Consider the following 121,896-nt stretch of genomic DNA (forward strand, 5'->3'; position numbering starts at 1 on the left):
CACAGTACACGGATGCCCCACTTGCATTATCATTTTCTATGGTCAGTAGACAGTGAAATTGGGGTAAAAATTCTAATTTGGCATTTAAATTAGAAAGATCATATCATAGGGAACATGTGTACTTAGTTTGAAGTTGATTGGACTTCAACTTCATTAAAAACTACCTTGACCAAAAACTTTAACCTGAAGCGGGACAGATGGATGAACCAACAGACATACAAATGGACGCACAGACCAGAAAATATAATGGCCCTCTACTATCGTAGGTGGGGCATAAAAATTTTACATACATTTTGCATTACATATAAACAGCATCATTACATAAATATTCTTGTTTATTGATTGGTAATTATATAAACTGATTATATCAATAAAAGTATCAAAATTGCAACATACTTCAAAATACAGAAACTAAATATTTACATAAACAATCAATTCAGTCATATGCTGTAATATATATTTATCTGAATGAATCATTCATCATAAAGTTTATATAACGTCTAGAAAAAAGAACCTCTAGAATGTGGTTTATAATATTACCTTGGGTATGGCACCTTTGTGGTTTGTTTAGTTTGTAGACAATATTTCTGCTTTCCTTGAAAAAAGAGTTTGACTTAAAAAATAATCCTAAACTCATAATAATTTTTTGAAAAGGCTTGATTTCAAGTTTTTTAAATTTAAAATTTAGAATGCAAATGGAGAATATGTCAAAGAGATAACCCAAGCAAAGAGCAGATAATAAACAATAGCCACCAATGGGTCTTCAATGCACCATAAGGTGGACCTCAGCTGGCCCCTAAATAAAAGTGTGTACTAGTTCAGTGCAAATGGACATTATACTAAACTCCAAAACATATAAATGGACTAAAATTAAAAAACAAGTTGTCTTCTTGGCACTCATGCCACATCTTCTTATATATCAATTTGGTGGTATTACACCATAACAAATTATGCATAAAAAAATACTTCCAAATCAAAAATTAATCTGATCCAACATACAAGATACATTCAGTCTATCACAGAAGTATTTTGACTTTTTATATATGACAGTGTTTTACTCTGTCATGCCTACTGATTTACACAAAAATGTATAATGCCCAAAGCCAGTAAAGTTCAAAATTCCATTTTTTTGCCTTTTTTCTTTTCTCTCAGCAGTACGGGGTATTATTATTTAGGATAAGTAAGACAACAATTTTCATGTATCCTGGAAAGGATTTTATATAGTTGAGTATCAATTAATTTCTAAATTTCTGAAAAATCTAAGAGGATATGATTTTAACAATACAAATTAAAAGTACATGTAGATATGTATTATTTTACTTTATCATATACTTTGATATGATAGCTTTTGCATATGTGTAATGAGCAGAAGTACACAAGCCATAATTTCCCACCCGGGCTGATAACCCATATCAGGTGCATCTCCTGCACAAAACCCATAATAGTGCCTCTCGTGCAAGTTACTTCCGGTGTTTCCGGTATCGGTTGTTTACTTTTCCATTGTGACGTCAGATGTTTTTTATGACGTCAAAATTTACGGGAACTTTTGTGGGGATAGTTTAATACTTGCTAACAAATGCCATTGACAATTATGAATCATTTTATAGTACAACAAACATGGCATGGAGTAGTAATGAACGTAAAACTCTTCCAAATTTTCAATGTTTCAAAATGCCTCTATAGGAAATGCTACCATAAATATATAAGGAGTTAATGATGCTGTTGTTGGACAACTATAGTATATTTAATTCATAATTTTAATTTTCTTTATAAAGTGTTTGACTGTTTTAGTTATTGCATTAGTTTATTTGCCTTACATAAAACTATTGTCGGAAGTATATGATAAAGCGATTAATACATGGCCTTTTCTATATCAACCTGGGTATCATCCCTCGACCCATATCAGCACCTCGACTCCGTCTCGGGCTGATATGGGGGTCTCAGCATGATACCCAGGCTGATATGGAAAAGGCCATGTATTAATCTCTATGTCTCCAGCATGTCCTTTATCTGGCTTTCATACTTTTATAACTTTATCTAATATCAGCCCAGAAATCAACTGATTTGGACAGAAAATAATATAAGGGCTAGAAAATTTAACACTGACAAAGATATGGGTATGACTATCCTTCTTTCCACATCTGCTTTTAAAACTTCTAGTTGGCACATTTTTGTGTTAACCAAATGGCCTACTTAAAACAAGAGTATTTGTAAATAGATAATCACAGGAGTCATGAATTTGATTTGTAATTTTGTCCCCCCCCCCATATAAAGAGTCTAAGAATTTGATGTCCAGTCAAATTGATGTAACATTATAAGCATGTCTAATATGATGTAAAAACAAGTTATCAAATCTGAGTATGCAGATATATTGGTTTTTGTAGTTTTTAGCACCATGATAAATAGGTAAAATAGACAAATTAACAATAAATCAAACAATATATATTCTGCTATGTACCAATAGTTCTAGCCTGTGTAAATGTAGCTATCTGATGCAGTTCAACCTTGTAAGATTTCAGCCATTGTCTTCCATCCCAATCTTTATCATTGATTTCATCATGCCAAGTTCCTTCTGGTAAATAAATATCAATCTCTGTTGTCCCTGGCATCAGAACTGGTGCCACAAGTAATGTTTCTCCTACCAAGAACTGGTTACCTACTGCTAGTGCATCTTGGTCTGTTGGTGATACCCACCATAATGGCCTAATAATGGGAGCACCTTTAATATAAGAAATAAAATATATATAATTATTGGTTGTACCAGTGAAAGCACATACCATATATTTAGCCATGACAGTGTTTCGTATTTGATTATGATTTTTTGATGAATATTTACAAAATGTAGTTTATATTTCTAATTTGATTTTATCAGCAATTCTGTACAAAAACTCAGTGATTTTTCCCATAAGCATGATAAGTAAAATACAAAAAAATTATTATAATAGATATTATAATAATTCTGACATGAGTCCAAAAGTTCAATTAATTACCAACACTAAAATTTTACAATGAACATGATGAATGTGAATTTGTGATATTTTTGTTATAATCATGATAATACATTTAACTGATCAAAGCAAAGAATGTGATGTGGTTGTACATGAATAGATGAGACAAATATTTAAATAAAGAGTGTCACAAAACTGAATATATTAGCCTGATTAACCCTATATAAACATGGGTATTGCAATTACAAGTATAAAGTTCTATACATGTATGTTCTAGATCTGTACCATTTGATTACGTTTCACTTTATTTCTTATCTAACATGTCTAATAGATTATATTAAATCCCCTACAGTCAACAATCAACAAATGATTTGACACATAATTAGCTTGTATGTACATATTTAACAAAACTATTTCATAAACTGTTCTATAAAACATTTGTCATTGTTTTTATATATCCAAAAACAATCCAGATTTATATACATGTGTATCATCGCAATTCCCTGGGATGCATGTACCTTCATATCATTTGTTATTGACTGTATAATGTATACTGTGAAGAATCTATATTGTTATCAGATGATATATCATTGGTTCAATTAATATGCTGATGCTGCAAAATGTATGTACTTATAATATTAAAATATATTTTTTTGCAAGACAACTTATTCCATGAAATTCATGCTTTTACTTTTAAAATTTATAAATTGTTACTTGGACTTGTCTCATTGGCACTCATACCATATCTTCCTATATCTATTACCTATCTTCATTCTTTTAAAACTTTTGTGATTGTAGAAGTTGCATCATTATCTCTATAGGCATTAGCTGAGGCAGCAAACCAGAAACAAATAACTGCATTGTTTTACCCATAAGCCTAATGAAAATGTTCTATTACTCTCAGTAAGTACATACAATGTATCATCATATGCGTTATTTGTATTATGTAAGTGGTAAATTTCATTACAAACATCAACACTTCAACCCCCATCCTTCATAAAATTCTAAAGAAAACACTATGGAGAAACTGCTTAAATTAGTAAAATAAAGGAGAGTAGATTTTTACCATAGTGTTCTGCCTCTCTTGCTGCCTTTTCAAGTAAAGGTAAAATAGATTCTCTCTTCTCTAACATTGTTTTAGTTAATGTGACCATTTCTTCATCATAATCCCACGGTGGAATGGAAAACTTCATTACAGGTAAATATGTAGCCACTTGTAACCAGCGTATGTACAGTTCTCTATCAGGTAATAAAGTCTCATTAAAATTATCCCCCTTGAATCCATTTCCTCCTATTACATCTGGAATAACATAGGGGTAACCTAGGATACCAAGAGTCAAAACAGCAGGAATGATGCTATTGAGCCCATTATAATGGCTCCAAGTAGAGTCTCTGCTACTTAGATGTATATAGACTGGGAATTTTTGTGTTTTGTGACCACATGTCACCTGGCAGCCATATTTGATCACATTTGATACAAAAGTTTGAATAAATGTACATGGATTTTTTAAGAACTGATGTGACTTATGACTTGACGGAATAAAATTTGTTTCACAACCATGGAACGTAAAATTTTTGAGATTGAAGTTACTTTTCATATCTTCTAGTTTTTGTTTATACCATTCTTGTGTTTTGGGATTTGAAAAATCCAGAATTCCAACTAACCCACCATACCATCCAGTCAGTGTAGGTGCTTTCCCTCCCTTGTCATGAATAAATAATGCTGAATTCTGTGCAAAATTTCTAGTGTTGTTGTCTACAGACACAAATGGTGTTAAAACAGCACTGACATCAGAATGGGTCTGTTTTAAGATACCAACCATTTGAGCTGAGTTACTGAAAAAATCTGATCTAAAATCAAAATTTCCATATGCAGATGAATAAGGTTCATATATTTCAAAATTTGTTTTCCTATTATCAATTTTTGAAATGTTTGATGAATACTTTAAAACTACATTCTGATTCAATTCAGATTTATACTTTGCTTTTGTAGACCATGTTACTTTCTGCATAACAGACAAATCTGGAATTCCTTGCGGTTTTTCAAAGTGAGTTCTCTGAAAAAAATCTCTCATCTTTTTCACATTATCTTCTTTACAAATTGTATATTTCAAAAACGGAGGTTCATTGTTTGGATTGGGGAAAGGTGATTCGTTGTAATCTCCCTTGAAACATAAAAGACTACTTCCTGATTCATTCAGACTAACATGCAGTGGAACGCTACTGTCAACTACAATACCAACTCCATTGGAATTTATCCAAAATCTCTCCACAACATTACCAAAAACATTGGTACGATCTTTTTCAACTTTTGACTTAAATAAAATATCATTTGTGATATATGGCTGCATAGGAACTTCAGCATACTGCAGTGGCATGTACTGACTGGACAATAAAGAACCTCCAAACCAGTGGTGTGGTCCACGTAGGGTGAAGCAATCATGTGGAGTGAAGTCACGACTTGTTGATGTCCAATAGACATCGTGGCAGCTATCATGTTGGTGTCGAATCACCTGTAAATATAAGATCAACAGATTAAGTATCATAACCACTGAGAAAATGTTGCTTTTGAGAGCCATGAGCAACAAATTGGACATTATACATGTATATACCAACTATCCTTGAATACTAGAAAATGCATGGCATTGAGCATTTTCAACAAAAGTTGAATTACACTGTACTATATAGCTGACATGACTAATTATAATTATAAATGCTTAATATTTGTTAAGCATTGCCATTAAATTTTCCAGTCATGCCAGTGTAGATTAAAAGAATGACATTGGTGGCATGCAGGTTTAAGACTTTAAAAATCTTTTCAGCTTACATGTATCATTTGGCATTTTTGCGTGATTAATCAATTTTTTTGGTTATTCATGGATGGGACAAGAAAGATTACCAACTCAAAAAATCTGATCAATTCAGTCAGAAAATACTTATACAAGTCATTTCTACATGGTGTATTTTCTTGAAGGTGTAAGCATGGTAAGTAATAAATTCTGGTAAAATTTATTTGGTGAGTTTTTTATTTCATTTTTTAGGTGTGAATTATCTCCCCTTAATCATTCTTAAAAAAAAATTACTTATAAATACAAGTAATTTTGTTTTACTAATATGGTCCCGAAACAAATATAATTAAATAGAAATTTTTAATAGAACAAAACTAATTCAGTTATTTCAGCTGCACCTGGAGCATGCAGCTTGGTTAATTGATTCCTAAACAAAAGATTTAATAATTTGTATGTTTTTGAATTTTAGAATAAAAACAAGGTTTCACTTAAGCTTATAGTCATGTTTTGTTGTTCCTAATATAAAATACTTTAAATTAAGTATATATCTTCTAAAACTACTGATGCAGTAAAAAAAATCCTTTTTGTAAATTTCATGCACCAAATTAAAATAGAAAAGGATGTCCCTATGAACTGTTTTTTTTAACACCCAAAAAATGGGGTGTTCCCTGAAAACTTATTCCTGTTTTGTTTACTTTAAGTATTTTCAAAAACTACTGATCAATGTAGAAAAAAATGTGCCCTTTTGTAAATTTCATGCAATAAATTAAAATACAAAGAGGAAAATAAAGGAAGTCCCTGTGAACTGTTTTTTTTTAACACCAGAAAACTGGGGTGTTCGAATTCCTAGGCCTGTAAAACGGGGAATACATGTACCCCACTTTTCCTGACTTAGGCCCATTCTGTACATGAAATGTTTCAACCATGAAGCCAGTTCAACCTTTGTTATTACAGCCATGAACCACTTCAGCCATGCAATAAAAGTAGTTTTAGTCATACATGTCAACAGTCATACATTTATTTTATATTAAAAATGATTTTGTTTATTACACTTTTATAGTCATCCTGTTTTATCCAAAAAAATCATTTATTATTCTAAAAGTTGCAATTGGTCATGACGTTATAAAAAATATTAAATTGTCAATGAGTCAACTCCCTGCAAGAGACCAAATTGAAATGAGAAAAAAAGGTAACATCTACATGTATACAATGTACATGATGTAGGTCACCATTCTGCTACATAGTCATCTATAAAAGGCCCTGAAATGTTGACTGTTATATTAGTATATTAGTCCATTTGTAGTTATATATGTCCTTGGTCATACATGTAGTTTACCGGTATCTCAAATGACCGAATAACACTTTTAATATCCGAATAACACTTGTAATGACCAAATAACACTTGAAATTTTAATATTAGCACATATTGGTAACTTTTAAACATTGATTATAAAATAAAAATATATTATCAATGTATTTTATAAAGTTCTTTAAAATGATTTACAAAAGCAGAAAAGTTCATAAAAACCATTTTTAATTTTATAGTGTGTATATCGAACATGGCGGCCATAGTGATTTCCGAATCCGGGTCCGTTCGCGCCCATTCATGTTCGCACCCACTCATGTTAGCCCCTTTCACTTTCACACCCTACATGTTCGCACCAAAAGTCGTGTTCGCACCCTACATGTTCGCGCCCAATTTTAATTGGTTTTGTGTTTAATAACTTTGTAATCAAGTTTTGGCAAGTGTATTCTTATAAGTATAATTGTTGTCATTGTCTCAGAATAAAGTGAATGTATTTATAGCTTGGTATAGCATTGTACAGCATTTTTGTTTGTGTTGAATAAATCTTAATCATGTTTCGGAAAGTGTATTGTTAAAAAAAAATAATCCTTTCTAAATAAAGTCATGAGTGGGATTCTGTCACAGGTTTTATTTTGTGTTGAACATAACTCTTAATCATGTTTTGGTTAGTGTATTGTTATAACTTTGTTTCACTGACTTGTTTCAAAATAAAGTGAGATTCTTACTACGTTTTTTTTATTTTTATGTTTTGAATAAATTTTATCATGTTTTGGTTATAATTCGTGTATTGCTATTTTTTTTGTTACATTGTTTCAGATCAAAGGGACCAACAAGCTGTTAAAAACAATTATCTTTTGTGTTTTTCATTTAAAATCTTCAATGTTTTACTCATACCAAGCTATAAATACATTCAGCATTTACACCAAAGCAATTTAAAACAACAATCATGATTTTTCAATTATTCAACTGGAATTTGAATTAAAATTGGGCGCGAACGTGTAGAGTTAGACTTGCTACATGTCCCTTCCTAATTATTATTATTTTTTCAATTTTGCCCCTTAATAATTTTACTGCTATATATAACTAGGAGATTACAATTATACTGACATCTGCAGAAGGAAGGGCAATCAGTAGGCTGGCACTTATCAGTAAACATATAAATTAGTAAGAGAGAAATATTAGAAAGGGAATTGTAGCAAGTCTAGTGTAGAGTGCGAACAGACCTTGGGTGCGAACGTGCAAGGTGCGAACGTGTAGGGTGCGAAAGTATATTGGGCGCGAACAGACCTGATACCGTGATTTCAGTGGTCACCATATTGGATGTACCTTATGTACACACTAAATTTAAAAAGTTTTTTTATGAACTTATTTGCTTTCTGTAAATCATTAATTAGATATAAAATACATTGATAATATACTATTATTTAATAATCAATGTTTAAAAGTCACCAATATGAGATAATATTAAAATTTCACAAGTGTTATTCGGTCATTACAAGTGTTGTTCGGATAATAACAGTGTTATTTGGTCATTCGTGTAAACCTGTAATTTACTTATAAATCTTTATCATTTGTTTATTTAGAAAGTCTTGTTTACTTACCTCTTATTTCATTATTCAAAACGTTGATAGGATATGTATAAAAAGTTAGACAGAAACAACATAAGGCAGAACAGGTTCATGGCAGAATTGTCCAGGAGGCAAACCTGTTACAGTTAGTTTTTTAACATGTGTCTTGTGGTTTTCTTACCTCTAACTTTGCATATCTTATCCAAACCAAGCACAAATAGTTCTTATCTGATGCTTTACTCTTTGGTTTACATGATAAAGCTGATGTTGATCTCAGAGTTTCGGACACGAATCCCTTTAAATACACATTTTGTTCTTTATTGGTGAATGTAAACACTCCTGTAGAGAAGTCAAACCTGACATCCCCTATGTTCGCTTCAACAACACCGTTGGCATATAATGGTGTTACTTTAGGTTTCAATGCAGCTAGAATGTATAGAATTACTATCAAGGCAGTTGTTAAAATTCCTAAGATCTTAAATAACTTAATTTTTCTATTTCGTGAGAAACGCATTTTTATTTTTACTGGAGGCAACCATTTTCTATAAACAACACATGTAAGCTTCCGGGTTTTAGGTCTAGTTAAAAACCAAAGAAAAAAGAAAACATATTTACCTTTTCCAAAATATGCATTTCAAGAATGTAAATTTATTTGTTTTTCTTACCATTATATAATCATAACATATTCGTTTAATTTATTCTGTCTAATAATGAGTGTGTTTACGAACAATATGAATTAACAGTTTCTTAAAAATAAAATGGGTAATTACGGTAATCTAAAAATAACAGTTTAGTCACGTGACAGTTAAAAAACATAAGAGGAACCATACCTCGTTACGCTCAAACGTCAAGCGGGAATACAAGTGGGTGCACTTGTGCTGCTGTGAAAGAGTTTAAAAACTATGGGTCGCTGGGGAAATGCTCGGCTTGTCCGACGTGACAGTCCAACTTTTGAGGATGTTGAGCTCCGTTCAAACCGAAGATTGATCGAACAGGTAAACTTTAAAATTACAATCATACAATCAAGGATTTGTATACTATATAAATCCTTGACCAAAGGTATTAGTGCATCAGCGCATTTATTCAGCAGGGTTTGAATTTACTAATGTCCCTTCAAATATGCAGTATAACACTTCAATTAACTTAATTATGTTTAGAAGCACTTATTTATAGACATATATATTCCACTTGTCACAATTTTTTTAGCAAGAGTTATTTCCCTTGACACAATCTTAGAGTTAGTTATCATCATAACTGGATACCATAAGAAGAAGACCTGTCAATCAAGTTGTTTACTTGACTTATTAAAGGCATTAACTCCTCAGTTCTACCATAGTTATAGATGTAAAAGTTAATAAGTTATACATGAGGGTAGAAATGCCCTTTACCATCAGGGGTCAAACTGCTACTGTCATTGTCAAATTGGTTAAAATCTTATCATGTTTCGTCAGAGTTCTTAAAATATTTTTACCTTAAATTTTGAAAAAATTTAACTTGATTCGTGAATTAATTAAGATCAGTAGATTTTTTTATCCTCTAAAAGAAAGTGTACATTTTGTCATCATGCACCAAAAAAATACTGTATCCTTTTTACTGTTATGTATTTCAAGAAGGTACCCCCATTACAATCCTCATGCATTTATGGTTCAACAATGGTCAGATGCAAAATAAATACAGAAAAAAAACCGTTTGAAGTCAATTGACAGCTCAATGCTTGTATTCATTCTTTGTGCAGGAAGCCAAATTTGTTTTGGCTTCCTGCACTTTGGTTTTATTTTGTGTATTATTTATCTTGTGTTGCTTCATGTTGATATCAAAAGATTATAAAAAAATTACTTTCATTTAAATTAGTTTTTAGAACTGAAATTTATGCACATGATGCATAACATCACTGACAAGATTTTGATGCATTTCAGTTTTCCTAAATGAATAAAGCCTGTAATAAAGAATTCTTCAAAACAAAAACTTGTAAATGTTCTTTTGTTAATTTTGTTAGTTTTATAATCAATAAAAGACCAATAGTAAATAAATATGTCCTTACTAAAGTTATCAATGTAAGAAGTTACACAATTTGTCACTGAAACTTTATTTAAAGAGTCCATTTATCATTTGAAAATATTAAAAATCTATTCAATAGACCACTTTCGAATTTGTCTGTCATCAGAAAAAACTCTTCAATTATGCGCACCTTTATGAAGACATTTACCAGATAGAGGGGATCCCCTGTATCCCTGCACTACTAACATTTGTCAAGCGTCTTAGAGATAATTATTTTACAGGATAAACTAGAAATAATGTTTGTTTGGTAGGTACTTATTAGTGCTGACTGTCAATTATGAGAATTTGATTTGCTGAATTATTGGTGCAATATATAGCTGCAGCATCATAGTTTTCCAACCAATTTCTTCAACAGAGTAACTGAAGTGACGACGCCCTTAAATGCATGCATGATGTTTAATTAAACCAGAGTTTTTGACTGAAATGCATCCATCTCAAAGTTGTCTATTCAAAAACAATTCCGCATCAAATATTTAAAAAGTAAAACCACAAAAATACTGAACTCTGAGGAAAATTCAAAACGGAAAGTCTCAATTATATGGCAAAATCAAAAGCTCAAACACATCAAACGAATGGATAACAACTGTCATATTCCTAAAACATCTGAGAAAAAATGGTTTTGCTTGGATACTGGTTTGACCTATGACATAGGGTTTAATTGGTGTATGTTAACTTCTACAAAAATGTGTATAACAGTTTATCATCTTATAACTTTTTGTTAAATATCAGACTCTACACCTACAACAATCTTTCATTGAATACACTTATAGAAAAGGGAGTGTTTATTATTAACATAAAATGCATGAATGACTAAAACTGGATTGGTAGGAATCTAGTAGAAAATTGATTCTATTGGAAAGGTTAATAGTTGTTATGTTGAGAAATTTTTCGTGTATATATTTGTAAATTAAGGAAGAAATTGTCAATGAGGCAAATTATTTTTTATTTAATTATGTGATCAGTTGTATTGCCCTTTTATGAGTCATACAGGAAAATATTGGACAAGAATTAAAGTATCAATTAAAAAAGAATGAAAGAAAACTTTAGAAGGCTGATTTGGTGTGTCAGAAAGTTCATTCATATTTACATCCCATATGATGTCCATGTTCTTTGTTGTAAGGAACTTGTAAATCAGTGGACAATAAGTTCTAGAGTTATTTCCCTTATCATAGCAATTGAAATTTTGTATAACAAAAATAAATTTAAAAGATGCATTATTTATGGATTGAAATGCAATTCGATTATATAATAACAATTGTTTGATCTCATCAGCTGAATAAAAGTTTGAAGAAGGTTTATGCCTCAGAATTCATGGTTCACTGAGGCTGCAATGAACATGGAAATGTTTACAGTGCAAGCAGGAAAGAGTTAATATCAACACTTATTCTTGTCTACCAAACATATTTTGAGGGGATATGAAAATGCTTGTTAAATTTTGATTTTTTTAATCAAGGAGAAAAGGCTTTAAAATCATATTTTCACCATTTACTTTAAATGTTTTATAGATATATATTTTTAACAGTTCAACTAATTTATTTAAGTTTGATATGGATTTGAACAGCATTGTTTAAAGTGAGTGTTATAAACATAATATAGTCAAACTGTTAATAAGGATTAATGCATTAAAATTCATTAATTTCATATGAGGTTCTATTGGGGTTGTAATTTATATGAGTATAAAATTCTTACACATTTTGTTTTTATTATTTTAATGAAAGAATAAAGATCAAACAATATTTTCTTTTCATAACTAAAAGAAATACTGTATAGATGAAAGTTATTGATAGTTAATCATAAAAACAATACACCTATTGAGATTTCATATCAGTTTAATCAAGGGTCCCCTTTATTTTCACCTCTGTGTATTACACCTAGGAAACAAGTAGTTTTTTACCTGGACATATTTTTTATTTTGTATCATTAAAAATTGATGGACTACTGGCCACGATGACCACTATTTCACCATGTAAGTAAAAGTAATGGTCAGTTTTGTCCCTCTTTTGTGCCATTTTATGTTGTTCTTAAAATTGGCAAGAAGGAGTTAACATTGTCAATATTATTACTGAAATATACTTCAAATTCTTTTGGATCTTTTATTAATGGTGTAACAATATTTTTATAATTGCTTTGACATTATTTTTACAACATGACCCAGATTGACATATTTATAACATATGGTTTACCTGCCTTGAAGCTATTATTTTTACAAATTTATTGGTAGGGAAAATCTTTAGGCATATTTATTATTTGTCCTAAAGAAGAGTTAAAATAATTTCCATCCATTGTTAATTGACATCATATAGAAACAATATAAACTATATCAGAGACATACAATGTATATATATATATATTAGTATGTATCTGGCTATATATCTTAACATACTTATAGCCATGTCCTATAAGAATATAAGATAAACACTAGGAGATTTAAAAATAACCCTCTTATTTTGCTAGTTGGTCTCTTTTGCTCTACTAAATTACAATCTTTTTATAATTCCCTTGATACAGTTCATTTAATTTGAACCCACATTTATACTTGAATTGTTGGAAAATGCAACTATATTATTTTCCTTAGCGAAATTGCAGGTTAAACATGTTAGAACATTTTGAAGCTATTTGAAGTCCCTTTTTCATATGTTTTTGGGAAGAAAAACAATGGATACACATTCAAACCAAATTAGATTATTACAAAAAACATGCCTTTGTAGTTTGTTCTTAACATTAAAAAAAACTTTATTCAATGTAAATATGTACATACATGTACATATATATAAATTAAAATGCTTGCTGATATTTCAGTCAAAATAAATGTTTTCAAAATTTTCATATCTGAACGAGTGTCATATATTTCACATGTTTCCAAGCTATATTTCATGGGCAATTTTTTCCCTTAATGATTGTAGGTGAAATATTCTAATGTTCAAACTTTTTAAATGGAGCAAACAAAAATAAAAACCTCTTGAAAAAAATACTGATATTTTTTCTCATGATAATTTAATTGGTTTAATTTTAGATTAAGGATGTATATTCTATATAGGCAAGATTTTTGTCAGATACTTGGACTCATGTTTTTTACCAACAATATAGCGTAAAATGATTTGCCCCATAACACCCATTTTCCTACTTTAGTTTTTAACTTATTAAAGTTGAAATTGACCATTCCAATGTCCACACTTACTGTCAAATGATTAATTACTTAAACATTTTCATGTTTTTACAGATGAAACTAAAAAGAAATCAAACTTAGGAAAACTAAAGCCATTAGAATGGAATGCTACTGGGTTTACATATTTATTGGTAATACAGTGTGACAGTTTAAACATTTTGTGACATTGCATGCTGTGTTCATCAAATGTTGATATCTGTGTTGGGTTTCTGGTCAAACCATTGAAAAAAACATCAAGAAATAAAACAGCGGAAGATGTTTTTCCTTGTTCGTAGAAACGTTTTAAAAAAAGATAACTCTTTTGTTCTAGTCGCAATAATGTCTAATTTTACATGATATTTGATATGAGAGATCAATAAAGAGAATGTCAAAACTGAAAATGAAAGTACCATGAATTCAACACTGATATCATCATGAAACCTAAATATTTCCCCCTGCCTAAAGAATGATAAAATACAAATCAATTTATTTTTTATACAGCCAAATATGATTTTGAGAAAACTGATACAGTTGGTTTCTTGGAGAGGGTGAGAATATGATTTAATACATGTAGTAGTATTATCAAAGAGCTTACAATTAATTTGAATGTTTTGGATAAAGGTTCACCACACATGATTATATTTTAGAATTTGTACAGTTAACACAAAACGTGTCTAATAATGATAGGAAATTGTGAAAATAATGAATCAGTAATATTTTATTTGATGATTTTTTTGGGTATATTTTTCAAAATAATTCATGTAATATAAAGTTTTAGTTAACAGACGTAAACCAACGACAATAGACCCTTAAAATGAAATTATGATCCTGTTTGGTGAGCCATATTGGCTTAATTAAGTAACAAATCTTCTTTTCTTCTACTTTTATCAATTTCTTTGGCTGACATTTCATTTACAAAAAACAAGAATTAGTTATATTATCACTGGTGTAGTCATTGTTCATGAAAGATCTCCTCTGGTTCAGCCAATCCTAGTGATAATGTCCTACAATGTAATTGTCTCTACCATCACTTAAGAATTTAACTGGAAGCTAAATAGTGTGTTTTAGATATATCTAGGTTTTAAATTGTAGATATGTCAGCTAGACCATCACTTGTTTGTATTATAGTTGATGCCATGTACATCTATGTCATTGGTTGTTTGTTCAATGTCGACAATTCAATGGCAAATATTTCATGCATTCTGTATGAAGTTTTCATCTGATTTAAATGACAGTTTCACATTTTGATGATTCTGTCGCCTATATAAATCAATACACTGATTAAGTGAACTTTTGATTAAAAATACATGTCTAAATATTATGTTAACTTGATTCATCAATTGAACTGTTGTAAGATGTCTACTAGATGTGTCACATCTTACCTTGACCTAATTATCATGATTTAATCATTGTATTGTTCTTAATAAGTTTCATTATTAGGTCAATTCTTTGTTTTCTAGGTATTAATAAGTACAAATATATGTAAACTAATTATAAGTGGCTATATATATATTACCTAACAGATTTTTTTTACAGTTTATCTGATCTTTTACATGTAGGCAGTGGTCGGTCATGAACTTTTCATAAAGGGGGGGGGGGATCTCCATGCATGCTTCAGTTATTTCCTATATAAGCAACCAAATCCCCCCCAACAATCCGCCTATGGTAGGTACATCTTTGCATGTTCACACATTTATTTTATTTAGAAGTATATGTACAAGGATTTGGATTACAGCATATATATATATATGTATAATATTCATGTTCATTATCATCATGATCCCTTACATACATGTATCTGTAAGATTATTTACTGTTTTGAGAGTTCTAGAAAAGAATTAAAATTTATAGATTGTGCTTCCAGTCATGACATTTTTTTTTTTAATGTGAAGCAATTATTTATAACATCAACTGGATAATTGATATGAGACTTAACAATACAATTGGTCATATGGACGTCCATTAACCCATTACCCATCTTCTTCTCAACATATACACCTTGATGTTTATAGCTTTAATGTGAATGCAGTAGAAGGTTGTCGTCTGTCATAAATGTTTCTTGTCATCCTTCTTTTTGTGTTTAAATTGTTTTACATTTTGACCATGCTGACTTAAATGTATGGGTTTGTTCATTGTTGAAGGCAGTACAGTGTCATATATCTGCTTAAATGCAGTCATTTGAACTCTTGTGGATAATTGTCTCATTGGCATTATGGTAATTTGTATTTCTATATATAGTATACGTATATTGAGAATGTTTTAAATTGATGAAAAGAATTCTCAGTATTTGATCAAAAGAAGAACGCCTACTGAAATAAAAAAAGTTTTCAAGGACTTTTAAATGTTTAGTGTGTCAACAGTGTGTTTCCTACGATCAATCCATGTCTGTGTTCTGAATAGAAGCTGAAATTTATAAAAAAAAAAACACATTTAAACTGCTATAACCATGATAACATTGAGTGTTACACTGCTTGTAGTGTTGTGTTTGCACTGAATTGACAAGTTATTATATATGTTAGCTTATAATGATGTTCATATATATTGAACTTTAATATATTTGTATTTTCATTTCGCTGGACAGTTTATTTTGATTTATACAGGAGTTTGTATATAAATAAGATATTGAAGATCAATACATACAGTCTTGTCTTTTTTACCTGTCTTCATATATGGAAACGGTAAAACTTTCAGGTAGTTCAGTGTGCCAACTTCCAATCATATATATATGTATATGTATTCTATCATTATAAAACTAAATTGCTACTATCAGTCTACAGTATTTGCAAAATTGGCCTACCAATGTATTCTTTTACTTTCAATATACCTGTACATATGTGCTATTGGATGTTTTTTTTTAAATTCAACATGTGTGAAATTTAATTATACACAAAAGTTGCCACCAATCAGAATATTTCTTCATTGTCCATTAACAACTGGAGTAATACTACTGGCAAGTCCTGAGATGACAATGCATTTACTTTTATTCTAATCAAGGATTTGTATATAGAGAGAGAAATCCTTGATCTGATTAGGTGACAATAATCTTACATAACTGTAAGAATTTGCAAGTGAAGAATATAAAATTGATATCTCTCAATCAGTTTTTAGAATTACATAATTATTTTAACAGTATTATCAGGTCTACCATGAATTGGTTATGCTTCAGTACCCACCCATTGTTCTCTCTGTGTATTTAATCTTGTGTGTTTTAAATCTTTATTTGTTCATTTAAACTTTCGGAGACCACAGGTTTTATTTGCTGGTCAATAATACAATTACATGTATGCCTGTTTGACCACTTTGCAACATTAGGGTAGGACTACCGGTCATTTTAGAATTTCTCTTGTATGACCACGTTTGATCGGCTGCCGTGACAATTTAAGCTTAGAGTGGAATTCGCTTATTTTGAACTTTTCTTTCTAATAAGGTAGGATTTTATTGCCACACTTGAATGAATTTTGTTTGAAGAAATATGTTAAAATCTTCATCTACTGAAATGTTAAGTGCTAAAGAACTACAATAAAAATGCATTTAAATATATTCAGGGTGTAAATTGATCGTGGGCACTCTAGATTTTTATTTTACCTGAGTGTATTGGTCAGTTTTTTATTTTAACAATACAAACATTTAAATTTTGACCTAAAAAGATATTGTTTACAGTCAAGGTCTATATCCATCAGCTCATTGATTAATTGGAATATATTATTTTTAATTTGATTAAGGGGTTCTATGTTTATAAATAATTTATTGTTCACGGAAGACTTGATATAGGTGAAAATATATAGAACTTAACATTTATAAGAGAAATAATGTCAAAATAGTGAATTTCACTTTAAGCTTGAATTGATTTCTGTTAACCAATACCTTCATTTTTTTTGGTGTCAGAAGATAGAACACAGCATTCCAGAAGATTGTCAGAATAGATTTATTTTGTTATTCTTCAATGGAGTCGGGATATCTTTGTGCAAGATTTCAAAAGTAGAATTTTTCGTATTTAGTAGCTCTATATAAAAAGTGCTCACATTCAATCAAAATTATGGAATATCGCCAATCTAGATCTGAAATATATCTCCAACCAGAAGTAGGTAATTACCGCCAGCCTCGTTCAGATATTCGTGTTTCTGGTCGGTCTTACAGACAACCTCAGCAAAGAACAGTGCAGTACATTACAAGGGAACAACCAAGATATATTGTTAGACAAAATGAGGAATTATCACCACAATATGTGGTCAGGGAAAGGAGTAGGTCACCATATACGATAAGTAATGGTCAGTCTCCGCAATATGTGGTCAGAGAAAGGAGTAGGTCACCATATATGATAAGTAACGGTCAATCTCCGCAATATGTGGTCAGAGGAAGGAGTAGGTCACCATATATGATAAGTAACGGTCAATCTCCGCAATATGTGGTCAGAGAAAGGAGTAGATCTCCATATATGATAAGTAACGGTCAATCTCCGCAATATGTGGTCAGAGAAAGGAGTAGGTCACCATACATGATTACTAATGGGGACTCCATTTCACCTCGCTACATATCAGAAAATCCATATGCTGTAAAAGATAGAAATATTCTTCTGTCAAATGGAAATACACGTTATGTAAGCAGATATCAACCTAGGCCCCTTACAGAAATGGAGTTAGATATGTACAAGGTATACTATATTTTCTGTTCTTTAATACATTGAACAAGATTGTCATGATGTATTCATAAATGCAATTATGTCCCTAGTTTCAGTGTATAAGGCTCAGTTTTTAGGAAATATTAGTTTAATTAAAATTAAACTTTGAATACTAATTTTTGTTTGATATGTTCAGATATTATTTCTACAACTCTTTAAAATGAAATGTACAGAACATTATTTATAAGTAACAGGTCTGTTAAAATTTTCTTGTGAGTTCCTGTGTCACGATGCTTATGATTTTTTAGCGCAAAATCGTTTAAAACAATTGTCTACTCTATCATCCTACTTTATATACAGTTTTCTGAAATACCTATCCATCATTTACAAAGTATTTTAAGTATTAAAGGTAAAGAAAAATTTCAAAGAGGACTTTTTTTCACATGTGTGTTAATTTGACCTTCTTACAAACTTCTGAAATCTTTGAGTTATGAAATCTTCGTGTTAAGGGATCTTATTGTATAGAGAGATTGGTACTGAATAATAAATGAGTTTGATTCTTAAATAAGACATAATGATTAAAGATTTATCAAACTTTCCTTGAGGAAATTCCTACCTAGGCTAAACATAAAGGAGTATCTGTAATTTGATACAGTAAAGAAACTGTCTAATTGGATCTTGAAGATATTTTTATCACAATCATGACAATATAAATTCTTTATCAGTTAAAAAAACGCCCAAGTAAACCAAGTTGATTGATTGATTACTGGTTGCTTAACATCCAGTGGCAAATATTTCAGGCATATTCAGATGTAGAAATGGAGGATAAATCAATGCTGTAGATGAGTTTAAAGTTTGCAAAAATTAACCACTTTTCAATAGTGATGTATGGGTTCTACAAAATAGGTTTACCAGGTTGAAAACAGCTTGAATTTACCGCTTCATTTGGTCTCCTGTGGATGTTTGTCTCAATGGCAAACATATCATATCTCCTTACCTTCTATTAGAATGTAGACAGCTTGAAACAGTTCGGGTTGGAAATTCTGCCTTGCAACAGACCACCAAAAGACCAGTCTCAAAGAGTTATAATTGATCCTCAATTACAATCACAATGATTATCAATCTACAGGAATCATTGGATTAACTGAGCTTATGTGACTCTTATGGATCTGACTGCATATTCATACCATCTGTAATCAAACTAACCTCTGTAAAGTATGGGTTTTAGTACCAGATGGGACAACTAAGGCCAGGCATATGCTTCAACTGTCCGGGTTAACAGGAAGGATTTCTATTTTTAGAATGTCCTGTTCGATCATTATCATGATTATTAAAGAACACTTATTTATTTCTTTGAAAATCAAATTCATACTCTATGAACTGATTAGAATATATGTTGCAAAAAATAAAATTTCCAGTTTGTGTATTGTTTTTCTTTTAATTGACCATTGGACAAAAATTATGAATGCATTATTGAAAATGAGAATTTAAATATAAATGATAATGGCATAGATATAAGACATCAGTGACGTTTACATATTGTACTTGAGATGCACGATTACTATTGTTATAGAAATGTAAAATGAAGATTGTTTTGTGAGAGATGGAAATGATTTTCCTGATATTGTCAAATATTTTATTTCATAATTAATGGTTTCATATATGTAAATAATTTCTTATAGATCAAGTGACATTAGAAAAAAGAAATGCTTACTAAAGGACTTTCTATAGCATCCTTACATCAATTCTAAAAAAGTCAATTTTAATCAAGAAAATTTGTCATTTATATTTTGAAAAGATGATACATGTTATTTTTGACTTAAAAAGTTAAAAGTAGTATTAATTATTCAAAAATTTTGCAAAATCTGGAATTTTCAACGCTTACCTTTGACCAACAAATGAGAGAAATTGAAAAGTACAAATATAAGATGACTTGGCAAAAAGGAAAGAACATATGATCTGCTTTCAAATTCTATACTTGGCATAGCCCCTTGCTGGGTGGGTGTATTGGACTTTATATGCCTAATGTCATGCCAAAACCCTTTTCATCATAATTAGACAAGCATTTAGTGGGATGTTGGAATGTGTATGCATACCTTGATCAAATATGAATGATATTGTATGTAGTAATAATAATGTGTTTCCTATAAGACAGTAAGAATTCAAAGCTGAATAAATAGAGTTATGTGAAACTTTTGTTGATAGCTTGCAGAAACTAGAAGAACCCAAAGGGTAAAAGAAATCGTAAAGGTTGAAGGCATATGATTGGTTGACTGGTTTCCTGTAATTTTAATAACAAGTCCTTGTTCTGACAAAAGATCATAAAATACCTTCAATGTTAAAGAGTTATCTCTCATTTTACCTGATCTCATATTTATGTTTCTCAAATTCATTACTTATGTGTGATTATTCATTTCCTAATGTTCTAACTATAGATTATCTCCAATTTTAAAGAGTTATTTCCCATTTAACATGTACATGTTCTTATAGAGTACCTTAAATGCTAGAGAGTTATCTCCCATTTCCCCTGATTTTTTTTAGAGCATTTTGACTGTATTAATAGACAGAGTAATTTCAATGTTTTAAGAGTCTCCTGCATCTCACCTGTTCTAAAAAAGAAATTTTAATGTTTTAAGAGTTATCTCCCATCTCACCTGTTCTAAAAAAGTATCTTCAGTGTTAAGGAGTTATCTCCCATTAAATTTAAAAAGCATGTTATATTTGTTATTTTTTTTTTAATGTTGAAAATATGCAGAGAAATAATGCTTACATGAATTAATATGCTATTTAAGAGTTCATCATAATTGAGATGATGAATTGGTTATAACTAAGAAATATATCTTTTATTTGAAATTATACCTCTGTACTCAATATATACATGATATATTTGCTGATCAACAAATCTGAATACCATTTAAGCAGCATTTGTAACTTTAATGTGTTCAAGGTCTAAAGACTTTGAAACAATTATAAAGTTAATAATAAATCAGGTTCATCTTACAACTATGTTTCTGCATAAATTAGTGAGGTTTCTTTTTTTGTATTGATATTATAAATCATGACCCCCATACAACTTAATCAAGTATGAAATGTATTTCTCTTCTTTACACATTTTTACTAATAATTATATTTTTATCTTCTTTTTCATTTTGATCACAACAGAGATACAAGCCAATATTTGATCGGGTGAGTAACTTTATTTTTGCCAAATTCTTAAAGGAAGTGAAAATTAGGTTAACTACTTTAATGAGGCTGGACTTGACCAGATATTTACAGATATCATGTGATTGTTTGTTGACATTATTCAAAGTATAACATGATGATTAGTTTCCAAATTGTACCAACTATTGTAGAACGTTTTAAGTTGTCAATCTATCTTTTATATTGTGAAAACTTGTTTTTTTCTCATCATGTGAACAAATTCTTAATATAAAATTCTTTACAATTTGTGTGTTTATCAGAGTATAGAATCAAACTAAAGAAAAATTCACACTGCATTTGGTCTGCCAATTGTCATGTGACATTCAATTCATTCAAGGCTAATCTGTTAAAGGTATTGTTTACGTAAGATTTTTTTTTATTTGGAAAGCTATTTCTTTTTTTTTTGGTATTTTCATTTGTATTTATTGAGTCCACTCAACCAATGTGTCAACAACATAACTTAACATACATGTAGTATAAAATCACTGGAGAGAAAAAAATAAAACCATTAAAATACAGTGAAATCTGTTTTGATTGAACTGCTTTCTCAGACAATCTTTATTGTTTTGATTAGACATTTAATGGTTTACTAAGTTTAAATCACAAAAATGTACTACCTATGTTATAGTCATTAATGTAAGAGGTCAGTTCTAACAGGTTTTACTGTATAGTGAAATACAAGGTTTACTGTGTTTAAAGATGTTTAAAAGTTCATGTAAAGGTTTGCTTTGCTTTTTGGTGTCAAATTATTTTAAAAAAGAAACAAATACTTTAGACCAATACAGATGGTGCGATAAAAAGGTCCTGAAGAACATTATAATCAACCTCTAGTCATTAGTCATAAAAATAATTATAACATTTCAGAATCTCAATAAAAACTCTTTGATTCTGGGTTTCAAAAAAAAATACCCATTTGCCTAAAAATTGGGTCAGTTGAACATCTTTTCCCCTCCCTGTTTTTAATCTCTTGTTTATGTTGATTAAGATATTTAAGCCCATCACCAGGAGTTCATAATCAAGGGGAAGACATTTATACTACAAAAGGAAGAGACCACCATTTTTTTTTAGAAAATAATCCAATTCAAACCGAACTGTGTCATATATGCTTTCAGGCATGTTTAGTCAGGGTACTGTCTGCGAAATTTAAAAACACTTTGTCTCAACACTTGCCAAATTGTACCGAAATTTCACAGGCATCTTCTAGTTGTTAAAAGTTTGAAATATTATAATAGTTCATTCTTCTCATTTGGTTGCTGTATCATTGACATATTCCTTCTTTAGTACAGTAAAGAACAACTGCTGTGTCTTGACAATTTATTTTTTACTTTAGCATGAACCTGATGGCGTACCTCTCAATCTCCTGAAAGAAGAGTTAAAAGATGAAGGGATCACAGATCATATCCCAGAGGCCAGGCTCCATCGTATCCTGGATAGAGCCGATCGGGATGGAGATGAAAGAATTGATTTTGTGGAATTCATGAAAATGGTAAGTACATGTATATATAATGAATGATAAAAGAGCTGAATTGTCAAAAGGTTTGGTTTGATATACCAGTATATCATTAAACAATAATGTAAAAAAATAATATGACAATCCAACTGCTTTTAAGAAAGAATTAACAAACATGATTAAAAAGATACTCATAAGGGACAGAGTTGGTAGGAATGGCTCATATCATTTTTACACTAACTTGGAAGTTGCATTTAACATGTATAATATTGTTAATTTAGTAAATGTCATGCATGGTAAAGGTTATTAAAAGAAATTTCATTTTGGGTTAAAAACAAAATCAGGAGAAGAATCGTATAAGTGATGTGTTATTGTTCTATTTATAGATGACGACAGATGTAACAAAGGAAGAGAGATCAGCATTTCAGAGTGTTATTGGTGCTGCTGTCGCTGATATTTTACCCAAGAGTATGAGGGAAGATTTTCTTGCCAATTACACCTGTAGACCACCACCTATATTTATGATATTTATAAGTTTAGTTGAGGTAATTATCCAGTAGTCAATGAAAAATGTTTTTTTCCGTAGGCAATTTTATTTTTCATTCAGTCAGTGGTTAGAGATAAATTAGACCACATGTGGGTTTACTTTTCTCATGCCATGTCATGCATTTTCAGGTGCTTTTATTAGTAACATTGTGACATTAATTGGTAGCTTTGTTGACAACAGCCCCATTTCGTTTTATTTAATCATGGGTTTTTACAAAAAGCCTTAATAATTTCAGTTTTATTTGATTATGGGTTTTTAAAAATGAAGGAAAAACATAGATGAGAACTTCTCCTTTTTTTGCGCTTGATTTTCAAAATTTCTCTACTGTTCATTTTTAGATTTATGCATATATATTGCTTTAAAGTCAACATGTTAAATTGAATAAGTGTTGGTTTTGTTATCCAATTTTGACTTTATTTTCTACTGTTATCTGCTCTTTGGTTGGGTTGTTGTTATAGGATTTAATAGTGTCCCCCATGAAATGATGTCCCAAGTACAAAATTTCACAGTAATGACCAGTGAAATTTTGTCTAAGACAGAATTTTATTATAAAATATTGTCCACTACTGTGTAAAAGTGTCCCTTGAAAAGATATTCTGTTTTAACCTGTGTTGGATCTGGTTTCATAGTGAAATCATGTCCAAACTGCATAAAAGTCTTGTTGAATACCAAATAATTTTATTTACACAAAATAATAAGACCAACTCAACATTTGTTTTTAAATATACAGTAGGAATCAATGAATTGTTTTAATATTTTTGGATTGACTTTTCTCCTGTGTTTTTTTTTGTCAACATGGATATAAAACATTTCATTGTTTTTAATTTCAAATTGCTTGGCCTTCCTTAATCATGTAAATGATCTTCTTTTATACTACCGGTACATGTATTAAACTCTGGAGGGTAATGTCATTAACCATCACACAAAAAGTCATATAGCTGTTTATATTCACAACTTTCCAATTTGTGTAAACTAAGTTAATTGGTCAAATATGCTGTGCCTCATTTATTTTGAATTCACCCATCTGTGTTGTCTTAATTTTAATTTCAGTTATGATTTATCTTATTGATTAAAACATTTCAATGATTTCTAAAATATTTCCTTTCTTTAGGGACAGAAAAAATTAGCTTCAGTATGAAAAATTGTCCGTTGTTACATATCTTTATAAAACATCCATGAAATTATATCCAAGTACTAGGGACAATTTTTCACTAAAGTAGACACTATTTTATAGTTTACAAATGTGATATTCTGTCCTGTGAACCAAATTTCACAGATGAACTGTGAAATATAGTTCAAGAAGACACAATTTCATGGGACACTTTTTTGGCTTACATTGTCTCTCTGACATATTCACCATTTCCATTCTCAATTTTATTTAGTAAGTTAAATTATCAGGAAAACATAATATTAAGTATAAATCTTGAAAGTGTTAAGGTGAAACAAATTACTATGCAGATTAAATAAGACATCACAAAATATCATCCCACTCATACTCATAAACATGTATTACAACAAAAGTCCCTTTAAATTTAGAAATCATAAGCTTGTACTTTGAAGTTTTAAATTAGCATCAATTCTGAAAAAAAAAGATTAATAAAAGTAAACTGCACTAAAAAAAATACATGTACTTGAATACAAATCATAAAAATCACAAAATATCTACCCACTTAAATATCTTATAAAATAAAGGTCTCTTTATTTCATTAAAAATATAGGATTCCTTCTCATTGAACAGAATGGGGTGCAATTGTAAATGGTAGGAATTCCTCCAAATTCTATACCTGAAACTGTCTTATCATGCAGTCTTAACTCATAGTAAATACCCCTTTACATTAACTGATTGTGCTACTTGCTCTTTGTTTGAAGTAAGCCATAAACTACAAGATAGAAGAACCAATGACAACACCAGTAGTATTAAACACCAACAATCTTGAAGACTGGCATTACAAGTTCAAAAATTAAATAAACGTTCCACATCATTACAAAATTCATCAGAGAGGGTAATATTAGTAGAAAGCAATGTACTTCTGAGTAAAGGGCCTCTGAGAAGATCAATTACATAGCTAGCACTGTCACTATCTATATCAAATGAGGAAAAAAATACTACAAGAGCAGTCTAAAACATTGCATGAAGGAAATGGCAATAAGACAAACATAAAGGCAACAGTTCCTAAAACACTTCACTGAAAATCAAAGATTGAGCCTATTCAAGAATGGGAGTGAAGTCAGGTTCTCATGCAGTTCCTTCTGTATTATTAATGTCTGGTATACTTCAATACCCCTGCTACTAAAGGTGGGGGTACACTGGATTATTTTTGATGAATGAGTTCTAATGTTGCTATTATTTTCAGTCAGTCACACATTTATTTGTTTAGGGGTCGTCCATAATTGTCAACCATTTTCCAAAGTGTACAAAACGTACACTTGGTGGGAGGGGGTTAAAAATCAACATTTTTACCGTACGCTTTTTTTTTTATTTCCGGAATTTATATCGTTTCCGTGAGAAAGTCGATTTATAAAATCGAGAATAGGCTTGGGTGTGTTTCTCTTCTTATTTTATCTTTATTATCTTCACTTGATGATATTGATTTTGATATCATAATTCTACTCAATCTGGATTGAACGATTAAAAGATCATATCATATGAAAACTAAATCTTTCATAAATGTGAACTAGTAAAATTATTTAAACAAAAAGTTTGCAAGCACATTTCTCAGTACCCCAGATTGTCAATTTCACCTGCTTTATTATTGATCGATATCGTGTTACTCTGTTTAATAAACAAAATTGATGGAAACACTAAATTCTTTGAATGTTTTGATTTTGACAAGACGCCATTTTGTGAAAAGATTTTAAACTGGTACTTCGAATAATTTCCTTGTAATGCATTCCAAAATAGTAAACCAGTAAACCGGAAGTAAACTTAGTTTTCTTAGTGTAAGCTTCTTTTAATTAGGAGCACCTCCATATAAAGTTTAACCTTAACTTAAAAATATCCAATATATGTACACGTTACAGTATATATACATAAACGATAATAGTGCCATGAATGGTATATTTACAGGGACCTTTTAAATAGAAATACAGGCGGGAAATTTAAAAACTCAAAATGTTTTTAAAACATTACACTGTTATTGATTGCTGTCTTGAACTCTGATTCCATCAACAACTGTCAGTCCATAATTTACAAATGCAATATAACCATGTATTTCCCTTTCTTTGATTCTAAGCATAATTTATGTGCCCTTTTGTTAATCTTTTGCATGCTCTAGGTGCCTTTTTTGATTAGAGTTACCATCATCAAGTTCCCACTGTGTGATACGGGAAACACTAATCTTTGTACTCTTTATTCTGACAAAACACAAGCATCACAGATAGATGTCATCAAATAAAACAGTCAGATATGTTTTAGTTTTTTTTCAATGCAAATTTCTATATTAAACTAAAATATAATAGACAGGATCTTCTTTTTTGGAAAATGACGCAGTCATTGTTCCATAACTGCCGACCTGAACTTCATTACATCGCTCTGCCTACCGCGCTTGGTTTCGTATTTCCTATTTTCCAAACAAACTGGAATCTGCTTGTGTTATCATTATGCATCATTGTGTAGTATTAAACCAGCCAGGACCCAGTTTACACTGGTTTTTGCTTGTATTCCACTACACTCGAACAAAGTGTTGTAGTTTGACGGGAACCAGTTTTAGAATTTGTAAACTACAAAACGTAATCGGTTATTGTTCATTCCGTTTTGGTGTTTCATACCGACTTATATGGTTTGAATAAGCTTAAGACCATTCAAACATTAATGTGATAGGTATATTAAAGATTGTTTTGCAAAAGGATTGAACTGTTTTACTTTCAAAGTCGTACTATAGGGATATCTGTCATATACGGATTTCCACTCTCACCGGTTAATTTCTTCTTTTACACGTGCTTTGGAAACTTCCTGTTTAGGGAAAACGGTAGTATTTAATTTTCCCAGCATTAGGTTGGCCTTTTGTGTACCCAAGGCAGGTGAAGGAAGTCAAATTAGGAGCGCTGTGATTGGATGTAAGGGTACAATATATTTTTTATTTATCTATGAATAACTGCAGTGTGTATATTTACAATATAAATTTTAAAACCTATTGAAATATTTTCTAGAGAATTATTCGAAAAGACTTGCAAAATTTCATAAATTTGGTGCAAAATGACGGTGGGCATGGATAACATAAACAAGCTCCGTTGGAAGTTGGTCATGATACTATTTTGCTTTAATTTTTAAAACAGAGTAATAAAGTACTAACACAACATATAACTGTTTTATCCAGGTTTTTATCTTAAAAAGTGGTAAATTTAGAAAATGTTAACATTGTCGCCTATGGCAGAATAAATAGTACCGTTTTCCCTATACTGAAGATAGCAAGGGAAATCAAAGTCACTCAAACTTCAATTCTTTTATACTATTTTGAAGCTTTTGATTAGTACATTTGATTTTTATCACAAAGAATAGAAATTTTTCACTGAGAACAATACTGTGTTGAGAAAAGTGCTGAGTCATCATGATAGGTCAAATTGATTGGTAATGATATAAAACTTTATTCTAGGATGTCAATATTAACTATATTGTGTAAAATGCACCATATTATAGTTCTTTTGTATTTGATTTCACCTTTCGCAATGATTTTTTCAATTGGAAACACCAGAATTCAAGTCGCGACAAATATTTTTTACTGAAATGTTTGCCTTTTTTGCTGCGTAATTCCCTAAATGTATAACTTGAGTATTTCTGTAAACATAATCTATTAAAATGGGAAATTGTCTGGTTTAGTTTGTACTGTTTATGGAAGTAGGCAATATTTGGTCACATTGAAAGCATTTTCAGTGTTAGAATTTTTCATCTAAGAAAAAAAGAGGCCCACTTGAGGCTAAATTTACATAGAATTTATACTCTCCTGTGTAAAGAATTGTTCACATTCTTGATAATGCATGCAGCAAATATTTCAAAAGTGCTTCATTTTGTAGTTTCTTTCTTTTATTATATCAGACATAAATAATTTTTCATTTCCTACTGTTTGAAAGGACTTTTGTTGGAAATTAATACTCCCAAGGGACATAATTCAGCTTTTTCATTGATTAATACAGGCAACAAAGGCAACTTTACAGCTGAGTAGTTTGCATATTTAATGTTTCAAGTGTCTAATATCTTTGTTTTCATCATCTCAAGACAGAATAATAGATTTTATAACAAGCTCTAAAAATTTCAACCACAATATGGCATATACTAAAGCATGGAATGGAGATTAGTATGAAAAATCTTGAATTTGTGCATTTCTTGTAAATTTTTGATAAAATGAATACAAATTGAATGGAACTGTCCATTTTATCTGTTTAAATGGAACTATTTATCATTCTTTTTAAATAAGATAAGATATGATTAGATACAGGTTGTTTATTAAGGCTTTTCTGAAAGAAGTAGAGAATGAGGTAAACCAGCATGTAGGGGTGGGGACATAAAATGATCTATGTTTCTTTAAGTACTGGGGTCATACAAGTATTTATTATAGCCAAGGTTTTCACAATAGCCCAGTATTGCATTAATAATGTCATAAGAATTCTTTATATCTTTATGTCACAGTATACTGAAGATAGCAAGGGAAATCAAAGTCACTCAAACTTCAATTCTTTTATACTATTTTGAAGCTTTTGATTAGTACATTTGATTTTTATCACAAAGAATAGAAATTTTTCACTGAGAACAATACTGTGTTGAGAAAAGTGCTGAGTCATCATGATAGGTCAAATTGATTGGTAATGATATAAAACTTTATTCTAGGATGTCAATATTAACTATATTGTGTAAAATGCACCATATTATAGTTCTTTTGTATTTGATTTCACCTTTCGCAATGATTTTTTCAATTGGAAACACCAGAATTCAAGTCGCGACAAATATTTTTTACTGAAATGTTTGCCTTTTTTGCTGCGTAATTCCCTAAATGTATAACTTGAGTATTTCTGTAAACATAATCTATTAAAATGGGAAATTGTCTGGTTTAGTTTGTACTGTTTATGGAAGTAGGCAATATTTGGTCACATTGAAAGCATTTTCAGTGTTAGAATTTTTCATCTAAGAAAAAAAGAGGCCCACTTGAGGCTAAATTTACATAGAATTTATACTCTCCTGTGTAAAGAATTGTTCACATTCTTGATAATGCATGCAGCAAATATTTCAAAAGTGCTTCATTTTGTAGTTTCTTTCTTTTATTATATCAGACATAAATAATTTTTCATTTCCTACTGTTTGAAAGGACTTTTGTTGGAAATTAATACTCCCAAGGGACATAATTCAGCTTTTTCATTGATTAATACAGGCAACAAAGGCAACTTTACAGCTGAGTAGTTTGCATATTTAATGTTTCAAGTGTCTAATATCTTTGTTTTCATCATCTCAAGACAGAATAATAGATTTTATAACAAGCTCTAAAAATTTCAACCACAATATGGCATATACTAAAGCATGGAATGGAGATTAGTATGAAAAATCTTGAATTTGTGCATTTCTTGTAAATTTTTGATAAAATGAATACAAATTGAATGGAACTGTCCATTTTATCTGTTTAAATGGAACTATTTATCATTCTTTTTAAATAAGATAAGATATGATTAGATACAGGTTGTTTATTAAGGCTTTTCTGAAAGAAGTAGAGAATGAGGTAAACCAGCATGTAGGGGTGGGGACATAAAATGATCTATGTTTCTTTAAGTACTGGGGTCATACAAGTATTTATTATAGCCAAGGTTTTCACAATAGCCCAGTATTGCATTAATAATGTCATAAGAATTCTTTATATCTTTATGTCACAGTATACTGAAGATAGCAAGGGAAATCAAAGTCACTCAAACTTCAATTCTTTTATACTATTTTGAAGCTTTTGATTAGTACATTTGATTTTTATCACAAAGAATAGAAATTTTTCACTGAGAACAATACTGTGTTGAGAAAAGTGCTGAGTCATCATGATAGGTCAAATTGATTGGTAATGATATAAAACTTTATTCTAGGATGTCAATATTAACTATATTGTGTAAAATGCACCATATTATAGTTCTTTTGTATTTGATTTCACCTTTCGCAATGATTTTTTCAATTGGAAACACCAGAATTCAAGTCGCGACAAATATTTTTTACTGAAATGTTTGCCTTTTTTGCTGCGTAATTCCCTAAATGTATAACTTGAGTATTTCTGTAAACATAATCTATTAAAATGGGAAATTGTCTGGTTTAGTTTGTACTGTTTATGGAAGTAGGCAATATTTGGTCACATTGAAAGCATTTTCAGTGTTAGAATTTTTCATCTAAGAAAAAAAGAGGCCCACTTGAGGCTAAATTTACATAGAATTTATACTCTCCTGTGTAAAGAATTGTTCACATTCTTGATAATGCATGCAGCAAATATTTCAAAAGTGCTTCATTTTGTAGTTTCTTTCTTTTATTATATCAGACATAAATAATTTTTCATTTCCTACTGTTTGAAAGGACTTTTGTTGGAAATTAATACTCCCAAGGGACATAATTCAGCTTTTTCATTGATTAATACAGGCAACAAAGGCAACTTTACAGCTGAGTAGTTTGCATATTTAATGTTTCAAGTGTCTAATATCTTTGTTTTCATCATCTCAAGACAGAATAATAGATTTTATAACAAGCTCTAAAAATTTCAACCACAATATGGCATATACTAAAGCATGGAATGGAGATTAGTATGAAAAATCTTGAATTTGTGCATTTCTTGTAAATTTTTGATAAAATGAATACAAATTGAATGGAACTGTCCATTTTATCTGTTTAAATGGAACTATTTATCATTCTTTTTAAATAAGATAAGATATGATTAGATACAGGTTGTTTATTAAGGCTTTTCTGAAAGAAGTAGAGAATGAGGTAAACCAGCATGTAGGGGTGGGGACATAAAATGATCTATGTTTCTTTAAGTACTGGGGTCATACAAGTATTTATTATAGCCAAGGTTTTCACAATAGCCCAGTATTGCATTAATAATGTCATAAGAATTCTTTATATCTTTATGTCACAGTATACTGAAGATAGCAAGGGAAATCAAAGTCACTCAAACTTCAATTCTTTTATACTATTTTGAAGCTTTTGATTAGTACATTTGATTTTTATCACAAAGAATAGAAATTTTTCACTGAGAACAATACTGTGTTGAGAAAAGTGCTGAGTCATCATGATAGGTCAAATTGATTGGTAATGATATAAAACTTTATTCTAGGATGTCAATATTAACTATATTGTGTAAAATGCACCATATTATAGTTCTTTTGTATTTGATTTCACCTTTCGCAATGATTTTTTCAATTGGAAACACCAGAATTCAAGTCGCGACAAATATTTTTTACTGAAATGTTTGCCTTTTTTGCTGCGTAATTCCCTAAATGTATAACTTGAGTATTTCTGTAAACATAATCTATTAAAATGGGAAATTGTCTGGTTTAGTTTGTACTGTTTATGGAAGTAGGCAATATTTGGTCACATTGAAAGCATTTTCAGTGTTAGAATTTTTCATCTAAGAAAAAAAGAGGCCCACTTGAGGCTAAATTTACATAGAATTTATACTCTCCTGTGTAAAGAATTGTTCACATTCTTGATAATGCATGCAGCAAATATTTCAAAAGTGCTTCATTTTGTAGTTTCTTTCTTTTATTATATCAGACATAAATAATTTTTCATTTCCTACTGTTTGAAAGGACTTTTGTTGGAAATTAATACTCCCAAGGGACATAATTCAGCTTTTTCATTGATTAATACAGGCAACAAAGGCAACTTTACAGCTGAGTAGTTTGCATATTTAATGTTTCAAGTGTCTAATATCTTTGTTTTCATCATCTCAAGACAGAATAATAGATTTTATAACAAGCTCTAAAAATTTCAACCACAATATGGCATATACTAAAGCATGGAATGGAGATTAGTATGAAAAATCTTGAATTTGTGCATTTCTTGTAAATTTTTGATAAAATGAATACAAATTGAATGGAACTGTCCATTTTATCTGTTTAAATGGAACTATTTATCATTCTTTTTAAATAAGATAAGATATGATTAGATACAGGTTGTTTATTAAGGCTTTTCTGAAAGAAGTAGAGAATGAGGTAAACCAGCATGTAGGGGTGGGGACATAAAATGATCTATGTTTCTTTAAGTACTGGGGTCATACAAGTATTTATTATAGCCAAGGTTTTCACAATAGCCCAGTATTGCATTAATAATGTCATAAGAATTCTTTATATCTTTATGTCACAGTATACTGAAGATAGCAAGGGAAATCAAAGTCACTCAAACTTCAATTCTTTTATACTATTTTGAAGCTTTTGATTAGTACATTTGATTTTTATCACAAAGAATAGAAATTTTTCACTGAGAACAATACTGTGTTGAGAAAAGTGCTGAGTCATCATGATAGGTCAAATTGATTGGTAATGATATAAAACTTTATTCTAGGATGTCAATATTAACTATATTGTGTAAAATGCACCATATTATAGTTCTTTTGTATTTGATTTCACCTTTCGCAATGATTTTTTCAATTGGAAACACCAGAATTCAAGTCGCGACAAATATTTTTTACTGAAATGTTTGCCTTTTTTGCTGCGTAATTCCCTAAATGTATAACTTGAGTATTTCTGTAAACATAATCTATTAAAATGGGAAATTGTCTGGTTTAGTTTGTACTGTTTATGGAAGTAGGCAATATTTGGTCACATTGAAAGCATTTTCAGTGTTAGAATTTTTCATCTAAGAAAAAAAGAGGCCCACTTGAGGCTAAATTTACATAGAATTTATACTCTCCTGTGTAAAGAATTGTTCACATTCTTGATAATGCATGCAGCAAATATTTCAAAAGTGCTTCATTTTGTAGTTTCTTTCTTTTATTATATCAGACATAAATAATTTTTCATTTCCTACTGTTTGAAAGGACTTTTGTTGGAAATTAATACTCCCAAGGGACATAATTCAGCTTTTTCATTGATTAATACAGGCAACAAAGGCAACTTTACAGCTGAGTAGTTTGCATATTTAATGTTTCAAGTGTCTAATATCTTTGTTTTCATCATCTCAAGACAGAATAATAGATTTTATAACAAGCTCTAAAAATTTCAACCACAATATGGCATATACTAAAGCATGGAATGGAGATTAGTATGAAAAATCTTGAATTTGTGCATTTCTTGTAAATTTTTGATAAAATGAATACAAATTGAATGGAACTGTCCATTTTATCTGTTTAAATGGAACTATTTATCATTCTTTTTAAATAAGATAAGATATGATTAGATACAGGTTGTTTATTAAGGCTTTTCTGAAAGAAGTAGAGAATGAGGTAAACCAGCATGTAGGGGTGGGGACATAAAATGATCTATGTTTCTTTAAGTACTGGGGTCATACAAGTATTTATTATAGCCAAGGTTTTCACAATAGCCCAGTATTGCATTAATAATGTCATAAGAATTCTTTATATCTTTATGTCACAGTATAGGGAAAACGGTAGTATTTAATTTTCCCAGCATTAGGTTGGCCTTTTGTGTACCCAAGGCAGGTGAAGGAAGTCAAATTAGGAGCGCTGTGATTGGATGTAAGGGTACAATATATTTTTTATTTATCTATGAATAACTGCAGTGTGTATATTTACAATATAAATTTTAAAACCTATTGAAATATTTTCTAGAGAATTATTCGAAAAGACTTGCAAAATTTCATAAATTTGGTGCAAAATGACGGTGGGCATGGATAACATAAACAAGCTCCGTTGGAAGTTGGTCATGATACTATTTTGCTTTAATTTTTAAAACAGAGTAATAAAGTACTAACACAACATATAACTGTTTTATCCAGGTTTTTATCTTAAAAAGTGGTAAATTTAGAAAATGTTAACATTGTCGCCTATGGCAGAATAAATAGTACCGTTTTCCCTATACTGAAGATAGCAAGGGAAATCAAAGTCACTCAAACTTCAATTCTTTTATACTATTTTGAAGCTTTTGATTAGTACATTTGATTTTTATCACAAAGAATAGAAATTTTTCACTGAGAACAATACTGTGTTGAGAAAAGTGCTGAGTCATCATGATAGGTCAAATTGATTGGTAATGATATAAAACTTTATTCTAGGATGTCAATATTAACTATATTGTGTAAAATGCACCATATTATAGTTCTTTTGTATTTGATTTCACCTTTCGCAATGATTTTTTCAATTGGAAACACCAGAATTCAAGTCGCGACAAATATTTTTTACTGAAATGTTTGCCTTTTTTGCTGCGTAATTCCCTAAATGTATAACTTGAGTATTTCTGTAAACATAATCTATTAAAATGGGAAATTGTCTGGTTTAGTTTGTACTGTTTATGGAAGTAGGCAATATTTGGTCACATTGAAAGCATTTTCAGTGTTAGAATTTTTCATCTAAGAAAAAAAGAGGCCCACTTGAGGCTAAATTTACATAGAATTTATACTCTCCTGTGTAAAGAATTGTTCACATTCTTGATAATGCATGCAGCAAATATTTCAAAAGTGCTTCATTTTGTAGTTTCTTTCTTTTATTATATCAGACATAAATAATTTTTCATTTCCTACTGTTTGAAAGGACTTTTGTTGGAAATTAATACTCCCAAGGGACATAATTCAGCTTTTTCATTGATTAATACAGGCAACAAAGGCAACTTTACAGCTGAGTAGTTTGCATATTTAATGTTTCAAGTGTCTAATATCTTTGTTTTCATCATCTCAAGACAGAATAATAGATTTTATAACAAGCTCTAAAAATTTCAACCACAATATGGCATATACTAAAGCATGGAATGGAGATTAGTATGAAAAATCTTGAATTTGTGCATTTCTTGTAAATTTTTGATAAAATGAATACAAATTGAATGGAACTGTCCATTTTATCTGTTTAAATGGAACTATTTATCATTCTTTTTAAATAAGATAAGATATGATTAGATACAGGTTGTTTATTAAGGCTTTTCTGAAAGAAGTAGAGAATGAGGTAAACCAGCATGTAGGGGTGGGGACATAAAATGATCTATGTTTCTTTAAGTACTGGGGTCATACAAGTATTTATTATAGCCAAGGTTTTCACAATAGCCCAGTATTGCATTAATAATGTCATAAGAATTCTTTATATCTTTATGTCACAGTATAGGGAAAACGGTAGTATTTAATTTTCCCAGCATTAGGTTGGCCTTTTGTGTACCCAAGGCAGGTGAAGGAAGTCAAATTAGGAGCGCTGTGATTGGATGTAAGGGTACAATATATTTTTTATTTATCTATGAATAACTGCAGTGTGTATATTTACAATATAAATTTTAAAACCTATTGAAATATTTTCTAGAGAATTATTCGAAAAGACTTGCAAAATTTCATAAATTTGGTGCAAAATGACGGTGGGCATGGATAACATAAACAAGCTCCGTTGGAAGTTGGTCATGATACTATTTTGCTTTAATTTTTAAAACAGAGTAATAAAGTACTAACACAACATATAACTGTTTTATCCAGGTTTTTATCTTAAAAAGTGGTAAATTTAGAAAATGTTAACATTGTCGCCTATGGCAGAATAAATAGTACCGTTTTCCCTTTAATCGCAAGTTTTAAAATTGTTTTTGAGTGAATTAAACTTATTTTAACAATCATGAAGCGTTCCAGAATCATTTTAAAGCAGTTTCTTCTTCTCTTTGATGATGGAAAATAGGTTTTCTCAAGAAAATACCGCAAACGATCGCAGAGGAATTGAAACGTACAAGTCAAGTCGGCACCTGGTTAAATTTGCATCTAGTCAAATCGGCACCTATTCGACGTCAATTCGGCATCCAATAATATTTGATATAATATTTTCTATTCAATTAATTAATTACTGTTACCAAGTACATAGTGAATATGTTGTTGTGTATTTTGGTAAACCACGAAACGAAAGTGGATATGTAGTGTATAAAGGTAAACAACGAAGCCCTTACCAAAGCTGTTGTTTTAACAATTAGACAATTTGTGTAATTGTAAAAACAAGTCAATTATTAAAATAAAATGGAAAACTACGATTCCCTTTCAATAAATCAAACTTTCATGCCAAATAATTAGCAAATTTAAGGTGTTTGTTTTTCAGTAAAGTTTAAACAGCATTAAACCAACAATCCTGTAAAATGCTCAACTGGTTAAAATAATGCAGAAAAATACACAATATCTCATGTATTAGTCCAAATAATTATGACGTCTGGCAAGGCTATTTTATCATTTTTCTGGGACGCCTTCCTACGACGTTCAGGTGCCAATTTAACTAGGTGCCAGTTTGACTAGAATTCTTTGACAAATGTTTGAAACTATCTGAGTTTCATTAGACCTTTGATAGCAGTAACAAAAAGATTATTTACTTAATATTTTGTGGGAGAAGGGGGTTCAGACTGTGTGGCATCAGGTCTGTTTGTGCCCAATACATTTTCGCACCCTACACGTTCGCACATTCACACTCTACTCATTCACGCCCAATTTTAATTCAAATTCAAGTTGAATAATTGGATAATTATGGTTGTTGCTTAAAATTGCTTTGGTGTAAATACTGAATGTATTTATAGCTTGGTATGAGTAAAACATTGAAGATTTTAAAGGAAAAAACACAAAAGATAATTGTTTTTAACAGCTTGGTCCCATTGATCTGAAACAACGAAACAATAAAACATAGAAACCAAAATATAGCAATCCACTAATATAACCAAAACATGATAAAATTTATTCAACACGCAGAAACAAACATAGTCAGAATCTCACTTCATTTTGAAACAAGTCAATGAAACAAGTTATAGCAATACACTAACCAAAACATGATTAAGAGTTATTCAACACAAAATAAAACGTTGACAAAATACCACTTTATTTAGAAAGGATTATTATTATTTTTAGCAATACCTTATCCAAAACATAATTAAGATTTATTCAACACAAAAAAAAAATTGCTGTCTCACTTTATTTTGAGACAATGACAACAATTATACGAAAACACTTGCTTACATAGTTATTAAACACAAAACCAATTAAGATTGGGTGCGAACATGTAGGGTGTGAAAGTGAAAGGGGTGAAAATGAGTGGGCGCAAACGTGAATGGAAGCGAACGGACTCAGATTCAGACTATGTACCAGTGAGAAATATACAAGCCTTTCTACGGTATTTATTTGTACAATTCAGCTAGTCTTGACCTATTCATTTGTCTTAAAAAAAAACAGCCAGTTGTCACCTTCACTTCACACACACACATATACGAATATCAATTATATGCTTACGATACATGTTGCATTGTTAAACTAATTACGGTATGTGAAAATCAAGACTTGCATAAAAACTATCCCAATATTAGAGACAGTGGCGTCATTTTTCTTCAGAGCTTTCAGCTCTTTGATTATTAAGAATGACTGATTCTTCTCTTGAAATCTGAAAATGGTTGATGTACACTTTTTGAGGGAGGGTGGGGGGTCTGAAAAAGTGTACGTTTTGTACACTTTGGAAAATGGTTGACAATTATGGATGACCCCTTAATATGAAGTACATTATTTCACTATACTGGTATATATATTTTAGATCATAATATTTGCTGTGTATGCCGCTGAGTTATCGGACACAACAACACCAGTTACAGCTACCTCAGGGGTACCACTGTACAGTCCGTTACTCTATAAACCAAAGAGACGTTATGAGGCTTGGAGATATATAACTTATATGTTTATACATCAAGGGTATGTTATTATTATTTATATTCTTATCTCTCTGTTACCTACAGAGGTAGTATAAAGGTAGGAAAGAAGGGATCAGATAATGAAATCATTACAAAATCAGTACATGTAGTAGATTTAACAAAAAGCCAAGGAACACTGTTTTAAGGTGGTACCCAACACTTTCACTAAAATTAATTTGGCTCGTTTAATTTTCATAAAATTTTGACAAAGTATTTACTTTGACCCTTTAACCAAAATATATAAATATCAAAATTTTGAACCAACCATTTTATCAGAAAAATTACACTGGTTATATAGCAGATTGACAAACACCAATTTTGATCATTGAGAAGCTTAATATTCCCTTTACAACACAACGTTATTAAAACGTTTGGCTGATTTTACAGAGTTATCTCCCTGTAGTGTTAGGTACCACCTTAATGGCATCTCAATAAGTCTCAGTGTAACCATCAACAAAGCTAACAAATCACTATAAGTTCAACAAAGCTAACAAATCACTATAAGTTCAACACAGCTAACAAATCACTATAAGTTCAACACAGCTAACAAATCACTATAAGTTCAACCCAGCTAACAAATCACTTTAAGTTCAACACAGCTAACAAATCACTATAAGCTCAACACAGCTAACAAATCACTATAAGTTCAACACAGCGCTAACAAATCACTATAAGTTCAACACAGCTAACAAATCACTATAAGTTCAACACAGCTAACAAATCACTATAAGTTCAACACAGCTAACAAATCACTATAAGTTCAACACAGCTAACAAATCACTATAAGTTCAACACAGCCTCTTGCACAAATTTGAACAGAATGCATTACTAGATGTTCATAACTCTACATCTGTGATATGAAGCATAAAGAGAAAAACAATGACTTTTAAATAAAAATGGCTGAATTAATTCATTTACAATGATGATTATATAACATTTAATATAGATTTATTGCTGATATTTGAAAATATGTTATTGTTTATTTCAGATACATGCACATCATATTTAACCTGATATTCCAGCTGTTATTAGGTTTACCATTAGAACTGGTACATAAATGGTGGAGAGTTCTATTAATTTATGTATTAGGAGTTATAGCTGGTACGTGTTTTAAACATGTAGACAACAAAAATAACAATACACTTTATTTGGAAACACTCAGACACATATTTACATGTGTAACAAAATAAAATATACATATGTTTGCACCTGTCCTAAGTCAGGAATCTGATGTACAGTTGTTGTCGTTTGTTAAAGTAATTTATATATGTTTCTCGTTTCTCGTTTTTTTAAATTTTATATAGATTAGACCGTTGGTTTTCCCGTTTGAATGTTTTTACACTAGTAATTTTAGGGCCTTTATAGTTTGTTGTGCGGTGTGAGCCAAGGCTCCGTGTTGAAGGCCGTACATTGATCTATAATGGTTTACTTTTTTAAAATTGTTATTTGGATGGAGAGTTGTCTCATTGGCACTCACACCACATCTTTTTATATCTATATAGTCATATTTATGGTTCTACAAAACAATGTTAACAACAGTAATCTATTTAATCTCATAAAAATCAAGAAAGAAAAAATTAATCAGGGCAACAACAATAAAAATGAGGGAATTAAATCAACTTAAAAAGGAGCAATATCAAGCACGTCACCAGGTTAGGCATCTCTTGCTATTCATGTATTACCAACAATACATTCCAAATTCTGAAAAGAACACAATTAACAAAGTCATATTATGAAATGTGTAAATGTTGTTTTAGGATCACTTGCCCATTCTGTTACATGGTTAAATGTAATTTCCAGCTCACTTGCCACTTCTGTAATGCAGTTACATGTTAAAAATGTTTATCCCTACTTTCAGGATCCCTTGCCCATTCTGTAACAGATGTAGATGTAGCTCTAGCTGGAGCCAGTGGTGGATGTTATGCTCTTATTGGTGCTCATATAGCCTCTGTTATAGTTGTAAGTACAGATTAGTTATAAAGTGTAGAATTGCCTGGTAAATCGCTCAGTGTTTTGGTCCTTGGAACAATGGGGATTCTATCTTTATCCCTTAAGTGAAGCTAATGTGATGATTCAGAAATATAGCATTAATCAACTTATTATACTATAATATTAATGAATAAAAGATATCTTATGAAGAAAAAAATAACATTAATTTAAGGAATATTGTGATGCTAATAAGTCTCAGATGTATTAATATTTTTATAGTGAATTGTCATGATTGTTTGATTATTTTTCAGAATTGGAAAGAAATGAATTACCAGTGTACTGAAGGGTCATTACTGAGGTTTCTGTGCAGTGCACCTATACGACTAACAGTGCTTCTTGTTTTGTGTAAGTAACTATAAAGCATACATGTCTTACGTACTGACTGATGATTTTATGAAAGACACAACTCAATTTGGACTCAGTGCAATCATTTTATATAAATGCTTTACACATCTTCATAACCTTCTGTATCTGTAATATATGTGAAAAAATATATATGGAGACAAAGGAGTACAAAATACATGACAATACAAAAATGTGTAGTGTGAAAAGATATAATAAAATTGAGAATGGAAATGGGGAATGTGCCAAAGAGACAACAACCCCACCATAGAAAAAAAACAACAGCAGAAGGTCACCAACAGGTCTTCAATGTAGCGAAAAAATTCCCGCACCCAGAGGCGTCCTTCAGCTGGCCCCTAAACAAATATATACTAGTTCAGTGATAATGAACGCCATACTAATTTCCAAATTGTACACAAGAAACTAAAATTAAAATAATACAAGACTAACAAAGGCCAGAGGCTCCTGACTTGGGACAGGCGCAAAAATGCGGCGGGGTTAAACATGTTTGTGAGATCTCAACCCTCCCCCTATACCTCTAGCCAATGTAGAAAAGTAAACGCATAACAATACGCACATTAAAAATCAGTATCTCTTTGTTCTTTAACAATAAAGAATTGAGAATGGAATTACAGAATGAGTCAAAGAGACAAGAACCCGATAACAGAGCAGAAAACCACCTATATACATTATACCGTACAGCTAACTGAAAAAAACAGAGTAATGAGTTTGCAATAGATTTTTTTTTATAGAAATAGTGGTATTTCTCAAATATTTAGTTTTATATAATACTATGCTAATTTGACCTTTCAGCTGTAGGAGATACAGGTCTTGCTATCTACAGAAGATACTTTGAAGAAGAAGTAACAAAAGTTGGTATATCAGCTCACATAGGAGGAATGATTGCAGGTATAAACATGGAAGATTTACACATAACAAAATGTTTAAATGCAGTCATTATTTTATCCAACCAAATGCATATTTTATTTCTCTTATTAAAATATTCATCCCAAAATATACATCATAAAAATTATGTACCAATGATTTTCCGCAAACACAAAACTGAAAAAAGCTGAATGCCACCTAATTTTATGTCCACCTTTTGTATAAGGTAAAATTTAAGCAAGATGCATAGTTATGGCAATGACACCCGTTTTAACATTGTATGAATATGTAATAAAAAAAAGATTCAAAGGGGACAATCAATATTTATAAATTGTATAAAGAAACAGGACGCCATTGCTGACAGAAATAAATTGTTATGGTTACAAGAAAAAAAAAAGGAAGAAGCAGTAGACACTAGTTCTCAGAGAGGAAAAAGAGCAATCTTAAGCCCACTAAAGAAGTATCAGTAACTAGTCGTTGGTTCTGTTTAATATGCACTCTCCAGCTTCAGTTACAACCTTTTAAGACATATATATCTTGTTAATGTCAGTGATACCTCAATAGCAAAGACAGGCAGAAAAAATTGTGAAAAATGGAGAAAATCTGGTGTCATTTGTGATTTAAGTAATTTTTTCATTAAAAATTCTGCAAATGTGTAAAGAGTTTATTTCTATTTCAGGTTTACTACTTGGAATACCTATCCTGAAAAATGTGAACATCTTAACCTGGGAGAAAACCCTTGGCTACGTTACTCTATCAATATACCTCTGTTTTGTTGGGTTTTCCATGATTTTCAATGGAGTTTATGAAGGCTACCCAGAAACAGATTGGTCAAAATGCTGTCCATCGTAAACATTGTCACGCTCATTCAGAAAAATGCTTTCCAAGAATACTGCATAATGAATTAGTTTTAAGGTTTTAAAAAATTTTAAAGAGTTTACCTGGTAATGTTACATACAAGTTTGGGGATGCACCTCATGGTTTGGCTGAGAATTCTAAGTGTTATAAGTTAAAAGATCTGAAAACTTTCTTTTTTTTTTTTTTGAAAATTTGTAACAATATTTCGTCATTGTCAATTTCAGGTGAAGATATATTTTTTGCCTTCCAAGTTGTACAAATTAATAATATGAATTCATTCAGTTAAATTCATTACTTGGCTGTATAATTTAAAATCTAGCTAATTTAAGAATTAGTAAAAACTTGTATAAAGTGAACATGAATAACAAAAAGAAGTAATGGAGTTTTTTTATCAGGACAGAAATATTTTTAATATTTTTTTAAATCTGTATGAAATAAACAAAACCATTGTTAGGAGTAGGCAAAAGACCTTTTTTTTAATAGTTTTTTTATGCAATATTAAACTATGTATATCTAAATTATGACTATTTATTTGTACAATCAAAACTTACATTTTATGTAATGTGCCATTATTCAGTAAAAAGGGTTGTGAATATATGTATATATATATTTATATATAACTATATGCCAAAAGAATTATAAAACAAATATTATTTTAGATACACCGTTATTGTTCAGTAAAAAATTATGTGCCTTTTGACACTAATTTGTGGAAAATGATTAATTGAAAAATATACATCATGTGTCTATTTTGGAATGTTCAGATTGAAGATGGCAAATTTCTTAAATTCTTATAGAAATAACCTGTTTTCCAGCTGTTGGCATTATGGGCAGGTTTTGTTATCTTAATTCTCCAAACCTGGCTTTAGAACAACCTCAAATTTTTTAGAATGGAAATGTTATTTTTAGTTGATATTTGCAGTTAATTTCCTTGCCTCAGGAAATTAGAAATGTTAAGTTAGTTGATTCGCATATTGCGAACACAAAAATAATTAAGTTTTACTATATATTAATATATTTATATAGGATGGTTATTGTTATTTTTACAATTTTGCTAAATATTTCTCTTGCTGATTTATTGATCTTGAGATATAAAACTATTTCAATTAAAAAAAACAAAATGTTTACATTCTTATTTTCTAATATACAGTTTTCAAGTATAACATCAAGTCCTGAACATACCATTGTATATTTATTTATTGTGAGCCACTTAGATTTTTTATTTTATATATTTTTAAGCATAAATATTTTATATATTGGGAGCACTTGGGCAACACTATGACAGATTATTATAAAAAAGTTGTTATTGTATAAATTGAATTTTATAATGAATATACATCATTTGTATTAGATATGCTTTTGTGTGTCCCATTTATATATGCCATAGCAGTTTTAATAGGAAAAATTAGATAGATGCTTTGGTATTCAGACATTGTTTTAGAAATAAGTGGTAGCTAGAATTAGTATTTTTTTTTAGATACTTGAAATATATATTGAAATCATTGATGATAACGAATTTAACCCATTAATTTTTCTTAGTCCTCAAATATGCCAGGTTGCAATACATAGAAATAGTTTTGGCACTATTATAATTCTAATTGATTCTTTTATTCTTTTAAATTTTTAATTGATATATGTTTGTAACTCAATTTATTTTACCTCATGTATTTTACATTTTATAGTAGACCTTTGAAACATGCATATGGCAAGAAATGTAAAAATTATTTAGAAAAAAATGGCAACCTGGCAGTGTACACATTTTTCTCCCTTCGTAGAGTTGTACATATGAACAGGTTGTTGTCATAATTGCTTTATTGTAGGGACAATTCTCATAAAATTTGATAAATGATGGTTGTTTTAGAAGATAACCATTCAGAAATGGAGAAAAAATTAATTTTTTTATATAATTAAAGTAAAACCACTTTCTTTCTTCCCTATGTATGTTTGAAAGCAGATGATTTCAAAGTGTTTTTAACAGATTATGTGATATAAAAACATGACATTCCTTTTACATATACTACTATATTTTTTTTATAGTTGTCACTTTTATGTTATCGAACAAATATATATTTTAAACATTATAATGCTAATTCAGCTGTTTTCTGTGAATGGATTTTTTTTATCAATGGCTAATGGTTCCTGTAAAATCCTCTAAGTAGGCCTTACATGAGTTATTCCTGTCTTTTTAAATATAGCAGTCACAACAAAAAGCCAATGAGAATTGAATATTGCATACCTGTGCATTATTTTTTTAATACTCTACTTTTACTCAGACTGTCTAGAATGACTATTATCAATGAAAAAATTAAGACTGAAAATATTGACTTGTACACAAATGTACTGAATTCCTTTGGGTCACATTGTTTGTAAACATAGTCTTTAGAGGAGTTGATGTATCAAAATAAAGACGACTTCCCTAGGGTCAGATATCTAATTGTTTTAAGATTGTCACTCAACTTCTTTGTTAAATTTGTCTTTGATTTTACTGTTATATAAATAAAATTATTTTATATATATATATATTATATACATATGTACTTTTTATATAGTTCAGCCTTTCATATAAGTTATAATTGTACGTTATATATCAATAAGACAGCTTCCCAACAAAGCACAAGCCACAAAAGTTCATCACACCTACGAAGTCCATTTTCCCAGTAACGTACGGAAATAGCCGATGTATGTATTTGTTCTACTACCAATTTAAATGTTCAAGTTTCATCAATTTATTAGATTGTTGAGCAAAGGAAGATGAAAACTATCATAAAGTATTAGTAGAACAAAGTAAAATCACAAAAATACTATTCAAAACAAAAGTCCCTAATTAAATGGCAAAATCAAAAGCTCAAACACATCAAACGAATGAATAACAACTGTCGTATTCCTCACTTGGTGCATTCATTTTCTTATGTAGAAAATGGTGGATTAAACCTGGTTTTATAGCTAACTAAACCTCTCACATGTATAACAGTCACATCAAATTCTATTATATTGACAGCAATGTGTGTACAAAACAACATGAGATTTTGATAACATACTAAAAACACAAAAGGTTTGAAAGAAAAACAACAACACTGTCTGTCACATGAGTGATTTTGTTTTCATTATTAAAACTTTAGTGATAGATTAGTTCTGAAACAAGGAGGACAGATAGGAATTCCCGCTAGTTTATTTGGCTAAAATACAGTACTTTGTCAATAATATGTGGATAATGGGTATTTATTGTTCAGACAGCAATCTAATAACTTGTATAACCTATATGTAATGATCAGCACGTTCTTAACATATAAATTGGAATATTATACATACAATGATTTTTTTTTAATTGACAATATGTAAGCAAAAACTTATTCAAAACTATAGTATTGCATCTTTATATTATAAATTGTGTTTTAAAATTGTTTTTGGAAGGCACTTTCTATTATCTAGATATTGAGATCATATTAAAATGAGGGTTTGTCAGCCTCTGGAAATTTTTAAGCAATATAGTTATTGAATTATCTATAATAATGCTATTTTCGTAGCTAGTTTAAAAATGTCTATTATTGATTAAACTATTATACCCGACAGATACTTCTAAATCACAACTTTTTGCACTTTAACAGTTTAACCAACATAAATATTCGTATGACCTCACTTTTTCCAATTGCATAAACACTTTTTGCTATTTGATCACATACAAAAAAATCCCTAAGTTGACTGTATTCCGTAAAATTTTAAGGTTTGTTTTGAAGTATTTTGCAACTACGAAGGCAGTACTGGTTCTGCCCTCAATTTTATCAACAACAAAAAAACAAGTACAACTTTAAAATGGTACATGTTGTGCGATTGCTGTATTTTAAAGTGTTCCAAACGTTTCCCCACATGTTTTAGTTCTTACAAGTGGCGTTGATAAATACATGTCATTTTCAGATCTTAGTGCTCGCTGAGACTACTATTTACTGTTATAGTAGTCGCAGGTGCTCGCAACGGTTTGTACATGTTAACGAGTTCTTGTAGGTAGACCGATGCCTCCTCATGTAAAGCATTGAACAAATATATATTGACATCGATACGTTAAGGACAGCCAATGGAGAGATATAAGTCATGGTGTATGTGGTCTTACTTCCTTCTACTGTGGATTCATTTATTTTCGTGAGTATCAATTTGCGTTGTTTGGGGGAAAATTGTATTTTTGTGAATATTCGACTTCGTGATTTTTTCAAAGTCTGCATACAAGCCAAGAGAAATTGTGTACTTCGTTGTATTCACGAAATCCACGAAAATTGGTATACCACAAATATTTATGAATCCACAGTATTTGTAATGACCTAGGCTGCTGTGTTTTGTCAAATGTGTTAACGTCTTTTCTATTATATTTATGTGTTATGGAAAGAAAAATTAATCACCGCCGTCATTTAGTAGATTTAATTTTGGTCAACGTAATCTGTACGATAATTTACGTTTGAAGTTGGATTCAAACTGGACATATATATATTATAGTTAATTACTATTAATAAGTATTGCAATATGCATTGTGTTTAAATGCAATATCAGTATTTAGTTCTATTATAATCTTTAATCAATCCTAATTCTATCTTACTTTTGAGATATAGTTTTTCATGTGTGACGTCATTTTTCTGCTGTTTCAGAAATTTCATATATTCAAATGTGACGTAATTTTTAATGCCTTTTCACCATCGTATGTGACGTCATTTTCATAATTTACTGCGTTGAGGCCTGGACTAAGTCGGGTGTGTCTACTCTGTATTGGTCATATTGCATTATGTATTCGTGTTTGTTTTATGTAATGAGTTAATACTTCAGTTTCATTATGTATATCTGTTATATTCATTTGATCAAATTTACTGTTTGCAATAGCATTTATTGTTCTTAATAATAAGGATGTTCTTATCCCAAGCATAAAAACATAGCCGTATTTGACACAACCTTTTTCAACTTTTAATCTTCAGTGCTGTACAACTTTGTACTTTTTTTCGCTTTCGATCTTTTATATCTGGGCGTCACTAGTGAGTCTTGTGTGAACGAGGCGCGTTTTTGGCGTATTGAATTCTAAACCTGATGCTTTTTGTTATTCATTAATCATGTGTTTATTTGTCTAATACGTTCTCCTATTTATTTGTATTGTAGTCCTGTAATATTATGTTGTCATTTCAATGTTATATTTAACATTGCCATTAAAGTGCGAGGTTTGGCATGCCACAAAACCAGGTTCAACCCACCATTTTTTCTTTTTAAAAATGTCCTGTACCAAGTCAGGAATATGGCCATTGTTATATTATAGTTCGTTTCTGTGTGTATTACAATTTAACGTTGCGTCGTTTGTTTTCTCTTATTTTTTAGTGTAAATTGACATTGCGATAAGACGTGTCACGTACTTGTCTATCCCAAATTCTTGTATTTGGTTTTTTGTCGAGCCTGCAACTTTTGTTGCAGAAAGCTCGACATAGGGATAGTGATCCGGCGGCGGCTACGGCGGCGGCGGCGTTAGCTAACTTCTTAAAAGCTTTATATTTTAGAAGTTAGAAGACCTGTATGCCTCATACTTTGTATATAGTTGCCTCATGTTACGAACTTTCCGTCAGTCACATGTCCAATGTCCTTGACCTCATTTTCATGGTTCAGTGACTTCTTGAAAAAAAAGTTAAGATTTTTTGTAATGTTAATTTCTCTCTTATTATAAGTAATTGGATAACTATATTTGGTATGTGCATACCTTGCAAGGTCCTCATGCCCGTCAGACAGTTTTCACTTGACCTCGACCTCATTTCATGGATCAGTGAACAAGGTTAAGTTTTGGTGGTCAAGTCCATATCTCAGATACTATAAGCAATAGGGCTAGTATATTCGGTGTATGGAAGGACTGTAAGGTGTACATGTCCAACTGGCAGGTGTCATTTGACCTTGACCTCATTTTCATGGTTCAGTGGTTATAGTTAAGTTTTTGTGTTTTGGTCTGTTTTTCTTATACTTTATGCAATAGGTCTTCTATATTTGGTGTATGGAATGATTGTAAGGTGTACATGTCTAACTGACAGGTGTCATCTGACCTTGACCTCATTTTCATGGTTCAGTGGTCAAAGTTAAGTTTTTGAGTTTTGGTCTATTTTTCAAATACTTTATGCATTAGGTCAACTATATTTGGTGTATGGAAATATTTTATGATCTATATGTCTGTTACCAGTCAGGGGACTTACTTAAATGAGTGATTTTCTAAATCACTGATTCAAGTAACATTATTTCCATAAAGGTTGGAAGTTAGAGTTGTGTTTCTTTAATAATCACCTATTTAAGTAGTACAAAATAATTACTAGAAGAAGTGATTTAATTTTACTGTAGCTTTAAATATAGAATACTAATGATCCAGGGACTGACTAATTATGTTTCTAAACTTATCAGAACCAACATCTGTGTTGTCTAGGATGACCAGGTCATGTCAGGTGATGACCTTGAATTGAATCTAGGATAATGATATAAAAATCACTTGTTTAAGTACCATACCTCAATTTCCTTCCCAAAAATCACTTCTTTAAGTATCATTATTTTAATAACCCCCACTAATTTCAACACCCCCGAACAGTGAAATTTTTATCGCGAACAGTAGAATTTTATTACATAATCTGAAAGATGAAACCTTGAACTTTACAGGAAAAATACTTCCACTGCTGGGAAAAATCTTTTAAGAAAGTATCAGTTCATTATGTAAAGCCATTATTACAGCATTTTTTCAACTAAAATAGATTTGTTAGCTAAATAATAGCATCAAAGGCATAAACCTTGCTACTTTACAAATGAAAAGATATTATTTAAACCTATGCGTTTAAAATTTTGGTAAAACTACAAAATCACAATTTGTGACAAAACTTCGAATTTGCTACTCAAATAAGTGATTCAGTAAGTCCCCTGACTGGTTATGCAGGTTTTATTTGACCTTGACCTCATTTTCACGGTTCATTGCTAAGTGTTAAGTGTTTGTGTTTTGGTCTGTTTTTCTTAATTTATAAGCAATAAGTCAACTATATTTGTTGTATTGAAGAATTGTTAGCTGTACATGTCTGCCTGGCATGGTTCATCGGACCTTGACCTCATTTTCATGGTTCATTGATCAATGTTTTGTTTTCTTGGTTAATGTTGAGTTTATGTGACAGTTGTAATAAAGCTTTATATTTAGGTCTATCAACATAATATCAATGATTAGTAAAGAAGGCGAGACATTTCAGCGTGTGCACTCTTGTGATGTTATATTTGTTATTCTCGTGGGATTTTGTCTGGTGCTTGGTCCGTTTCTGTGTGTGTTACATTGTAGTGTTGTGTCGTTGTTCTCCTCTTATATTTATGCGTTTCCCTCAGTTTTAGTTTGTTACCCCGATTTTGTTTTTTGTCCATGGATTTATGAGTTTGAACAGCGGTATACTACTGTTGCCTTTATTGGACTCGCTCTTATCTTTGAATTACAGAAAGAAATACGACAGTTGTTTTCAATTCGTAGATATAGTCGAGCACTTAGTTTTGTCTGCTCTTATAGATTTCCACATTTCAATTTTAATATGGAAATCAGTATTTTTCCTATACCTTTTTTTAATAACCCAAGATTTTAACATTAATACAAATCAGTACAAGTCCAATAAATGAAATGTGAAGACATCATAAACAGTTTGAGATAAACATGATCATGTCAATGCCGAAAGATACTTTTTGAATAAGTTTATTCAACTTTTTTGAATTTTTGGAAAACTAAGGATTTTCTTATCCCGGGCAAAGATAACCTTAGCCGTATTTGGCACAACTTTTTTTGAATTTTGAGTCCTCAATGCTCTTCAACTTTGTACATGTTTGGCTTTATAACTATTTTGATCTGAGCGTCGCTGATGAATCTTATTTAGACGAAACGCGCGTCTGGCGTATTAAATTATCATCCTGATACATTTGATAACTAATAACACCACTTGGTCGATGCCACTGCTGGTGGACGTTTTGTCCCGAGGGTATCACCAGCCCAGTAGTCAGCACGTCGGTTTTGACATGAATGTCAATTATATGGTCATTTTTATAAATGTCCTGTTTACAAAATGTTAAATTTTCGAAAACTAAGGATTTACTTATCCCGGGCATATATTACCTTAGCCGTATTTGACACAACTTTCTGAAAATTTTGGGCCCTCAATGCTCTTCAAATTGTACTTGTTTGGCTTTATAACTATTTTGATCTGAGCGTCACTGATGAGTCATATGTAGTCAAACACGCGTCTGGCGTATTAAATTATAATCCTGGTACCTTTGATAACTATTTACACCACTGGGTCGATGCCACTACTGGTAGAAGTTTCGTCTCCGAGGATATCACCAGCTCAGTTGTCAACATTTCGGTTGACATTAATATCAATTAGATTGTCATTTTTATAAATTTCTTATTACAACACTTTGTATTTTTCGAAAACTAATGATTTTCTTATCCCGGACATAGATTACCGTAGCCGTATTTGGCACATCTTTCTGGCATTTTGGCCCCCAATGCTCTTCAAATTTGTACTTGTTTGGCTTTTTAACTACTTTGATCTGAGCGTCACTGATGAGACGTATGATATTTCTAAACGGGGCGTCTGGCGTATCAAATTATAATCCTGGTACCTTTGATAACTATTATAAACTTTAAATTTACCCCCCCAAAAATGAACATATTAATCATGTCTAATAGAGGTTTGATTGTTTTTAAAGATAACCTTCATTTTATTTGATTCAATATCCTGATTTCGAACAATAAGTCAAATAATACAAGAACTATGACTTATCTAAGAACCGTACAATTATCGTCAACGTGTATAACACATAAAAAGATAAGACCCAGAATATTGCAGGTGAATGTGACGGACATGTTGCTTGAACAGAACATTTTAGTTATATTGGTTTCTGTTAGCTGTCTGATAAGTGCAGAACAGCAAAACAACAATGAAGTATACCAAAAACTACAAGAGGATCTGGAATCTATGAAATTTGAAAATGGTAAGCTATCTTATGATCCTAAATAAGTGTCCTTGACGGTTATTTATACCTTTGTTAGAGCGTCGAATACTTTTGAAGATTCTTTATACATGTATGAAATGTTATCATTATTTTATTTTTGAGTTGAAGATAAAGATTTAGAAAACCTAATATACTATCTTTAAGAATTTACCTAAAATAGATTTTTGATGTTCTGATGGATCAGTGGAGAAGTGCTAAACAGTATAATGATATTCATTAAAACCAAGCTTCAGTGAAATCAACTGGGGATTTTAAGGAGAGTCATATCTAATGCTGTCATATTATATATTCTAGAGGCAAGATTTGTGAAAACAGATACTAAAATCTCAAATATGGAGGAAAGAATATTGCAGCAAGATGAAATCATCCGCAAACAACAAGAACTTATAAAACGCCTACAAAGAAACCAAGAACTCCAAAAGCATACACGTCAAGGTAACTTCGGAACTATATCAACATAAACGCTTCACATGTAACTATGCTCAGTGCTCGGAGCACAAAAATTGTGCTCGAAACATTAAAGTCAATATTTTGATTGGTTGGTTTGGAGTACTGAGTACACATAACGAATTCGACTGAAGTTTTATAACTTTAAACATAATCTTTAATTTAAAATTTTATAAATAAATCATTACCATGAATTTCAAGACAACTACGAAGCTGTAAAGATGGTAATTAAAAAATATTCTGAAATTTTTAAATCAATAAAATTATATCATATATTTTACACCACATACTATTTCGCTGACTTCTCTGCAGCAATCCGCCTCAACAGCTACGAGACATTAGTCATTCGGTTATTTAGAAATTGTCACGAAAAAATTTCCTAGTATATTTCTTAAATTTGCCCATCGAATTAAAACCTATTTTCAGCTTAAATCCTTACACCAGCTAGCATCATAATAAGCAGTTAAAATATTCGTTAATAAGATAAGAGACATTTGTGCTTATGAATTTTGTTTGTGGCACTAACCTCTGGAAATACTGAGATAAATAAACTTTTTTAAAATTCAGATACTTATCCCCCTATTTCCTTTTCATGTATCAAAACGCAAAAATAAAACACAGGTTCACATATAATACCTCTCGTTTAAAAAAATACACGTGGAGTGATAACGGCAATTAAAGAAAGCTTATTATTTTCATATCTTAATTTTTGGGCAGGAGAACGGATATTCTATCCATAACGGTACCTAAATGTCATCATAAGTGAAGTAGTGCTTTTACTAATGTATCAACCATCGTTTTAAAATGCGATACCAGGATATATATACATGCTCTGCATTATCCATAGACATCATTTTGATAACAAAACTTGTAGGATAACTGTGTCATTTGATGTATATTTCAAATCCTACTTTGTTTATAATTGAGTATGAGAGAAACATTTTCTTTCTTCACATCTAACTGCATGTCAATAAAAAGCAAGAACCGCCTTTTTACACTTTAAGTTTGCACTGTTTTAAATGACAACACATATTTAGTTTCAGTACAACAGAAAGTAGCCTTTACCTACAGGACATCAGGCGATCAAAGCAGCCTAGGATCAGACCAAACTATCAAATTTGACCGACGAATGACCGACGTATCCAACAGTTACAGCTCATCAACAGGAATTTTCACCGCACCAGTTGGCGGCTACTACGCGTTCGTATTGGATACAAGGACACTTCCAGGGAGGATCTGCTGGATAGATGCCGTAAAAAATGGGGCTCCAATTGCAACCAACTACATGGAAGCACCTAGTGGCCAAGAAGATAGCGAGACATCATTTGCTGTCGTTCGTTTAGACACAGGAGACCAGGTATGGGTACGCAACAAAGTTTACCATGGTCATTCTTGTGGACTTGATGACTTGGCAAACTTTTCCGGATTTTTGCTGTATCAAGATTTATAAAATAAAAAAAAAACTATTTTTTTCTTATATATGCCATGAATGATTTGTATCTGTAATTCATCATTTGACTTGAAGGGAACTCAACTTTGGTATTAAAAATAGTAAAGTAGCTTTAATACATATATCAGGATTGAATACTTTATTGTAGTTTCATCAAAATGGTAAACAGACCCCACTCCCCGAAACAAACGATTATTCAAAAAGTGTCCAATGATATGTCCCAATGTAAATTTAAGCTGAAAGTAAAATGTTATATTCAGTAGCCAAGATCATCTCCAATGCCGCTATAAATAGATAAAATCTGACAGAGGAGGAATGTTTAGAATGATGAGATCTATTTACATAAAAACTGTTAGAGATAATAATAATTCTTATAAGAGTCAATGTCCTCAAATGATGTTATCGTTTATTTTTCATTTTTGCTGAATACTTGAAAACTATAGTAGATAGCTATAGAAGCTTAAATAGGGAAAAATTATCAGCAACAAAAAAAGTTTAATATTCGAATTCGTGAGTCAACTCCTCCGATATAAAGTTAGTATACATACCGGAAACAGTTTAGATACCCAGTCGCATGTGATATAATTATTGACAAATACCTTTCCAGTACTAGAATGTGTCTTCAATACAGCGAGATAATTCCACACACAAAGGTGTGCCTCGGCTGGCCTCTAAACAAAAATGTGTACTAGTTCAGTCATACTAAATTCCGAAATATATAAAAGGACTAATAATCAAACATCATACAAAACTAACAAAGACAAAAGGCTCCCGACTTGGGACAGGCGCAAAAATGCGGCGGGGTTAAACATGTTTTTTTATATCTCAACCATTCCCTATATCTCTCTATCAAATTATAAAAACAAACACACAGCAATACAAACAGTAAAACTCAGTTTAAAAGAAGTCCTGATCCGATGTCAGAAAAGGTAGCAAAAGAAACTAAACAAAATGAAAATTTTGCTATATATGTAAAATTCCATAAAATAGTTCCCTTAGTTTTAGTTTGTTACCCCATCGATTTACGAGTTTTGAACAGCGGTATACTACTGTTGCCTTTATTTATTATTCATATATTAAAAAGAGATAGATTTAGAGTTAGAAATGTTTTTTTTTTTTTTTTTTGGTTTAACGAAACAATATGGACAGACACACGTACACCAACAAGTTGTCAATAAGAATGAGATAGATGAACATAGCATTGGCAAAGAATGGTGCAATTTAAAAAAAAAAACTGCAATGGATCATCCAAGTACCTCATTAAGCGAGTGATTATGGTACGCTCATATTGTGCATTATCAGCCTTCCCTACGATGATATCACCCTACTCAGTCGCTCCGAAATTCTCTGATCACAGCTTTGGGACAGGAGCAAGCATTATCGGGCGTCCTACTGTCAATATCATTCTGCCCAGCTTTTAATAGAATTGCATATCGCGGCTTTGTGAATTATTTTGACCCGGACATATCAGCCACGTCATAATGTTTGATCCCGAGTTGATAAAAGAGGGACGAAAGATACCAAAGGGACAGTCAAACTCATAAATCTAAAACAAACTGACAACGCCATGGCTAAAAATAAAAAAGACAAACAGAAAAATAATAGTACACACGACACAACATAGAAAACTAAAGAATAAACAACACGAACCCCACCAAAAACTAGGGGTGATCTCAGGTGCTCCGGAAGGGTAAGCAGATCCTGCTCCACATGTGGCACCCGTCGTGTTGCTTAAGTGATTACAAATCCGGTAAATAGTCTAATTCGGTAGGTCATATTCATGAAAGGGAAGGGGATTGTAGTTACGACGTAAGGAACATATCCGATATCATTTGTGAAACGGTTATTCCATAACGGTCAACCAACTCGTGATGGCGTCCGTAAAATTTACGAAGGGATGATTTCAACTTCACCATTTGGAACTCTTGGTTTAATAGCTTCCTTGTGAGCAGCAAACCTCTATCAAGAAAATCATGATTGGAAATGCAAGCACGGGAATATCGTATCAATTGGGAGATATATACCCCGTATGCAGGTGCTGCTGGAATGTTGCTACTTAGAAATGGAAAGTTCACAATTGGAAAGCTGAAATCATCTCTTTTGTCGTAAAGTTTTGTTTTCAACCGACCCTCATTGTCAATTTCTAGATGTAAGTCAAGATATGAAGCCGACTTAACTGTATCTGTAGTATCCTTTATCTCTAGTTCGATTGGATAGATGCGTTCCACATAGTCACCAAATTTTGAATTGTTTAGTGAAAGAACATCATCTATATAGCGGAAAGTAGAGTTAAAGGAGATTGCTAACTTCTTATCTTTCTTCCTAAGAAGTTCCTGCATGAAGTCAGCCTCATAATAATAAAGAAACAAGTCGGCGAGTAGAGGGGCACAGTTTGTTCCCATTGGAATGCCGACAGTCTGTTGAAAAACACGTCCTCCGAACGTAACAAATATGTTGTCAATCAAGAAATCAAGCATCTTGATAATATCAGTTTCAGAGAATTTTTTGTTTGAATCAGAGTGATTCTTTACAAAGTAGGATTTATCCCTCCCTAAGACAAGATACTTGTATCTACGTTGGCCATTCTTTTTTATGAAGCAAAGTAATATCAACTCTTTCAATTTGTCTTTTAGTTTGGAATGTGGAATACTTGTGTACAGGGTAGAAAAGTCAAATGTTTTAATACTGTTACAAGATGAAAGAGAGTTAGATTGTATGTACTCTAAAAGATCTTTTGAATTTTTAAGTATCCACATCTGATTCACGCCACCTCTAGAATAGGCAGTTTCACAATAACTTTGAAGCCCGTCTTTGATTGCTGATAAAATAGATGTTAATAATTTAGAAAGAGGTTTCGTGGAGCACTTGGAAGACCCAGCAATATACCGTTGTTTGTAAGGACACTTATGTAGTTTAGGTATCCAATACAGTGATGGAAGATCCAGTTCTTCATCTTTGGTTGAAATTCCAAAGGAACATAGAACAGACCTATGATTATCCAGGATTTCCTCTTTGGTAAGTGTCGTGAGGGTATATGTTGAGTTACCAAGTGAATTGTCAATACCTAATTCGTTTATCAAGCAGTTGATGTAGTGACTTTTACACACAAAAACGATGTTATTTGGGGCTTTATCTGCAGGGACAACAACATATTTGTCATGGAGGTCGGATAGGTGTTTTGCAACATTTGGGTCTTTAAAGATTGACGTAGCATGGTTATTGATGGACCCATTCAGTTTCTTAATTCTGATTTGTATCAACGACCTCACTGCCTTAATCCATTCGGAAAGAGTGTCTACGTCTTCCTTCTCGCGCTTAGCCCATTGCCTGGCATAATCCTCGACTGAATCCATCAAAATTTTAAAGTTGTATTTCCAATTGATGGATTTAGGCTCACGATATTTGGGACCTTTCGATAACACATTTCGTAGAGAAGTGTTATTAACAATGTTAAGGTCACCGGTAATAACGTGGCCAGCAGGATTATATGTGAATTTGGAACTAGCACAAGTGCAATCAGGAGGTTTAGACTTGAAGTCGTCAATATCGAGATCCTGCAAAACGCGTTTGTAATTGAAAATTTTAGTTGCAATAGGTTTGGTACAGGTATAAGAAATTATTGGTACAGACTGGTCTTTGAAATAAGGAGGTATTTTCGATTGCACTAATTTATGATGAAGGATATTGCCTAGGTTGACGCCATCGAGACCTTTGTTGGCAAAGGAAAGATTAAGAAAAGATCTTTTCTCTTTTTCATCTTTTCCAATGCGAACTGGCTTGAAAAGTCTGTGACTTGCAATATCCGAAATTATAGCTTCAAGTTTGTATTGGTTTGAATGAGGGTTTGTAACAGTGGATTCCAAACATAAATTGAACAGAGAATGAAGTTTCGAAAGGGGTAATGAATAAAGTTTCGTGCGAATGTGATGAATACCTAACGGCTTTTGTATGAATGGCAGCAAGTCATTAATAGAGACATCATGCAGAGAAGGTGATGTATAATGACGATGACCATGACTGCGTCTACGTCGAGGAGTCGAGTTGAAAATATTCATCACATTCACCGAGTTACACGAAGGACTAGATAGAATACCTATACCATCAATTTTGTCATTGCAGTTCCCAATTGTCTAATCCAGTAGTCTTCTTTTTGTCTACGGAGAGTCGTTGAAAGATTAGGATTGTTAGAGCTATGGTATATCTTTTCGATAATGCGAACTGTCATAGAAACGATGGAATGATCGGGCTGATTGAAATGCTGGTATAGAATGTCGTTAGCATTAAGGTTAATGTCTGATCTATGACCGCACATACGTTTGTTAAGCCTTCCTTTCGTTTCACCGACGTATACCAATCCGCAAAGGTTGCACTCTAATCCGTAGACGACATTTATCGATTTACAATTCAGATCATCGTAACTTCTGGTAAAATATGACTTCTTGGTCAAATTGCTAGTGAATTCAGCATCTGTAATTAAAATAGCACAAGTTTTGCAGCCTTTGGTCTCACATTTTGAAATGCGACAGTGTTGTACTGTGTCATCAAACACCAAAATGTCTTTAAGGAGAACTGAACATGGCTGTATATGTGTAATATTGCTATTGTCACTAGGACGATGATCTGAATGAGTCGTGTTTGAGATATTTGTCATGTCTGGTGATGAGGGGACACCTGCCGTATCAGACGACACCGTGTCCATGGTGACGTCTGTTTCGGACCTTTTTATACTGGGCGACGTCCGAGCCAGTTTCCTGTTTAATATTCGTAAGTTCATGCAATTGTAGTTTTGCTACTGGGCGGATGATGTCCTCGGGGACAAAATGTCCACCAGCAGAGACATCGACCCAGTGGTAATAAAAGAGGGACGAAAGATACCAAAGGGACAGTCAAACTCATAAATCTAAAACAAACTGACAACGCCATGGCTAAAAATAAAAAAGACAAACAGAAAAACAATAGTACACACGACACAACATAGAAAACTAAAGAATAAACAACACGAACCCCACCAAAAACTAGGGGTGATCTCAGGTGCTCCGGAAGGGTAAGCAGATCCTGCTCCACATGTGGCACCCGTCGTGTTGCTTAAGTGATTACAAATCCGGTAAATAGTCTAATTCGGTAGGTCATATTCATGAAAGGGAAGGGGATTGTAGTTACGACGTAAGGAACATATCCGATATCATTTGTGAAACGGTTATTCCATAACGGTCAACCAACTCGTGATGGCGTCCGTAAAATTTACGAAGGGATACACCCTCGTAAAGTTTGATCCGACGTTATCATTGGCAAGTCATCTTCCGGTTGCTCATGAAACTAAGAAAACACTTCCAAAAGATGCAAAAATCTATTATCAGGTTATCTGCATATTGATATTGCAAAATATCGGCCGCTTGACACAATTTGAAGCTTTTGAGGTTCACAATATGGCTCAAGGCTGATATTTTACAATTATATCAATGTGTAGAAAACTCTATAATCTATTCATATTGATATATCAGTATCAATATCATTCACGATTTCTTCTCCTTATTGAAGATAAAGTTTAGAGATATGACTTAACTTTTGTTTTGTTATTATTCGGTAATTCAGATTAGAAGACGAGACAATATAGAGTTGTTTAAAAACAAGCAGATGTTTTAAAAATTATGCCAAGAAATAAAATTGATGTCTATATTTAATTCAAAATCCTTTTCAGAAGAATTTAAAGATAGATAAAGATAGCCGATAAATTGCATATGCTATATATTTCTATTCTTTCAGAATGGCCGACAGTAAATTATGTGCTGGTTGTCAGCGTCATAACAAAGACATAAAAGCCGAATCCTGGTGCAGTAACTGCATTGAACTTGTTTGTCAGTCATTCGCCAAAGATCATAAAAGATGTCACCGCCTCACAAGGTAGTACCAAATGAAGAAATACAACAACTCAGTTCCTCGCTTCTTAAATTGTTTAAAAACTGCGAGAATAACCCTGATCAAAAGATTGTACTATTCTGTTGTAAACATGACCAAGTGATCTGCGATTCATGTGTACCGGTATTCCATCAGAATTGTAAGCCTATCATTTCAATTGAAAAGACAGCTAGAGATGTGAAAGATGGCACAGCTATTTCTGACGTGGAGAGAAGATTGGACAATCTAAGTAAAGTAACAGACAACATACTGGGTAAAACTGAGATAACACTTGACGATTTGAAGAAAAAACGAACCAATATCAAGAAAAGAGTGACGGAAATTAAACAAAATTTTAAAGAGCTATCGCACATTTAGATAAATTAGAAGCAGATATACATAAGGCTAAAAGGACATTGATAACAAGTATAAATACTGTAATGACACGGTATCCCGAAACAAAAATAGCATCACATCTAGCTCTGGTTCCCTGTCTACATGGAAAAGAGATCTTAAATCACTAACGCAACACCAATCTGAAATCCATTTATTTCAGGCAGTAAAATTTTTTAGATGCGATAACCCATCAAAAGGAATTAAAGATCAGAAAAATTCAAGAAGCGACTGTTCCTATACTAATATATCATCCTTCAGAGTCAAAGTCGAACATGAAGAAATTAATCCAATACTTCGTTACAATAACAGTAGACACTGTCTCAGTACCAATGTATGTACTAGATATCGATCAACAAGGTCAGTTTCTTGTTAGAGAGAAAAGAAAATTGTCTTTTACACATTGCTTCAGGACCTCGACAATGAGTGCTGCTGAAGTAAGAATTACTAGGTGTTGTTTTATTCATGGTGATAGGATACTCCTTTGTCATAAATTAAAAAGAAAACTGCATGTATGCTTGTAAACTTGATGGATCCAAATCCAAAGTAGTTAATTTGGATTATAATGCAGAACGACTTAACTTGTATGACAACAACAATGCTTGAGTATCTTTAGGTAATAGAGGTATCCAGATCATCGACCTAACATCATTAAAGCCTGGTAGGATAATTAAAGTTAGAGGAGATTGTAGAGGTATCACTAGTGTAAAGGATAAGATCTGGGTAAATAACCAAGACAACACTCTTATCAGTATGGATATCAATGGTTAAATTGTCAATACAATACCAATTCAAACAACATTTGAACCTTATAATATATCTTGCAACAAAGACGGTGATGTCATCTATTGCACAGACTTCGTTAGTGATAAAGTCTTCGTCGTTACATCGGCTGGTAAAAAACGTGTGAAATACAATAGTCGTCATCTGGAAGGTGCTCGTGGTGTGGCGGTAGATGGCCGTGGTGATGTGTATATATCCGGGTTTATATCAAGCAACATACATAGATAATCTAATGGCGGACATGATATTGTCCTGACAGTAGACGATGGTCTCAATCAACCGACTGATTAATCTTACAATTGTGAAACGAACGAACTATAATATTAATTGTAAACTACGATGGTAAAGTGGTCAGTATTTATAAAATACAATGAACACCGACTGCAGACCGCTAACTGTTAAGTCGCGTCCTTATTTAAATTGACGATTAGCATTAGATAATACAATATACTTTTATGTATTTTAATGAAATGGTTGCTAATATATCATAATACAGAGTTTAAAAATGTTGCATGTTACTTTTATTTTCTGCTTTACTCTGGATTTGTTTTAATATTTTAAAATTTGACACAACACTTAACTTTACTTTTTAATTAACTAGGCCTAACAGTTTAGTTTAAGGAATACAACTTCAAGATCGTTATTGTCAGTAAGTAGTATTAGAACTTTTTTTTACAATATTTTACCTTTCCCAGTGTAAGTCAATAATGAGTAGAGATTAGGAGTACATAGGTAAAAAATATTTTTTCAGGTCTTTTCATTTAGAATTTTCGAAATTCGCGTACCTGATCCGAACACGCCAATGTTAGCTTTTCTCCATTATTTTGAGTCCGTCGTCCGTTATTTCCTAGAAACAAGTTATTCTCTCGAACCTGCTCACCAATTAGAAGGAAAAAAAACAGGAAGGCAAAAGGAAACTCAAGATACAAACCATATTGGAATGAGAATCGCAAAGTGCTTTGGGATAAAACCTGCAAACACGAAAAAATATGACTGAAAGGGAATGGATATGGTACGAAAAAGAAATGTGTACGAAAAAGAAATGTGTGCGAGAACAATTTCTTACATTGAGAAATACGTTCAATAAACTTTAAAGAAAAAAATACGAAGTTATCAAATACGCCAACACCAAGAGTTAGTTAATCTTTCAACAGAGAATACCACAAGAGATATTTGGAAGAACATTTGCAGATTAAGAAAAGATAATGACAGAGGTTCTTCAATACCAATGAAAGTATTAACATCAGAACGTAATGTTGGTAAAGATGTAAACAAAGTATATAATACATGGAAAGTATGAACATTTATTCAATGTTAGTGAGTGTAAGTACAACGAAGGCATTCTATGTATTGGCCAACAGGATCTAGAAAATGGTATAACAGATCAGTCAGGAAACGAATCAGAAATTTTGAATAGTGATATTATTATGATGATATCCCGACATTGTGTTATTGTACTATGGTGAATTTCCGTATTCTTGTCTTTAATTTTTGCTAATATGCTTGGTTTATGTGACATTTTGTGCTTCTTTGTTTGTTTTTATAGTGATTAAGATTATAACACAATGTTGACTGCTGTATCCCTATTTTGACATTTTTACCTATTATGTCTGTTCGTTTTGTTCACACATCGTTGTCAATATTATGAATTGGATGCGACTGTCACACAAGTAAGAGGTTTATCTAGCTCTAAAACCAGGTTCATAAGAACAAATCAGGAATATGACAGTTGTTATCCATTCGTTTGATGTGTTTGTGCTTTTGATTTTGCCATTAGATAAGACAATCTCCTTTTTGAATTTTCCTCGGAGTTCAATATTTTTGCGATTTTACTTTTTACGTACAATGACGTTAAGAAGAAAGCCTCTACTTTGGGCGGTGATTTTCCTTAGGCATCATTTAACTTCACGGAGGGTGTGGTTATTTGTCTGAGTCAAAATATTTCGACACTACCAATCAATTTGTTTTCTTCAAACTTTGACACTGTAATTAAGGTATGGAGAAATCTAGATTCAAAATATTTCTTTTGCCATCTGATTGACCATAAGATTTTTTTTTCATCAAACTGGGGATCAGAATGTTTTTTAGGGAAAAAATACCCCCCTCCCCCCTTATGAAGTTTTAAATTGAAGTTCCCTAATTTAACTTTGATTGTCCGTTTCCCTGACAAAGGTCGGTAGTTCCTACCGGCTTCTTCCACCAATAAAAACTGATCACCCGATATTGCCTATAGTGCTGGAAGTGGCGTTAAATACCAACAATTAATCAACCATTTGAACAAGAAATAAAATTTAATGAAAATCTAGCATATCACATATCAAATCACATATTTATTAATTATAAACTTAACACAAGGTATAAAAGGTTAAAATACAATTGTCGAAGGTTGAAGACTGATATATCTGCTATCTGCAGTTTGCTTTAGAACTCTATTGCCTCTCCTGAAAAGAATGAGTGATTATATCAAAATTGCGTTTATTTGATTCAGAACTTTATTTTATTACTATAACCATTACTTTCTATTTAATTCACATACAAAAGACGATAACAAAACTCAATAACTTGTCGTATAAGAAAAGTCAAAGGTTTCATCATTCCAACTTTGCAATTCTTAAATTGTATGAGATTGACTATGTATGTAACTCTGTAATCTTGAAATTTTGAAATTGTTATTCGAACTATCCACATTGTTTTTCCGTTATTTGTGGCTTCGTGGTGCATTTATGATCTGTACTTTCTTGTCTCCTTATCTTAGTCTAACAACTGTCAGGGAAAAATTAATAGAGCAATAGAACAAACATTTGAAATATAAAAAAGGAGGTTTTACCGTTTGCACGATAGCTTCAGACCACCAAAACCAGTCTATAAAATATATAACATCCTGTATTATTTCACATGAAATTAGTGCTAATCACACCAATATCACTATAAATGACAATACTTAGGGAATTACTATTGAAGATTGTAGGAGTAACATTAATATCAACACACATTTTTATGGCGCTCGGGTCTGGTATCTTTGATGAGTTGCTTAGGCAAAATACTGTTATTTTCAAATCAGTAAACAATGATAGATTGAGCTTTGGTACTGGCCATGATGACTTACTTGATTTGAGACCATAAGCTCTACTAAAATATTTTGTTGGAATACATCCATTTCTATCTCCAGGACTAAGAATTACTCCATTCTCAGACTTGTAAAATTTTATTCCATCTGAAACAACATTATATTAAATGGTAACACTTCAATTATTGTTATTGTTTTAATGGGTATAAGTTGATCAAATGAAATCATTCTTAAACTTTTAATTACATAACTAAAACATCAAAGACTATGAAAAATAAACACAGTGTAAATGATATTAAGAGTTTGTGCTATCCGGCATTTAGTGACTGGCTACCAATTGTATTCAGAAAGAATGACATCATGACACTGTCAAATAGTCAAAACATTCCAGACAGCGAATTTACTTTTTTTATTTTTATTTGAGAGCAAATCTAAGGTTGTACAAAATCATATCCAATACTTAAAGATATATTGTGAAACCAAATAAATCAAGCATACCTCTCAGAGCTTTTCCAATGTCTATTTCAATGGCCATGTCACACTTAGCAGGCATACCTAAAATGGACAAGCATTTTTTTTTTTAAATAATTCAAAGTAAGTAAAATGTATTCTCTACAACTACGAAAAATTTCTCTTACATTCCTTGACAAAGAATTTTCTTTCTTACATTTCTTGAATAAGACTAGAGGCTACAAGGAGCCTGTGTCGCAGTCACCCGATATTTTTATTTACAATTTATACAAACTCTTGCTTTAGTCTCAGAGATATAAGTCAAAAACTGCATTTTCCCCTTAAGTTCTATTTTTAGTCATGTCTGCCATATTGGTTGGCAGCCAGTGTCATCGGACACATTGTAATTTCTTTAAACTAGATACCCTAATGCTGATTGTGGCAAAGTTTGGTTAAATTTGTAGTTTCAGAGCAGAAGATTTTTGTAAGATTACAAAATTTACAAAAATGAGTTATAAACATTTACTATATATATAACGGACAATAACTCCTTATGGATCAATTGACCATTTTGGTCATGTTGACTTATGTGTAGATCTAAATTTGCTGAACATTATTGCTAGTTACCGTTTATCTATATCTATTATAATATTCAAGTTAATAACCTAAAACTGCAAAATTTCCTTAAAATTACCACTTCAGAGGTAGTAACCCAACAACAAGTTGTCCTATTTGTCTGAAAATGTCAGGACAGATAGAGCTTGGCCTGATAAACAATTTTACCCTCGTTAGATATGCTCTAAATGCTTTGGTTTCAGAGATATAAGCCAAAATCTACCCGTATGTTCTATTTTAGCCATGTCGGCCATCTTGGTCGACAGGCGGAGTCATTGGACACATTTTTAAAACTAAATACCCAAATAAAGAGTGTAATGACCAAGTTTGATTAAATTTAGCCCAGTAGTTTCAGAGGGGAAGATTTTTGTAAAAGTTAACGACGACGGACGACGGATGCCAAGTAATGTGAAAAGCCCACTTGGCCCTTTGGGTCATGTGAGCTAAAAATGAAGACGGAAAGGTGGTGTATTAGATTAATTCTTATGAAGATAAACATTAAATGTGCTCGCAAAATGATAATCTCATTCCAGTACGACTGATAATAACATATAGTATCCTGCATCTAACTTTTTACTTTTCTACATTTAATATACACTCACATTTGTGTGATTTTATTTTGTGGGCAGAAACATTAAAAAATATGCAGTTTCTCTTTCCATCGTCTTGGTGAGGCACTTGGTGCCGACAAACGATCCTTTCATGCGTTTTCTATGTTTCTCATTAAGTGAATTTAAAGTAAAAGAAAAGGCGGAAGATATCAAGAGGAAGGCAAGACAAACAAGTAATCAAACCACTACATAGAAAACAAAAGACTGAACAATAAGAATCCCACTTTAAAACGGGGGTTGATTCGAGTTGCTCCGGAAGGGTAAGCAGATCCGGAGCAACTAGCGACACCCGTCGTGTTACTGACAAGTTACTTCAGTGTTGACAGGCTAGTGATACAGTAGTATATATGACTTCTTATTCTTATTGGCCTATGAGGTCCCCTTGAGGGAATATAGATCACGTACTTAACATTGCGTATTCAATGTTCCTACATGGTTTTAATTGAGTTCGAAGTCTGCACGCATCCGAAATTACATCATTGAAGTAATTTATGTCTTCGCATGTCTTTATTTGGAAGTCACGAATCTTCCTTCCTTTTATAGAAACAATTATTCTTGTGAACATTTCTGTGTCGTTTTAAAATACATACCACTCATAGCACCATGTTCAGCGGGAGCAAAATGAATATGGTCTCTATTCATGCGACTTATACCCTGTAAAATAATTACAAACTTAATGCTGAAGGTAGATGTTATCAATATATAGATTTATTCTAACGAATTTTGAATTGTCCATTTCATATAAACTGATTTGTTACTGAAATTTTCACTTTATTTAGATATTCAAAATAACACATTCATCTCAAAGTGAAGGCGTCATAATATAATATATATATGTGGACTTATCAATCTTATTAAAATAAATTCTCATCACTTGCTCCTCGATTTTTTATATGTCGCCGTCTTATTAAAATAAGTTCTCATCACTTGGTCGCTGTGTGACATATAAAAAATCGAGGAGCAAGTGGTGAGAACTTATTTTAATAAGATTGTGGACTGATGTTCTGCCAATTTGATTGGAATGCATAACCGGTGTCCAAGCTTTAGTTCTAAGCTTGAAGCATGGACAAAATATCTATATTTCTTTCAATATAAAGGATGATTGTTTTGTGTCAACCGCCATACACACATACACTAAAAAAAGTGAATGAAACATGGGAGAGAGAAACAAACGAAAAACTTGAACAAAATTAATTTGACTTGAGAAGAAACTGTTCTTGTCCAAATCACAAGTATGTTCCACCGATCGATTATACCCTAGAGCTATATCGTGGGTTACATATTGGACCATTAATGATTTGGATACATATTTTATTTAAATCAGTAGAATAACAAAAATACATACAAAATAAGCAATAGAAATCAGTACTATGTATATAATATCGGTATAACACATGTGCATTTTTTGTTCACTGTTTAAAGTGCACCATGAATACATGTACCCAAAATAAACTCAACTGCATGTTTGTTTTCTTGATTATAAGTTGATATATAAAACTTATATCTGACACACGTAAAAACACTTTTACTTTATAAGTGTCATTTCCTGAAATTATTTACAAATGACAACAAATCAATAAGCAGGCGAAAGAATGAGGAGGACACACCCAGAGATATGAGGTCGTTATTCAATAAAATAACACAAAAGAAGAGTGCATCATGGGATGGCTTGCTGTCCCACACTCCTTCGGACAGTCCAGTTCATCTTCTAGTGAGTTAATTTACTATTTATTACATTAATTCTCAATATCTCAGTTAATGCATGTAAAGTTCACTTTAAGTAAAAAGTAGCTCATAGTCACCACATAGTATGACTAAATCATTGGTTTAAAGCAGTTTTTAAAAGAGGGGTTCCAATCCCAGGCATGATAAAGGGTCCCCATTCAAACGCATTGAGCGTAAAAAAGGGGCTTCCAACCCCAGGAACTTTTGCTCCCCTGTTGAGGCAGGTGTCACCGAGACTTTGAGATGAAGAATTGAAATATAAGCGCTAGCTAGCTGTTCTATTGATTTACATTTTTCCAAGCGCGCGATTGGTTTTAGTGTCATAAATTACTACATCATATCGTGATCTTTTACGTGACTGACAGACGCATCACTTGGCATGCCTTTATCAAATAATAAGATCAAAGGTGTTTATTTATGCAATGCATATTATAGTCGGTCAAATAATTATGAACTTTCAAATACTCACTCTTTGCCGAATACTGTCCATATTTTGTTGTCTTGTTCCATGAAGAACGACCCTTGCTTGACTAGAATGGGTAATTGGCTCTAACTCAGGATCAGAAAGCTGCGATAGAAAAAAATAATGAGATTTGGCATTTTTTTTTTTTCATTAAATTGGGATCGGTTCCAATGGAACCCTGTGTCACTGCTTAGTAATTGCCTTCGCACGGTTAGATGCTATCACTTGGTCATACATTCAGAAGCTACTCTTCAATTTTTATAAAATTCCATGACGGTTTTACACAAAATTATTGTATGATGTCTTAAATAAACTTTAATATTAGACTGAATTCAAATGTTTAAAGGCAAAACACTAAGTCTATTTATTAGACATACGGAAAAATTAAAACAAAAACAGTTTTAAAATTTTCAGGGGCGGATCCAACTATTTTTTAAAAGGAGGTTCCAACCATGTGTCCCTATTCAAAAGTATTGTTTGTCTCAAAAAGGGGGTTCCAACTCCCGAAACCCCCTCCCCCTGAATCCACCTGACTGATTTTGCTCTTGGTACGGTCATGAGAAAGCTTATGTCCAAGTTTTATGGAATTATAAAACCATTCTCTTTCTTTCACTTAACATGAACATGCCACATTTTCAATAGTGTCTTAAAATTGTGATCAAAGAAAACTGTATCGCTGAATAAAATATTTTTTTGTGTTTATGTCCAAATAACGTATATATATATTCCACTGTGCACTTCTGCTTTTATTAAATTTTAACTTAGAATTACCAGACACAATTGAAGGCATATATAATTATATAGTATTGTAAAATTCTGTCTAAATCTAAAAAAAAAAAACATGTTTTCCAATTTTGTAAAAGCTTGCCCGAATACTATGTCCTTGTGTTGCTTTGACTTGGAGTTGTCCTCCGTTTCTTCGTTTGGCAAACCTCCCTTTATTATCCCTATCTACTAGTCTTTCTATGTCGTCCTCGTCAAAACTATTGAAGAATGAGAGTTCAAGTATGTCATCAACATTTGCATACCCTTCTGCAATGAAATAAATTAAAAGAAAAATACCCAAACAGAACCATGCAGGTCCGATAATCCCATATGTACATGCAAATGATGAACGGAGTATGTGCAATTGACAATTAATTGGAATATTTCAAAAGCACAATGCGCGTTATCACCTTGTATGTAAAAATTCAATGTTGATTGATCTTCAAAACTTCTTATTGGATCTATCGCTGATCTTTCATATACCCGGTACATTTCTTTGCACCTGTCCTATTAAAGTCAGGCCTGGTGTTAATGTGTTTTTTTATATTGACTGATTAGACCGTTGATTTTCTTGTTTGAATGGTTTTGCATATCCTGTTATTTGACCTTTAATAGTTTACTTCTACAAATTGCGACTTGGATGGAGAGTTGTCTCATTGGCACTCATACCTCTTATTCAATTGTTAAGATATATTATTTATTCAAATGTTCTCTTATATCCTTGAGGCATCGTCCCCTGGTATCAACTGCATTCAAGTTACCTATGATGCTTCCTTGTTTGCTTTTGATACAGGTAGGAAAGAGACATTTACACACATTTTACATGCCTATGGCCCATAAGGTATCGTCCCCTGGTGTCAGCTGCCTTTAGGAAACCATAATGCTTTCCTATTTGCTGCTGACACAGGATGAGTCATGGACATGTTTAATTTCTACTTTCTTTTTGGCTAATTATTATATATTTGATTGATCCAACTTTTTGTGTACTATACATATGTGGATATCTATTTTTCTTTTTTTTTCTTTTTGGGCTGCTTGTTTGTTATCTATATCAACCACACTTGTAATAAAATGCATTAGTATTAAAAAAAACCCAACATACTATAGATTCTTTATCTACGTATTCTGTAAGAACTTAAATAGTTCTCGTTTAACTTTTTTTTTTTTTTTTATCTCATTGTTTGTATTGTATTATGAAAAAATTATTGATGTTGTAATGTTTATGCCCTTTGGGGCCCATAATTGGAAATAAAAATATCTTATCTTATCTTATCTTATATCTATCTACGGTGGAAGTACGCGGAGACTAGAATAAAAAAAATATGTATATGCTGAATATAATACATATCTATATATGTTTTTTTAATTGTCTCACATCTGTGTTTATGGGATGTGTTTGGTATTTCCAATCATGGTGTGTCGCCATTCTCTCAGTTTCAGCACAATATTTTTTCTAAATACACGATGTCATAAACAAGGTTGCCAATATATTCCGCGAGAGGTTTCTGACTTGAATATACAGACTTAATTTCTTGTTCAAATGCCGGTATGGTAAATAACCCATTCCTCTATTGGTAAACAGGGGTATTTATTTTTAAGAGTAAAACAAAATAAAATTGAGAATGGAAATGGGGAATGTGCCAAAGAGACAACAACCCGACCATAGAGCAGACAACAGCAGAAGGTGGTTCAGTGATAATGAACGCTATACTATAAACTCCAAATTGTACACAAGAAACTAAAAGTTAAAATAATACAAGACTAACAAAGGCCAGAGGCTCCTGACTTGGGATAGGCGCAAAAATGCGGCGGGGTTAAACATTTTTGTGAGATCTCAACCCTCCTCCTATACTTCTAGCCAATGCAGAAAAGTAAACGCATAACAATACGCACATTAAAAATTAGTTCAAGAGAAGTCCGGCGAGTCTGATGTCAGAAGATGTAACCAAAGAAAATAAACAAAAGCATCTTTTCTTTCAAGTATAGATTGACATCACTTGAATTCGAAATAAGCTACATATACAAATTTTGTTGTTGTTCATACTCATATCACCAGTAACGGTATCTTAAAGCCAAGGGAACAAAATCACAAATTTCAAGGTATATATACTAATAAAATTCAATGTCTATGTATATATTTGTTGGTTTGTGATGGAAAACTCTCCAACTAGTGCCAACCCTCACCTCACTCTTGTTCTTCATTTCCCTATTCCTACGTGGCTGTGAATTAATGATCCGCACAGACAAGTGCTGGATGTAAATTCTTGTAATATTTTTTGCATTGTATGTGTAAAATAAACTGAGTATTTATTTAACAGGTATTGTAATCTCTTCATACTTTCTGTAGTCTCAAAGAGAAGTTGAAATACTAAAGGTTTTCGCCGCACCCGAAAAAAATCGATGATCGATCTACTTCGCTACAAGAGTTGACTCAGTAGGATGTAGATTTATGGACATCCTTACGATCTTGGTCTTGCTTATCTTTTAGATTTATTGTAAATTTCAGTAATCTTGCCCTGAAAATAAATGACTCGACCGTTTGCCAAAGAACGTTTTGCAATCAATATCTACCAATTGCAACTCTTAGCAAATTTGATCACGTCAAAGAAATCGTTTGATACTCATGAAGCTTTTATTTAGAGGCAGATTGATGGGAGGGGTGGACGACTCGAGGTCCGGGTCCCCTTATGAAGTTACTTCATGGTAAGGTTACTGCATATACTGCTTTTCACAAATCCCACTCAGTATGTCAGAACGGTGTCTTACCGGTGGCAACCGACTTTTTTTCTTCCGAAATCCAGGATTCGTATTCTTTGCATGTATCTGTTTTGAAAACAACATTTTGCCTTATTAAGGTACAAACTTCTCAGTGTTAAGAAGCTTAACTTATGTAAAAGGTGAAAAAAAACCTCGAAAAAACGCCCTTAAACCAGCCCCTTTTGACCGGAGAGAATATATTTTGCATCAGCTGACAGATCTAAGTTAACAAAAACCATATTCAAGATGGTAGGTTTTACTATAAATAAGAAAAAACCACTCGAAAGAATAAAATAAAGCTACCTGGTAAATGGCAAATGCTGGACTAAGGGAGATAATCAAACGTTGCTTTCATCAAATAAAATGACAATAACTCACCTTTCGTGAGGTGCAACCCTCTGGTCATAGCATCATGTCTTAACAATTTGACAAGAGCTTTAGATAACTGCACATTACAAGCCATACCGTAAGATCTAATCACATTGTGTTTGTGAATGTTCTCTACTCTAGACTATTTTACTTTCGTTTTTCCAAATAATTTCTATCTGTTACCTATAGTCTATCACTAAAATCGAATGATTAAAATATCCCAAAGACTAAATTTTCCAAACTTGTTATTAACACGAAAAGACACCGAAATTGTGCAGATAAATGCACTTCGAAACGGTTTCGGTAGTGTTCTTTTGGTAGTTTACGGAAAATGACACTTCAGACAAAACGAAAATGAAAGTACATTTTTAAAAACTGAAAACGAGTCTCTAAATATTTTACTCATCTTTCGATGACGTCACACTTTGTTGACACATTCGCCATTTTCGCAAAACTAGACTAGACTAGCATCACGGATTTTCTTAGAATAATATAGGTTTTAGGCAGATTTTTTCTTTCTGACATAATCAATATCATACAGTAAGTAGTAAGAATAATTTAATCTGCTCTACTCTAGAACATTCACGCACATCATCATGTTTATCACCATGCCTCTGCCCTGGCTCTGCAACTGAAGTCTGAGACTGAAGCTGCAATAATATGCAATTACTTTTTACTGGAACAGCACCCGATTCTTTAATTATCCTGTGTAGATGAATTGCAGATCCATCTCATGTACAACATATTTATTAAGTTTAGTAGCCTCTGGTTCTGGTCAAAATAATGATTTTTTTCTTTTATAATAAAATAATGATGAATTTGAGTTAGAGTTGTTCCCCTTTGACCTCCTTTTTGCCATTTTTGGAGTGACACCATGCATATGTATTTTCATTTTTGACTAGCAAAATAAGAAGGATTCATGTCAGCTCATAGGCAATCAACTTGTGCCTTATCTTTATGGCAAGAAAGCCATTAAAGGGATGGTCATGTCCTCTGATATGAAAATATTGGTTGTGTACATGCATACCTGCCAACTTTCACGATTTAGGCGTGTACCACATGATTTTGACCCTTTGTCAGGATTGCACGATCGTTCGTGATCATGAAAAAACATCTAAAACACGATATTGTGAAAATCTACACAAAAAATTTGATTGTTCCTGATTTTGAACTGTGTCCAAGGGCAGACAAATCAGTTCAACCAATCTGTAATCTGTATAATAAATTCTGCCAGTCAAGGCACACCTCCAATTATAGCTGGAGTGACATCCACCACCACGAATATATATATAATTATCACACAAATAATGGTTCCATCCACCGGAATATTATATACACAAATGTCAATTTATACTATATGCAATAGGCAAATTTAAAATCTAAAATTATCTAAATAAGGGACGACATCAAAAGATCGATGTAGGATAAAAAACTTAAATCAAATAGTTTGGGGGTGGGGGGTCAACATTGCTTAAAGTTTTGTTAATCTAAAATCGATTTTACATATATCCCTATTGGTCAATCAATTTTTCCCAAATTAAGTTAAGAGGGGGGGTGTGAGGGTCAGTGAAAAAACTATGTGAATTAAGTTTTTTTATCCTTCATTGAACTTTTGATGTCGTCCCTAAGAAGTGATAATTTGGACTGTCTTATGCTGAGTCACTTACATAACACTTTAATTATATATAATTATATATAATTAACTAATATTCTTAAACTTTCCTCCTCTTTTTGAGTTGTTTGGTATCCAGACCAAGAAGTCTATATCTTGTATGTGGTAGGTGTAACAGTTTCCTACATTGAGGTTCAAGAATTTTTGATATTATCAAATATTTGATCACTGTTATTTTTGCAATAGTTGTAAGGATCGCAAATCAATCTGAATAGTTCAATGTTATTGACTCTGTTGCTCTCAGAGAAAATTCTACCAGCAGTTCTCACTATTTTTTCCAATATGGGTTTTCTTACAGCATCTAAAGTTACACAAGTAAGCAGGAAATGGGATAATGTTTCTTCTCCATTTTTGCATAATTGACATGCTGGGTCCACTGCATTAGAGTTATATTTGGCTCTTTGGGATTGTAGGATGTATACCCCTGTTGCAATTTTCACTCACGGTGGCAATATTTGTATTATTTTTTGGTCAGAAGTAGATATATATACTGATCAAGGATGACAATGACCAAGGCTGTATATTGGAGATAAATATTGTAGGCTATTGAAATGTTCTTTCTCATCCAAGATCTTTCTATGCCAGTATGTTTTAATTTTATTTACCATGCTTCTTTTCCATGTTTCTTATGTTGTTATTGTATCCAAAAATTCTACTTGGTCTGTTAGTTGATATTTAAAACAAATTTTCTTTGCATCTATGAACCAACTGTTGCTTTTGCACGATTTAATTTTCAATTGACGATTTGCTATTTTCCATTCAACAGTTGATTTGTCAGAACATATAGAATATTTCCAAGTAAAGTTATAATTTTAATATCAATTTCAGCATTTATGGGTAGTAATCCAGATAATAAATATATAGCCCGGTCTGCAGTTGATATTGGTAAAGATAATATTTGTTTTATCGTTTTCTTGTAGAAAGATTGTAGTATTTTCAAAGATTTGCAAAGATTGTAGTATTTTCAAAGATTTGCAATCAAATTCTGTGTTTCTGGTGATCAAATTAATGAGCCAATCAAAAACGTTTTCTCTCAAGTTTTTTCTAACATGCTAGATTTTGAACTTGTGTTCTATTCCTCTGTATGATAGTCAGAATTGTAAAATCGTGAACATGGCAGGTGATTTTTCATCTTCAAAGAGGTTCTTACATGTACACAGATTAATAATTACAGCATGGCTTATTTACACAATTCAATGATGCAGTACTACCATAAAGATAATAAATAGTACATTACACTTGCTGTAACATTTATGTATTAAATTTAATTACCAAATGATGTAAAGTACAATGTTCTATTTTTTTTTAACAACCCCCCCACATGAGTGGTATCCCTTAATTGAGGGGCTGTCCCTAAGACAAGGGGTCATTTTACTATAATAAACAGGCTATTATTTAAACTTGGAATTATTATTAATTATGGAATTTTTATTATTTCTTGTGCTTGAAATTTCTAGTAAATTCCATGCTTATTCTGTACTTCAATGGTCTGTGCTGCGCACAACACTTTCTTTTACAAAGAAGATAGTACATTTTCAAATAGAATGTACTGTGCTGCGCACATGCAACACTATCTGTACAAAATACATTATATGGAAAGTGTTATGAACCGCTCAAAACATTATTATACCAAATTATAAACATGGAATTTATTAAAAATTTCCAGCACAGAAAATTTAACAAATTCCATAATTAAAAATAATTCCAACTATAAATAATAGCCTGTTAATATCGTAAAAAAAGAATATAATTAAGACTTTTTAACTTAAAAATGGATAAATTCATCATAATTTTTATTGGGAACAACTTTTCTAAATAAGGGGTCCAATTATTTTGAAAAATAAAGAAGTTAAAGTCCAAGAACACTTCAAAATTCTTGTACATGTGTTGACCATATAATACCAGATAAATCATAAGATGTATAGTTTTTTGGGAAACGATTTCTTCAAATAGTATGAATATGTGCTCATTTGTACTTAAAAGTGGGTTTTAATGTCCTTACATTTAGGGTTACCCTAGGTGTTGTTCCCAACCTGATAAAGGTCCTTTGTGCATAATTTCAAATTGGAAAAGTCAACAATCATGTATTTTAATATCCTTACACATGAAAATAAATCCTGGGCTGATAGCTACATGTACATGTTCATCTTTTCTACTGATATAATAACTAGAATCATGCAAATAAACTTAATAAAAAGGCTTGAAAGCTCATCATACAAATATGACACTTTTTCTAGACCACAAAACAGCACATGCAAAAAACGTCGCAAAGAATTGTAACCTTTGAAATTATTGTCGCGCACTGAAACCCCCATGGGCACTTTCAAAAGTTGCAGGTACTTGGTGTACGGAATTCAAACATGTGATCTTTAATAGTTATCCCACAAGAACGTGTAGTGTCAGTGTAAGATCACCCCGATGGCCAGAGGCCAGAGGGTGATCTAACACTGACACACCAAGTCCGAGTGGGATAACTATTTTACATCCCAGCTGTTTTAGATTAGAAGAAAAACCATTTACAATTCATAAAATCTAGTTTAGAACGCCATATATGCATACAACCATTATAATATACTTTATATATTATTATATAATGTATACCCTTTATGACCCCCAAACACAATGAGTAGATATAAAACAATGTCAACTTGCCCCACTTGCCAATCGGCCCACACTACATGTATATCGCCACTTTATAAAAAAAATCCCCCAAGTCTTGTTTACCAACTCAACCCACTTTTGAAAAAGTGTAAAATCAAATTGAACAATCAGTCTGAGAACTCACTCTGAATAAAGGTCAGACAACTCGCCCCACTTATAAAACAATCTTGCTTCCTTTAAGTATGTTAAACTACTGTCAGTTCGTATCGAGTCGTCCTAGTGAAGTGGTATGTGTCATGGCTTGATATGCTAAAGGTCTTGAGTTCAAATCCCAGCATATACATGTACACTGGATTTTTTCTACGTGAATTTTGATAGAAAGTCTTTACTGTATAATTGATTATAAGTTTTATAGTGGATTTGAAATTCCCGCCAAAATGTTACAGAACAAAGGAAAGCATGCATAACAAAGAAACTCAAACTGGGGTGATCTGGTAGGGGTGATCCGGCTCAGATCAACCCTGTTAGAACAAAGGAGCTGGGATGTAATAATTAGAGATACATTGTATGTATACTTATAAAATTGAGAATTGGAATTTTTTGGTGAATGTGTCAAAGAGACAACAACCCGACCGGACCAGGGAGCAAAAATCAACTGAAGGCCACCATTAATTGGTCTTTAACACACAGAGAAAATCCTGCACAGAAGGCATGCTTCAGCTGGTCCTATAAAACTATCAGTATTTAATGCCCATTATGCCTGGTTTTGATGTGTTCTCAACTTTTTTTTTTTTTACCCTTTTTTTTACCCTTATCAGTATTAGGACTGACACAGCAATATTATTTCAAAGGCTGTTGTTCCATCGGTCATCAAGACCGCCGTTAGCAATCAAAATACTGGTCCAAGCCTTCTTTTTGGGGCGATGAGGACTGACAATTTTTCCTAAATCCAGCATATTATGGATGAATTTGTGAAATTTGACTCCCCAAAATAGCGACAAAGAGGAATAACTTGCTTAGCATTCGAAATATATGTTCAAAATGTATTATAACCTGTATGGAAGAGAATTCCTACATTCATCCATAGGACAGTCACATGTATACATTTGTATATGCATTTTTTCAAAGACTTGCAATTGTTCCTAACCGGTTTTCCGTGAAACCTGTTCAGAATTTTATTCTACATCATACATGTACAATGTATATACATGTATATCCAATATTTATTATGAATATTATATATTCTACATGTACCTCCAGGCCTTTCAAGCATTTGTCAAGTGTAGCCATCTATATTTAATTACACTACAGCTCGGTGGATTTTGCTTTGTCTGCCGGCCAACCATGGGAGTGGGCACAGGGTGGGCAAAATTTCTTCCTTGTCCACTCTGTCCACCCATAGGAGTGGGCATGCAATTTCTTTTGTTTTATCTGAAGACTTGCAAGTACAATCACTTGAAAAAAGCAGATTAGCATTTGCAATCAATATTTTTACAAAAAAAGAGATTAAAGCTAGAGTGGGCATGGGTGGACTGCCCGAGTGGGCATGGGTGGACTGCCCACAGTGGGCAGGTGGAAAAAGCAAAATCCACACCAGCTGTTGTGTAATTGTGTTTTTGTGGTGAAAGCAAAAGATACATCATTACATGTACATGTAGTGATCAATACTACAATGCGTTGTTTGCAGCTGCATCAACATTTAAGTTCTTTTTGTTGTTCAAGGTTTTTGTCGAGCCTTCGACTTTAGTCGAAAAAGCGAGACTAAGCGATCCTACATTCCGTCGTCGTCGGCGTCGTCGGCGGCGTCAACAAATATTCACTCTGTGGTTAAAGTTTTTGAAATTTTAATAACTTTCTTAAACTATACTGGATTTCTACCAAACTTTGACAGAAGCTTGTTTATGATCATAAGGTAGTATCCAAAAGTAAATTTTGTAAAAATAAAATTCCATTTTTTCCGTATTTTACTATAAATGGACTTAGTTTTTTCTGCGAGGAAACAAAACATTCACTCTGTAGTTAAAGTTTTTAGAATTTTAATAACTTTCTCAAACTATCCTGGGTTTGTACTAAACTTGCACAGAAGCTTGTTTATGATCATAAGATAATATCCAGAAGTAAATTTTGAAAAAATAAAATTCCATTTTTTCCATATTTTACTTATAAATGGACTTAGTTTTTTCTGCGGAGAAACATTACATTCACTCTGTGGTTAAAGTTTTTAGAACTTTCTTAAACTATCCTGGGTTTGTACCAAATTTGGACAGAAGCTTGTTTATGATCATAAGATAGTATCCAGAAGTAAATTTTGTAAATAAATAAATCCATTTTTTCCATATTTTACTTTTAAATGGACTTAGTTTTTCTCCAGGGAACCATTACATTCACTCTGTGGTTAAAGTTTTAAAAATTTTAATAACTTTCTTAAACTATCCTGGGTTTGTACCAAACTTGGACAGAAGCTTATTTATGATCATAATATTGTATCCAGAAGTAAAGTTTGTAAAAAGATTACTCAGTTTTTTCTGTAATTTACTTTTAAATGGACTTAGATTTTCTTGCAATCATAAAATAGTACATGTAACAAGAGGAATATTTTTATTGATTTTTTCCCTCATTGTTGTTGAGTCTGCAATTTACAGCAAAAATAGGCGAGACACTGGGTTCCGCGGAACCCTTACAAATTTTTATCATTCAGTAACTTTTGTCTTATTTTGATAAGCAATTTCACAAGAAAAAGATTGACCTTGCAAGCTGATAAAGAGATAACATTTCTTTGAAACCCTTTTACAAAAATGTTTTATGCACTTGTAAATAGTCTAAAAATGCCTCAGAGTGCACCATTTTCAATGAGAGGGAAAACAATTTAAGGGGAGGCCAGATTCCTGTTTTATTAAGTTACATTCTTTCAGTTATGTTTGTATCATAAGAATCAATTATGTACATGTACAAAAAAATGTAGCTACAGTAACGTAGACAAAAAATATTAAAAAAATTTGAGAAGTCCCACCCATAAAAAGTGTTCTGCCCTCCTCTGGCACCTTGCCCCAATTGCTAGATGGACTAATTATATATGTAATGTACTTACTAACGTATCAATGCATACAGTGCATTATGTTAAAACAAGATTGACTATTTTAAAAATGTACTAAATTAAAAAAAAAATTATTGTAAGTTGGCTAAGGTTTGTTTTTCAAATGTAATGTACTTGTAGTATGTATCTTATCTGCTTTAATTTATAAAATGTTGTACATTTCAAGCTGTGCTATTTGTTTTAATCATGGAAATATCTATCCTCAGAATCAGTTGTTAGTTAATTAAAGATATATTAGATAAATATTAAAATGTACTTTTGCTAAGGGAAATGCAGATTGAATTTGGTTTTTTAAGCAAGAACTAGATTACTGAATAATTTGCCTCAAGAAATCAAGTTGAATATTGGTTTTATTATGGTTTTGCCTTCTTTTAAAATTTAAAATTTGCACAATTGAACAATACCTAAATGTATTCCTTGGAAAAATGTCCATTTTGAACTGCTGGGTAAGAAAGATATATGAACACATTATAGCCATAATACAAATCAGTTGATGTGTACTTTTTGTCTCCCATGAAAAAGCTTTTGCTTGCAAACAATTTTTGTGGTTTCACTATAGATCATAAGATCAAATGATCGGGGGTTTTGTAGAGCTGTAGGCAACCTTACAACCTGAGGTTGGAAGTAACTTTAAAAATGTATAAAACTCCAAACTAGATCAGATTAGAACTGTATAGTTTGCTTGAAAGTAAATGAGCTGATGTCATATGAAGCAAATTTAGAATGGGACTTATGACATAATGAGACATATGAGGGTACCCTATTTGAGTCAATATTAATATTTTATACATTTTATTCTGGAATTAAGTAGGCTATATATAATATTCGTTATGACAATGTCCCATACTAGTAATAGATGCACTCAGTACTATTTTAAATAAAAATCAGTCCCCTTTAGCTTTCTTCTGTTTCTGCTGTTTATATTAGAAAGAAAAAAAATTGTGAAAATTTAATTAAAAATGTTAAACATTAGAAATAGAGAAATCAATAAAGTATCATTGTGATATTGCCTCACGCTGTTGCTGTCACTGGCTCTTTATTATCAAATAAATACTATTTCATCACCGTGGTTGACTGATTTAGGAAATGGATCTTATAATAAAGTTATATTCACAATTTGTCTGACAGACACATTGATTTAATGTTAATTAAGGTTAAATGCCTTCTAGCCCTTTTTTTCCCCTGTATTTCATTATTACGATTTCATTTTCATTGCACATGGGACATCAGATGAAAGATACTTGCTAGCTTTCTTCTCGCTTTATTGGACTTGTGCTTGCCAGTGTTTGTAATTAAAAACATCAGATATTGATCCAGTACAAAAAAGTAAACATTGAAAGTGTCTGTTTTTGTTTTGGATGTAACACTTCATAATGAAAAAGGTGTTGACTTCATAATCAAAAACATTTCTGCTATTTTAAGAACAATCATGCAGAGACTAAGGCTTGATTGTTTTTAGATGAGTTTAGATGTGGTACTAACAGCTATAAATGTGAAATTTATAAATTCTCTGATCTTTATTATCTGTAAGGTGGATGGTATGGATTAGTATCGTCTTTTCTAATTTATATTTGTTTAAAAGTGAATAATATTTTCATTGGTTCTTATTAATTCTTGCCAATAGCATTACTTCAAAAGAGGATTTAATTTTCTACCTGTTTATGAAAATATGAACTCTTGATGTATACATGTGTTGTGATAATTAAAAAGTAATAAGTGGAAAATTCTAGCTTGGAAACAAAGACTTAATAGAAATTTAGTGTCTGAATAATAACTGTCAGTCCACCATAGAAAGAAAAGATGTGACATTTTATATGATAACAGATGGTTATAGAACTGAGGCTGTATACAGATTGATTTTTGTGATGTTTTAGTCCAAAATTAAATGTCGAGGAATAATAAAGTGTAACTTTGTATAACCTGACAGTGTTCATGATTAGTTGGACATCAGATATTATACATTTTAGACCAAAGTAATGAGATTTGACATCTAAGATCTTTTTCATTTGTGACCAGACTGATGAGATGTGACATTTATAACTTGGCTTTGGGTAAATGAGAATGATGTTAAGATAGGACAAGGTTGTAATAAGAATGCCCCCATCTCTCAGACGGTCACGATCTCAGGTAGGTTTTGTTTGTTATAAAGATCATAAGCAATTAACTTTTATTAACATAAGCAATTAACCTTTATTAACCAATAAAATGCAGTATTGTCTAAATACACATGTACATGTACATGTAACTTTTATTTTTTTTTTCAAAATTTTCATCAGGCTTCATATTTTAAAAACTGTTTATATATATATGATCAGGATTAATAAAACAGTTTATATCTGAACAAATTTCTCAAACCTGCAATGGAGCTGAGGACAATAACTATGCAGAGTGTTGTTGGGGTGGCCAGTTAGAAATGGTATTTGGAAGGCCACATAAAAAGTACCCTCATTTTTAGATAGACTTGCACACGTATAAAAATTGCGGTTTTTATCCAATGCAATCATTGGTTTGAACATAGTTTTCAATTTAGACTCGTTTATATTTTTTCGTTTGGGCTTGTATCATATTTTCCCTCCGGTTTACATGATCCGTTCATCCTATATTGACTCTTAAAATTCAAGTCTATCTAAAAATGAGGGTACTTTTTATGTGGCCTTCCAAATACCGTTTCGATCCCTAACATCACTGAAGAGACATTTATTGCCGAAATCCGGATCTGGTGTACTAAAAAAATATTGACACCGTATGTTTGTGGCATAACATTGTGGCCACAAGTTAAAAAAAAATTTCTGTTTAGTATTAAGATTCGTTTTGTTACATCTTGTGATCAATTTTATCTGGCAATCGCCAATGGCAGTCAGCAGGGTTAAAGAACATCAGTTGTTCGACCTGTTAGTCAAATGTGTTTTGTTTAAATATACTTTTTCACTTATTTTGTCTTTTGGAAAATGTTGTTTGTGCTGTTTTTAGACCCTTCTACAACGAAATTTGTTTTACATGCACACATATAAAAATTGCGGTTTTTATCCAACGCAATCATAGGTTTGAACGTAGTTTTCAATTTAGACTCGTATATAGACTCATTTGTGATTTCACTCACATTCCGATTCAATCTGATTTTTACTGCATGCCAGACAGAAAAAAAACAACTGGTTTTGACAGTTTATTCAAATTGAAAACCCAAAATTTATGAAGTTTTCTCCCATTGTCATTTAGATGTTTATGCCTCGTTCACATGGACATTTAATTCAAATTGAATTCGAATCTATTGCTAATCGAATTTGATAATCTCGTTCACACACTCTTCTTTTTTTAATTTGAATTGATTCGAATTGGCTAATTCGAATTAGAAATACATTTTTGTTAATACGAATTGAACGTTGTTTGGACAGTAAAGGGAATTTGACGCGCATTGTAATTCGAATTAGAATTGACGTTAGGACGTAAAACGTTCTGAATGCAATTTTAAACTAATTCGAATTAGTTAATGCGAATCGAATTTCAATTACGTGTGAACTCAGCATGAGATGATGTTTGGTCCAGTTGAATATATTAAAAGTGTCTCTTAGGCCAATTAAAATTAATTGATAGATTTTCATCCTCGCCCGCCCCTCTGATATCTTCCCGCTCCGATTTTTTTTATTCTTGAAAAAAATTACGATTTCCGGATTTTGTTCATTTCCGTTACCGATAACCATTGATATTTCGTTTCGTGTAAAACTTCCTGGTTCAAATTTCAGTTTTCGTATTTCTTAGAGTATTCTAACTGAATGATTAAGTCGATATATTCTGCTGATCTATGATGACAACATCATTTACCGAAATTGAAGATTCATTACGAGAAGGGTGTGAAATATTCGAGTAACGAGTAATACGCTGTGTCCAAGAACGCAAATCGCTGTACACTATGTCACAAATGACACAAATGTTTGTGAGTAAAACACCTTGGATTTATTTTATTTATACAATGACTTTGTGTCAAGAAATTTGGACTGTGAAGGAAAAGCGTCAGAATCGTGGAACACATTTGACTGGAATAAAGAAATTGACACAAGCATGAACTTTTTAGATTAATGACCGTATATTGAGTTCAGAAAATAGTCAAACATACGCATTTTTAATTTAATAATTTTAATACAGCAAGCTCTTAGAAATAAATTAAGCCATGCCTTTCGTTTTTTGTATAAAAAAAAAACAGAAAACATCCTCTGTCCCAATACCCTAGATAGAGTCATTAAACGACTTTATGTTCTACATTGTAATTATATTTGCATCTTGCATATTAAGGACCAATCCTATTATTTCAACACTGTTTGAGTTTTCATTTTATTCTGTACTTATTGTACTCGTGTTGCATACCAATGTATTTGCTTTATTTTATTAGGACAACAAAACATAGCTTAGAAAGCAAAATACATTTGATGTAGGTAGTCCAACTGAAGAGAGCATTTCTTCACATTTCTGCTGTTTACTATAAAATAGGTTTCTAAAGCGGCAATTACATGTAGAACAGTGGTTGCCAATCAGAGATATATATTTATGAATTTGAAAAAGCGGCACCAGCATATGGAGTAAATGTGTTTCCATATTGATACGTTACTCTAGAGCTAGCTCAAAGTACGCTGATTTTGTTCAACGAGAAATACTGCTTTCTCAAAAGTTGCTAAGACAGGGCTATGAATCATCAAATTAAGGTCATCACTCAATTTTATGGTTGCCATCATAAGCTGATTGGCCATTATGACAAAAGTCTGTCAGAAATCAAATCATATCTCAGTGATATTCTTCCTCAGTCATAACAACCTTCCCTCATTATCGAACTGAACAAAAAAATAACATGACGGGTGCCGTATACAGTGCAAGAAATGCTTACCCTTCCGGAGCACCTGATTTCATTCCTGGTTTTTAGTGGAGTTTGTGTTGTTTCCTACTAATTATTTGTAACTGTTAATGTAAATGTCTTTTGGTTTTATGAGTCTTTTGTTACTCCTTGGTTTTGATTGTTATTGTCTTATAAACAATACCTAATGGATGTGTTTACATGATTTAAGCTTTTTATTACACTTGCATATATGATTGAATAACACGTGACAAGAAGGTTTCATATGAAATAAAATTTAAAAAAAAAAATCCTCCCACCCACCCCATTTTTTTCAAAAATTTGGATGAAAATCTACTAATTAATTTTAGTTGGCCTTATTTATCAATTTATTGTTATGATTATCAGATACATGATTCTGATCATGCAAATTTTTCATTACACTGGTCTAGCTAATTATTATGTATGTTCCACATATTTTTCTGTTTTTATGACCTTGACAAACTCTGTTACATTAACATTTCATCAATGTACATAATTTTTTTGTTTGAGTGTAATACATTTAATGTACATGTTTGTTAACGTTGTCAATGTACATAATTTTTTTGTTTGAGTGTAATACATTTAATGTACATGTTTGTTAACGTTGGGTGTTACCCTTAGACTAAATATTTTGAATGTTAGTCTTTTTATGTTCCACTCAAAGTTAGAGACTTACATTCAGTCAGCTGTTCATACCAGCCTTGAGAGCAAAGTGGGGGGAATACATTTCATATTTAGTTCATGTAACATCAATGAGTAAGACTATAATTTTGTGAAAACATATGTTATCTAATATATCTATGTAATATTTCCTGAACATCATAGAACTTCATCATTGGAAAGATAAGTATTACACTTGATTCAAGTACCTACTTATACCACATTCAAATCTAATAATTAATATATCTATTCTAATAAATGCACACAATATTACCAAGCGTTTTTTGTATTTTTACATACCTAGGAAGGTTATATTGGCACCTGTCAGAATGAAACAAAGTTTCACAAGCCATTGACTTCATGATGACCATACTCAGTCTCAGTGTTACTTGTATTAGATAAGGTTTCAGCTCTATCATCATCATAATCTATTCTTCTTAAAAAAACAATGATTTGAGATGATGATAAAAAAACATTACATTCTGAAACTTCAAATAATTGAAGAAATAATGTTTTTTTTTTATCTTCAACATCATTTTTATACGACCGCAAATTTTGAAAAAATTTTCGTCGTATATTGCTATCACGTTGGCGTCTGCGTCGTCGTCGTCGTCGTCGTCGTCGTCGTCGTCGTCGTCGTCGTCCGGCGTCCGAATACTTTTAGTTTTCGCACTCTAACTTTAATAAAAGTGAATGGAAATCTATGAAATTTTAAAACAAGGTTTATGACCACAAAAGGAAGGTTGGTATTGATTTTGGGAGTTTTGGTCCCAACATTTTAGGAATTAGGGGCCAAAAAGGGCCCAAATAAGCATTTTCTTGGTTTTCGCACTATAACTTTAGTTTAAGTTAATAGAAATCTATGAAATTTTGACACAAGGTTTATGACCACAAAAGAACGGTTGGGATTGATTTTGGGAGTTTTGGTCTCAACAGTTTAGGAATTAGGGGCCAAAAAAGGGCCCAAATAAGCATTATTCTTGGTTTTCGCACAATAACATTAGTTTAAGTAAATAGAAATCAATGAAATTTAAACACAATGTTAATGACTACAAAAGGAAGGTTGGTATTGATTTTGGGAGTTTAGGTCCCAACAGTTTAGGAATTAGGGGCCAAAAAGGGACCCAAATAAGCATTTTTCTTGGTTTTCGCACCATAACGTTAGTATAAGTAAATAGAAATCTATGAAATTTAAACACAAGGTTTATGACCATAAAAGAAAGGTTGGGTTTGATTTTGGGAGTTTTGGTCCCAACATAATAAGGGGCCCAAAGGGTCCAAAATTAAACTTTTGTTTGATTTCATCAAAATTGAATAATTGGGGTTCTTTGATATGCTGAATCTAACTGTCATGACTGTGTATGTAGATTCTTAACTTTTGGTCCCGTTTTCAAATTGGTCTACATTAAGGTCCAAAGGGTCCAAAATTAAACTTAGTTTGATTTTGACAAAAAATGAATCAGTTAGGTTCTTTGATATGCTGAATCTAAAAATGTACTTAGATTCTTGATTATTGGCCCAGTTTTCAAGTTGGTCCAAATCGGGGTCCAAAATTAAACTTTGTTTGATTTCATCAAAAATTGAATAAATGGGGTTCTTTGATATTCCAAATCTAACTGTGTATGTAGATTCTTCATTTTTGGTCCTGTTTTCAAATTGGTCTACACTAAAGTCCAAAGGGTCCAAAATTAAACTTAGTCTGATTTTAACAAAAATTGAAATCTTGAAGTTCTTTAATATGCTGAATCCAAAAATGTACTTAGATTTTTTATTATGGGCCCAGTTTTCAAGTTGGTCCAAATCAGGATCTAAAATTATTATATTAAGTATTGTGTAATAGCAAGTCTTTTCAATTGCACAGTATTGCGCAATGGCAAGAAATATCTAATTGCACAATATTGTGAAATATCAAATTTGTTTTTAATTAGAGTTATCTTTCTTTGTCCAGAATAGTAAGCAAGAAATATCTAATTGCAAAATATTGTGCAATAGCAAGATTTTTTTTTAATTGGAGTTATCTTTCTTTGTCCAGAATCAACTTAAATCTTTGTTATATACAATATACAATGTATATTCATTTTTTACTACCAACTGATAAATTAAAATAATCTTTACCATTCAGTGATAACAAGCAGTTTTTTTACATCTTAATATTTTATGATGTATTTAAATGAGTAGTTATTGTTGCAAACTCCATTAGAAATTTTAATTGAGATTAGTTTTGGAATAAGGGAAAGGGGGATGTGATTAAAAAAATTGGGTTCAATTTTTCTCATTTGAAATTTCATAAATAAAAAAGAAAATTTCTTCAAACATTTTTTGAGAGGATTAATATTCAACAGCATAGTGAATTGCTCTAAGAGAAACAAAAATTTTAAGTTCATTAGAACACATTCATTCTGTGTCAGAAACCTATGCTGTGTCAACTATTTAATCACAATCCAAATTTAGAGCTGAATCCAGCTTGAATGTTGTGTCCATACTTGCCCTAACCGTTCAGGGTTCAACCTCTGCGGTCGTATAAAGCTACGCCCTGCGGAGCATCTGGTTTATTATAAAACTGCATTTTTGGTTCAGTCCTTAGTGTTCTATATATAGTTAATGGCCAAATTATCAATTAATTTTACTTTTATTGAACCAAAATAGTTATGGGCATTTGTTAGGTTAAATACAGTACTTGCTTCAACATTAGATATATACAATAATCAGTATCATGATAGTGATTTATTTTGTTTTAGATTGAGGTAAGATTGTATGATTTATTTCCCCTTTTTCAAGGATGTGGGTGTGACTGCTTTTAGTTAATAATGAAGTTCCACCTTTATGTGATGAAAACTTTACTGTTTATTAAATGTAGGTTCGAATATGTCTGTTTTATAATAGAGTTCATTCAACCTTTTGAAAATAAATTTAGTAACATTTACATAACTTGGTACATTAAAGATTTGAAACTTCTGGGTTCTTGAAACAAAGTTCACTTTTATATACAATATATATGCTGGTCCTGAGTTGTAAACATGTGAATTTTAATAGTTTGATAATAGATCTAGAAGATCTGTTGAGAAAGATTTACATGATGTCTTATTGTTTTGCAAAGTTTGCAAATATCTTTACTATTCAGTGTTAGACTTTGTTATAAAATCTATATACTGAGTAGTGATGAAGAGGTCCTTGAACAAAAATTGTCATCAAGCTATTCATAAGAGTGTATGTTTTTTTGCCCATTGCTATAATGATTTGTTGTATCAGTGAAAACGGGGCTTCCATTAACATATATTTTTCAAACCCATCTAAAGTATATCATGTGCAACTTAGTTGGTCAGTGTAACAAGGCTAGAGCTCCTTAACCTCCTACATGTTACTGTTTAGATCATGTATGATACATGTACAAAGTATGTATCATTGTATGAACCACACACCTATAAGTGACCTATACAATTATTAGTAATAAAGACTTTATGACAAGAACCCACAAGAGAATTATTTGTATTACTTATAAATTAGTTATTGGTCATTTTATAAATAATTGAAACAATACAGCAGGTTAAATATCATAAATGACATAAATGAAGCAAACAAGAATATTTTTAAACTTCCTCACCACCTCAAATGTAAAATACCCAACATTTGTAAGACATGGATCTTCAACACTCCATAATCTATTATTTTACAATCAATGCATTTGAATTGGGACATACAGTTGAAACCCCCTTTTAAAAATGGCGGGACCCACCCCTGTAATATACATGAACAATCAGCAGATAGATCAGAAAATAGATAGCATGTCCAATGAAGGAGGTTATAACCTTTGGTACAATGGTACTGTACAGATATAGAAGATGGAAAGAAATGCATGCCTTGTTTTTTTTACAGAATCCTAAGCTATGAATTTTGGTACGTTTCCAGAAATAAAGATTTAATGTATATTTCAGACAGGCAATTATAGATCTGATGTTGTTAGTATCCTGCAACGTAAATGTCAAATTATATATCCTGCTGTGAATGTCCATTTCATACATGATTTATATAGAAATAATAATACAATTCTAACTCAGATACAATTTGCTTAATTGCAGATTAAATTTTGAGAACTTTATTGCCCTAGTATGAATATATATTATATATAGACATTGAAACAACAAGGGTTATTTTAGTCAAAGGTCATATTTGAAATGAGAATTATAATAAGGAAATAGATAAAAATAAGACAGATTTGTAACAATATATATATAATTTTTATTTTAATCTGGATCATTAAGGTTGAATGCATTGTTTGTGTAAATATGGTATGTACAAAGTATAAAAGTTACAATTCAAGATTTTGTTTTCGTGTTGATGAAAATAATTACATGTACAAGTATGTAACTGTTAATGTAAAATAGATGGACACAAAAGATCACATACATTGTTTATGTAGTAATGGACAGTATCATGTACATACATGTACATTGTAATGTACACAATTTTAAAAGTTTCTTTCAAAGATGTTTAATTTTGGTACATACATGTATGAAATTAAAAATTTGAAAAAACTAAATGGTAATGAAATGTACATGTACACAGTTGTAATGTTCAATATAAATGTTAGTTTAATAATACAGATGAAAAATTAGTTTAATAATACAGATGAAAAATTAGTTTAATAATACAGATGAAAAATTAGTTTAACAATACAGATGAAAAATTAGTTTAATAATGCAGATGAAAAATTAGTTTAATAATACAGATGAAAAATTAGTTTAATAATACAGATGAAAAATTAGGCATGAAAAATTAGTTAAATAATACAGATGAAAGATTAAAACAAAAGTTTACAAGACCTCAAACAATAGAAAATTACAATAAAAAAATATATAATGAAAGGATAACAAAAAAAAAACATTTCTTCTTCTCAAGTTTTTCGATGATTGAAACCCTGATTATAAATAATAATTAAGATAACTAGGATAGAATGGCTTCTTCTTTGAGCTTGGATAATATTGATAAATTGTTATCAGGAAGCCAGTTTGTTTACATGACAATTAGTATATCAAAGGAAGTTTTATGTAGATGTGTGATTGGGAGATTAAAATATTAATAAGGTGTGAGATGTGACAGGATGCTATATTATATATATATATACATGTATATCTAAAGGGAAGTACATGTACAGGCTTAATATTAAACTGATTTGGGAATTATTACATCTCTATTGAACACAATCATGAAGTCTAAGGTAAATTTTCTAAAATGTTTTTAATTTCAATTGTGACCAAGTTTGACTTTAACTTACAATAAAAGAATTGTAATAAACAGATTATTGCATGAATCTTCTATTTATATATATATATATAATATATATATGTTTATATATATATATTTATATATACAACTCGTCTAAACATCAACCCAACAATGTTAGATCTGTAAATTTGCTTTCGCAAATTTTTGGTTCTTCCCTCGCCGGGATTCGAACCCATGCTACTGTGATATCGTGACACCAAATCGCCTGCACTGCAGCCGTCCCGCTAGACCACACGACCACCTGGGCTCTCAAAAAAGAGCTTTCGCTGGCCGTGTGTTACCTTTCCACGTCAGTTTTAATCTAGCGGCGTACTGCAGTACATGATATATAAGGCATGAAGATGTTATTGTTACAGATCACCTAAATTATCTGTAGTAAAGGATCCTACAAATTAATGTAATATACAGTCACAGAAAATAATTATATTCATAAGTACGTCTGAGTCAGTGACAACTCTACAACAGAAGTATCCATCGGATCGCCATCAATGATGGTGATACATGGCTGTGTACATAATGTATATACAACTCGTCTAAACATCAACCCAACAATGTTAGATCTGTAAATTTGCTTTCGCAAATTTTTGGTTCTTCCCTCGCCGGATATTTATATATATATATATATGTTTTATTTTGTTATATCTTATTATGTTTAGGGACGGTTAACTTTCACTGCCTGGCTGGGGAATTGGGTAGGCAAATGCTCACATTAATCTGTACCGATACAGGCTCCAAATGCTTCCTTTATACACCATAACTTATGGTGGTGATCCTTATAAAAGATGCTTATACGGAGACAAGAAAAAGAAGATATATATGTAAAATAAAAATAGAAGTAATTATATGATGCCCTTTTTTATACAAATCAATGAGAATGATTTGCAATATTATTTATTAGATTGGCAATGAATGTTTCCAAGTTTCAGGGATATATGTTTCATTGTCATGAATTTGAAATGAATAATTTATTTATTTCAACAATTCAATCAGCAATTATTTGATAAGAAATACCAAAACATATAATCGCCTTCAAAAATGATATTTTTACCAAATACTTTATTTTTCAGAGTGTAAAGAGAAATGCATCATTTACAGATGGTGTGAGCTGGTTACAGATCAAACATGAAGGGTTCATAAGGCGATTGTCTGATTCATTCTATCCTTTAAGGTAGGCATAGATATAGAGAAAAGTAAAATCACAAAAAAATGAATTTGAGGAAAATCCAAAATGGCAAGTCCCTAATTAAATGGCAAAATCAAAAGCTCAAACACATCAAACGAATAGAAAACAACTGTCATATTGCTGACTTAGTACAGGCATTTTTATGCCCCATTTATGGGCTTTATGTTTGTTTTACGTTCTGTTCATCCGTATGTCTGTTCTGCTTCAGGTTAAAGTTTTTGGTTAACTTCTCAGCAGCCAGTTAATTTATACTTGTAAATTATACAATTGGATCAAATTTATATGTTGAAAAGGTTAAACCGATTCGAACAATTAGATTTATAAAGAAAACAAATCTAAAATTTATTATAATTGACTTAAATTATAAATACCAAAAATTAAGAATGGAAGGGTTCAACAGTATTAAAGTGACCAGTTATTTTATCTGAGTGGTATGTAATTGACCTATTTTTGACCTATTAAACTGTGTCAGTTTTGCCCCCTTAGCTTAAATTGGTACACCTGCCCGTTGCATTATTATTACAACACAGATTAAGTGGCCCGACCTTGAAATTACAACATAATACATGTTCAATTCTCAATATTATTCCTTGGTTCAAAATAAAGTGGAGAAAATTACAAATAATATTTTAACTGCTCAAAAGTTGATATAAATGTTTAAGTACATTTTTGTACCTAGAAATCTTATATGAGTTGAAATATTGATTAAAATGAGAAATATGAAAATGGGAAAAGGTGCCCATGTTTTTGTATCAGGTGATTGAGATGTAGGAAACAAAATTTACTTGAATTTATCTTTTCTTCCTTTCATTTCACAAATATTTTATATAGTATAAATAAAGACCAAAAGAACTGATACATGGAAGATCATATTTAAAAAAAAAATGCATTATTTGTAAAATTGTGCCATGATTTTGATATTTTCAAAATTACAAAGAGTTATCTGCACATGTATGGACAAAAGAAATTTTGAACAAATATGTTGGTAAAGATAATGATACAATGATGTACATCAAAGGGGTTATATGAATCACAAATAATACCTCCATTACCAAACACTACACTCCTCCCCTGAAAACAGACATTCATTAACAAAGACAACAACAAACAACACATGGTATAGACGCTAGACAACCTTAACTTGAAGACAAATCTAAGATATTGAATTTAATATATAATTTAGGGTCCAATCATTTTACATTACGATTGACTTTACACACTAGTTGTCTATTCCAATGAATCTAGGGAGTTACAATAGGCTGTCTTAGGAGGTAAAGAATGCTTGTGAAACATTGACATTTCAGTCTAGGCATGTACAAGTTTATGTCATCAGGTTTAAATTGATACAGTTTTATTTCTCCATCAAATATACAGGATAAAGGCTTGTTTGATTTCACCAGAATTGATTATATATTTATACTGATATAATGGTGTTATGTAATTTATTCAAAGTTTTATATCTTTTGTACTTAATATTATGTTTGAAGGCAGTGTTTTACTGACACATAGGTCACAATTTTATTAATAAATCATGAATTATATGTGCTCTAGGAGAGAATACAAATAATATATTTGTGGAAATATGTAAATGATTTTGAAAATTCACTAACTTCCGAGACAAAACAAAGAATTTTTTGATAATTATAAATATTTATATCTTAGGGACGACATCAAAAGATCGATGTAGGATAAAAAACTTAAATCAAATAGTTTGGGGGTGGGGGGTGTCAACGTTGCTGCAAGTTTGTTAATCTAAAATCGATTTTACATATATCCCTATTGGTCAATCAATTTATCCCAAATTAAGTTAAGAGGGGGGGTGTGGGGGTCAGTGAAAAAACTATGTGAATTAAGTTTTTTATCCTTCATTGAACTTTTGATGTCGTCCCTTAGATCAGACAAAGTTATAAGATACATCAATTTTCTGTCAAATGTCCTGATGAAGTGTACTATCTGACCATGATTTAATGTCCACAATTTAATTGAATTTAGTTGAAATCTTTCCAAGATGTACATGATGTAGGTGTACAATTTACGAGGTAGAGGTATATACAGGTTGAGAAATAAAGTAACATGAAAAGAAATGTATCATGTCTGCTTTGTTACCTGCATCAATTAAAATCTGACATCAAAAGATATTCTCTTATGCATCTTATTCTAATGGTTTATATAGATACTTATGTTCTGATCTGGTTTACAGTATTTGTGTGCTGTAATTATACATTTGTAGGTACCAGACTTAGAAGAAGTTGGTCTGACAATTGTTACGCTACCCTTGATATTTATATTCAAAGTTGGAATAGTGAAAAAAAGTCTCAACTCTAGGGCTGTACAGTTTCAAGCATCTTTTCTAAAACAGTTTAGTGTTGAGATTTAAAACCATCCACATCTTCACATGCCTGCCTCATGTCTAGAACCAAGGATGCTAGAACATAAATCAATAGTTTTCTTTTTTTATATTTTTGTTTTCTGGGGGTCCTGGTGGGGAATGGAAATCTGTAGTTAATGTCAAACTGCTTTTCTAGACTCTGTTAGATTTAGATCTAGATCTTTACATGATCTATGGAACTGGTTTATTGTCTCTTGTTATTCCTGTATGATTGGGTTGCTGTACATATTTCGATGTATACTTCTCATTTCCAATTGTTCTTTTTAATTAAGCTATCAAAGAACAAATTGATACCAACAAAGGAATATAACTATCTTTTATTACACCTCAACAATTGTTTAGTTTTAACAGAGTTCTGTGTAAAAATGTTCAATTGTGCATTCATGCAGATTTAGTAATTATTTTGACCAAAGACTTTCTCTTAGATTCATTGAATAGAATCATGTAACATATTATCATATAAACAATCAACCTTTTCCTCTGTGACCTCAAAAGCTAAGATTTGATTTCATGTCTGATGTGTGTACTGTATAGTTAAGCAGAAAGATGAATACTTTAATTTGTAAAAATTAATTCCCCCATTGTATGTCCATAAAGTATGACATTAAGTGTTGACCTTCCTGTTAAGGATCAAGACAATTTTATAGGTTTACACCTGATTATTGGATAAACAAACACAATAGACGCTGAAAAGTGTTTATAGTTTATCTCCATTTTATCTGTCTGGTTGGAGGCTTATTGCTATCTAAATACAACTTTGTATACTGTTGTTCTTGAAAAATGCAAGGTCATGGGTATAGGGATAGTTAAGGCTATTGAACCATAATGGTTTACTGGGTTTTTTTCCCTTTATAAGATTTTAATTAGTCTTTTACTGAAATGCAGTAACTAAAATTATATTGTGGGTCTAATATATTCAGATATGCAGGCTAGAACATTTGTAGTAGAAGGTTGACAAGTATATTTATATGCTCAATTTATGGGCATTATGTTTTCTGGTCTGTGCGTCTGTCTGTTCGTTCATTCATTCGTACGTATGTTCATCGGTCTGCCCGTTTGTCCGTCTGTCCTGCTTCAGGTTAAAGTGTTTGGTCGAAGAAGTTTTTGATTTACTTGAAGTACAATCTACATTTTTTGTGTAATTGAAACTTAGTAAACAGGTTCCCTATGATATGATCTTTCTAATTTTAATGCCAAATTAGAGCTTTTATCCCATTTTCACGGTCCACTGAACATAGAAAATGATAGTGCAGATGGGGCATCTATGTACTTGGGACACATTCTTGTTAAACTTTGTTTTGTTGTTACGTTGCTTCTAATAGACATCAATTCATAACCCCATACCAGTGTTACCTAACTTTAATTTGTATCCAACCGTTACGAAAAGATTTCATTAACTTAATTAATATCCAAGAAGATTGTAAACTTTGATATACTAGTATATTATGTTTTTTCTAAGGAAGGGAGATAAAATCCTTCTCTTTCTCTACGTGGTAGTAGACACGTGCAGTTTGTAAGGAGTGAAATATTTCATTTACTGTAGACAAGTTTTGTTATGTATTAACTGAAGAGCTTTTTGAGCAGTTTGACCGTAGATTATAATTGAATATTTTATTGTAAGAGAGAGTGACCCTTCTCAGGTTTATTCTAATGTATGTTTGTATTTTCAGAAGGGATAGCAGTAAAATGAATATCCCTCATCGTATCTTAACCCCAGATGAAGATAAAACATTCAGTAAGACTCTGGAGAGTGACAGCAGTACAGAATTTGTTACAGCCCATAACTCTCTGGCAGACGTAAGTATACACTACACTCTCCTCCCAACACAGAACTCTCTTTGAGATGTAAGTGGTCACTACATTCCCCTTCCCAAACAAAAACTTTGTTGTAGAAGTTTAAAGCGCACCACCCTTCCCCTAACATAGAACTCTCTGGCAGACTGAAGACTTCATTACACCCCTTCTCCAGATACTGGTTGATATGAACTCTTTTGAAAGTGTTAGCCTTCCCCAGCAATGAAAACTCTAGTAGACATAATTCTTCATTACACCCCTTCTCCAGATACTGGTTGATATGAACTCTTTTGAAAGTGTTAGCCTTCCCCAGCAATGAAAACTCTAGTAGACATAATTCTTCACTACACCCCTTCTCCAGTTGAAAAGAACTGTCTTGCATATGCAAGTCTAACTGCATATCATTCGTTCTCTATTTTTTCACCAAACTTTCTAGCATTGTCTTGTGATATACCTATAAGACAAGTTAGATATTGACTTTATGTATGTAATTTATATGTTTAATATATACTAATCATAAAATGTGCCAAGGTTTTGACATTGAATGGTCAGTTATTGTCCACAGTACAAAAAGTTGACTAGATCATGAAACTTGTTGACATAAGTCCACTTAAATCTTTCCAAGGATTGTTTGTGAACTGCTAGGGATTAGTGTTTAAGAAGATTGGATAGTATTAAAATGGATTTAAAATGACCCTTTATACTTTAGACTTATGTGATGAAACCTCAAGGTCTTATTTTACACAACTTTAATATTTATGTGTAAAATTGAGAGCAAGAGTTTTCTAAACCAAAACTTTCACAGACCAAGTTTTTCGCATGTATAAACTATAAGGCAAAAACAACTTTGACTGAATTGATCCACACACTCTAAGACAACAACTTTCACTGAATCGATCCACAAACTATAAGACAACAACTTTCACTGAATTGATCCACACACTTTAAGACAAAGACTGACTGAACTTATCCACAAACTGTAAGACAACAACTTTCACTGAATTGATCCACAAAACTATAAGACAACAACTTTCACTGAATTGATCCACACACTTTAAGACAACGACTTTGACTGAACTGATCCACACACTATTAGACAACAACTTTCACTGAATTGATCCACAAACTATAAGACAACGACTTTCACAGAATTGATCCACACACTATAAGACAACAACTTTGACTGAATTGATCCACAAAACTATAAGACAACAACTTTCACTGAATTGATCCACACACTTTAAGACAACGACTTTGACTGAACTGATCCACACACTATTAGACAACAACTTTCACTGAATTGATCCACAAACTATAAGACAACGACTTTCACAGAATTGACCCACACAATATAAGACAATAACTTTCACTAAATTGATCCACACACTTTAAGACAACAACTTTCACTGAATTGATCCACACACTTTAAGACAACAACTTTCACAGAATTGATCCACACACTTTAAGACAACAACTTTCACAGAATTGATCCACACACTTGATCCACACACTATAAGACAACAACTTTCACTGAATTGATCCACACACTATTAGGCAATAACTTTGACTGAATGGGCCCACATACTATTAGACAACAACTTTCACCAAATTGATCCACACACTATATAAGACAACTATTTTCTTTAACATCTTTTATTGATCCACCCACTATAAGGCAATATCAACATTCACGTAATTGATCCACATACTTTATTACCATTTTGCAAGGATTTCATGAAAGGTCAACATTTTGCTAAGAAACTGGCAATATTACAAACTTTGTATTGGTAAATTTATCTGGACAGACAACTGTTTGTTGCAAAGTTGCAAAAACAACTCTCCCCTGAAATAGTTGACAAGATTATATTTCTTAATGAGAACAATTTGTACATGTAATGACCTCAGTGAATGGTAGTATAAGGTGACAGTGACGGTGACAGTGACGCAGTGACGACAACTGTTTGATCAGTTTTGTAATCATTTATAGTTAACAGGTGTTTATTTAATTTTTGATTAGATAACTACATGTGGTAAATGAACTATAATTATGGTATAAATATTAGCCTGAGATAAAAATGTTAATGGTTATATTTCATAGTACATTTGTAGATACCTGCCCTCAAAGCGCAATTGTGTTACAATTTTAAAATTTTAAAACATTTTTTCTGAAAAGTTTTTTCAAGAGTGTTGCTCTGTACTACAAACCAGTACCCACTTATAACTTCTTCACTACACAGTATCAGAAACAAATTACCTGCACAGTTCACATTAAAGATCAATCTATCATATGATACAGATTGAAATGTTAATGTAATTCAGAATAGTTGACTCATGTGCATCACTGATCACACAAATGTAAATTAAATACTAAAGTTATTGGTTTGTACCTGATTTTAATCTTGCCAAATACTGAGCAAGGTTAATGTAGAAATATCATTATGAGGTCTGTAAGATTTTGGATTCATAACCATGGCACTGTCCTGTTGTTAGTCAGAAAACATTCAAAATGGTTAATTTATTGCAAATTTTTTACATATGTCCAGATTACAGAGGACTTGAAATAGTTCTCATTTGCCTAATTACTTAGTATTTGCTTACAGATTGTAGCCACATACATGTGGCTTAGTACTAATGAAACTGTTATATAGTAAAAAAAAAAAAAGCATTGATATAAAACATTTTTTCTAATGATGTTTTATTGAAAAAAATCACCAAAGACACATTATCATCTTTGAACAATTGTGTACACTAAATATAATTGTCCAAATAATGACTTAAATGATTTCTACCTTCAGCCAAGCATGTCAATGTCTAACCCAGTTTCCTGCAGTCATTAACACTATTGAAGTTTAATAATACCATCTAAAGCCTTAGATTATTGCCCTATCAAGAATATAGATAAACATGACAAGATTTCTATTGAATTATAATTCATTATAATTTATTACTGATGGCATTTTATAATTATCTTGTCTTTGTCCCTTTACTTGTCTGTCCAACCCATCTGTTATTGTTATCTACCCCTTAGGACAATTGTAGGTCATACATGGTTTAATGTTTACCTGAGATTTACCTCACATTTACCTGGTCAAGGTGTGCTGTAAACAGCTTGCACATTTATATCATGTTTTGTGTATATGTTATGGTTTAGTGTTTCGATAATTTAATATATTGAAGGATTTACATGCATAAGTTTATATTTTCTCGATGGGATTAAATTATATTATTGAGGTGAGTTAATTTCTAACATTTACACCTGATCTTGAGGTGACCATCCATTACGGCATAGATCAAATGTAACAAACATTATCTTTATATTAGTTAAATAAATAATTAGAAGTTAAAAATTGTCCAGGAGTGTCTCTAGGCTTGAACTGAAAATACATTAAAATACATTTTTATATGAATTATACTTGAAGTTGTTACTCTTATTAAAGAAATATTTGAAATTTGAATACTATTAAACTTTCGTTATTTAATCATTGAAATCAGTGGATGGAACTCTGAAAATGATTTCCTGAATTTCTAGACCTCAAAATCTAATTTATTCTTACAAAATATTCAATCAGAAAGGAATTATTACATAATTTTTTAGGTATTTTGGTACATGAATGATTTTTTTTCATTTACTGAAAATTCAGGATTTATTGATAGGCTTTTATTAATGTGAATAATCAGAATTTGTCATTTATTTCAATAACGAGATCTAACATTCTGATATCTATCTGATAGCTGATACAAATTGGACCCTGTATGCACATTTTTCTGAAATTTCAATAATTTAAAATCACACAGCTTAGTCCATTCTTTACAAATTATAGAAATAAATGCATGCTATAATCTCAAAATTTAAAGTGCATTAAAATTTGGGCAGCAGTCCTTTTGCGCCAATTACTGTTTTTCAGGGGTATCATTTGCGCCAAAGTTTGTTTTCCAAATATATCAATTGCGCCAATATTCGAAACTCTTTTGCACCAATTTACCTGTACATACACATATCTATCATAAATATTAATGATTAATATTTATTCTTATTTATGGCTTAAAAAAGTAACATATGTTAGGAGATATTTCACCATGAAGATGTAAGCATCTGGAGAGAACTGACTTGAAATACATTAGACAGTCCATGTACAGAGAGAGAAGAAAACTTATTGCTAGCTGAATATTTAATACAAGATATGCCAAAAGAGAAGAAATAGAAGTATTTGCTGATTATGTTTTAGCTACATATGTTGATTTACCGGTAATGAAGCAGAAGCATTCCATAGGAATTATTATGAACTGTTATATGCATATCATCCTTCATTTTTTGTCTTTTTGGACAATAAAGTGAATTTACAAGCTACTACATATATTAAATTGGGAAGTACCCATGCAGCAGCAGTAAGAAGAAAGTATGTTTCATAAAAGGAAACATTTGCTGTGTAAACTGCCGTTTCCAAGTCGGAAATAAAGGAGGGGGGAAGTCATTTTTTTTCTAATTGGCACATTCGTATGTTTTATTTTTGGCGCAAATGATACCATGTAATTTTAAAACATGTGGCGCAAACGTATAGCATTGGAGAAAAAAGGTTGTGGCGCAAAAGGACGCATTTTTGGCGCAAATGGATCTCTCCCAAAATTTGTAAATACATTTTTTTGTTGAAATTGTTTGACTTCTTTAATGAGCATTGGCAGATTTTTTCTCCTTTATTGCTGGTGACCATGCATTGATATAATTTTTTACCATTTTTGTGTGGTACTGAGGCTTGTCAGGTAGACGTTTATTAAACCAAAATTCAAAACCAAAAATAATTCATTTTAAAAAAAATTCCTAAAAGGCAGTATAATTAAAGGAGTTAATAAGCTTCCCAAACTCAAAATAGGTGGAAATTTACATAAAAATGACCTAACCTTTGTTAAGCTTATAATGTTTAAATCAACAAAAGGTGAGATTACTTAAGGTGAATTTAACCTGTTCAAAGCAGATCAAAGCACATAAAGATTTGAAGCTTGTCCTTGAACTTTGAAATTGATCTTCTATTGATTATTGAATATTTAAATTTAAATTCTGTTTTAAATTTTGGAGGGATATTAGCAATGACAACATATAGTTCAGTTTTATTTTTATTTTGGATCTTAATTTATTCAGATTTTTTGGGACATACAGTTGTCTTTAATATGGAACAAAGAAATCTGTAAGATTGTTTACATATTGAATATGGGACAAAGAAATAATATATGTGATGAAATATGTGTTTATAAATAGATTTTTGGAAAGAAAATAAGGATAAAGTGAAACTAACAATATAAAAAATGGACAATAGAATAAATTGAACAACAGTGACTAAGTCTATCCCAAGGACGATTATGGTAACATTTGTTAGATGCATATGATTTCAAACTCAGTAAGGATTCACGATCTTCAAGGGAAATTTGATCCTGTTATTAATAGTAACAAAGGTTTTTGTTTATCTGTCAGTTGGGAACTCTACCAACAATACTTGTGATAATCTAAAAATAGATAATCTCAAAATCATCCAAACAAGCAGAACTGTTATGGAAGCTTACATGGTATGTCTTACATTTTATCAATGTTTATAAATGTTTGATAGTTTATTGTTTGGTTTCTTTAGAACATACACATGATAAGATCAGTTTCTTAGGTATACATGTGTTGAAATGTTTCCTTCATTTTATTGTTTTGGTTTTGTTTACAGAGGGGTAGATTATAATAACTATCTCATGATACAGTGTGTATATATAAACAGATTAAGAAAACATCTGGGTTTTACAGTAGAATCTCCTTGTGTTTATTTTCTTTCTGATTTCCAATCTAGATGTATCTGGTTTTCCAGGATTTTGATGTCAGATTCACTGGTTTTCCAGGATTATTATGTCAGAACTACACTCTAATCATCACCTTCAGTTGTCATATGACCGAGTGGAATTTCATGGGTTTCTGTGTTTTTTTAAAGGTATTTGAAGCCAGGTTGTGTGGAAATTGCTTTGAATATTTAATGTCATTATTGGTGTTGAATTGAGGTTAGATGACAATGTTAGTTTGATATTTGTGTCAACTACACTGGGGTAAATGTGATCTCCGTAACTGCAGTTACGTATATCCAAAGATGGCGAACGACTTTCTGGTCAATATTACTTTTGTCGATTATGTAATAATGATGTACTATTCTTCGAAATTTCGTGTCTTATAGGACTAATTTCCTTAATTTGAAACTGAAATACTATGGGTTTTTCTCATAGTTTTACCGCTAACAGGAGAAATCGGTCGTCCAAAAAAACGCGATGATATGGGTAACTGAAAAAATAAATTGCTGTGGATATACGTAACTGGAAATATAGATATCCGTAACTGATTTCATTTCTATACATTTGTCCTTCTCGTTTGAGATGAAATTAGTGTCTCTGATTATTAAAATAATTATGAATCGGAATCTGAATTGTTCTTAAAAGTCTGTACAAAATATTGTGTGAAAATATATTGATTATGCTAGCTACTCTGTGTATTTCTATATAGCCAAACCAGCAACATGTCTAGTTAGCTATATACAGGTAGAGAAGGAACTTATGTAGCTTATTTCAGACGAAACAGTTCAACCAAGACAAGCATATCGCGTATAACGAAAAAGTAAAAGAACGAAACTACCAAGAAAAATTGAATACGGAAAGACTTTAAGCAAATGGCAAAATATAATTAAAAGCTCAACCACATCAAAATTATTGCTAACAACTGACTTAAATTTATATTCCAGACTGTCATAAGTCAGGAGCCTGTAATTCAGTGGTTGTCGTTTGTTTATGTGTTACATATTTGTTTTTTTGTTGGTGGGATGTAAAAGTAACCCCCCTCGTCCACTTTTGTTTTTGTCAGGTGTATTTATATTTGTACCCATCTGATGAGTTTAGTTTAGCCTTTTTCAATTGATTTTTATAGTCTGTTCACATGTTGTACTATTGCACCGTTGTCCAAGGTTAGGGAAAGGGTTTGGCACCCGTTTATATGTTTAAATAATCTCACCCTAGATACCAGGATAAAAAAAATTATTTACGCCAGACGAGCGTTTCGTCTACAAAAGACTGATCAGTATCCCGCTACTTTCTGTATGTGTTTTAAATTTGTCAATCCGGGGCCTTTTATAGCTGACTATGCGGCATGGCATCTAGTCATTGTTGAAGGCCTTAAGGTGACCTATAGTTGTTAATTGCTGGGTCATTTTGTCTCTTGTGGAAAGTTGTCTCATTGGCAATTATACTAAATTTTCTTTTTAATAATTAGTCGAGCATTCACGCATATTTTCAACTTATGAATTCGACGTTTATTCAGATACCTGATTATTTTGACACATTTGGACAAATTCTGGCTAAGTCCTCAATGAACATGTTGAACAACTGTGCTTTATTAGTCAAATTAAAGGCATGAAGATATGTAGAAAGTAAATCAGATTACATGGTATTCCTTTAGATTGCATTTGGATTGTTAGCTGGTTCATTTGGAAGTTCTTTAATTGGTAATTTTCAAATGCTGTGATAATTGCTAATCTTTTGACCAATTTAGGACAATTTTATTACAGAAAAATTGTTCGTCCAATCTATTAAAACCGAATGGCGTACAAACAACAAACAGTTACGGATATCCTTTTCTAAATGTTTAATACAGTTACGGATATCAGTCTTTACAGTTACCCATATCATCGCGTATTTTTGGACGACCAATTTCTCCATTTAGCGGATAAACTATGAAAAAATACATAGTATTTCAGGTTCAAATTTAGTAAATAAGTTTATAAAGACACGAAATACCGAAGAATAAAACATAGTTATTACAAAACCGACAAAACAAATATTGACCAGAAAGTCGTCCGCCATCTTTGGATATACGTAACTGCAGTTACGGAGATCACATTTACCCCAGTGAACTAATTAGCAACACAGACTAGGGATGCTTGATATGACCAGAAACAGCCATGCTTTTTACATGACATACATTGGTTGTTTGGTCAGCTATATAATGTTTTTTTGTTTCAGATATCCATATGCATTTTCTGGATATTCTGTTGTTTTTTTGTCAGATATATAATGGGATGTTTGATTCAGATATCCCTATATGTACTTTAAGGATTTTCTATAGTTTGACGTAAAATTTATTATAGTCATTTGGTTTAAAGATATTCCCTTGCAAAATGAGGGTAGAATTTGTGGTTATACATGTATGTATTATGACCAGGTGATTAGGATATCCCTGTGAACTTTCAAGGGTTTTTGCATTGCTGTTCCAATAAATGTCAGTATGTTGTTAAAGTAGGGTCTAGCTGAAGAAATGCAATTGTCCTTTCTCACTTATTTTGTAGCATGTTGAGAAAATTATGTGTCAGCCAAGGTTACATTGAACATGTCACCATGTGTAAGTCCCACTATGTCATTCTAACATGGATCATTAAATCTTAACAGATTTAGATTTGATGGTGTAACATTTGATAGAATGTCGATAATGTCATTGACTTGTTAATAGTTTTTTTTTCTTCAGGATATAATATATTCACTATCAACTAAAAGGTTTATCCTTTATGTACTGAATAAAATTTTTATTTACAAGTAAAAAGAGAAAGCAAGAATACACTTATTTCAATTACTACACTGTAGGACATAGAGATATAATCCCTTGATAAATTGTATGAAAGAGATGAAAATTATAATCATAACAACAATATGAAATGCATGGCCTCTTTTGATTCTTTGCAATCAGTTCCACAGTTGATAGTACCAGTAATTGAAATTTGCCACTATCTATTGGACATTTGACGGTCTCAAATTTAATTTTACTGGCAAATTTTTTACTTCCAAATTTCAAATTGTCAGTGACAACTTTTCCAGTGCTTTCTTATAATTTTAAGATGTAAACAAATGTGGTTATAAAAAGTTAAGTTCAGTACTTGTATTAAAATAATCATGCCTGCATCATGACCTACAAATTTATTTGATGCATTGTATTTCCCAGAACACCAACTGATACATGCCTCAATATTGTTATTGTATTTGACAACCTGTTACCTTTGTGTATGGGCCCCTTGATGCTATTCTTATTTGTCAATATTTCATTTCAAAATGGACTTTTCTATAAAACTGATGCTGATTTCCAATAACATCACCAATAAAATCTAGAGATAAATAAATTACAAAATTGTACAGGGTAATTCATTTGGCAAATAAAACTTAACCATTGATATTGTAGTAATTGAACATTAATCTTTAGTGAAACATGGAAATTGTTACAATCTTTGTCAACATCAAAGAGATTAAATTGATGAAGTCATTAATTAAATATTAAGTAATGTTACATCAGTGAACATGACAACACCTAATAGGATGGTATGCATGTTTAATACATGTACATGTATGATCATTTGTGGTCTGATAATTTGTGTTTTTAATGTATAAGTACCTGCTTACCTTTTGATGATCAAACATATTTGAGATTTAACTGATATCTTTGTAAATCTAGATATGGATACATGTTAACTTGCATGTTATTTAAATTAGTTCTAATTTCATACAAATCAGATTTTGTCTTTTTCTGATCTTTGTTAAGTAGAAAAAAATAAAGGAAATGTATTTAACAGTTTAAAAAAGAAAACTGAAACATAGATTCCCAAATTTACAAAAAGTAATTTAATCTTATTGTTGTAAGATTATGAAAGAAGGAAACAATATCAATTTATTAGATACAAGTATGATTTGCCAATATTCAGATGTAAGTAAGAAAGAATTACCCAAGGAGATCACTATTCAATTTCACATTTTCTTGACATTTAAGGAAATTGTGCAGCATTCTGAATTGTTTAAAAAGTTTGCATCCACTTGATAATCTATATTTAGGATGTTGACACACTGAGTGAGCTAAATTTTTGTCATCATAAACTACATCATCTTAGCTGAACAGCTATTCTCGACTGGTATTTGAAGGTCGGTGGACTTCTCCTGGCACTCCGGCTTCCTCCCCCAATAAAAACTGGCCGCCAAGAAATAGCCTAAATGCAGTGCTTAAAAGTGGCGTTAAAACACCAAAAATCAAAATCAAATCGACTGGTATTTGACCATCTTAATGTAAATTGCTCTCACTTCTTATTGTTGTATGCTTTAATGATTAAGAGATTTTAAAGTCCTTGAAATTCAAGTGCTTAGCCTCTACCAAATTTTTTCGGAATTGTCCCCGTCTTACATTTGTTTATCTGTTTTGGGTCTAACTTTTGTATGTCTGTACATATGATATTTATTAGGTGTATATCTATACTAATGTGATATGTTGGCTGTCTAGAAATAGATATATATAAGTCTGTATTAAAACAAAATGTAAGGATGAAAGTGACAATATGTATTCTGATGGTGAACATGATACAGGTACATTGTAAAGCTTTGATTTTCTGAGATTAAGTGATTGGTAATATAGTAAATAAGACAGAATATCATGGGAAAAGGAATCACCATCAACCTAATTAAAACATATGGGATTCATTTAATGGATAAATAGTTTATAGGAGAGTTAATAGTGTAATAAAAATCTAGGAAACCTATAAATGGAGTAATTGTACTAAATTAGTCTATCACCTTGGATTGACGAGATAGATCAATATGTCTGGGCAAAGGTCAAATATGGTGTTAATGTTACAAGCACTTAAACTATTAGCTAAATGTCCGATTTTATTTAACAGATTGCTATTCACTATATATCTTATGTTTAAAAAGAAGTTTATTTCCAATCTTAAATTATTTATAATGTAAATAAATGAATCTTTTACAATGATAAAAGCATGCCTATTTATGAGGGGTTTTATATTTCCTTGGGTTTTTGATGTAATGTGGTTTTTGATATACAATGATTTTGTATATAATAATAAAAGAGTACCTATTTATAAGGGTTTTTGATGTAATGATGGTCATACCAAGCAAAAAAAAAAAGGATTTTTAAATTTGTATTGAACTCATTTGTGTAAAGCAATACAGATTTGGGAAAGGGATAGGAAATCTGATGAATTTGATATACATGTATTGCTTACTGCGTGGTATATAACTTATTAATTTCAATCATAAGTAAAATATACTGGAATATCTTTACAAAAGTCTAAATTATTCATCTTGTTACCTTGACTGAGATTTATTATCATTTGATATTAATTATGTCATGTCGGTATAAGGTAAACATTTGTAAAAGTGGTCAACTGGAAAAATTAAAAATATAATTTGAATAAAATAACCTTTATTAGTAGAATGAGTTTCTTTTTATCCATATTAAGATCTACTAACAATGTTTAAAAGTAATATATGTGTTGACACTGATATTAAACATTATAAGGGATGGATGATCGCCCACAAATATTGTAAGGGCATTACATCTAGACATATTCTGAATATTTGTGTTGATAAGCAAATACTTATTATACATACTGTACCGTATATGTTCTAAATGATATGACTATTATATATTTTGATTCTGTTTGATATCATTTGTAAGTTTGAAATAAATTAAATTTTGGCTTCATGGAATGATTCATATTTATCATGCTTCAAGTTTTGAGCTTTTTTTAGGTGGGGATGGGGGTTCAACCGTGTGAGAAACTTAAAGATATCTCTTACCAAAAATATAGTCTAAATTTGCACAAAATGACATGTTATAGACTATATCTCATGCCACACAATGACATGTTAGAGATTATATCTCATGCCACACAAACAAGTTTCTTCCACAATAAGGTTTGCTCTATGAAATAAAAAATAAAAGCATAATGCAAAGGTAATTCTTTAACAGTAAAGGCCTTATCTTCCTATATCTATTAATTACATCTTTAGATTCAGGTTGAATAAGATTAAATGTTTTATTCTGTTTCTATCTAGAACACCATTTCTAAGCTTATTCTATCTGGAACACCATTTCTAATCTTATTTGGCTATTTATCTGGTTCTAAAACATTACACACAAAAGGCAATAGGAAAGTAAAAGTGTGGAAAGATTCTTTGGAATCAAAGGGATAAAACTGTATAATACACACATGATAAATGGTTAAAAGATATTGCTACTAAAACTGGACATAATATAGATAAAGTACAATGTATGCATAGAGTAATTCCCCAAGTGATTGACTAGTCTGGACTCTCTGACACAACATCTTGTAACTGAATGATTCAGTAAATATGATTAGGTTCCACTCAAGTAATTACTGCATTGACCAGTTTAGTATATGATATTAAAATGTTCCTATAAAGCCTCCCAGGGGACCTCCTTAAATGGGCAGTCTGACCATATAATATCTCAGATAATACTTTTATGGTCAATAGCAGTAAAAAAAAGAATTTTTATCATTCTGATTCCTGCGCAATTTGTTAGTCACATTTTGGACAAATAAATTCATTAAAAAAAATGTGTAATGGCAGCTTTAAAAAACTCTAGTTTGATTCTATCTAAAGATGACAAAAGCACCAGACATCAGTATATTGTAGGGATGTCATCTTGGTGAAGATTTACTAATCGATTACTCGTTGAATTTACCGAGCGATACTTGAGTACTCACTCGGTAAAACATTCACAAAATAAAAACACAAAAATATACCATTTTATGTATTGTTAGTTGTAAAACCCTCAACATTATTACATAGGTCAGGATAGGACTAGATCATAGTCCAAGGAATTCTATGCTATAATTAATAATTAGCTCATTTACTACATTTACAAATTATATAAACTGGTAGTAATTTTATCAAGTAATAAATTAATTATATCTATAGAAAAAAAATTTATTACTCAAATAACAGTAAACAGTAAAAAAACAAATTCAATGATAATCAAAGGGGTGATAATTATAACTTACTTATCCCTTTAATCATTTCCTGAAGGTTGATACAGGGTGTAACGAATTTCTTCTTATTTAAAAATATTATCTTGTCAACCTATTCTGGGACGTAGCAATATTTTAGGTAACTAACGGTCCTGCAGATGAAAATATATGGTTTGAGAGAGGTGGAGGAATGACTAAGGTTAGCTAAAAGTGTCAGCCTTGGAAAATGCTCTTGTTCATATACATATCCTACATATATCTCTGTTTTGAGGAATTCTAAATGACAGTTCAACACAGACATTCGAATCGTATTCAAAGTTTTAACAAATTTGAATAATGAATAATATATAATGTCCCGGGAGGTGCTCTCGATGAAAATATTTTTTGGTTAAACTTAAGAAAGCAACAACATTTTAACAGGAGACCGATTAGTCAAGTATCATTTTTGTAATCGATACTCAGTCCTGGCCAGGGATATCTGAGTATTCGAGTACTCATTGACATCCCTATAATATTGCATTGCAATCTATGAACTCTGTTTCAATGTTTTTCATTTAATTCCAATCTATTAAACTGTTATTTTTCTATATTACAGGGAACCAGTCAAGGAAGCCAGGAATCACTTGACAAACAGTCACAGACAACCAAAAAGTTTGATGCTGTAGTTTTCGATGTATTACGGGTCTCACCAGATGATTATGCTGTAAGGCTTAAAACAAAGTTTTATAAAAAATCTTGAAAAATACAAGTTATCCTAGTGAAATAAAAATTGAACTGAGGTTAACATACTAGATATCAGGTCTTGCAGTAAATTAGAAAGCATAATTTTTTTCACTTTTTCAATCACTTGGTTTTCCAATGTCATTTCTGCTTTCTGATAATTTTAGTTGATGTCAATTTGAATTAATTCTATGATACTTGATCGTACACAATGATTTGCTTCTGGTACTTTCAATTTCTATGAGAAAAATCACTGGTGGCACTCTCCTGGTGGCACACTCATTTAGTAGGAGGCTGATCTTGAGACCACCCAATATGGTTCACAAGGACAAATAGAAAAGTTCAATGTCTCAATTTGACTATTATGTCAAAAAACTAACGCTCAATCAACAGGAAATTTTTACAAATAACAACTAAAAATGAAAATTTAAGGTTTCAAATTTCCAAGGTTGAAAAAAAAGTTCATGAAAGTGACATGGTTATTAGGAGGTGGCAAGTTGTTTTCATTCAAACTGATATTTATTTGGAAGTAACCCAATTTTACTGCGTTTGACACACTGGAATTGTTATAAGGGTATTATTAACTGAAGTAAACAGTAATACGATATATGTGTTATTTTCCTAAATGTGATTCACTTTTTCAGTTTTATGTACATATGGATTACTTATTTGCATATCTGTGTCAGTACTTATGTATGGCTGTCCTGCTAGTCCAGTCTACAAAATATATAAAAGCATACCGTAGTTTTATTTTAGTCAATTTTGTTGTCTTTCCTGTCTGCCAATCAACAAACCAAAAAAACAAGGGAAGCAACTGTTAAAAGTATCAAGATGTGAAGAACAAATTCTGTTGCTGAACTTAAATGAACTTTGACTTTATTTTTATAAACCTATTTTCTATTTGTTTACAGAGTCAGATTACCTTGATGGATTTACCTGTGTTTCAGGACATATTACCTGATGTAAGTTGTCAAAACCACCATTTACCTAGCTGCTGTAAACTGTAACATTTCAATGACCATAATTCAGCTGTCAAGTATCTTCAATATCTTCATGCATAATTTTCTGCAATGGCAAATCTAAATGGTTTGTGCAGTGTTCAATAAATGGACACATTAATTTTGAAAATAACTTATTTGGAGGAAATTTTAGCGTATTAAAGTGACTTATCTTTGAATGGAGGATGGTATGACAAGGCTGTTATTGATTTACTATACTAGAAAGTCAAAATCTGAAATATGTCAGACTCAAACTCAATTTGTTTCATACGTAAATGAATTCCTCTAGGAACTTATATACATTTTTTAACACTTACGTAGGAACCAATATAACCTTTTCTATGTTGCATGTTTATCTTATAATCTCATCTGATTTGTTGGGGTGTCATATTAAGACAAGGTATAACCGTGTTATCTTATTCATCTAAACAATTATTTGTGTAGGAGATGAGACAGGGAAAAGAGGATTCTATGTCAACAACTATCTGTCAAATGTCAAGATTAAAATAGGTCAACATGTCAAATGTGACATAGTGACCAAAATTTGCATCTGGTACATACATGAATCAGTTAAATTTATTGTTTAAACATGTTTACCATTGATGATTGTTTAAAATGTTTCATAAAATATCTGCTGAGAGAGAGTGCAGAATTTAAAGAAGTAAAACAAGTAAAAAAAAGAAAGAAAGTAGCATTACAGTTTTAAAAATTTGATAAAAGCATTCATATTTCTTAAAGGGGACCTCAGTGGCCAAATGGTCTAAGTAGTTACTACTGTAATCAGTAGACAGTCAACACTGAGGTTGTGAGTTCAAACCATGCTTGTGCAGGTGCACTCAACTCCAATCTTAATTGACTAGGATGTCAGTGGTTTTCTCCCAGCACTCCTGCTTCCTCCACCAATAAAAACTGACTGCCATGAAATAGCTTACATGCGGTGCTTAAAAGTGGCGTTAAAATACCAAAAATCAATCGATCATATTTGTTGAAAAAAAAGAAGATAAAAGCATTCGTATTTGTATTGTGTTAAAAAAAGATTTATTCAATTGAGTAAAAATTTAAGAGATATTATGACACAAAATAAGGAAATGTACAAAAAAGACATACGAAAGGAGAGATCAAGAGATGATAACCCAAAAATTAAAAAAAAGTTCAAAAAATGACAACAAATACAGTGCATATCAGTACATTTTTCAGTTAGCATATGAAACAAACAACATTTTATGTTCATTAATTTTGAAGTTAATTTGAGTTAGTACATGGAGTATAATGAATTGTATTTCTTTTAGGAACTAACATCATGTGCATGGACAACAAAAGAGAAATTGATTAAAGCCCCAAATGTTGTGGCTTTTACTAGGAGATTTAATCATGTAAGTTTATTTATAAGAATAATATTTTTGTGTCCTACTGTTGTGACATTAAAAATAAACAGCTAACCAGCTAACATATAATGGAATGTCCAATTCACTGGTGGGGTAACATTAGGCTCACACTGCAAACACATTTAAAACGTGGCATGTGGAATTTAAAATTCTACTATTCCAGTAGAATTTTTTTTCTTTTGTCTTACTGTCAGTAAAAAGAAAGAGCATCACAGAATGAAGAGTTTTGTCGTACACAGTACAAATATATGTACTACATTGTACAAAACTACCATTCCTAAGCAGCTAAAAATGAATATTTAATAGTATATTTAGCATCTCCTTATGATGCCTTGTTGTCAGCTAAGAAAGTTTCTTTTAGAATTAACAAGACTTATAATCTGCGAACAAAAATATTTCTAACAATAATGTTTTAATAAACATACTGTTTTGTTTCTTGCAGGTAAATTTTTGGGTTCAGCGAGAGATTTTAAATTGTCAGACACTGAATACCAGAGCTGAAGTTTTGGCTCATTTTATAAAAATTTCAAAGGTAAGTTGTGAAGTCTCCATCAACAACAACAAAAATAGAACCACATTGCTTTCTTGAGACATTGGACATGGTTTCCTTTTATAAGTTATGGCAAACAGCTTTCAAACATACCTTGCACAAAGAAGCAATAATTACATCAAAATGTCTCTTATGAAATATGTGTTCTGAACTACAATCACAAGAGATAATAAATGCTTAAAACTTCATCAACCATTACAGCAAAATGATCCATACATTTGAAAATGTTTTTGCCATAGAATTGAAGAAGAACTTGTAAGATCAAAAACATGCACATTATACCATTCTTTATTGATGAACGAAATATCATGGCCATCAAAAATATTGAGATTTGACATATACATACATTGGTTTTATAATTCCAATAAGTATTAGCTAGCATAGATTGATGTGAAATAATGTTTTAAAGCAAAAAAAATAATTTTATATACATTGTCTTTTCAGAGATTATTAGAATTAAACAATTTACATGCTGTTATGGCTGTAATATCAGCTTTACAGAGTGCTGCTATTTTTAGATTGTCCAAGACCTGGATGGTAATAAAGTTTTTAGGACTTTAACTTTTCATACTCGAGGGTGTCATATTTTTATGTCTGCATCCTTTGATTAAGTTCACCAATTGTAAAAAAAAAATATAGACATCTAGCTTAAATAGGTTCTTTAAGGTTTGCATGCAGTATTAACACATTAAAACAGACAATAAGAAATCACAAATTTTTCACAAAATCTTAAATTTGTAGAATATGTTCACATAATCTTTTCTATGAGCAAACTAATTAAGAAGTTGAACATGTAACTGAAAAATAGACAGCATTTAACTATAAACAGTGATCACTTATAACGAAGAAACAGATGAACAATAATAAAATGCAACATGTAAAAAAGTTATGTATTGCACAGGGTTAATACAAAAAGAAAAATGCAATATAGAAATTATTGACTATACATGGAAATTAGTTTGATAAGTCAATGCAAACCAAAAGTCTTCGCCAGTTTATTTTCTTTGTTTAACATTCAACATTTTGAAGTTTGTAGCTTGTTCAAAAGAAATTTTCAAAACCAAATTAAAATATCATTTGTTACACAGATCTAAATAATGTTATGTGTTTGTTTACATGCATATAATTATCTTGCTCTGCTTCAAAATGTTAAAATTGTTTCAAATAAGTTTCTTCTATACAGGCAAATACACTGTTAGATGTTCATGTTATGACAAAGTACTTTATTATTTCAGAAACTTTCCAGAAAAGATAAAGCTGTATACGAAAAAATTGCTGATTTATTTTCTGAAAACAACAACAGACAACGATTACGAGATTACATGGACAGTGTTAAATTACCATGTATCCCATATTTAGGTCAGAATTTTATGTTGTATAAAGCTGTTCCCTTGTTTTACAGAGTATACTACATGCATTGAATAAATTATAAAAAAACAACCCCCACCCTTCAAAAAAAGAAGAAGAAAACAAGACAAAGAGAGACAATTACAATAAGACATGTAGAAGAAAATACCTAAATTTTGCAATATAGTTTAAAAAAAATAGCAGCATTTATTTTAAACAAACTCCTGTTCTATAATGTGTGGTATTTGTTGGTGGTACACATGTTTGCCTTAATGTGAAAATTGATATAACATGACAATAACAACAAAAAAGTGAAATACTGTTGGATACATTAACATTCCTTAGAAACTTGGTCAATTGTGTCTGCCAGATTGTTAGATAATTATAATGTCATGCATCACAACACACCAAAAACAAGGTAAGCAAATCTAAGGGAGATAACTACAATGTTGTCCAGATCTTTTAGTTAAGTTATTGATGCTTAGACCAGGTGTTTGTGAAAGAGATTGGGCATTTTGGCAATTACATGGAATAGTCCATTGCTCTTCTATAGTTGTAAAGCATATTTAACTTGACAACAACAAGAATTCACGTCAAAACTCCTGAACATCAATTCAGCTTTAATAGAAAGTGTGTTTTTTTCCTTATTGATAGTAATCCCTTGGCAAGAATTTCTATATCCAAGCATATTTTTTTCTTACATTGCAGAAACTTTCCCCTGAAACTCAGTGATTAGGCTGTTCATAATTAAACCTCTATTAACTTCTTATTGTTTTGTGTTTCAGGTTTATATTTATCTGATTTGATCTACATCGATGTGGCACATCCTCACTCTGGAGGCCTAGAGAGCCACCCAAGGAGATTACAGATGAATAATATATTGAGAGTTATAGCTGACTTTCAACAATCCAGTTATGGTAAATATAAGTGCTTATAATTCTGTGAACATGTGTAGTAATTTAGAAATTTAAAGTCTATTTTGAATAAATATACTAAAAATGCATTTATTACTTTATAAGGATCAACAATGAAAAATGTTAATGTTGTATTAGAAACTTAAGTTTCAGTTAATAAAGAAAAATATTATAAGATAAACACACTTATACAATTTTCTTTATTAAAAAATTAAAGATATTATGTTTTTTCTGAAAAAAAGAAATGAAAAATTCATTACAATAGAAAGGACAAGGTTCACTAATGGCACAAAATGGCCTAAAATATCAACTTTATCATAAAACACCAAAAAGGTCTCAATTTGGTTCGTAAATGGGTCTATTTCAAAAGTATAAATGCTAAATATATCAGTTCTATTCATAAGACTACAAGATATTCACCAAAGTAAGCCCGTTTTGGACATTTTGTCAAAATATGATGATTTTGTGCATTTTTCAGACCTAAAAGCTTTTGAAACACCTTGGCCGCCACCTACAATCCAGAATGTGTTGTAACCAAAATATTCCAATTTTGATATAGATTTCATCAATATAAAAAGTTTTTGGATCGTAGATGGAGGCCAAGGTTAATTATGCCAAAAACAATTAAAATTATGGACAAGAAGTACCAAAATTGACCTTTTTAATACAAATTATGCTCATTTAAGGGGTAATTTCTGCATAAATAGTAAAGGAAAGTGCCAGAAAAAATATTTTTGTCTTCGTAGTATTATCACAAGTATTTCTATGTGACATTTGTAATTTTTTGCCCCAATTTAAAAAACATAAAAAAATCAGGGCCAATTTTAACCCTTCGTGAACCTTCTCCTTTGTTGCCGAATACTAGTTCTATTTATTTATTTTCAGATAATGTACAAGTATTAGATCATATTCAGAATTATTTAAAATCTGTCCGTTACATAGAGGAATTACAAAAGTTTGTAGAAGACGATAATTACAAGTATGTATAAAATCTGTATGTTATGTATTTTGAACAAAGTTAGCAATCATATTATTGAAGCTTTTTACATATCGATCATTTATGCTCTTATGAGATTTTTAAGTTTGTTTTTATAGAAATTTTACATTTGGTTTTATCTGCACACAAACATGGAATATATGAAGAAAAGAAGGATAAAGACCGGAATTAACTCGATAACTTCTTTATAACGTCATGCTATTCTAAGGAAAAGATGTTAAACCAGGTCATTGCCAAATCTAGTATCATATCTATGAAATGCTGAATAATTCTTTCTTTCTTTCTATTGTCTAGTTAAACAAGATGTATTTTTTTTATTTTCAAAAAACTTGAAATCAAATATTATAATAAGGCATATGCTTTCTTGCAAATTTTATTTTATTTATGTCTTTTCAGACTTTCATTAAAAGTTGAACAGCCAATGAGTGAAAACCTCTCGTCATCAAAAGAAGATATACAGATAATGGTGGCGCCCCCATCTCCTGCTACAGAACCCCGTAATGTGTTGACGTCATGTGCTGGTCTTACAAAAAATGGTCCCTCACACAGAAAAACTAAAAGTTTAAGTGCAAAGTAAGTTATAGAAATTAGTGTTTTTAAACATCTTTATTATGATGTTATGGTTTTGAAGCATTATACTAATTACTTGAAAATTAGGAAATTATGCGATAAGTTTTAAAGAAACAAGCATTGAACATTGATGATGATACAAGACCTGAAATATGAATGCTTTGGTACTTACCCTTACATGTTGCTGTACCTATGTACAGGCTACAATTGCTTTGCTTTAAATATTTTCTGAATGAAAGACTATATTTACTCAACCTGCATGCTTGTTATCCGCTGTTTATATAAAATTTAATAAAACATGTCTATAAATTATTTTATAGCTTTCTAAGTTGTCATAAACCTGCAGCAGATAAAACCTATAGTTTACCCAGTAAAGCAACGGCACCTTATATTCAAGGCATTAGACATCTTCTGGACGACAGTGTTCTGGAGGAATCACCATGTGCCTCAAGTGATGGCTCAATTTGTGGTAGAATCTCAGGTAAGTAATAGCTTAGTGACAAAACAATCTCTACCTTAGAATCAAGCAAACATAACTAACAAAACCCACTCAAAAATTTAGGTTAAAAATGTATGATGGTTTACTTTTCCTGTTCTTGTATTTCAAGATATGTACAAGAAATTAAACAAATTGCTGAATTCTTCATTTCCTTCCAATAACTTAAGTTTGTCTCACCTAAAAGTTTTGAATCTTTACATATTTATTATCCGAACTCAAATCAAGTGTGAATTTGGGTAGCTTCACTTTAAACAGTTCTTGAGTTTGTCCCTTTATAAAGTTTTATGCAAGCAGTGGCATCTTCTGTATTGCATGGAAACATTCACCATTAATTTTTATATAGACAACTGTTAATCTATTGATTGACAGAACTTTTGAATTTAATTTCGTTTTTATTGATATAGACATTGATAGAGCTTCTAATGTTAATTTATTGATTGATAAAGCTTTTGATATTAATACTCTATTTTTATGCTTTTTATAGAAAGTGCTGATACAGCAGATACCAGTTCAACAGATCAGGAGACTTTTTGGCCGTTGAGAAGTCAGTAAGTAGACTGGTTTTTTGATTAAGAAAACCAACCAGTGAGATATTTTGAAATAGCATATATAACTGTGGAATTGTTATCAGCAGATGCCCTCTTTTAAGCATTGTTTAACTGACATTCACAAATGCCTACTCAAATCATTGTACAGCTGACATAAGACCACTAAATGTGTCTTTGTTACTTTAAAAAATACTTTAATTGTTGATATTCATTAAACAGAGCAGTTAATGTCATCTGAAAATATTCTGTAATTTATAAATTATAGAATCATAGTTACTTAAAAACTTTAATATTACTTATGATTTATTTGTTTATATATGTATGTACTTTAAATTTGAATTTTGAACAATGACAGTATCCAGTGCCCATTCTTGAATCTTTTAATATTTTCTTCATGTTAAAACTAACTATACCTAATTATAAGAATCCTGACGGATTGAGATTGTTTCTGTTTTAGTCTTAATGTGTGTGTTTTATTTTGTCAGGCAATGGAGAGAATCTGACGACATACAGAACAATTACCGACAAAACTTCACCTGTGAAGGCTGTTTACGGAGAAGAACTATTTTAAAAGATGGCAAAAAACCAACTGTAAGTACATTTTACTATCAGACATTCATTCTCCATTATTGGAATGATTTAATAAATTTAGTAAAAATAAAATCTGATTTTTACTTCAGATAAAGTTTTTTACCATCTGCATTATTCAAATAAAAAACCTTTGCACAATTTTGTCAAGTTTAAGTTATATGCTAAATATTAAATTGAAGAAGAAACTATGTTAAAACACTTGTGCTGATTGTATTGAATGCTTCTTTCAGGTTTCATCGTGGACAAGATACTGGGTAGCCTTATGGGGAACGTCGTTATTATATTATCCTGCCAAGACATTACGAGGGTCAGAGAGATCATGTGTATGTTTACTGTAACAATAAATTATTATTTTAATATGAAATAAAAGTGGGGTTTTTTTTCTCCATATATTTTTCTGATTTTTTGTGAAAATGTTCAAAATGAATAAACATAATTTTGGAGTCTAATCTAGTTTAAAAAAATTATAAAATTGAATTTTATTGGCAGAATTGTAATTCATGGAGGACACATGCACATAATTTGAATAAATTAACTTACAACTACAACCTGGCAAATGCAGGGCTTGACATTAACGCTTGTCCGATTGTCCGGGACAAGTGGACACAGGTGTCGGGCAAGTAGATTCACCATACTACTTGTCCGATGGGACAAGTGAAAAATCAAGGTCAGATAAAAATAGATCAAATTCAAGACTTATACATTCCCAAAAATATGAATGATTGTTTTATTGATCATACTTAATGAAATAATTATTCATTGATTGAACCAGAGACATATAAAACTTGTATAATATGTCTCTGATTTGGAGTTTTGAACATGCTGGCAGCCATTGACCAGGGGGATATAAGTAAGGGGAAAGAAACCAATGTTAATGTATCTTCTTAGTATAAGCTTCCTTGAATTAGGAGCACCTCCATATGGAGTTTTACCTAAACTTTAAGACATTAAATTAAAGTATGTTTCATTTGATTTTGCTTTTATGCATAACAATACATTAAAAAAGGTTTTATTTGATAAGATCTATGATATAAAAATTTAAGATGAAAAAAAAAAAAAAATCTAAAAAGGCAGATTTTTTTGTAAAATGTGTATTAGACCGTTGGTTTTCCCGTTTGAATGGTTTTACACTAGTAATTTTGGGGCCCTTTATAGCTTGTTGTTCGGTGTGAGCCAAGGCTCCGTGTTGAAGGCCGTACTTTACCTATAATGGTTTACTTTTTAAATTGTTATTTGTATGGAGAGTTGTCTCATTGGCACTCACACCACATCTTCCTATATCTATGTACTTCATGATCATATATATCAATGTATATACAAATCAAAATAAATTATAAAAGCTTGTTTTGACATCATCAATAAATTAAAAAGGTTTACTCATATACATGTACATGTTCAAGGTGGCCAGGTGTATTTACGTCCTTGGTTTAACCCATACCACTACTAAAGAATGAATAGGTCCATAGGGGAACGTAGTGGTTTGGGAAGAAATGATGATTTAATGATTGACAAATGATAGTGACATTGAGTCAGAGAACACAGTCTTGCAAAAAAACTTTCATTCTGAAATAATGAAATGTACTTTGATGCGGTATTCATATAACATTACAAAATGCTCCTTTTATTAGGTACAATCAAAGCCCAAGTGTTATTATTGCATAAATCATCAATATGTTAGATTTTCAATTATGAATTCGGACAAGTGAGTTAAGAGTTCGGACAAGCTGATTTTCTTGCCACTTGTCCGAAAAAGTTAGAAAAAATGTTAATGTAGAGGCCTGAAATGCTTGTAAACTATAATTTTAACTATTACAGTTTAAAACCAGTCCCACAAAGATGACATCAATAGTGGGATGGATGGTAGTAATGGGAGATAATCCACTTCAACCTGATGCATTCCAGCTTACAGATCCAATGAAAGGTAAAATCGTAAAAAAAATATCTTTTCTGCATGGTATTTGTTTACATTCATAATGTTTTGGATTATTTCTATGTATTCTAGTATATGTTTTCCTAAAGTATTCTTTAAGTTAACAATACAACTAAAACATATTCAAAAATGAAATAAATGGAGAATTGGGTATAATGAACATGAGATATGATGAGTAGAAAATATTAAATCAAAGTTGCAGGCCTTGCTAACCCTTACAGAGCATACAAGATCATCCCCAGATAATTGTGGGGTTTGTGTTGCTAACCCTTACAGAGTATATAAGATCATCCCCAGATAATTGTGGGGTTTGTGTTGCTAACCCTTACAGAGTATATAAGATCATCCCCAGATAATTGTGGGGTTTGTGTTGCTAACCCTTACAGAGTATATAAGATCATCCCCAGATAATTGTGGGGTTTGTGTTGCTAACCCTTACAGAGTATATAAGATCATCCCCAGATAATTGTGGGGTTTGTGTTGCTAACCCTTACAGAGTATATAAGATCATCCCCAGATAATTGTGGGGTTTGTGTTGCTTAGTTTTATCTATGTAGTGTTCATTGGACTTATTTGTGTTTTCATCATCTTATTTTCTTTTTTTTTTGCAATGGATTTGTCAGTTTTTTTCAACTGATGAGTTTTAAATATTCACTTAGGAGAAAACCATATAAGTTTGATCAAATTGGTTCTCATCCCGTTTGCATATTTAAGCAAATAAATTATGATAAAACTTTAAATATTCAGATGTTTTTGCAAGTTAATCTTTTAATGTGAACCAGGAAAATAAATAGAAGAACACATGTTTAAATCAATTATAGATACATGTATATATTTCAATTGATATTTAGCTCCATAAACTTGCAGATCAGTATTTTTTATAGGCAATGTTTACAAGTTTCGATGTGGCAGTCAGGCCCAGGCTTTACAATGGTGCAGACATTTAAGTGATGCCACAAACAGGTTCCAACCACAGGTAATTTGTTTATTATCAATGCCAAAAACAGGTTCCAACCACAGGTTTTTTGCTTATTGTCAATGCCACAAACAGGTTCCAACCACAGGTTATTTGTTTATTATCAATGTCAAAAACAGGTTCCAACCACAGGGTATTTGTTTATTGTCAATGCCACAAACAGGTTCCAACCACAGGTTATTTGTTTATTATCAATGCCAAAAACAGGTTCCAACCACAGGTTTTTTGCTTATTGTCAATGCCACAAACAGGTTCCAACCACAGGTTATTTGTTTATTATCAATGTCAAAAACAGGTTCCAACCACAGGGTATTTGTTTATTGTCAATGCCACAAACAGGTTCCAACCACAGGTTATTTGTTTATTATCAATGCCAAGAACAGGTTCCAACCACAGGTTTTTTGCTTATTGTCAATGCCACAAACAGGTTCCAACCACAGGTTATTTGTTTATTATCAATGTCAAAAACAGGTTCCAACCACAGGGTATTTGTTTATTGTCAATGCCACAAACAGGTTCCAACCACAGGGTATTTGTTTATTATCAATGCCACAAACAGGTTCCAACCACAGGGTATTTGTTTTTTGTCAATGCCACAAACAGGTTCCAACCACAGGTAATTTGGTTATTGTCAGTCAGTGAAGACATAAGCTGTAATTGCACAAAATTTAACCTGAATAATGTAAGATGGGTTATCATTACTTTTTCTGTACACACGGTCATAAAGGCTAATGCCGTGTCTACAATAATGTACTTACCATAGGCTGTTGTTTACTTTAAACTCGTTGTTATAGACTACATCAAATTCTCTTTTCATTGCTTGATTCTTTTATAGCTTTTCAATATACAAGCTATTTTCTGTTCTCTTGCAGAGGGGACTTTAAGTTTTACCCTAGTACATCTACTATTGTTGAAATTTAAGTACTCCTACTTAATTTTGGCTCAACCAAATGTTATGAAACTTATTCACAATGCTAATAGCCACAAAATTCAGATCAAGTATGAATTTGGTAGTATCACTTTACTGTTCTTAAGTCATTTCTCTTTATAAAATTATATGCGGGGGCTTCATCTGAGTCCCATGGACACTTTCCTAATTAAATTTAGTCATAATTTGGTCTTTTCAGAATTCTGAAGATAGACATTTTTTTCATTTTTCATATATAATTATACCCCCGCTTTAAAAAAGGGGGGGTATACTGTTTTACCTCTGTCTGTCCGTCCGTCCGTCAGTCCGTCCGTCAGTCAGTCCGTCCCATGAAACTTTCGTCACATTTTTCTCAGGAACTACACATCCACCCTTTCTGTACTTTGGTATCAACATTTATATATGTCAGCCATACCGTGTGATGCGTTTTCAGATTCATCACTTGACAACTTCCTGTTTACCGAACACTTGTCTGATTTTACACATGATAGCCAAGTTGAAAATTTTCGTCACATTTTTCTCAGGAACTACAATACAAGGATTTCTGAAATTTGGTTTCAGGATTTATATAAGTCAGCTATACCGTGTGATCCGTTTTCAGATTCATCACTCGACAACTTCCTGTTTACCGAACACTTGCATATTTTTACACTATTAATATTATCCACTTGCGGCGGGGGTATCATCAGTGAGCAGTAGCTCGCAGTTTCACTTGTTTGTTTTCAATTTCAGACTCCTGCCAATTTGATGTCATTTGATTGAGATTTCTGATTTACAAATGGTGGGAAGTTGATTGTAGAGGTACCTTTACCGAACATTGTGCCAAATGTTTGCCAAAAAATGTGATGAAGGAAGATGTCAGGGTTGCCATAGTGACAATACTCAGTCCCTTCTGTCATAATAAACAATGGCAGTGATTGCATTGCACTCTTGTGATCTAAATATGGTCATTGTAACCATATATGGACATATACTTTAGTGGGAGTGTATTATCTCTTTAAGGGAACCAGTCATAATAAACAGTATTTTAATGCCAGTTATTATTTAATTCTGTTAATCTAATTCTTATGTTTCTGGATCATGTGATAAATATAGCATAATATATATCAACGCTTTACCATAAGGTTGAATGCAACATTACTGAAGATGTTATCATTGTAAAATTACTTAATTCCTTTATTATTATGAAAAAAATCATAACAGGTACTTTATCAAATGGGTGAAATTGTGAACTGAGAAAACATCACTCATGCTGTTGTGAACTTTTGAAATGAAAA

At 31.5% G+C, this 121,896-nt stretch overlaps 5 protein-coding genes across 13 annotated transcripts; 3 read left to right on the top strand and 2 right to left on the bottom strand.

Annotated features, from left to right (window-relative positions):
• Positions 1 to 790: 790 nt before the first annotated feature.
• Positions 791 to 9,178, bottom strand: LOC143063098 (myogenesis-regulating glycosidase-like). Its single transcript, XM_076235056.1, has 3 exons — positions 8,793 to 9,178; positions 4,015 to 5,461; positions 791 to 2,719 (listed from the first exon to the last, which is right to left on the bottom strand). The coding sequence occupies exons 1-3, from the start codon at positions 9,123 to 9,125 to the stop codon at positions 2,451 to 2,453; spliced, it is 2,049 nt and encodes a 682-aa protein (XP_076091171.1). The 5' UTR covers positions 9,126 to 9,178; the 3' UTR covers positions 791 to 2,450.
• A 238-nt stretch (positions 9,179 to 9,416) lies between these two features.
• On the top strand, positions 9,417 to 43,009 carry LOC143063099 (rhomboid-related protein 2-like). 4 transcript variants are annotated; one of them, XM_076235058.1, is made up of 11 exons: positions 12,547 to 12,635; positions 13,890 to 13,966; positions 21,595 to 21,618; positions 22,964 to 23,119; positions 23,470 to 23,628; positions 38,264 to 38,418; positions 39,406 to 39,518; positions 40,276 to 40,376; positions 40,658 to 40,751; positions 41,562 to 41,657; positions 42,313 to 43,009. In XM_076235058.1, exons 1-11 carry the CDS (start codon positions 12,617 to 12,619, stop codon positions 42,483 to 42,485), a joined length of 1,167 nt encoding a protein of 388 aa, XP_076091173.1. In that variant the 5' UTR covers positions 12,547 to 12,616; the 3' UTR covers positions 42,486 to 43,009. The 4 variants fall into 4 exon arrangements, with proteins under 4 accessions (XP_076091174.1, XP_076091173.1, XP_076091175.1 ...); XM_076235060.1 differs by lacking the exon at positions 13,890 to 13,966 and adding an exon at positions 14,316 to 14,362 and having other exon boundaries at positions 12,602 to 12,635; XM_076235059.1 differs by lacking the exons at positions 12,547 to 12,635; positions 13,890 to 13,966 and adding an exon at positions 9,417 to 9,606.
• An 8,309-nt stretch (positions 43,010 to 51,318) lies between these two features.
• LOC143063100 (complement C1q tumor necrosis factor-related protein 5-like) lies at positions 51,319 to 53,436 on the top strand. The gene is made up of 3 exons (XM_076235061.1): positions 51,319 to 51,491; positions 51,807 to 51,947; positions 52,997 to 53,436. Exons 1-3 carry the CDS (start codon positions 51,362 to 51,364, stop codon positions 53,407 to 53,409), a joined length of 684 nt encoding a protein of 227 aa, XP_076091176.1. The 5' UTR covers positions 51,319 to 51,361; the 3' UTR covers positions 53,410 to 53,436.
• A 9,316-nt stretch (positions 53,437 to 62,752) lies between these two features.
• Positions 62,753 to 71,677, bottom strand: LOC143063102 (tRNA 2'-phosphotransferase 1-like). The gene is made up of 7 exons (XM_076235069.1): positions 71,312 to 71,677; positions 68,280 to 68,443; positions 67,418 to 67,516; positions 65,814 to 65,877; positions 64,046 to 64,102; positions 63,587 to 63,694; positions 62,753 to 62,921 (listed from the first exon to the last, which is right to left on the bottom strand). The coding sequence occupies exons 1-7, from the start codon at positions 71,394 to 71,396 to the stop codon at positions 62,902 to 62,904; spliced, it is 597 nt and encodes a 198-aa protein (XP_076091184.1). The 5' UTR covers positions 71,397 to 71,677; the 3' UTR covers positions 62,753 to 62,901.
• On the top strand, positions 66,800 to 121,655 carry LOC143063101 (ras-specific guanine nucleotide-releasing factor RalGPS2-like). 6 transcript variants are annotated; one of them, XM_076235062.1, is made up of 19 exons: positions 66,800 to 66,934; positions 90,541 to 90,641; positions 94,716 to 94,842; positions 108,262 to 108,369; positions 109,298 to 109,348; positions 110,674 to 110,757; positions 111,212 to 111,301; positions 111,764 to 111,856; positions 112,555 to 112,678; positions 113,452 to 113,583; positions 114,466 to 114,559; positions 114,974 to 115,150; positions 115,468 to 115,628; positions 116,131 to 116,194; positions 116,680 to 116,785; positions 117,016 to 117,108; positions 118,601 to 118,706; positions 119,600 to 119,691; positions 121,352 to 121,655. In XM_076235062.1, the coding sequence occupies exons 1-19, from the start codon at positions 66,839 to 66,841 to the stop codon at positions 121,379 to 121,381; spliced, it is 1,929 nt and encodes a 642-aa protein (XP_076091177.1). In that variant the 5' UTR covers positions 66,800 to 66,838; the 3' UTR covers positions 121,382 to 121,655. The 6 variants fall into 6 exon arrangements, with proteins under 6 accessions (XP_076091177.1, XP_076091181.1, XP_076091178.1 ...); XM_076235066.1 differs by lacking the exon at positions 66,800 to 66,934 and adding an exon at positions 71,707 to 71,842; XM_076235063.1 differs by lacking the exon at positions 66,800 to 66,934 and adding an exon at positions 80,749 to 80,796.
• The last annotated feature ends 241 nt before the right edge of the window (positions 121,656 to 121,896 follow it).

This window comes from Mytilus galloprovincialis, chromosome 2 (genome assembly GCF_965363235.1).
Source record: "Mytilus galloprovincialis chromosome 2, xbMytGall1.hap1.1, whole genome shotgun sequence".
Lineage (NCBI taxonomy): Eukaryota > Metazoa > Mollusca > Bivalvia > Mytilida > Mytilidae > Mytilus > Mytilus galloprovincialis.

What these genes read in the sequence shown, in the direction of transcription:
- LOC143063098 (XM_076235056.1), bottom strand. Translation starts at nt 9,125, where the DNA reads ATGCGTTTCTCACGAAATAGAAAAATTAAGTTATTTAAGATCTTAGGA. An exon ending in TAAGATATGCAAAGTTAGAG is followed by an intron (nt 5,462 to 8,792) that starts GTAAGAAAACCA and finishes TTATATTTACAG; the next exon opens with GTGATTCGACACCAACATGA. An exon ending in AAGAGAGGCAGAACACTATG is followed by an intron (nt 2,720 to 4,014) that starts GTAAAAATCTAC and finishes CTTATATTAAAG; the next exon opens with GTGCTCCCATTATTAGGCCA.
- LOC143063099 (XM_076235057.1), top strand. Translation starts at nt 17,851, where the DNA reads ATGGAATATCGCCAATCTAGATCTGAAATATATCTCCAACCAGAAGTA. An exon ending in TGGAGTTAGATATGTACAAG is followed by an intron (nt 18,466 to 21,594) that starts GTATACTATATT and finishes TGATCACAACAG; the next exon opens with AGATACAAGCCAATATTTGA. An exon ending in ATATAGCCTCTGTTATAGTT is followed by an intron (nt 40,377 to 40,657) that starts GTAAGTACAGAT and finishes ATTATTTTTCAG; the next exon opens with AATTGGAAAGAAATGAATTA.
- LOC143063100 (XM_076235061.1), top strand. Translation starts at nt 51,362, where the DNA reads ATGTTGCTTGAACAGAACATTTTAGTTATATTGGTTTCTGTTAGCTGT. An exon ending in ATCTATGAAATTTGAAAATG is followed by an intron (nt 51,492 to 51,806) that starts GTAAGCTATCTT and finishes TATATATTCTAG; the next exon opens with AGGCAAGATTTGTGAAAACA. An exon ending in CCAAAAGCATACACGTCAAG is followed by an intron (nt 51,948 to 52,996) that starts GTAACTTCGGAA and finishes ACACATATTTAG; the next exon opens with TTTCAGTACAACAGAAAGTA.
- LOC143063101 (XM_076235062.1), top strand. Translation starts at nt 66,839, where the DNA reads ATGAGGTCGTTATTCAATAAAATAACACAAAAGAAGAGTGCATCATGG. An exon ending in TTCAGGACATATTACCTGAT is followed by an intron (nt 109,349 to 110,673) that starts GTAAGTTGTCAA and finishes TATTTCTTTTAG; the next exon opens with GAACTAACATCATGTGCATG. An exon ending in TTTTGGCCGTTGAGAAGTCA is followed by an intron (nt 116,195 to 116,679) that starts GTAAGTAGACTG and finishes TTATTTTGTCAG; the next exon opens with GCAATGGAGAGAATCTGACG.
- LOC143063102 (XM_076235069.1), bottom strand. Translation starts at nt 71,396, where the DNA reads ATGGCTTGTAATGTGCAGTTATCTAAAGCTCTTGTCAAATTGTTAAGA. An exon ending in TGGACAGTATTCGGCAAAGA is followed by an intron (nt 65,878 to 67,417) that starts GTGAGTATTTGA and finishes ATTATTTTACAG; the next exon opens with GGTATAAGTCGCATGAATAG. An exon ending in TGAACATGGTGCTATGAGTG is followed by an intron (nt 64,103 to 65,813) that starts GTATGTATTTTA and finishes TGTCCATTTTAG; the next exon opens with GTATGCCTGCTAAGTGTGAC.